Source organism: Pseudophryne corroboree, chromosome 4 (assembly GCF_028390025.1).
Source record: "Pseudophryne corroboree isolate aPseCor3 chromosome 4, aPseCor3.hap2, whole genome shotgun sequence".
NCBI lineage: Eukaryota > Metazoa > Chordata > Amphibia > Anura > Myobatrachidae > Pseudophryne > Pseudophryne corroboree.
Genome location: NC_086447.1, coordinates 446282247 through 446426425, shown reverse-complemented (window position 1 = coordinate 446426425; position 144179 = coordinate 446282247). Strand labels below are relative to the sequence as shown.

At 46.8% G+C, this 144179-nt stretch overlaps 1 protein-coding gene and 1 long non-coding RNA gene across 4 annotated transcripts; one reads left to right on the top strand and one right to left on the bottom strand.

The window, feature by feature from the left end:
* Positions 1 to 55009: 55009 nt before the first annotated feature.
* Positions 55010 to 96363, bottom strand: LOC134909735 (uncharacterized). The gene is made up of 3 exons (XR_010176014.1): positions 96234 to 96363; positions 94485 to 94597; positions 55010 to 55058 (listed from the first exon to the last, which is right to left on the bottom strand). It is a non-coding gene; the product is annotated as an uncharacterized LOC134909735 (long non-coding RNA).
* LOC134909734 (uncharacterized) lies at positions 55042 to 134692 on the top strand. 3 transcript variants are annotated; one of them, XM_063916939.1, is made up of 7 exons: positions 55042 to 55150; positions 78316 to 78415; positions 108363 to 108463; positions 110699 to 111385; positions 112163 to 112244; positions 126289 to 126405; positions 129313 to 134692. In XM_063916939.1, exons 4-7 carry the CDS (start codon positions 110769 to 110771, stop codon positions 129853 to 129855), a joined length of 1359 nt encoding a protein of 452 aa, XP_063773009.1. In that variant the 5' UTR covers positions 55042 to 55150; positions 78316 to 78415; positions 108363 to 108463; positions 110699 to 110768; the 3' UTR covers positions 129856 to 134692. The 3 variants fall into 3 exon arrangements, with proteins under 3 accessions (XP_063773009.1, XP_063773011.1, XP_063773012.1); XM_063916941.1 differs by lacking the exon at positions 108363 to 108463; XM_063916942.1 differs by lacking the exons at positions 78316 to 78415; positions 108363 to 108463.
* Positions 134693 to 144179: the final 9487 nt, after the last annotated feature.

Here is a 144179-nt window from a genome sequence, read left to right as displayed (position 1 = left end):
TCTCCTGAGCTTGCTATAAAAGAAAGTATTTTGTTAGGTTTTTTTATTTTAAGAGAGATCTGCTGGCAATAGACTCTCTGCTACGTGGGACTGAGGGGAGAGAAGCAGCCATACTCACTGAAGATAGGTCCTGCTTCTTAGGCTACTGGACACCATTAGCTCCAGAGGGATCGTACACAGGATCTCACCCTTTGTCGTCCGATCCCGGAGCCGCACCGCCGTCCCCCTCGCAAAGCCGGAAGACAGAAGCCGGTGACAGAAGCAAGAAGACTTCGAAATCGGCGGCAGAAGACTCCAGTCTTCATACTGAGGTAGCGGACAGCACTGCAGCTGTGCGCCATTGCTCCCACACTACACCCACATACTCCGGTCACTGTAGGGTGCAGGGCGCAGCGGGGGGCGCCCTGGGCAGCAATTAGAGACCTCTTGGCAAAAGTGGGCATATATACAGTTGGGCACTGTATATATGCATGGGCCCCCGCCATATTTTTACACAGAAACGCGGGACAGAAGCCCGCCGCTGAGGGGGCGGGGCTTCTTCCTCAGCACTCACCAGCGCCATTTTCTCTGCACAGCTCCGCTGAGAGGAAGCTCCCCAGGCTCTCCCCTGCAGAAACACAGTAGAAGAGGGTAAAAAGGGAGGGGGGGCACATAAATTAATCGCAAAAACAGTATATACAGCAGCTACTGGGTTAACACTAAGTTACTGTGTGATTCCTTGGACATATAGCGCTGGGGTGTGTGCTGGCATACTCTCTCTCTGTCTCTAAAAAAAGGCCTTGTGGGGGAACTGTCTTCGAAAAGAGCATCCCCTGTGTGTGTGGTGTGTCGGTACGCTTGTGTCGGCATGTTTGACGAGGAAGACTTTGTGGAAGCAGAGCGGGAACAAATGAATGTGGGGTCGCCGACACCCGATTGGACCGGGGTCTCAGCCCATGCCTGATCCTATGTCGCAGAGGCCGTCAGGGTCTCAGAAGCGCCCACTATCCCAAATTGTTGACACGGATTCTGACTCCAGTGTCGATTGCGATGATGCAAAGTTACAGCCTAAATTGGCTAAAGCCATCCGTTATATGATTATAGCAATGAAGGATGTGTTGCACATCACAGAGGAAACCCCAGTCCCTGACAAGAGGGTTTATATGTATGGGGAAAAAAGGCAAGAAGTGACATTTCCCCCTTCACATGAGCTAAATGAGTTATGTGAAAAGGCTTGGGAATCTCCAGATAAAAAACTGCACATTTCCAAACGAATGCTTATGGCGTACCCTTTCCCGCCAACGGACAGGTTACGCTGGGAATCCTCCCCTAGGGTGGACAAAGCTTTAACACGCTTATCCAAGAGGGTAGCCCTGCCGTCACAGGATACGGCCACCCTAAAAGATGCTGCAGATAGAAAGCAGGAGGGTACCCTGAAGGCCATTTATACACATTCAGGTACCTTACTAAGGCCGGCGATTGCGTCGGCCTGGATGTGTAGTGTTGTAGCAGCATGGACAGATACCTTATCTGAGGAACTTGATACCTTGGACAAGGATACTATATTGCTGACCCTGGGGCATATAAAAGACGCTGTCCTGTATATGAGAGATGCTCAAAGAGACATTAGCCTAGTAGGCTCTAGAATAAATGCAATGTCGATTTCTCTATCGTCCTAGTGGATGCTGGGGTTCCTGAAAGGACCATGGGGAATAGCGGCTCCGCAGGAGACAGGGCACAAAAAGTAAAGCTTTAGGATCAGGTGGTGTGCACTGGCTCCTCCCCCTATGACCCTCCTCCAAGCCTCAGTTAGATTTTTGTGCCCGGCCGAGAAGGGTGCAATCTAGGTGGCTCTCCTAAAGAGCTGCTTAGAAAAGTTTAGCTTAGGTTTTTTATTTTACAGTGAGTCCTGCTGGCAACAGGATCACTGCAACGAGGGACTTAGGGGAGAGGAAGTGAACTCACCTGCGTGCAGGATGGATTGGCTTCTTTGGCTACTGGACATTAGCTCCAGAGGGACGATCACAGGTACAGCCTGGATGGTCACCGGAGCCTCGCCGCCGGCCCCCTTGCAGATGCTGAAACGAGAAGAGGTCCAGAATCGGCGGCAGAAGACTCCTCAGTCTTCTTAAGGTAGCGCACAGCACTGCAGCTGTGCGCCATTTCCTCTCAGCACACTTCACACGGCAGTCACTGAGGGTGCAGGGCGCTGGGAGGGGGGCGCCCTGGGAGGCAAATGAAAACCTTTTTTGGCTAAAAATACCTCACATATAGCCTCCGGGGGCTATATGGAGATATTTAACCCCTGCCAGAATCCATTAAAGAGCGGGAGACGAGCCCGCCGAAAAAGGGGCGGGGCCTATCTCCTCAGCACACAGCGCCATTTTCCCTCACAGAAAGACTGGAGGGAAGGCTCCCAGGCTCTCCCCTGCACTGCACTACAGAAACAGGGTTAAAACAGAGAGGGGGGGCACTAATTTGGCGTTAGAAATATATAAAAGATGCTATAAGGGAAAACACTTATATAAGGTTGTCCCTATATAATTATAGCGTTTTTGGTGTGTGCTGGCAAACTCTCCCTCTGTCTCTCCAAAGGGCTAGTGGGTCCTGTCCTCTATCAGAGCATTCCCTGTGTGTGTGCTGTGTGTCGGTACGTGTGTGTCGACATGTATGAGGACGATGTTGGTGAGGAGGCGGAGCAATTGCCTGTAATGGTGATGTCACTCTCTAGGGAGTCGACACCGGAATGGATGGCTTATTTAGGGAATTACGTGATAATGTCAACACGCTGCAAGGTCGGTTGACGACATGAGACGGCCGACAAACAATTAGTACCGGTCCAGACGTCTCAGAAACACCGTCAGGGGTTTTAAAACGCCCGTTTACTTTAGTCGGTCGACACAGACACAGACACGGACACTGAATCCAGTGTCGACGGTGAATAAACAAACGTATTCCTTATTAGGGCCACACGTTAAGGGCAATGAAGGAGGTGTTACATATTTCTGATACTACAAGTACCACAAAAGAGGGTATTATGTGGGATGTGAAAAAACTACCGTAGTTTTTCCTGAATCAGATAAATTAAATGAAGTGTGTGATGATGCGTGGGTTCCCCCCGATAGAAAATTATGGGCGGTATACCCTTTCCCGCCAGAAGTTAGGGCGCGTTGGGAAACACCCCTTAGGGTGGATAAGGCGCTCACACGCTTATCAAAACAAGTGGCGGTACCGTCTATAGATAGGGCCGTCCTCAAGGAGCCAGCTGACAGGAGGCTGGAAAATATCATAAAAAGTATATACACACATACTGGTGTTATACTGCGACCAGCGATCGCCTCAGCCTGGATGTGCAGAGCTGGGGTGGCTTGGTCGGATTCCCTGACTAAAAATATTGATACCCTTGACAGGGACAGTATTTTATTGACTATAGAGCATTTAAAGGATGCATTTTCTATATATGCGAGATGCACAGAGGGATATTTGCACTCTGGCATCAAGAGTAAGTGCGATGTCCATATCTGCCAGAAGATGTTTATGGACACGACAGTGGTCAGGTGATGCAGATTCCAAACGGCACAAAGGTGTATTGCCGTATAAAGGAAGAGGAGTTATTTGGGGTCGGTCCATCGGACCTGGTGGCCACGGCAACTGCTGGAAAATCCACCGTTTTTACCCTAAGTCACATCTCTGCAGAAAAAGACACCGTCTTTTCAGCCTCAGTCCTTTCGTCCCTATAAGAGTCATATCTGCCCAGGGATAGAGGAAAGGGAAGAAGACTGCAGCAGGCAGCCCATTCCCAGGAACAGAAGCGTTCCACCGCTTCTGCCAAGCTCTCAGCATGACGCTGGGACCGTACAGGACCCCTGGATCCTACATGTAGTATCCCAGGGGTACAGATTGGAATGTCGAGACGTTTCCCCTTCGCAGGCTCCTGAAGTCTGGTTTACCAAGGTCTCCCTCCGACAAGGAGGCAGTATGGGAAACAATTCACAAGCTGTATTCCCAGCAGGTGATAATCAAATTACCCCTCCTACAACAAGAAAAGGGGTATTATTCCACATTATATTGTGGTACTGAAGCCAGAAGGCTAGGTGAGACCTATTCTAAATCTAAAAAAATTTGAACACTTACAAAGGTTCAAATCAAGATGGAGTCACTCAGAGCAGTGATAACGAACCAGGAAGAAGGGGACTATATAGTGTCCCGAGACATCAGGGATGCTTACCTCCATGTCCAAAATTTGCCCTTCTCACTAAGGGTACCTCAGGTTCGTGGTACAGAACTGTCACTATCAGTTTCAGACGCTGCCGTTTGGATTGTCCACGGCACCCCGGGTCTTTTCCAAGGTAATGGCCGAAATGATGATTCTTCTTCGAAGAAAAGGCGTCTTAATTATCCCTTACTTGGACGATCTCCTGATAAGGGCAAAGTCCAGGGAACAGTTGGAGGTCGGAGTAGCACTATCTCGGATACTGCTACAACAGCACGGGTGGATTCTAAATATTCCAAAATCGCAGCTGATCCCGACGACAAGTCTGCTGTGCCTAGGGATGATTCTGGACACAGTCCAGAAAAAGGTGTTTCTCCCGGAAGAGAAAGCCAGGGAGTTATCCGAGCTAGTCAGGAGCCTCCTAAAATCAGTGCATCATTGCACAAGGGTCCTGGTAAAGATGGTGACTTCCTACGAAGCAATTCCATTCGGCAGATTTCACGCAAGAATTTTTCAGTGGGATCTGCTGGACAAATGGTCCGGATCGCATCTTCAGATGCATCAGCGGATAACCCTATATCCAAGGACTAGGGTGTCTCTCCTGTGGTGGTTACAGAGTGCTCATCTTCTAGAGGGCCGCAGATTCGGCATTCAGGATTGGATGCTGGTGACCACGGAGGCCAGCCCGAGAGGCTGGGGAGCAGTCACACAGGGAAAAAATTTCCAGGGAGTGTGATCAAGTCTGGAGACTTTTCTCCACATAAATATACTGGAGCTAAGGGTAAATTTATAATACTCTAAGCTTAGCAAGACCTCTGCTTCAAGGTCAGCCGGTATTGATCCAGTGGGAAAAACATCACGGCAGTCGCCCACGTAAATAGACAGGGCGGCACAAGAAGCAGGAGGGCAATGGCAAAAACTGCAAGGACTTTTCGCTGGGCGGAAAATCATGTGATAGCACTGTCAGCAGTGTTTCATTCCGGGAATGGAAACTGGGAAGCAGACTTCCTCAGCAGGCACGACCTCCACCCGGCAGAATGGAAACTTCATCGGGAAGTTTTCCACATGATTGTAAACCGTTGGAAAATACCAAAGGTGGACATGATGGCGTCCCGTCTGAACAAAAAACGGGACAGGTATTGCGCCAGGTTAAGAGACCCTCAGGCAATAGCTGTGGACGTTCTGGTAACACCATGGATGTACCAGTCGGTGTATGTGTTCCATCCTCTGCTTCTCATACCTAAGGTACTGAGACTTATAAGACGTAGAGGAGTAAGAACTATACTCATGGCTCCGGATTGGCCAAGAAGGACTTGGTACCCGGAACTTCAAGAGATGCTCACAGAGGACTTATGGCCTCTGCCGCTAAGAAGGGACTTGTTTCAGCAAGTACCATGTCTGTTCCAAGACTTACCGCAGCTGCGTTTGACGGCATGGCGGTGGAACGCCGGATCCTAAGGGAAAAAGGCATTCCGGAAGAGGTCATTCCTACCCTGGTCAAAGCCAGAAAGGAGGTGACCGCACAACATTATCACCACATGTGGCGAAAATATGTTGCGTGGTGTGAGGCCAGAAAGGCCCCACGAAGAAATTTCAACTTGGTCGATTCCTGCATTTCCTGCAAACAGGAGTGCCTATGGGCCTCAAATTGGGGTCCATTAAGGTTCAAATTTCGGCCCTGTCGATTTTCTTCCAGAAAGAAGTGGCTTCAGTTCCTGAAGTCCAGAAGTTTGTCAAGGGAGTATTGCATATACAACCCCCTTTTTGTGCCTCCAGTGGCACTGTGGGATCTCAACGTAGTTCTGGGATTCCTCAAATCACATTGGTTTAAAACCAGTCAAATCTGTGGATTTGAAGCATCTCACATGAAAAGTGACCATGCTCTTGGCCCTGGCCTGGACCAGGCGAGTGTCAAATTGGTGTTTTTTTTCTCAAAAAAGCCCATATCTGGTTGTCCATTTGGACAGGGCAGAGCTGCGGACTCGTCCGCAGTTCTCTCCCTAAGGTGGTGTCAGTGTTTCACCTGAACCAGCTTATTTTGGTGCCTTGCGCCTACTAGGGACTTGGAGGACTCCAGGTTGCTAGATGTTGTCAGGGCCCTGTAAATATAGGTTCCAGGACGGCTGGAGTCAGGAAAACTGACTTGCTGTTATCCTGTATGCACCCAACAAACTGGGTGCTCTTGCTTCTAAAGCAGACTATTGCTAGTTGGATGTGTAATACAATTCAGCTTGCACATTCTGTGGCAGGCCTGCCACAGCCAAAATATGTAAATGCCCATTCCACAAGGAAGGTGGGCTTATCTTGGGCGGCTGCCCGAGGGGTCTCGGCTTTACAACTTTGCCGAGCGGCTATTTAGTCAGGGGCAAACACGTTGGTAAAATCCTACAAATTTGATACCCTGGCTAAGGAGGACCTGGAGTTCTCTCATTCGGTGCTGCAGAGTCATCCGCACTCTCCCGCCCGTTTGGGAGCTTTGGTATTATCCCCATGGTCCTTTCAGGAACCCCAGCATCCACTAGGACGATAGAGAAAATAAGAATTTACTTACCGATAATTCTATTTCTCGGAGTCCGTAGTGGATGCTGGGAGCCCATCCCTAGTGCGGATTATCTGCAATACTTGTACATAGTTACAAAAATCGGGTTATTATTGTTGTGAGCCATCCTTTCAGAGGCTCCGCTGTTATCATACTGTTAACTGGGTTCAGATCACAGGTTGTACAGTGTGATTGGTGTGGCTGGTATGAGTCTTACCCGGGATTCAAAATCCTTCCTTATTGTGTACGCTCGTCCGGGCACAGTATCCTAACTGAGGCTTGGAGGAGGGTCATAGGGGGAGGAGCCAGTGCACACCACCTGATCCTAAAGCTTTACTTTTTGTGCCCTGTCTCCTGCGGAGCCGCTATTCCCCATGGTCCTTTCAGGAACCCCAGCATCCACTACGGACTCCGAGAAATAGAATTATCGGTAAGTAAATTCTTATTTTCTGCCAGAAGGGTCCTGTGGACTCGGCAATGGACAGGCGATGCCGACTCAAAAAGGCACATGGAGGTTTTACCTTACAAGGGTGAGGAGTTGTTTGGGGAGGGTCTCTCGGACCTGGTCTCCATAGCTACGGCTGGAAAGTCAAATTTTTTGCCATATGTTCCCTCACAACCTAAGAAAGCACCGTATTACCAGATGCAGTCCTTTCGATCACAAAAAGGCAAGAAAGTCCGAGGTGCGTCCTTTCTTGCCAGAGGCAGGGGTAGAGGAAAGAAGCTGCACAATACAGCTAGTTCCCAGGAACAGAAGTCCTCCCCGACTTCCACTAAATCCACCGCATGACGCTGGGGCTCCACAGGCAGAGCTAGGCCCGGTGGGGGCGCGTCTCCGAAATTTCAGCCACAAGTGGGTTCACTCCCAGGTGGATCCCTGGGCTATAGAGATTGTGTCTCAGGGATACAAGCTGGAATTCGAAGAGATGCCCCCTCACCGTTACCTCAAATCGTCCCTGCCAGCTTCCCCCTTAGAGAGGGAAATAGTGTTAGCTGCAATTCACAAATTGTATCTTCAGCAGGTGGTGGTCAAGGTTCCCCTCCTTCAACAAGGAAGGGGTTACTATTCGACCATGTTTGTGGTACCGAAACCGGACGGTTCGGTCAGACCCATATTGAATTTAAAATCCCTGAACATATACCTGAAAAGGTTCAAGTTCAAGATGGAATCGCTCAGAGCGGTCATCGCAAGCCTGGAAGGGGGGGATTTTATGGTGTCTCTGGACATAAAGGATGCTTACCTTCATGTCCCTATTTATACACCTCATCAGGAGTACCTCAGATTTGTGGTACAGGATTGTCATTACCAATTCCAGACGTTGCCGTTTGGTCTCTCCACGGCATGAGAATATTTACCAAGGTAATGGCGGAAAAGATGGTGCTCCTGCGACGGCAGGGAGTCACAATTATCCCATACTTGGACGATCTCCTCATAAAGGCGAGGTCCAGAGAGCAGTTGCTGATCAGCGTAGCACGCTCTCGGGAAGTGTTACAACAGCACGGCTGGATTCTAAATATTCCAAAGTCGCAGTTGATTCCTACGACTCGTCTGCCCTTCCTGGGCATGATTCTGGACACAGGCCAGAAGAGGGTTTATCTCCCGATGGAGAAGGCTCAGGAGCTCATGACACTGGTCAGAGACCTATTAAAACCAAAACAGGTGTCGGTGCATCACTGCACGCGAGTCCTGGGAAAGATGGTGGCATCATACGAGGCCATTCCCTTCGGCAGGTTCCATGCGAGGACCTTTCAATGGGATCTGTTGGACAAGTGGTCCGGATCACATCTACAAATGCATCGGCTGATCACCCTATCCCCCAGGGCCAGGATGTCTCTCCTGTGGTGGCTGCAGAGTGCTCACCTTTTCGAGGGCCGCAGATTCGGCATTCAGGACTGGGTCCTGGTGACCACGGACGCAAGCCTCCGAGGGTGGGGAGCAGTCACACAGGGAAGAAATTTCCAAGGTCTGTGATCAAGTCAGGAGACTTGCCTTCACATCAATATCCTGGAACTAAGGGCCATATACAACGCCCTACATCAAGCGGAGACCCTGCTTCGCGATCGATCGGTGCTGATTCAGTCAGACAACATCACCGCAGTGGCTCATGTAAACCGCCAAAGCGGCACAAGGAGCAGGGTGGCGATGGCGAAAGCCACCAGAATTCTTCGCTGGGCGGAGAATCACGTCAGAGCACTGTCAGCAGTGTTCATTCCGGGAGTGGACAACTGGGAAGCAGACTTCCTCAGCAGGCACGACCTCCACCCGGGAGAGTGGGGACTTCATCAAGAAGTCTTCACGCAGATTGCAAATCGGTGGGAACTGCCACAAGTAGACATGATGGCATCCCGCCTCAACAAAAAGCTAAAGAGGTATTGCGCTAGGTCAAGAGACCCTCAGGCGATAGCTGTAGACACACTAGTGACACCGTGGGTGTTTCAGTCGGTCTATGTATTTCCTCCTCTTCCTCTCATACCCAAGGTGCTGAGAATCATAAGAAGAAGAGGAGTGAGAACAATACTCATTGTTCCGGATTGGCCAAGAAGGACTTGGTATCCAGAGCTTCAAGAAATGCTCACAGAGGACCCTTGGCCTCTGCCTCTAAGACAGGACTTGTTGCAACAGGGGCCCTGTCTGTTCCAAGACTTACCGCGGCTGCGTTTGACGGCATGGCGGTTGAACGCCGGATCCTAGCAGAAAAAGGCATTCCGGATGATGTTATTCCTACGCTGATAAAGGCTAGGAAGGACGTGACGGCTAAACATTATCACCGTATATGGCGAAAATATGTTGCTTGGTGTGAGGCCAGGAATGCCCCTACGGAGGAATTCCAGCTGGGCCGTTTCCTTCACTTCCTACAGTCGGGAGTGACTTTGGGCTTAAAATTGGGTTCGATTAAGGTCCAGATTTTGGCCCTATCCATTTTCTTTCAAAAAGAACTGGCTTCTCTACCTGAAGTTCAGACGTTTGTATAGGGAGTGCTGCATATTCAGCCCCCTTTTGTGCCTCCAGTGGCACCTTGGGATCTTAACGTGGTGTTGAGTTTTCTGAAGTCACACTGGTTTGAGCCACTTAAAACCGTGGAACTAAAATTTCTCACGTGGAAGGTGGTCATGCTATTAGCCTTGGCTTCAGCTAGGCGTGTGTCAGAATTAGCGGCTTTGTCACATAAAAGCCCCTATCTGGTTTTCCATATGGACAGGGCAAAATTGCGGACCCGTCCGCAATTTCTGCCAAAAGTGGTGTCATCTTTTCATATGAACCAACCTATTGTGGTGCCTGTAGCTACTCGTGACTTGGAGGATTCCGAGTTACTAGATGTGGTCAGGGCTTTGAAGGTTTATGTAACCAGAACGGCTAGAGTCAGGAAAACTGAGTCGCTGTTTATCCTGTATGCACCCAACAAGCTGGGTGCTCCTGCTTCAAAGCAAACTATTGCTCGCTGGATCTGTAACATGATTCAGCAGGCTCATTCTTCGGCTGGATTGCCGCTGCCAACATCAGTAAAAGCCCATTCCACAAGGAAGGTGGGCTCTTCTTGGGCGGCTGCCCGAGGGGTCTCGGCATTACAGCTTTGCCGAGCAGCTACTTGGTCGGGTTCAAACACTTTTGCAAAGTTCTACAAGTTTGATACCCTGGCTGAGGAGGACCTTGTGTTTGCTCATTCGGTGCTGCAGAGTCATCCGCACTCTCCCGCCCGTTTGGTAGCTTTGGTATAATCCCCATGGTCCTTACGGAGTACCCAGCATCCACTAGGACGTTAGAGAAAATAAGATTTTACTTACCGGTAAATCTATTTCTCGTAGTCCGTAGTGGATGCTGGGCGCCCGTCCCAAGTGCGGACTTCTTCTGCAATACTTGTATATAGTTATTGCTTAAATAAGGGTTATGTTATGGTTGCATCAGGGTTGATCTGATGCTCCGTTGTTGTTCATACTGTTAACTGGGTAAGTTTATCACGAGTTATACGGTGTGATTGGTGTGACTGGTATGAGTCTTGCCCTGGATTCCAAAATCCTTTCCTTGTACTGTCAGCTCTTCCGGGCACAGTTTCTCTAACTGAGGTCTGGAGGAGGGACATAGAGGGAGGAACCAGAACACACCAGAATCCAAATTCTTTCTTAAAGTGCCCTGTCTCCTGTGATAAAGCTAAATATTTATCTTATTTAAAACCCTTTAAGAGGCCTAAGAACACTGTACGCTATTGACGTATGGAGTACCGTAAGGGTACGCACGTTGCGTAGCAATCGCTTAGCCGAGGTCGAGACGCTCAAGCGTCACGTTCGCTCACGGCCAAGAGATCACAGGCAGGCACGCTATTGGCTGCTGACTAACGTAATGGTTCGCTATAGCGTAGCGGACGCTCGGGACCACGAGGAGGTCACCAGCGGCGCAGACGCTCACAATGTTAAACCTTTATATCTAAACCATAAACAATGTAATATGCAGTAAAACCTTAGTGTAGAGATAGGGTGTAGATGCAACACAGTGTAACCTTATTAACTTAAAAGCTGTTTGAGCGTCACCGACGCTCTGTGAATACTTAACACTATAATAAATACACAACTACCGGGCTTAGGGTCTAACGCCTTATGTGAATGTTATACTTGCAAAAAGAATAATACAGTACAAGTCATACACTACAATATAACATAGACTAACTAACCAGGTAACTACACAGGAAATACAATACAATACTATTACGTTTAAGAGAATACGAGAGAAAGAGGAGAAGAGAGAGAGAGAGAGATATGAGAGAGAGAGAGAGAGAGATAGATATGGCTCAGAACAACAAGAAAGACAATATGATTGCGGAGAAAACTTACGCACAAAGGGGAACGATCGCATGCGCCTCTGGACATCCAGCTCCCGATTATCAGCAATGAGAACCGTTGAAGAGTGAGAGCTGGATGTGATCGGCTTGTCTATTTATGCCCCACACACAATACAATTCAATGGTCCCTACAATCTCATTGTTCATTGGACACAGGAATTCCTCCTCGCATTATAACAAAAGGTCATAGGTTGATTCATACAGGTGGGCTGTGACAATTTCCAACTGCTCAGGTGGGTGGGAAACTGGGTTTCCCGCCGCATGGATAAGTGAGTGCAAATAATAGTAAATGGACATAAACTTCTTATGTCCATAACTATTCGCACGAGCGATTAATCCGCTTCAAACCAACACCGGAATATTGCTAATTAAATATTCTTCCGATGGATACTAAACACCACTGTATTACTCCTGTCTGACCCTTCGTATCAAACAAAGAGGGATTTCTCTGTCCATGAACATGCTATATTAACTAAACTTTCAGAATCTATCAAAGGGACCATAATCTACAAAATACATTATATGGTGAAAATATGTAACGATTGAGTCGCACGCTACGAACACATAAACTCTACTGTAAATGCACATACCGTGCGCCTGCGGGTGCCCGCAACAGCGAGTATGCGCACGCACGGGAGAGCGCACGCATGCGCAGCGCGGACCTGTATGAGGTGGAAATATGGCAGTGTGCATCGTGATATTTTTCTGACTTTGACAGTCCACCCTTTGGCAGTCAACAATAACTGCCACTTCCTAAAACATTTCAAAACGAGAAAAATATATGTCAGGGGTTAATACATTTACATGGTTGGGTAGGGGAGGAGAGGAGAAGGTAGGAAAAGGGTATGACCTAGTGAGATAGCAGAAGCATGTGTGTATGAATCCGTGTTTGGGGGTCATGTATCATCGTGCCGTACGTGTTTTAAATCAAGCTTCGAGGTATTGCGAAGTATACATTTGAATTCTTTCTTATCCCGTGGTACGGGTCTGTGGATGGGCTGTCAAACTTTACCGAGTGTTAGGCACCGGGGGCCGCTCGGCCGTGCGGCCCGGCGCCTAACAACCAGGGACGCCGTGCGCGTTCAGCCGCCGGCTCCCTGGCAACGCTAAGACGCCGGGCGCACGGAGCCGCTCTGACCTTAGCAACGGGGACGCCACGTTCAGCCGCGTTCCCCGTTGCTGGGTCTATTCTCATTACCCTGATTATGTGCTGGCCGTGCAGCATGCAAGCTGCACGGCATTTCTATTTGATTGTCCTGTCTGGATCCTGATTGGAGGGTGCCTGAATAAAGGCACCCTCAGGACTTCTTACAGACGCCGGTGATAGCTTCCTGTTTGCCTGTGTCTGCTGCAGAGAGTTCCCAGTCCCGGTCTTTTCGGTTGTTCCTGTCCTCAGAGATCCTGTACTCGGAAGTTACCATCTGTTCCTGGAGTCTGACCGAGCACCTTTAACATCTGGTGGTGTTCGTGAGTCGCGGCGCAGCCGTGTGTTGCGGCTTGTCCGCTTCTGTTTATTATTTTGTTTAATTGTGTTCTGGAGCTTTGCGGAGGATTCCGCTTCCACAGATCCACTCTGGTGTCCGGCGGTGCCGGATAGGAGTGTCGGATCAGTGGATCCTTGGTTGTCCTTTTTCCTGGCGGCTAGTCCGCACATACCTTTTGATTTAGTTAGTTAGCTTGTAACCCCTGGCCTGGTTGCTTAGTCAGAGGGCCCCTTGTTATCACCCTGTCTCGGACTTCCCCTTGTCTCCCATTAAGACCTGCGGGGGCATCGGGGTTGGGCAGACATAATCCGCCCTTCGAACGCGGCTGCCATGGGCTCAAGCAACCATAGTCTCGCAGGGGATTTCTGATAACACGGGCGAGACAACGGAGTTAGGGCGCCAGGGGTTACTAGGCTATCCAGCTCCCACAACCAGCTTATTTTCCTGTACTCAGATCCCTGCCATAAGATCTCCTCCGGTCTGGAGTACAGGAATCATAACATTATCACCGGCCTACAAAAGAAAAGATTTAACTTACAGTAAATTTTTTCACTTTTTAGTTGGGAGATTTTTGTCGGGCTTATGAATCCCACCGGTGTTGGGCCAAACCCTGGCCAGCTTCTTGTTAGTCAGATTCAGGAACTTACTCAGATGGTTCAGTATCTGTCCCTCCGGGTGAGGTCACAGGAAGATCTGTTACGGACTTCCCCGAGGGTCATCCCTGAACCAAAAAATGCATCTGCCTGACCGTTTTTCTGGGGATAGAAAACAGTTTTTTTATTTTAAAGAATCTTGCAAACTGTATTTTCGTTTAAGACCAGTTACCTCAGGTACAGAGGCTCAGCGGGTTGGGATTATTATTTCTCTACTTCAGGGGGATCCTCAGACCTGGGCTTTTGGTTTAAAGACAGACGATCCGGTCTTATCGTCTGTAGACGCCTTTTTAAAATCTTTAGGGCTATTGTATGACGACCCTGATAGAGAGGCGTCCGCAGAAAGTCAGTTGCGTGCTCTTAGACAGGGTAGGAATCCCGCAGAGAATTATTGTACGGAGTTTCGCCGTTGGTCGAACGACTGTGGCTGGAATGACCCAGCCCTGCGCAGTCAGTTTCGCCTCGGCTTATCGGAATCTATAAAAGACAGTCTCCTCCAGTATCCCGCTCCTGAGACCCTCGATAACCTCATGGAGCTATCTATTAAAATAGATCGTCGGCTCAGAGAGCGGAGGGCTGAAAAAGGGGCATCTGTCGGGTCCTCTCCCTGGGTTCCTTCCATTCCTGTAGACATAGAGGAGCCCATGCAGATTGGTCTCTCCAAATTGTCTCCGGAAGAAAGAACCAGGAGGCAAAATTATGGTCTGTGTTTATACTGCGGAGGTAAGGGACATTTTGCCCGTAGTTGTCCAAACAAGTTGGGAAACTTCCTGACCAAGTGAATTGTGAGGGGGTTCACTTTGGTCTGCAGCTCATCTCCTCAAATAATTCACTGTTGGTTCCTGCTAAAGTTTCCTATGGCAGCCTCTGTTCCTCGGTCTCTGCTTTTGTGGACAGTGGAGCTGCAGGAAACTTTATGGATTTAACATGGGCCAAGGCCTTAGGTATTCCTCAGCTAACCTTAGGTAGGTGTATCACCATGCATGGTTTAGATGGGAGTCCTTTATCCAATGGGGTTATTTCTCTATGTACACCTCCTGTTTTGCTCTCGGTGGGAGCTCTGCATTCTGAAAAAATTGAGTTTTTCCTTACCCATTGTCCAGCAGTTCCTGTGGTTCTGGGTCATCCTTGGCTGGCCTTTCATAATCCCGTCATTGATTGGCAGTCTGGGGAGATCCTACAATGGGGTACCATCTGTGATAAAGAATGTATTACGCTTCCTATCCGAGTAGCTGCCGCCAGTTCCGCACATATTCCTGGGGAATACCAGGATTTTGTTGATGTGTTTTCCAAGGGCAATGCGGATATTTTGCCTCCCCATAGGCCTTATGATTGTGCCATTGAGTTAATTCCTGGTGCCACGTTGCCTAAAGGAAGGTTATATGCATTGTCTGGTCCTGAAACTGTGGCCATGAATGAGTATGTGAAAGAAAGCCTTGGGAAAGGGTTTATCAGGCCATCTAAATCCCCTTTAAGTGCAGGTTTCTTCTTCGTAGAGAAGAAGGATGGTTCACTCAGACCCTGCATTGACTTTAGAGCTTTGAATAAAATCTCAGTAAAGAATACTTACTGTCACAACTGAGGGCCTGAGTTGACGGGAGGCAACCTCAGTTGTAGGGGCTGAGATGTAACGGAACCTGGGAGGTTGTATCAGACCCCTAGACATGTAAGTAACATGTAGAATAACTGCCCGAAGGCGTGACCACGACAACCAGGATAAAAGTCAATGATGTTTATTATGACAAACTCCGTAACACAGCAGAAAATAAGAAAACATAAAAGTCAGCAGGGCAATAATACAGTTCCTGGGTACTACAGGGTGGCAAGGGCCACAGGCACTGGTAGTGTGAGACAGTTCTAATAATCTTCTAGTTGGAAAGTCCTTACCAGGCCTGACTGTAGCAATGGAGAGAACCCAGGATCGTACCAGCTGGTGTTCCAGGAAAGGCTGGGCTGCTGAAGGTAAAACGGCTGCTGTGGATACTGGCTGGAACCAGACTGTTGTTGGTACGGAGTGGATACTGGCTGGAACCAGTTAAATAATAAACGAACTTGAGAGCGATGAAATAATAATACCGGTGGAGAGTGGTAAACTGCAGAAAGGACACCGGCCCTTTAAGGGAAGCTGTACACTGCTGGAAGCTGGGCTGGAAGCAGGTGATTGACTTGAGAGCGATGAAATAATAATACCGGTGGAGAGTGGTAAACTGCAGAAAGGACACCGGCCCTTTAAGAGAAGTTGTACACTGCTGGAAGCTCGGCTGGAAGCAGGTGATTGCTGTAGCTGGAAACAGGTGAGTCCAGAATGGATCGGAGAGTCAGGCTACACCGCAGATGGAATGCTGGTGCGGGTCTCTATAGCAGAAGTCTGGAGACAGGAGCTGGAACCTGGAAGACAACCACAGGAGAGAGACAAACTGGAACTAGGTTAGACAACCAAAGCACTGACGCCTTCCTTGTTCAGGCACAGCTTACTTATACCTGCAGCAAGGAAGGGGTTGGCTAGGCAATTATGCAAATCAACAATACAGACAGCAGATTGGTGGAAATGATCAGATGACAAAAACCAAGATGGCTGCGCCCATGCAGACACTTGGAGGGAAGTTTGGTTTGTAATCCATGTGAGAATTGAAACAGTAATGGCGACGCCGGCCACAGGAGACAGGAGACACCAGACTGACAAGCGCACATTTAACCACGCGGGCACAGCGGAGGCCGCGGCTGATGAAATCACCACTCTGACATTCTGCATGTGGAAACTCAGAAACAGCGGGATCCGGTCCTGGAATGCTGAGCCAGCCTTAGGAGGCACCTGAAGGGTAAGTAATGGCGTCCAGATACCCGGATCGTGACACTTACCCTCTGCCGCTGATCTCTGTCCTCTTTGATCAGCTACGTTCGGCTGTTATTTTTTCTAAGATTGATCTTAGAGGAGCATATAACCTCATCAGAATCAGGTCAGGGGATGAGTGGAAAACGGCATTTAGTACTCAGTCGGGCCACTATGAGTATCTGGTCATGCCATTCGGCCTATCTAACGCTCCGGCAGTTTTCCAGGATCTCATTAATGATGTGCTCCGTGAGTTTCTGGGAAGATTCGTCGTGGTCTATTTAGACGATATTTTGATATATTCTGACTCCGTGGAACAACATGTTACCCAGGTGCGTCAGGTGCTAAAGAGATTACGTGAAAATCACTTATATGCCAAGCTGGAGAAGTGTGAATTTCATGTCACGGAAGTATCCTTTTTAGGGTACATTATTTCCCCTCGGGGATTCCGAATGGAACCAAAAAAGCTCCAAGCCATCCTTAGTTGGGCGCAACCCACCAATTTAAAAGCAATTCAGCGCTTTTTAGGGTTTGCAAACTACTATAGAAGATTTATTCACTCTTTCTCTGACCTAGTTGCTCCCATTGTGGCACTTACTAAGAAGGGAGCAGATCCTACCAATTGGTCATGTGAAGCGGAGTTATCTTTTCAGGCCTTAAAACAAGCCTTTGTCTCAGCCCCTGTCCTTAGACATCCCAACCCAGAATTACCTTTCATTATTGAGGTGGATGCCTCGGAGGTTGGAGTAGGGGCTATCCTTTCTCAGAAGGATCCAGATTCCCTTGAGTTACATCCTTGTGCCTTTATGTCCAGGAAATTCTCATCTGCAGAATCCAACTACGATGTTGGTAACCGGGAATTGCTGGCTATTAAATGGGCTTTCGAGGAGTGGAGACATTGGCTTGAAGGAGCTACCCACACCATTTCAGTTTTGACTGATCACAAAAATCTTCAATACATTGAATCGGCTAAACGACTGAATGCCCGACAGGCTCGTTGGGCTTTATTTTTTACTCGTTTCAAATTCATTATCACCTTCAGACCAGGTTCCAAGAATACCAAGGCAGATGCCCTGTCACGCAGTTTCCTTCCGGTTCAAGACAACAGTCCTGTTACTCCCATACTTCCGCCTTCAGTCATTCAGGCAGGTCTCACACAGGATGTATTTTCCCAATTAAAGCTGCTTCAACATCAAGCTCCGGGAAATACTCCTGCTAGTCGTCTTTTTGTTCCTGAGTTTTTGAGAGCAACTGTTTTGGCGGAATTTCATGATAGCAAAGTTGCAGGGCATCCGGGAATCGCTAAGACTTTGGAATTAGTATCCCGCTCAGTATGGTGGCCTGGTCTTTCCAAAGACATTAAAGAGTTTGTTTTTTCGTGTCAGGTCTGTGCACAGCATAAAGTTCCCCGTTCCTTGCCTATTGGTCAACTTATGCCCTTGAAAGTTCCTCTTAGGCCATGGTCGCATATCTCCATGGATTTTGTGGTGGATCTCCCTCTGTCAGCCGGATGCCGAGTCATATGGGTGGTAGTGGACCGTTTTAGCAAGATGGCCCATTTTATTGCTCTTCCCCGATTGCCATCTGCCCAGGGATTGGCAGTCTTGTTCCTCCGTCATGTTTTCAGACTCCATGGGTTACCCACTGATATTGTTTCTGACAGGGGTCCACAATTCATTGCGCAATTTTGGAAGTCTTTTTGTGCTTCATTAAAGATGAAATTATCATTAACCTCCGGCTATCATCCACAATCCAATGGACAGACTGAGCGAGTTAACCAATCTCTAAAACAATATTTGCGTTTGTACTCGGCCAAACTCCAAAATGACTGGTCTGAGTTTCTTCCATTGGCGGAGTTTGCTTATAATAATGCCTGTCATTCCTCCACCAATGTGTCTCCATTTTTTGCAGTTTTTGGTTTCCACCCCAGAGCTAATTCATTTTTTCAACATTCCTCTGTCTCCTCTCTGGCCCTGACCTCTCATCTTAAACTTATTTGGAAAAAAGTGCACCTGGCTCTCAGAAAAGCAGCTTTCCGGGAAAAAAAATTTTCTGACAGGCTCCGGCGGCCGTGCACTTTTAAAGTAGGAGACAGGGTGTGGTTGTCGACTCGCAACATCAAACTTCGACAAACCTCAGCCAGATTGGGTCCTAGATATATTGGACCATTTCTCATTATCAAAAAAGTCAATCCAGTTGCTTTCCGGTTACGTTTACCAAAAACTTTACGGATCGGAAATACCTTCCATTGCTCATTGCTTAAACCATATGTTTCGTCCAGCAGATTTCCTCGTAAAAAATCTCAGGGGAGATCACCAGTTAATGTACAGGGTCAGCAAGAGTTCTTGGTTGAGAAGGTTCTCGATTCCAAGTTGTCCCGGGGTCGGCTTTATTTTTTGGTGCATTGGAGAGGTTATGGGCCAGAGGAAAGGTCGTGGGTCCTGGATGAAGACCTTCATGCCCCAAAGCTCAAAAAAGCATTTTTTCGTGAATTTCCTCGGAAACCTGGCTTTAGGGGTTCCTTGACCCCTCCTCAAGGGGGGGGTACTGTTAGGCGCCGGGGTCCGCTCGGCCGTGCGGCCCGGCGCCTAGCAACCAGGGACGCCGTGCGCATTCAGCCGCCGGCTCCCTGGCAACGCTAAGACGCCGGGCGCACGGAGCCGCTCTGACCTTAGCAACGGGGACGCCACGTTCAGCCGCGTTCCCCGTTGCTGGGTCTATTCTCATTACCCTGATTATGTGCTGGCCGTGCAGCATGCAAGCTGCACGGCATTTCTATTTGATTGTCCTGTCTGGATCCTGATTGGAGGGTGCCTGAATAAAGGCACCCTCAGGACTTCTTACAGACGCCGGTGATAGCTTCCTGTTTGCCTGTGTCTGCTGCAGAGAGTTCCCAGTCCCGGTCTTTTCGGTTGTTCCTGTCCTCAGAGATCCTGTACTCGGAAGTTACCATCTGTTCCTGGAGTCTGACCGAGCACCTTTAACATCTGGTGGTGTTCGTGAGTCGCGGCGCAGCCGTGTGTTGCGGCTTGTCCGCTTCTGTTTATTATTTTGTTTAATTGTGTTCTGGAGCTTTGCGGAGGATTCCGCTTCCACAGATCCACTCTGGTGTCCGGCGGTGCCGGATAGGAGTGTCGGATCAGTGGATCCTTGGTTGTCCTTTTTCCTGGCGGCTAGTCCGCACATACCTTTTGATTTAGTTAGTTAGCTTGTAACCCCTGGCCTGGTTGCTTAGTCAGAGGGCCCCTTGTTATCACCCTGTCTCGGACTTCCCCTTGTCTCCCATTAAGACCTGCGGGGGCATCGGGGTTGGGCAGACATAATCCGCCCTTCGAACGCGGCTGCCATGGGCTCAAGCAACCATAGTCTCGCAGGGGATTTCTGATAACACGGGCGAGACAACGGAGTTAGGGCGCCAGGGGTTACTAGGCTATCCAGCTCCCACAACCAGCTTATTTTCCTGTACTCAGATCCCTGCCATAAGATCTCCTCCGGTCTGGAGTACAGGAATCATAACACCGAGCTCTTTTCGGCTGTGGTTGTAACAAAATGGGGAGCACATTTTAGTTGATGATACATGAATGGGGGAATATGTGATTGCTGATATCTGTGCCTGTATTCCCTATCGACTATGTGTGTAATTACCTGGAGGTTGTAGAGATGAAGAAAAGACATAATTACGGTAAATGCAGTGGTATTCTATGTCAGGTTAATGAACATTTGTCGGTTGAAGTCTTGTTCGGTGTCTGTTGAATGCAGTCTTCTTTGTGCTTTTGCCAAAAGGCGTGTGGGCAAAAAGCTTTGTCAATGTCCATAGACTTACAAAAGTGTTGGGCTAGCGTAATTTTAAAATTTCTAGGGAAACTGGGGGTCTATGGCATAGTTCATCAAATATCTGTGTATAAGGTTGTCAAAACTTCTTCTTTAATCCATCAGTTGTCTGTATACAGGCTCGTCAGATTCCTCGTCCAGGTGGGTCTTTTTACCTTGGAGAAAACGGAAAAACAGGTGAAAGAAACGGACCGTAGAAATCGCTTTTTTCATCACATCATTGTTTCTACAGTTGGGTCATAAATCAAATCCATTGGAATTACAATTTCCTCACTCCTTAAACTCATTACCCTTGTACTACGTTTGCACTTCATTAAAGCCTGACCGCATCTAAATATCAAGCCAATCGTTATGACAACACCTAAGATACATAGAAGAAACTTCCCAACATCCATTATGACTCCTTGAGCCCATTCTCCTAAACCAGAGAACCAATTTTGCGGGTTCAACCATGACACCCAACTAGTCAGCTCATTACCTACAGCAGCAAGAGTGAGATTGTGTCTCCTGCGAAATTCCCATTTCAGTTGGAGAATATCGTCCATCTTTTGGTCTATGACCTCGACCGGGTCCTCGGTACTATTTGTTATATATGTGCAGCATTTCACGCCGTACTGCGTTGCCAGTGTGACACAATATCCACCTGTCACTGCCGTGAGATAATTGAGAACCATTCTATGCTGAACCAGTTCTGTTTTATAAGCTTGAAGTTCTCTTCCAGTATACCTAAACGTGTCATCATACATTTCTGTGATATTATCTAACAAATTTGCGAGCGCAGATATGTATTTATAATTCAACACTCCTCTGGCGGTGCGAGTGATGTCTAACGCGATTAGAAACTGAATCCCGGTGGATTCAAGGATCATGTCAGAGGCCGGATGCTCTGTTCTTTCTATCAGGTGCCGTTTAACTACGTGCTCGTAGTGGGTGTGAGTATAAGGAGCTTGGGCAACACGGTGTATATCTTTCATTTTGGCATGTGATACAGTCATTACTTCAGGCAGTACTTTTCCAATATAACACAATCCTTCAGAGTTTGGGGCAAGCCACTTATACGCCTTCCTCCCGCATATGAAATATGCATCATCGGGGAGAACATATGGGACGGAGTAGGACATAACCATATTACACATCTTCCATGTGAAATTTCCTAACCCTAATTCTCCCATCTGTCTAGTACACGTATCAGCTTGTACGATATGTGCACAGTATCCTGGTGATACCTCTCCAACTCTCGTAATCCTACTTCCTAGGGTATACCTATATCGGAAAGATTTTCCTCTACTGGCTATGTGGCGTATAAGCTCTGTATCTGTCGGCATTCTATCTGCTCTATATGAAAAGGTCATGGTTTGGTTACTCCATGACACTTCCCAATTTCCCGGCTTTCGGGGATTGGAAATGTTAAAACATATTAGGGATCTATCCACATGATATTGGTGGAGCTTCAAACTAGGAGGACTGGAGATATTAAACCTCCTGTCCACCGGCCTCCCACCACTTAGCTCAAGTACCTCACCTATCGTTAAAGGAAATGGTACTAGTCCTGATTTGCTATGACCTTGAGGTACTTGAGAGCATACCCAACAATCTGTTTGATTTAACACACTACCCACTAAGGAGTGATAGTCACTCAAGGGATGCCGGTCCATGTGGATATTAAAACTGGATTGGCATTTCTTGATGCACCCATCCTCAACCACATTGTCACAGAGCCTACAGATACAGTTTTCTTCAGCTAACAATCCTTCACAATTCCTTCTATGGTCTATGTTATCGGATCGTTTTCTGATACTCGCCTTTGCTTGTTGATTATGTTGTTCTCGGAAAACTACGCCTCCATCTCTGTCATCAGAACCCATTCCAGAACCTCTCTCGACCTCCATGGTACTCTCGCCGGAACAGACTGCTCTGGTCAACATCATGGTCAACAGGAAAATCCGGATCACAGTCTCTTGAGGCAAGTCCATCTTAGGAGGAAACGAAAAAGAATGAGAAGGGGGAAAAAAATAATTTGAGGGAGAGGGGATGGGAAGTGGAGAAAAACAATAAAAGGGATCAGGGAATCGACAACTGCTTTTGATCTTGTGATTCTCAATGCTCAGGTGCCGCCTCAGTCCTCCTGGAACAGACACTCCAGTGATACAACTTCCTCTACCGTCTGTTCCTTATCACGGGACCTCTCTGGATCAGCAACCTTCTTACAATGGGACGAATGAACCCAAGTCTCTCTCTCGGCAACTTTCAATGCTGTAGTGCTAGTCAATAAGACTTGGTATGGTCCTTCCCATCTGTCAATAAGGCAACCTGAGCGTAGAAAATTCCGTATCATTACATAATCCCCAGGTTCAATGTCATGACAATTACTATCTGGTAAATCAGGAATCACCAACTTCAAATTATCATTTTGATTCCTTAGCTGTTTACTCATGTTAATCAAGTACTTTACAGTCACTTCATTGTTACACTTCAAATCATCCTGAGGGTTAATCATAACATGCGGTTGTCGACCAAACAAGATTTCAAAGGGAGACAGATTAAGAGGGGACCTGGGAGTGGTTCTGATGCTGTACAGTACAATGGGTAAAGCTTCTGGCCATGTCAATCCTGTCTCTGCCATAACTTTGCTCAGTTTATTTTTAATAGTGCTGTTCACTCTTTCCACCTTCGCACTCGCCTGTGGACGGTATGGAGTGTGCAGCTTGCTATCAATTCCCATCAACTTACACATTCCTTGAAAGACATCACCTGTAAAATGGGTACCCCTATCACTTTCAATTATTCTAGGGATACCATATCTACATACAAATTCTTGCACAATTTTCTTAGCAGTAAACATAGCGGTATTTGTGGCCGCAGGAAATGCTTCGACCCAATTTGAGAACACATCTATACAAACAAGTACATATTTCAAATTTCGACAAGGGGGTAATTGAATAAAGTCAATCTGTATTACCTGAAAAGGACCGCCTGTAGGTGGGATATGAGATGGTTCTGTTGGTATTGCCTTTCCGATATTCTTTCTCAAGCATGTAAGGCATGACATTGCTCTCTTACTTGCATGAGATGAAAATCCTGGGGCGCACCAATATGCTCTTACCAACTTGCACATTCCTTCCTTGCCCAGATGAGTCAGCCCGTGAGCTGCCTCAGCTAAACATGGAAGATATGCTCTGGGGGCCACCGGTTTACCTTGTCCATCCGTCCAGAGTCCTGAGGACTCCTGGCCATATCCCTTCGCCTTCCAGACTGCCTTTTCCTGTGTGGAACACAAATTTTGCATTTCACACAACTTCTGTGTGTTGATGGTATTAAATACCATCAGTTGTGTGGTGTCTGTCTGTCTGGGGGTACCAGCTGCTAACTTAGCTGCTTCGTCTGCTCGGCTGTTACCAAGTGATACTGGGTCTTGGCTATATGTGTGTGCTTTACACTTGATAACAGCCACTCTGTCGGGTTCCTGTATCGCTGTTAGAAGCCTTTTGATGTGAGCTGCATGCGCTACCGGTGTACCAGCTGCCGTCATGAAATTTCTGAGGCGCCATAGGGCTCCGAAATCATGGACTACCCCGAATGCGTATCTAGAGTCGGTGTAGATATTGGCTGATTTGCCCTTAGCCAATTCACATGCTCTGGTTAGGGCGACCAGTTCAGCAACCTGGGCTGAGTGAGGTGGGCCTAGCGGTTCCGCTTCTATGGTGCCTTGGTCATCTACGACTGCGTATCCAGTACACAAGTCTCCCGAGTCTGACTGTCTGTGACAACTACCGTCCGTGTAGAAAGTTAGATCTACATCTTCCAGTGGGTTGTCACTGATGTCAGGCCTTGCGGTAAAATTTTGGGTCAAATATTCCATACAATCATGTGTGTCCTCCTTTGTATTAAATTCTCCTTCCCCACCACTCTCATCCTCCACCCTTTGTGCCTGTCCAGGCACACCTGGGAGATATGTTGCAGGATTTAATGCACTGCATCTCCTTATGGTGATGTTTACGGGGGCCATTAGTGCCAATTCCCATCTTGTAAACCGCGCTGATGAGACGTGCCTGGTTTGGGCAGAATTTAGCAAGGCTGACACTGCATGAGGTGTATGAATTGTGAGGTTGTGACCTAGCACTACATCTTCGCTTTTCGTTACTAGCAATGCTATCGCAGCAACGCTTCGCAAGCATGTGGGGAGGGATCGCGCTACCGTATCTAGCTGAGCGATGTAGTATGCTACTGGCCTGCTGGCATCACCGTGCTTTTGGGTTAAGACGCCTGCCGCGCAACCAGCACTTTCTGTTCCGTACAGCTCAAAGGGTTTCCCATAGTCTGGCATACCTAATGCTGGTGCCTGCGTTAGGCACTGTTTAAGTCTCTCAAATGCCATCTCGGACTCGTCTGTATGCGAAATCCGATCAGGTTTGTTTGAGGAGACCATCTCCTGCAAAGGTAACGCTAGAATGGAAAACCCTGGGATCCAGTTACGGCAATACCCACACATTCCTAAAAATGTTCTGATCTGTTGCTGGGTTTGTGGCAGAGTCATGTCTCTAATTGCTTGAATTCTATCAGCGGTCAGGTGTCTCAGTCCTTGTGTTAGACAGTGTCCCAAATATTTTACCTTAGTTTGGCATAATTGTAACTTGTCTTTGGAAACCTTGTGTCCTGTGTCTGAAAGATGAAACAGGAGCTGTTTCGTATCCTTCAGGGATGCTTCCAATGAATCAGAACACAGTAGTAGATCATCCACGTACTGTATTAATACTGATCCACTCTCTGGTTGGAAAGACTGTAAACAATCATGCAAAGCCTGGGAAAATATACTTGGACTGTCTATGAAACCTTGTGGTAATCGAGTCCATGTGTATTGGACTCCTCTGTATGTAAATGCAAACAAATATTGGCTGTCAGGGTGCAGAGGTACCGAAAAGAAAGCGGAGCAGAGGTCAATAACAGTGAAAAATTTTGCAGTGGGAGGGATTTGCATAAGGATGACAGCTGGATTTGGCACTACGGGGAACTGACTCTCAACTATTTTGTTAATCCCCCTTAGATCCTGCACTAGCCGGTAACCCCTCCCCCCACTCTTTTTCACAGGGAAGATGGGACTATTGGCAATGCTGGACGTTCTTACCAGAATGCCCTGTTGTAGCAAGCGCTCTATTACGGGATAAACTCCTAACTCCACCTCTGGCTTCAGAGGGTACTGTGGGATTTTTGGAGCTATCCTACCATCTTTTACTTGCACAACTACTGGAGCTACGTTTGCCATCAATCCAGTGTCTTGTCCGTCTTTAGTCCATAGTGACTCTGGTATCTGGGATGTCATTTCTTCTACTTGGGATGGAGTCCTATTTGTCATAATGGTATGTGACATTAATTTTGATGGGGAGTCTAGCATGTCTCGCACTTCCTGTGCGTGATTCTCAGGTATGTCCAAGAATACACCTTCAGGAGTACAATAAATGACGCACCCCATTTTACACAATAAGTCTCTTCCCAGGAGATTAGTCGGTGCCGATGCAGCCAGCAAAAAGGAATGCTTGGTATGTAAAGGCCCTATTGTAATCTCGGCTGGTTTGCTAACAGGGTAATGCTGGACTACTCCCGTTACCCCTATGGCTGGAATTGTCTTACCAGTGGTTCTCATGCCCACTGTCGAATTTATCACTGATTTGGCCGCCCCCGTATCTACAAGAAAGTTTAATGATTTACCAGCTACATTTATTGCAATCTCGGGTTCACTTCCAAGATTTGCAATCAATTTTACTGGCTGCAGATTACAGGTATGGCCACACCCCTATTGGGTATAGTGACCTCCCTGAATCCCGCTGGCAGCAACTACTTGTGAAGGGGTTAAATGGGAACTGCCAGGAGTTTGCCAGTCTCCTTTTGGGGGATATCTTTTTGTTTCCCCTGTATGTGGCTCATAACTCCGTCTCTGTGGACCCTGATCCCAATTTCGTGTGTCATGTCGTTGTCTAGGGGGTTGGTATGATCTTTGTGAATTTTTCGCTCTACAGTCTCGTGCTATGTGTCCCTGTTTATGACAAAAATAACATGTTACCACATTTGACTTACCCACAGGGTTTGGTGATCTATACAAAGGCTGCGTTGTGGTCAGGGCCTGTATACTTACGGCCATTAACTTATCACCTTGTGACTCCCTGTGTCTGGTGATATTCCGGTCGTGATCAATAGCAGCCTCTCTCAAAGTAGCCACCGACAGACCTCGCCAACATGGTTGCGTAGTCTGTACCCTTGTCTTTAATGCTTCTTTTAAACCATCCATTAGCACAGATACTGCTACTTCTTGATGATTTGCATTGGTCCTAATGTCCTCTATGCCAGTGTATTTTGCCATTTCTAATAATGCCCGGTGAAAATAATCAGCAGCTGTTTCTGACTCTTTTTGTTTAATGGAAAAAATTCTATTCCATTTGGCTACCGCTGGGAAATACTCCTTTAACTGTAAATTTATCCTTTTTACATTATCTTTGTTGTACACATCTGTAAGAGGTACATCCTGATCCAGTCCACAGTCAGCTAAAAATTGAGCTGCGTCGACATTGGAGGGTAAACATGCCCTCAGCAATATCTGCCAGTCTTTGTTATTGGGCTCTAAAGTGTTCCCTAGGTCTCTGATGTATTTCTGGCTAGCAACTAAGTCTTTTCTAGGATCAGGGAATTCAGACACTATGGTTCTTAATTCCATTCGGGAAAACGGGCTGTACATGGCAATGTTCGTGATAGGAGTGACTCCTGTAGTGTCCGTTTTCCCATTTGGAACAGCTATTACCCTCACGGGAGCAAGTTTAACAACATCATTCTGTGTAGATTCTACAGTCTGTGGTGAAATGGTTTCAGCATAGTGTATGGTGCCGTACTTACCCGTTGATACGACCTCACCTGTCCCTCCGCTAGGGGGCTTTGTTACTAATCTTATGGGTTGGGCCGTGCCTACTGTTGTTTCTGATATGGTGGCTGCTAGAGAGAGAGACGATATTGTTGCCGATTCGTCCTCTTGATCACACTCCTGGGGAAAGTTCAAAACAGGGTACAACTTGCACGGGTTAATACTTGCATTGGTTAACTTATTAACATTATCCTTAACATTTATACAGTTGCTAAGTGCCTGTTTGTTACCCCCTGATGCGTCATTCTCCGCAACCAATTTCTCTCCTGATATGTATGGTGGCGGCGGGGCCGTGGCTACCAGTTTCCTGATAGGATTAGATCCCGCCGCCTGAGCCAATCCTCTCTGTATTTCATCCTCCTGTTGCCATAACTGCAAATAATCATAATGTTGGATTCGTCTCTTTGTTGATTTAATGAGACATATCCTCCTCCTTAAATTCATTAACACTTCTGGGCTGAAGCTACCTACTCTTGGGAATTTCTCCCCGTCATGCATTGTCATTCTCTCCCATTCATCACATAAAACTTCTGTGTGTGAGCCGTATTTTTCACACATTACGTACCTTGCCGACCCGATTGGTCGGTTCACTAAATCAACCCGAACCGAGGTTGATCGCCCCCTTCCTGAACAACTGGCCCCCATAATTTGCAGGTGTTGCTTGCTCTACCTCTGACCTTTATATCAGGGTCTTCAGCGAACCCTTACAAAAAACCAAAATGTTCACGATAGGCTGACGGTGGTGGTTTACCGAGTACCCCACTTACTCGCCCACGCCGACCAATACGCCCACACACTGATATAGTGCTGGCGTACTCGACCCAGGGCCCCTATGAACCTTTGTTTACTGGAACATGTGGGTGTGATCCGCAGAGCATTAACCCTTTCCAGTAACTGTGGGGTTGTTGGATAATTCCTGAGTGACCAGCGAACTTCCCTTTTAAAAAAATAAAAAATTACACAAATCACGTCAGAATGTACAAATAGTGTTTATGACCGGGTTCGTACACAAATGGTACTGGTCAGACTAACTAATGCACACAATTACGTGCGGTACAATCGTTCAGTACATAAGTAACTAATCTTATGTACGGAGCGACCAGTGGAATCGACATTCAGCAGCTGCGAATTCCTTCAGCCTGAGCTTTATGGCCTATATGGGTTCTGCTCCAACCCTTCTTGGTGTTGGGCTACTTGACTCTATAGCGGACTTCCTTGTCTGCTGTACCTGGACCTCCTGGTCTGTTATGCGACCTCCTGGTCTGACACAATATGACCTCCTGGTCTGCTACACTCTAATGCTCTTTATATGTTTAACAAGGGATGCCTCCCTAGCCACCATGTATGTCACTTACACGTATGTACTTCACGAGAACTCGATGATTTCTGTGGTTCAATCCCCAAAATTGTAAAACTTATATAATTGCAAACACTCACTCACCACATGTACACTTTTGTTTCTATTTCTATTTCTGCGCAGAAATTTTTTTTTTCTTTAGACCAGATGTGTTGTAAATTTGGAGAAGGATCTGTTAATTAAAATTTCGGATATTAAAATAGATTTGCGCTATTTATCGCGTTTTGCGCTATTTATCGCCTGTTGCGCTATTTATCGCCTGTTGCGCTATTTATCGCCTGTTGAAAATCAACACTATCGTGTGACTTGAGTTACGTGGGCGTACCCAGACGCTCCGTTGCGTAATTTACGCTGCGTGCGTCGGCCTTTGCGTACGCGAGTCTCAGCCCTTTGTTAGAGACACGTGTACACAAAACAAATATCCACCGCAACACAACTAACACGTTTATCAATGTAGATGATCCTCGATCGTCTACCGCGCACCACACCAATCTCTCCTTGTACCTTTAGGTAGAGTTGCGTGTGTGCTTTTACACTTTATCCCTTAATATATTACTTTTACACTTTAACTATAAAATAGCGACAAATCTCTCTTAGCACGTTTTATCAATTATAAAATGGCAAACAGGAGAGTGATATGAAAATACACGAATGAAAAAGAAATGCAGATATGTGCGTGTGCGTACGCAAGATAGAAATAAACAGTTTTAAAAGACACTAGCGTGTTGTTCTTACCTCCGGTTCCGGATTCCTTCAGCACCCTTTACTAAGCGAAGCAGACGCTTATCCCGTCAGCACTGCGAAGAATATGATCTCCCGCCCTTTGCTGATGGATAATGTCTGCTGAAATTACCTAGCAGAGATATGTGAAGGACAGGACGAGCCGCCAATTGATAAAGCTAAATATTTATCTTATTTAAAACCCTTTAAGAGGCCTAAGAACACTGTACGCTATTGACGTATGGAGTACCGTAAGGGTACGCACGTTGCGTAGCAATCGCTTAGCCGAGGTCGAGACGCTCAAGCGTCACGTTCGCTCACGGCCAAGAGATCACAGGCAGGCACGCTATTGGCTGCTGACTAACGTAATGGTTCGCTATAGCGTAGCGGACGCTCGGGACCACGAGGAGGTCACCAGCGGCGCAGACGCTCACAATGTTAAACCTTTATATCTAAACCATAAACAATGTAATATGCAGTAAAACCTTAGTGTAGAGATAGGGTGTAGATGCAACACAGTGTAACCTTATTAACTTAAAAGCTGTTTGAGCGTCACCGACGCTCTGTGAATACTTAACACTATAATAAATACACAACTACCGGGCTTAGGGTCTAACGCCTTATGTGAATGTTATACTTGCAAAAAGAATAATACAGTACAAGTCATACACTACAATATAACATAGACTAACTAACCAGGTAACTACACAGGAAATACAATACAATACTATTACGTTTAAGAGAATACGAGAGAAAGAGGAGAAGAGAGAGAGAGAGAGATATGAGAGAGAGAGAGAGAGAGAGAGATAGATATGGCTCAGAACAACAAGAAAGACAATATGATTGCGGAGAAAACTTACGCACAAAGGGGAACGATCGCATGCGCCTCTGGACATCCAGCTCCCGATTATCAGCAATGAGAACCGTTGAAGAGTGAGAGCTGGATGTGATCGGCTTGTCTATTTATGCCCCACACACAATACAATTCAATGGTCCCTACAATCTCATTGTTCATTGGACACAGGAATTCCTCCTCGCATTATAACAAAAGGTCATAGGTTGATTCATACAGGTGGGCTGTGACAATTTCCAACTGCTCAGGTGGGTGGGAAACTGGGTTTCCCGCCGCATGGATAAGTGAGTGCAAATAATAGTAAATGGACATAAACTTCTTATGTCCATAACTATTCGCACGAGCGATTAATCCGCTTCAAACCAACACCGGAATATTGCTAATTAAATATTCTTCCGATGGATACTAAACACCACTGTATTACTCCTGTCTGACCCTTCGTATCAAACAAAGAGGGATTTCTCTGTCCATGAACATGCTATATTAACTAAACTTTCAGAATCTATCAAAGGGACCATAATCTACAAAATACATTATATGGTGAAAATATGTAACGATTGAGTCGCACGCTACGAACACATAAACTCTACCGTAAATGCACATACCGTGCACCTGCGGGTGCCCGCAACAGCGAGTATGCGCACGCACGGGAGAGCGCACGCATGCGCAGCGCGGACCTGTATGAGGTGCAAATATGGCAGTGTGCATCGTGATATTTTTCTGACTTTGACACCTGCGGAGCCCGTCTATTCCCCATGGTCCTTACGGAGTCCCCAGTATCCACTACGGACTACGAGGCAGAGCCGGCCCTAACCAATATGATGCCCTAGGCAAGATTTTGGCTGGTGCCCCCTAGTACCACCGCTGGTTCTGCCTCTGACCTTGCACCTCTTTCCCAGCACCATCACCCCTCACCCATAGCAGTCCTTGTACCCCCTATATTTTAAATAGGAACAGTTCGCACATTTGACGCACAGCCCAAAAAGGGGCATCTTCTTGCTGGGAAGGGGCATGGCCACACAATAGTAACCCCAATTCCAATTACGCCACACAGTGCTGCAACTTTATTCACATTTTATCTTGCGATAGTGTCCATAATTCATATTACATCCCACAGTAGTATCACTTTACCTTATAAACGTTACTCCTCACAGTAGAGCCCCTTATTCACATTACATCACACTGAATTGCTCCTTATTCACATTACACCACACCTTATTGCTCCTTATTCACATTACACCACACCTTATTGCTCTTTATTCACATTAGACGACACAGTAGTGCCCTTTCTATATGCAACGCCACATAGTAGAGAACCTTATACACATAATGCCACACATTAGTAATGCATTTATACACAATTCCACACAGTAATGCCTCTTACACATATGAGACACATTAATGTCCTTATAAACATAATGCACCTTACACAGTATGACAACCTTTATTAATGCCCTTTTACACATAATGTCCCTTACACATATGCCGCACATTATTAATGCCCTTATACACATAATGACACACATAGTGCCCCCTACACATTTGCTGCACATTATTAGTGCCCCTATACACATATGACACACATACAGTAGTACCCTGTTACACATATGCCGCACATTATTAATGCCCTTATACACATAATGACACACATAGTGGCCCTTTACACATATGTTGCACATTATTAAAGCATTTTTACATGACACACATAATGCTCCTTACACATTTTTCGAACACTACTGCACAACCAACCCACTCACATGCACACAGCACTCACACTTCCACTAACACTGTGATCTCTGCCTCTGCTTGGATACAGATGTCCTCATAAATCTTGCATCAATGCTAACGTCTGGCACCTTTTTTTTAATGAAAATGCATCTTATTTGCATTGCTATGTGGCTAGGATGCACAAGCAGCTTCTGCTGATTAAACTGATATGCAGCATGCCAATATACTGTGTGAGACTGTGGCTGTATCTGCATATGAAATGCTACATACAGAATATAGGCATGCCGCATATCATTTTAATCAGCAGATGCTGATGATGCCCCTAGGCATATCAAATGCCCTAGGCAATTGCCTAGTTTGCCTATGCTTATGGCCGGCTCTGCTACGAGAAATAGATTTACCGGTAAGTAAAATCTAATTTTTGTGCAAAACAAGACCAGCCCTGTAGTTACTTATCCTGTGCGATGATTGCTGCGGCGAGTGACACGGTAATGACGTCAGATACCCGCCCGGCCACGCCTGCATTTTTCCAGCCACTCCCGAAAAACGGTCAGTTGACAACCATAAACGCCCTCTTCCTGTCAATCTCCTTGCGTTCGTCTGTGCGATTGGAATTGTCGCTAGAACCAGTGCAAAACCACAAAGGACTTTGTACCCCTACGACGCGCGTGCGAATTGCGGTGCATGCGCAGATTAGCCGCTTTTTTCAATGATCGCTACGCAGCAAACAACGGCAGCTAGCGCTCAACTCGGAATGACCCCCATTGTTGTCTCCACACCATTACTTTACTGAACTTACATGTAAATGCCCCAATCTGCCTCTTCATATGCAGGGGCTGCACGTTTAACATAAGGTGGTATAAAGGAAAGGCACAGTATAATGCATTCCCACTATAGAATGAATGATAATAAACAAATTGTTCTAGAAATAACTTTGCAGCAATCAAATTCTCATCTTTTATGTAACAACATTTTACATACTGTGAATATTATCTATTATTTATAAGGCAACACAAATTTCAACAGTGTACAGAATAAAAATACAAAACCTTGTAAACTGAGTAACATGATAACAAATATGTATAGTGACAAATGTGAACATAATACAACCAAATAGTTAACAAATGTGGGAATAATGGCCCTCATTCCGAGTTGATCGGTCGCAAGGCGAATTTAGCAGAGTTACACACGCTAAGCCGCCGCCTACTGGGAGTGAAACTTAGCTTCTTAAAATTGCGACCGATGTATTCGCAATAATGCGATTACTAACTACTTAGCAGTTTCAGAGTAGCTCCAGACTTACTCTGCCTGTGCGATCATTTCAGTGCTTGTCGTTCCTGGTTGACGTCACAAACACACCCAGCGTTCGCCCAGGCACTCCCACCGTTTCTCCGGCCACTCCTGCGTTTTTTCCGGAAACGGTAGCGTTTTCAGCCACACGCCCCTGAAACGCCGTGTTTCCGCCCAGTAACACCCATTTCCTGTCAATCACATTACGATCGCCGGAGCGAAGAAAAAGCCGTGAGTAAAAATACTTTCTTCATAGTAAAGTTACTTGGCGCAGTCGCAGTGCGAACATTGCGCATGCGTACTAAGCGGATTTTCACTGCGATGCGATGAAAAATACCGAGCGAACAACTCGGAATGAGGGCCAATACACATACAAATGTGACACATACTAATTGGCTGATATAGTGGACCTAGGAGAACGGAGGAAACATTAGTACAGAGGGCTATTCTCATGAGAGCTTACATTCTAAAGGATTATGCAATCACAGGAAGGTATTTATTCATTCAGTCCATTAAGCGCATGAAACAACCTGTCTTTGTAGTGTAGGAGGAAACCCTAACAAGGAAATTCCAGCTCCAAAGAGGTAGCTCTCTGGTTGGAACTGAATCTAGTGAGGTACTGTAGGGCAGCTATCCTGCGCCACCATATCACAATGTATATATCATTTGTGATACCTGGTTGTTTAATTTCCTTAATTTGATAGAATATTTTGTATCACTCGCCGCATCCCTTATATACAGGTTGAGTAACCCATATCCAAATATTCCGAAATACAGATTTTTTTTGAGTGAGTGTGAGACAGTGAAACCTTTGTTTTCTGTGGCTCAATGTACACAAACTTTAATACACAAAGTTATTAAATATATTGTATTAAATGACCTTCAGGCTGTGTGCATAAGGTGCATATGAAACATACATGAATTATGTGAATGTACACACACTTTGTTTCATGCACAAAGTTATTAAAAATATTGGCTAAAATGACCTTCAGGCTGTGTATATAAGGTGTATATGAGGCATAAATGTATTCTGTGCTTAGACTTAGGTCCCATCGCCATGATATCTCATTGTGGTATGCAATTATTCCAAAATACGGAAAAATCCGATATCCAAAATACTTCTGGTCCCAAGCATTTTGGATAAGGGATACTCAACCCGTATTTAGTTGTAAAGCAGATAATAGATTTTAGTTATAAGCACTTCATCTATATTTACTTTTATTATGAATGCAGAGAGAAAACTAGACATAGATATTTTAGAAAATAATAAGCTAGTACTTATTTTTAGATATTGGACACACCCTGATATTCAGGTACTGTAGGAGAACATTGTAGGGCAGATTTGAAAATATAGGGTGGTTTAGCATCATTGTAACAATTGATTTTATGGTTAAAGCAAAATCAATACAGGCGCTAAGGTAAGTTAAAACCAGTGTATATTGGGGGTAATTCCAAGTTGATCGCAAAAGGCCATTTTTTAGCAGTTGGGCAAAACCATGTGCACTGCAGGGGGGGCAGATATAACATGTGCAGAGAGAGTTAGATTTGGGTGGGTTATTTTATTTCTGTGCAGGGTAAATACTGGCTGCTTTATTTTTACACTGCAATTTAGATTTCAGATTGAACTCACCACACCCAAATCTATCTCTCTCTGCAAATTTTATGTCAGCCCCCCCTGTGGTGCACATGGTTTGCCCAACTGCTAAAAAAATTTCCTGCTGCGATCATCTTGGAATCACCCCCATAATTCACTCTAATATGGTTACATATAAACTGCAGCTCCCATGTAGGGTATCTGTGTTTACCCAAATAAACAGTATATTTTATAGATATAATTATACTAGTATAACCATATAAGAGAGCGTAAGATACTGAATAAGTAGATACAATTTATTAAAAACCTTAAAAAGTATATAATGTATATATTCAAATGAGCAACATGAATGCTAAAAAAGGATGGTCAGCTGATTATTTGCTCCTTTTTTAGCATTCATGTTGCTCATTTGAATATATACATTATATACTTTTTAAGGTTTTTAATAAATTGTATCTACTTATTCAGTATCTTGCGCTCTCTTATATGGTTATACTGGTTTAGCATCATGTTATATAACGCCTGTATAAGGTTGTGCTATTGGCATCACTTTATTGTTTGTCTTAATTCCTTAACAAACACGCTGGTTCCTTAACCATGGACTGTGCAGACTGAATACTTCAGAAACCAGTTCTGTTTACAAGTCTATAGTCTGGATCTATTTCAGAAATATAACCTACAGCTCATATGCTCTTTGCACCCCCTGGTGGCGTTCTCATTTATACTGTACATCCATAGCTTTTAGACCTTAAAAGATAATTGCAATAGTTATATGAGCATTTTGTTGTTCTTTGCTGTCTTGGAGACAGATGTGCTTCTACACTCTTAGATGTGTTATTGAATATGAGTTAGATACTCTGGTTGTTGGTTTCTCTGCAGATGACCTAGGGCTCCATTTAACCAAGATCCTATTTGCCGGCTGCAGATTTAGTTTAGTATCATTGTACTACCCTACGAATATGCTGCCAGTATTTAACATCACTTACCTGTCTGGTAATGTGCCAAAAATGTCTTGATTGCGATTTTCAGTACATTGCGTACCGAGTTAAATAACCCCCAAAGACTTCCTCCTTCTGCTGCAGTAGAGGGAGAGCCAATAATGTCACTGCTCCAGCCGGGGGGGCCTGGGATACAGTGTCCTCTGCACCTCCCTTAATCTGGCTATGGCCCTCTCTCAGCCTCCGCTACCTGTCCACCCCCATGTCTCTGTGTCGGACTGTCCCCTGGGGCTGCTGGAGGAGAGAGGTGTGTGCTTCTGTTAAGGTAGGATGGAGTAGGAGCCTGAGAAGTGGGGCACAGACTTTCTCCTCCCACAGTGCGGCTGCCCATCTTGCGTGATTATGCTGTCAGATGAGTTAGCACTGTCCACTGAGAGATGGATGGCAACTGGGACCTGTGGAGAGGAGGTAAACCCTGGAGATTCTTCACCTTACTCTGACATGCCCCCTGCTGTGCACTATTACTCCCATCCTGCCCCCTGCTTTCACTACTATTATTCTGTCCTCTCTGCCACACTACTCCTCCCATCCTGCCCCAGCATCCACACTTCTACTCCCATCCTGCCCTCTGCTTCCCACTACTACTCATATCCTGCCCCCTACTTCCCACTACTGCTCCCATGCTGCCCCCTGCTTTGCACTACTACTACTTCTATCCTGTACCTGCATTCCACTACTACTCCTATAATGCCCACTGCTTTTCACTACTACTACTCCCACCCTGTCCCCATTTGTAGTGGAATACCCCCTAACCTACTAGACAGTACCCCAAACCCAGGGACATGCACTATATTTTTTTCTTGTGGCGGTCTCATGTCTTTTTATGTTCTTTCCTGTGGGGGCCAATGTGTTTGTTTTTTTATGTGAAGTACAATGGACTCTATTCAGCATCAGTTGCAGCTTTGCTAATTTACCTATCACTCGCTTGCTGAGGGCTGCTCAGCACAGGGCAAGGCTGCTCAGCATTCTAATGGCGGGCAGCGATACAATCACAATACATTTCTGATGCCATGTCACAACAACACCGTGTTGCTACCCCTGACCGCCCTGCGAATGCCTCTGCCTTTCAGTCAAGCAGAGGTGTTTGCATTACTGAGATGCGATCGCATCTCCCTGACCGTGCACGCACAGTGCGGGACCTGCACTTGTGCACTGGGCCAAACTCAGGGAGAATGCGATCGCATCACAGCTGTGATTGCAGCTGAATAAGGTCCAATGTGTGTGTGTTTTCCTGTGGGGGACAATGTTTTTTTATTTCTCTTACGTCCTAGAGGATACTGGGGTCCACAATAGTACCATGGGGTATAGACGGGTCCACTAGGTGCCATGGGCACTTTAAGAGTTTAATAGTGTGGGCTGGCTCCTCCCTCTATGCCCCTCCTACCAGACTCAGTCTAGAAACTGTGCCCGAGGAGACGGACAAACTTCGAGAGAATGATATACACACACAACAAAAGAAAAGCCATGCTAACCAAACTAGAACAGCAACAGCTGAATCAAATACTTAACCAAGTAACGAAGCAGGAAACACAAAGCACTGGGCGGGCGCCCAGTATCCTGTACGGACTGCGAGAAAAGGATTTACCGGTAGGTATTTAAAATCCTATTTTCTATTTTTCCTATTTAAAGGGAGGCTGGCTCCTCCCTTTATGCCCCTCCTACCAGACTCAGTTTAGAAAATGTGCCCGAAAGAGCCGGTCACAGCTAGGGGAGCTCCTGATTAGTTTTTCTAGTTTTATTATTTTGAGTTTGTTATTTTTCACTAGTCTGCCTGCTTCATGGGACTTAGGGGGGAGAACGGCCCAACTTCCTAAAGAGTTAATGGTCACGTTACTCTGCTGACAGGACACTGAGCTCCTGAGGGAGTCATTCGCAAGCCCCACCATGGCGAGCATACCCTCCCGCAGCACGCCGCCACCCTTAACAGAGCCAGAAGAAATTAAGAGTGGTAAGTACAATGGCGGCATCCCAGTTAGCCGATCGCCAGCGGGTATGGTGGCACAAGGGTAGGAGCACAGCACAGGGTGCAGGCTGCGCTCCAGAAGGCTCAGAAATCACGTGTGTGTGTGTTAGACGCTGCTCAGGGGCGCGCTGAGCCACCGCTGACACCCTACACTGGCTAAGCGTCTGACAGGGGTTCTAACCCGCTGCCACACACTAAAATACCTCAGGTCAGTATAAAGAAAATGCGTGAAGCCGAGCGCCATTATGGGGGACAGGGCTTCACTATGAGCAGATCCATCAGCTCACCAGCGCCATTTTCTCCCTGCAGATCTATACAGGGGATGCTGACAAGGAAGCGCTGCCCCTCCACATCAACTCCAGACTACCTCGGTGGTACCAGGAGGTTATGGGGGGGGGGGGGGGAGCAAGTTTGTTACTACTAAATACCCTATTAAGGGTAGTTAGTCTGTGCCTGGCTAGTTTTATTATCAGCTAAGAAGGGGCGCCGTGTGACTGGTTTCCTCATACTCTGTGGCTCTCTGAAGGACTCTGTGGGAAATTGTGTCTGACATTTCGTGTGTGTGTGTGTGTGTGTGTGTGTGTGTGTGTGTGTGTGTGTGTGTGTGTGTGTGTGTGTGTGGTGCATATAACTCACATTACCATGTCAAAAGACTGTGTGTCTTGTACAGCAGTGTTTCTCTTCTCCTGGAGAGTCTATACAATGTATTCAAAACAGTACACATTCTCAGGCTTCTGGGTCTGAGCCCCCGTGGGTGTACTCCATAAGGGGGATGATTTCCAATATTTCTACAAAGTTATCCCATACTGAAGAGATGCAGTTTTTGAGAAAATCTTTGGAGGATCTGATGAATAAAGGCTCAGCCCTCACAACTGCGCCTCTCACCCCACCCACGTATCCACAAAAGCGTACACTGGAACAGATATTGCAGGCTGACACTGATGACGATGCCTCATATACAGGAGATGGTGAGGTGGATCGAGGGGGTGTTGCAGCTCTCACCCAAGGGGTGCAACCTATGATTGAGGCTATTAGGGATGTGTTGCAGATTTCAGAGAAGGTACCTGTTGAAGATAAGGAGTCTTATTTTAATGTAAAAAATAAATCCTGTTACTTTCCCTGCATCAAAGGAGTTAAACTCCCTCTTTGAAGGAACTTGGGTAAACCCAGAGAAAAAGTTTCAGATCCCTAAAAGGTTACTCATCTCCTCTCCTTTCCCTCAGGAGGATAGGAAAAAGTGGGAAAACCCACCTATTGTAGATGCCTCTGTGTCTAGATTATCACGAAAGGTTGTTTTACCTATCCCTGGCTGACCGCAAGATTGAGACTACGCTCAAATCACTGTATACAGCTGCAGGCGTGGCCCAGAGACTCACTATTGCTTGTGCGTGGATCTCTAGGGCCATTGTAAAATGGTCAGGTAACCTAATTGATTATTTAGATTCAATGAATAGGAGTGAAATTGACTTACTATTACGTCACATTCAGGATTCAGCAAGCTTCATGGTGGAAGCCATGAAGGAAATTGGCCTGCCTGCTTAACGCACGGGTTACAGCTATGGCAGTTTTGGCACACAGAGGACTGTGGCTACGCCAATGGGCTGTGGATGCAGACTCCAGGAGAAGCGTGGAGAGCCTGCCCTTCACAGGTGAGGTCCTGTTCGTCGACGAACTGGATACGTGGATATCCAAGGCAACTGCGGGTAAGTCGACATATATTCCTTCCGCAGCTGCATCGGCTAGGAAATCATGTCCTGCACCTACACTGCAGTCCTTTCGGACAGCAAAATTTAAAAACAAATACGGGGGTTCCTCCTCTGCCTTCAAAGGGGGTCGAGGTAAACCCAGAAAATCTGCAGCGACAGGTTCTCAGGAACAGACCTCAGGTTCTGCTTCCTCAAAGTCTTCGGCATGACGGTGGACCATACTGCCTGAAGAACACGCAGGTAGGAACACAATTAAAAGATTTCAGTCACATCTGGGCGACATCATGCCTAGATCCCTGGGTCAAAGATATTGTTGCCCAGGGGTACAGACTGGAGTTTTAAGATGTTCCAGTTCCACCTCACCTACAGAACAAAGGTTATTATTCCAACCTGTTTGTGGTACCGAAACCGGACGGTTCGGTAAGGCCGATCTTAAACTTAAAATCCCTGAACCCCAATTTGCGGGTATTCAAATTCAAGATGAAGTCTCGGAGAGCGGTAATCTCAGGTCTGGAGGAAGGGGAATTCTTGGTATCCCTGGATATCAAGGATGCGTACCTTCATATTCTGATCTGGCCGCCTCACCAGGCCTATCTCAGGTTTGCACTACAGGACTGTCACTACCAGTTCCAGGCCCTGCCAATTGGCCTCTCCACAGCACCGAGGGTGTTCACCAAGGTCATGGCAGATGCTTCTCCACAAGCAGGGAGTGAACATTATTACATACTTGGACGATCTTCTGATAAAGGCATCTTCCAGGGAGAGGTTGTTGCAGAGTATTGCTCTCTCAACTCAACTACTCCAGGATCAAGGATGGATTCTGAACCGTCCAAAATTACATTTGGAACCAACAGGGAGACGTCCCTTCTTGGGGATGATACTCGCCACGGAAGTACAGAGGGTATTTCTTCCATTGGAAAAACTTTAGTGATCCAGTCAATGGTCCAGGATGTCCAGAAGCCAGCCCGGGTATCAGTTCATCAGTGCATTCGCCTACTGGGGAAGATGGTAGCCGCCTATGAGGCACTGTAGTACGGAAGATTCCATGCAGGATTCTTCCAGCTGGATCTCCTGGACAAGAGGTCTGGATCACATCTTCACATACACCAGTGGGTACGCCTGTCGCCGAAAGCCAGAATTTTGCTCCTCTGGTGGCTGCAGACTTCTCACCGGATCGAAGGCCGCAGGTTTGGGATTCAAAATTGGATTCTTCTAACCACAGATGCAAGCCTCAGAGGTTGGGGAGCAGTCACCCGAGGGGGAAAACTTTCAGGGAAAATGGTCAAGTCAGGAAGCCATCCTTCCAATAAACATTCTGGAACTAAGGGCCATATACAATGCCGTTCTACAAGCGGCACATCTTCAAGATCAAGCTATGCAGGTTCAGTCGGACAATGTAACGGCGGTGTCCTACATAAACTGACAGGGAGAACGAAGAGCAGAGCTGCAATGTCAGAGGTAACAAGAATTCTTCTCTGGGCAGAGAAACACGCAGTGGCACTGTGTGCAATCTTCATTCCGGGAGTAGACAAATGGGAAGCAGACTTCCTCAGTAGAAACGATCTCCATCCAGGAGAGTGTTTGCAGAGGTGACAAGCAGGTGGGGAATACCTCAGATAGTCATGATGGCCTCTCGTCTCAACAAGAAGCTCCTGCTGTACTGTTCCAGGTCGAGAGACCCACAAGCAGTGGCTTTGGGCGCGCTGGTAACTCCGTGGGTGTTCCAGACGGTGTACGCGTGTCCTCCACTTCCGCTCATCCCAAGAGTTCTCAAAAGAACAAGGGTTCAGGTGATCCTCATTGCTCCGGACTGGCCAAGAAGGGCTTGGTACGCAGATCTTCTGGAATTACTAATACAGGATCTGAGGCCTCTTCCTCTTCGCGAGGACCTTCTACAGCAGGGGCCATTCGTCTATCAAGACTTACCACGGCTACGTTTGACGGCATGGAAGTTGAGCGCCAGATTTTAGCCCAGAAGGGGATTCCAAAAGGGGTGATTCCTACTCTGATCAAAGCTAGGAAGGGAGTGACGTCTAAGCATTACCATCGTATTTGGAAAAAAATGTGTCTTGGTGTGAATCCAAGAAGTTTCAACTAGGGCATTGCCTCCTTTTTCTGCAAGCAGGTGTGGATGTGGGCCTATGCCTGGGCTCCATAAAGGTCCAGATTTCGGCCTTGTCCATTTTCTTTCCAGAAACAATTGGCTGCCCTGCCTGAGGTTCAGACATTCTTGAAAGGGGTTCTGCACATCTAACCGCCCTTTGTGCCTCCTACGGCTCCTTGGGATCTTAACGTGGTGTTGCGGTTCCTGCAATCAGATTGGTTTGAGCCTTTACAGGAGGTAGATGTAAAGTTTCTTACATGGAAGGCTGTCACACTGTTGGCCTTGGCATCAGCAAAACGTGTGTCAGAGTTGGGGGCATTGTCTCACAAGAGCCTCTACTTAATTTTCCATGAAGATAGAGCTGAACTCAGAACGCATCAGCAGTTTCTTCCTAAGGTTGTATCAGCATTTTATATCAACCAACCTATTGTGGTGCCAGTGGCTACTGACTCCTCAACTACTTCAAAGTTCTTGGATGTTGTGAGGGCTTTGAAGGTATATGTGAAGCGGACAGCTCGTCATAGGAAATCGGACGCGCTGTTTGTGCTTTATGGTCCCAACAAGATTGGATGTCCTGCTTCTAAGCAGACAATTGCTCGCTGGATCTGGCTAACTATCCAGCATGCTTATTCCACGGCAGGATTGCCGATTCCAAGATCTGTACAAACCCACTCTACTCGTTCAGTAGGTTCTTCCTGGGTGGCTGCCCAGGATGTCTCGACTCTACAGCTTTGCCGAGCGGCTTCTTGGTCTGGTTTGAACACATTTGCTAAGTTCTACAAGTTTGATACTTTGGCCTCTGAGTACCTTCAGTTTGGTCAATCAGTTCTACAAGAACCTCAGAGCACTCTCCCTCCCGTTCTGGGAGCTCTGGTACATCCCCATGGTACTTTTGTGGACCCCAGTATCCTCTAGAACGTAAGAGAAAATAGGATTTTAAATACCTACCGGTAAATCCTTTTCTCGCAGTCCGTAGAGGATACTGGGCGCCCGCCCAGTGCTTCGTGTTTCCTGCTTCATTACTTGGTTAAGTATTTGATTCAGCTGTTGCTGTTGCTGTTCATGTTCAAGTTTTGTTAGCATGGCTTTTCTTTTGTTGTGTGTGCTGGTTCAAATCTCACCACTGTCTGTGTATATCATTCTCTCGAAGTTTGTCCGTCTCCTCGGGCACAGTTTCTAGATTGAGTCTGGTAGGAGGGGCATTGAGGGAGGAACCAGCCCACACTATTAAACTCTTAAAGTGCCCATGGCTCCTAGTGGACCGGTCTATACCCCATGGTACTATTGTGGACCCCAGTATCCTCTACGGACTAAGAGAAAAGGATTTACCAGTAGGTATTTAAAATCCTATTTTTTTCTTGAGAATTTTTTTTTCCTTCTACGCATGCATGAGAGTTGCATAGCGCATGTGTCGCAATGGTGTTCATACAGAGTTGCAATAAAGATTTAGACGTATGTACCAAGAAGTGTATTAGAAATGTGTTGGGTATTCCCAGGTGTTTACTGGGAGTTGGCTGTAGAGATGCTGAATTGCTCACATTGGAGGTCAAATTCAGGCCCGGCGCTACCCGCTCAGCAAAGGGATGCAGAGCAGGTAGGCACCAGGCCAGGAGAGGCGCTGTCTCTGCTCTGCATCCCTGCTGCTGCGCCGGCCTGTCCCCCCTGCTCCTGCTGCCGGCTGCTTTGCCTGTCACACTATATGACAGGCAGCAGCAACGGCAGCTTGGAGCCTCCTCTCCCCCTCACCTGTGACAGTGGGGTTGGTCCGGGCCAAAAAGGGGGCATGGCTACACGGGAATGGGGACGGAGCCACACGGGACCAGGCTGCTGCTGCCGCTATGGCCAGCCAGACTGTTAGGTAAGTGAAGGGAAAGAGAGAGAGAGAGAGAGAGAATATGTGTGTGTGTGTGTGTGTGTGTGTGTGTGTGTGTGTGAGGTGTTTGTATAAGTGCCATTTCTGTGGGCATTACATATAAGCGGCACTACTACTATGCACATTACATAAAAGTGCCACTGCTACTATGCGCATTACGTATAAGCGGCACAACTGCTATGGGCATTACGTATAAGCAGCACTACTACTATGGGCATTACGTAAAAGTGTCACTGCTACTATGCGCATTACGTATAAGCGGCGCTACTGCTATGGGCATTACATATAAGCGGCACTACTACTATGGACATTACGTAAAAGAGGCGCTGCTACTATGTGCATTACGTATAAGCGGTGCTACTACTGTGGGCATTATGTTTAAACGGCGCTACTACTATGGACATTACGCATAAGAGGCACTACTACAATGGGCATTACAGATAAGGGGCGCTAATACTATCGGTGTTACGTATAAGTGGCGCTACTACTATGGGCATTATGTATAAGGGGCGCTGCTACTATGGCCATTATGTATACAGGGCGCTACTACTATCTATGGGAATTATGTGTATAAGCGACACTACTACTTGCTGTGTAATGTGAATACGATTGTGCTACTGTGTGGCATTAATTGAAATGGGGGTACTTTGTGTGGCCACGCCCATTCCTTGTGAGACCACACCCCTTTTTCCAGCGCACGCTGTCCCTTTATAAAGTGTGGGAGGGCGCAAATTTATAGTTTGCAGGAGGGCGCTGAACACCCTAGCACCGGCCCTGGTCAAATTAGATGATCTGCATGCACTATCCACTTTTTTTTCTTGTGGAGGCCAATGTGATTTTATTTTTCTTCCTGTTGGGACCAATGTGGTTTTCTTTTTTTCCTGAGTATGTCAGATGTTTTAGATTTTTTTCCCCTATTGCAGCTATGGTGATTTTTATTCTGTAGGGGCCAATGTTTGTTTTTCCCTGGGGGCCCACTGTGTTTTATCTTTTTCTTGTGCAACATTTTTCAACTGTGTTCCACTGTGCATGCATACCGATGGGGTTTGTACAGATTGCTGTATGGATTCAGATGCATGCACCAAGAAGTGTATTAGAAATCTTTTGGGTGTTCCTAGGTGGTTACAGAGGGTTGCATATAGGGATGGTGACTTGCTCACATTGGAGGCCATACTGAGACAGATGATCTGCATATACCATGCGAATGATGGTGGCATCTAAAGATGCACAAAGTATGATTACAAGCGTCTGCAGATACTGAAAGTATACCAGGGGAGTGCATTATCGTTTCATTAGCCTAAGGTTGCAGACACAACTGCAGCAAAAGACAGAAAGAGGGCCGTAAATGCATCCAACTTATGCTGGGTTCACACCTAAAGATATATCTGGAGATCAATTGATCTGCAGATATAGCTAAAGCCGGATCGGGCAGTGTGCTGTGCATACACACTGCCTGATCCGTTGGGGAACTGACGTCATAAATTGGGCGGGCATTTACACACGCCCGCCCAGTTCAGCTGTCAGTCACCACCGGCTCCTGTAGCTCGTGTACGGGGGGTCGGCTGACCGTCCGCACACACACACACCGACATGCCAGTATATCTAACAATATATTGGCCGTCTGCTATGCAGCAGGTCCGACGCGATAGGTCTGTGAACGACGGAGTTCACAGACCTACTGCTCATACACACTTGATATATCGGCCGTTTAATAGAATGGCCAATATATTGGCCAGTGTGTACTCAGCTTTAGGATCAGGCCCTAATAGAAGGGACAGAATATATAGCACAATACCTTGACAGCGTGAAGGGCTATTGATGTATATATATCCTCAGTATCAAATATTCTATTTACAAATCAGTTCATGTGTCGCAAACCCTACGAAACCAGCAAGGACGCTCAGTTAGGACGCCATCTCCCTCTCATCCTGTAACGGGTCCCGAATCGCAGGGATAGAGAGAACAGCGGTGCCAATAACAACAAGCGGCTTAGAAACGTCTCACAGCGGTATCTAATACATGTGACTCACCACAGAAATCTGGTGCTTGGATCAGCTGCGATGGGTAACGTTTATATTCCACTCTACATTACTTCATTTTTGGAGACTATTCCTCAGCTTGATAATAACATTTGTTTAACTGAGACTGTTACAAAAGAATATATCAGCCCTCTACTGAGGAGTATCAATATATGTAACAATTACAGTTTCATCTAAAGAGCACACTCAATACTGCTACATACGGATACTCTTACTATTACGATCTTTGAGCTCCTTACATACTAATCTTAGGATTTTTTTTTAAATGTTGTGTTTAATGTGATTTTTAATAAATGTGATGTTATTTTTATCAAACCACCAGTGCATATTGTGACTATCAATTAATTGATTCATGAGCGCAAACCCATGTTTTCCTTTTTTGGTTTATTTCCTAATAGAAGGGAACCCATCCCCTCAACAGAACCTACTTCCTCAACAGACCCCTCCCCCATTATGACTGATTCTGTAAATTTCCTGGGCTGGTTTTCCATCTCAATCCGCACCTGACACATTCTTATAAATACTGTTAGGTGTTAAAGCACTGCATATTGGAAAAAATAGGACCTTCCCACCCTTACATCCATTGTAGAGAGGGTCTGATTTGTATGTCCATAAATCATGTTTCCTGCATCATTTCTAACACACCACATCTTTGCACAGGGTTCATATATTATGAAGATCCTCCCCTTTCTCCTACATGGGTATATCTATCAAAGCTTTGAGAGAGATAACGGGGGCCATTCCGAGTTGTTCGCTCGCTAGTTGCTTTTAGCAGCATTGCACACGCTAGGCCGCCGCCCTCTGTGAGTGTATCTTAGCTTAGCAGAATTGCGAACGAAAGATTAGCAGAAGTGCTACTAAATAATTCCCTGCAGTTTCCAGACCTACTCACAGATTGCGATCAGCTCAGTCCGTTTAGTTCCTGGTTTGACGTCACAAACACGCCCTGCGTTCGGCCAGCCACTCCCCCGTTTCTCCAGACACTCCCGCGTTTTTCCCTGACACGCCTGCGTTTTTTAGCACACTCCCGGAAAACGCTCAGTTACCACCCAGAAACGCCCCTTTCCTGTCAATCATTCACCGATCAGCAGTGCGACTGAAAATCGTCGCTTGAACACCAGCAAATCTAGCGCATGCATTTTGCGTACCATGCGCATGCGCAGTTAGCAACAAATCGCAGCATAGCGAAAATCGGCAACGAGCGAACAACTCGGAATGACCCCCAACATGTAGAGATATAAAGTACCAGCCATTCAGCTCCTAACTGCCATGTTACAGGCTGTGTTTGAAAAATGACAGGAGCTAATTGGTACTTTATCTCCAACCACTTTATCTCTCTGAAAGCTTTGATAAATAGCCCATTCAGGGGTTTATTATCAAGCAGTGAAAAGAGTGGAGAAGTGGACCAGTGGAGAACTTAGCAACCAATCAGCATCTACCTATCATTTTACAGAATATACTTGATAAATTGTACCTTAAAGCTGGTTGGTATTTATGGGCATTTTCTGTACCAGCTCACTTCTGTACTCTTAACACTGCCTAATGCATCAACCAGAGTATCATTTAAATGAGCGCCAGTGCTCTGAGCGGGTTGCACTCGATAAACCGGCTGTCAGGATCCCGACCGCCGGGATACCGACAACTATTCTCCCTCTTGGGGTGTCCAAGAGTGCAAGGGGTTCTTTTGCGCACATATACACACTGCTTTATGTGCTAACTTTTCTTACGATTTTGACTATCAGTCAATATCGTAAGCACACATCGCACCGTGTGTATGCACCTTAAGAACTATCCTGAAGTGTAAATGAAATTGTGCCCCTAATTATCAATGATAGAAACTTGACTGTTTATTACAGACCTGGGCAAAGTACGGCCCGCAGGCCACATACGGCCCTTTGTCAATGCCTGTCCGGCCCACGTAGGCTCCCTGCACCATGGAACCACTCCTCCCTGCTGCACTGTCACTCCTCCCCCCCGCGCTGTCACTCCTCCCTGCCGCTGCCTTAAGCTTGTCGCGCTGACAGCTCTCAGCTGAAGGCAATACTGTAGCGGCGGAAACAGGGGCAGCGGGGAAGATCAGCCAATCAGATCCTACGGTGTCTCCCGCCAGTACAGTTTGAATCCCCCCTCATCGCGGCGCTGCGCGCTGATCTAAGCTCCGCTGCCACCACCAATGAACTGGCCTCGCTCATCCGGCACAGCGTCGTCCTCCGCAACAGTGAGTGCAGCTCCGCATCTGTATGTGTGCCCGTGCTGCAGCAGGCTGTGTGTCTCCATGCTCTCTACCTGGTGCAATGTGTCTCCACGCTCTCTACCTGGTGCAATGTGTCTCAGTGCTCTCTACCTGGTGCAATGTGTCTCCACGCTCTCTACCTGGTGCAATGTGTCTCAGTGCTCTCTACCTGGTGCAATGTGTCTCCATGCTCTCTACCTGGTGCAGTGTGTCTACATGCTCTCTACCTGGTGCAATGTGTCTCCACGTTCTCTACCTGGTGCAATGTGTCTACATGCTCTCTACCTGGTGCAATGTGTCTCAGTGCTCTCTACCTGGTGCAATGTGTCTCAGTGCTCTCTACCTGGTGCAATATGTCTACATGCTCTCTACCTGGTGCAATGTGTCTCCACGTTCTCTACCTGGTGCAATGTGTCTACATGCTCTCTACCTGGTGCAATGTGTCTCAGTGCTCTCTACCTGGTGCAATGTGTCTCAGTGCTCTCTACCTGGTGCAATATGTCTCAGTGCTCTCTACCTGGTGCAATGTGTCTACATGCTCTCTACCTGGTGCAATGTGTCTCCACGTTCTCTACCTGGTGCAATGTGTCTACATGCTCTCTACCTGGTGCAATGTGTCTCAGTGCTCTCTACCTGGTGCAATGTGTCTCAGTGCTCTCTACCTGGTGCATTGTGTCTCAGTGCTCTCTACCTGGTGCAATGTGTGTCAGTGCTTTCTACCTGGTGCAATGTGTCTCAGTGCTCTCTACCTGGTGCAGTGTGTCTCAGTGCTCTCTACCTGGTGCAATGTGTCTCCATGCTCTCTACCTGGTGCAATGTGTCTCCATGCTCTCTACCTGGTGCAATGTGTCTACATGCTCTCTGCCTGGTGCAATGTGTCTCAGTGCTCTCTACCTGGTGCAATGTGTCTCAGTGCTCTCTACCTGGTGCAGTGTGTCTCAGTGCTCTCTACCTGGTGCAGTATGTCTCAGTGCTCTCTACCTGGTGCAATGTGTCTCCATGCTCTCTACCTGGTGCAATGTGTCTACATGCTCTCTACCTGGTGCAATGTGTCTCAGTGCTCTCTACCTGGTACAATGTGTCTCAGTGCTCTCTACCTGGTGCAATGTGTCTCCACGTTCTCTACCTGGTGCAGTGTGTCTCAGTGCTCTCTACCTGGTGCAATGTGTCTCAGTGCTCTCTACCTGGTGCAATGTGTCTACATGCTCTCTACCTGGTGCAATGTGTCTCAGTGCTCTCTACCTGGTGCAATGTGTCTACATGCTCTCTACCTGGTGCAATGTGTCTCAGTGCTCTCTTCCTGGTGCAATGTGTCTCAGTGCTCTCTACCTGGTGCATTGTGTCTCAGTGCTCTCTACCTGGTGCAATGTGTGTCAGTGCTCTCTACCTGGTGCAATGTGTCTCAGTGCTCTCTACCTGGTGCAGTGTGTCTCAGTGCTCTCTACCTGGTGCAATGTGTCTCAGTGCTCTCTACCTGGTGCAATGTGTCTCAGTGCTCTCTACCTGGTGCAGTGTGTCTCAGTGCTCTCTACCTGGTGCAGTGTGTCTCAGTGCTCTCTACCTGGTGCAATGTGTCTCAGTGCTCTCCACCTGGTGCATTGTGTCTCAGTGCTCTCTACCTGGTGCAATGTTTATCAGTGCTCTCTACCTGGTGCAATGTGTTTCAGTGCTCTCCACCTGGTGCATTGTGTCTCAGTGCTCTCTACCTGGTGCAGTGTGTCTCAGTGCTCTCTACCTGGCGATTACTCTAAACTTCTGATTACCAGTAGCATCTTATCAAAATATAGAATTTGCTGCTTTTTATAATGGGAGAAAATTAACATTGAGCAAAGTTCAGGTTATCATTGGTTCGGCCCTCCAACACAGTTCAGATTTTTCATGTGGCCCCCTATAGAAATTAATTGCCCACCCCTGGTTTATTAGGACACACTGTATTGGAGCATAAGGTGTTTTTTTCACTTTGTATAGGTTAGATACATTGATATTTTTTTTTCTCTCTCTATACTGTATTATCTTTGCATTGTTGAACATTATTTAAACATGCAATATGCTTTTCTGTCTTTAACTTACAATCAAAATATTGAAATACTACATGCAATAAGATGATAAATGTACTTTCTGTTTGACAAGTTGCAGAAATAAGTGAAATTGTACGCTGTTTGTACTATGGGCCTAATTCAGACCTGATCGCTAGGCTGCGTTTTTGTACAGCCAGAGATCAGGTCTGAACTGCGTATGCACCGCAATGCACAGGCGCGTCGGTCCGCAGCGACGGGGATCGGAGGGCAGCAACGGGATGGTGCGAGAAAAGCGAACACTCAGGCGATAAGCAGGGTGACTGACAGGAAGCGGCCATTTGTTGGTGGCAACTGACCGTTTTTAAGGATTGTCCAGAGAAACGCAGGAGGGACCAGGCGTTTGGAGGGAGGGTTTCTGACGTCGGCTCCAGCCCCGATCATCGCACTGGAAGAGTAAGTCCTGGGCTGTGCAGAGACTGCACAAACTTCTGTTTGTGCAGCTCTCCTGCACATGCAATCGCACCCCTGCACAGCGATATCCCCCTGTAGGCGGCGACTACCTGATCGCAGAGATGCAAAAAATGCACCCTAGTGATCAGGGGGTATATTTACAAAGATTTGTGTTTTTGCCGTTTTGAAGGGTGTTTGATCTCGAATGGTATTGGGTGCATTTTACTGCAACTTTTTAAATCCTGATACGGTCAGTCACTAAGCTGCCGACTTTTCACAATTCGTATTTTCCGATGTCGATGTGATTCTTAATGTCAGGCAGTGTTTTACGGGAGTGATGAGTAAAACACTGCCTGACAAAACACAAGGAATCCCGGCCGAATCTGTGAGATCCGTGCAGGGCTTCATTGTGTACCTTAAAAAGGTGTTTAAAGTCTTTAAAATTCTGAAAAAAATTGCGTGGGGTCCCCCCTCCTAAGCATAACCAGCCTCGGGCTCTTTGAGCCGGTCCTGGTTGACAAAATATGGGGGGAAAAATGACAGGGGTTCCCACATATTTCATCAACCAGCACTGGGCTCTGCGCCTGGTCCTGGTTCCAAAAATACGGGGGACAAAAAGCGTAGGGGTCCCCCGTATTTTTAAAACCAGCATCGGGCTCCACTAGCCAGGTACATAATGCCACAGCCGAGGGACACTTTTATAGTGGTCCCTGCGGCCCTGGCATTACATACCCAACTAGTCACCCCTGGCCGGGGTACCCTGGAGTGGGAACCCCTTAAATCAAGGGGTCCCCCCACTCCAGCCACCCAAGGGCCAGGGGTGAAGCCCGAGGCTGTCCCCCCCATCCAAGGGCGGCGGATGGGCGGCTGATAGCCAAGTGTAAAAAATGTGAATATTGTTTTTAGTAGCAGTACTACAAGTCCCAGCAAGCCTCCCCAGCAAGCTGGTACTTGGAGAACCACAAGTGCCAGCATGCGGTGGAAAACCTGGGCCGCTGGTACCTGTAGTACTACTATTAAAAAAATACCCCCAAAAAAACAGGACACACACACCGTGAAAGTATAAGTTTATTACATACATGCACACCTCCATACATACATACATACTTACCTATGTTCCCACGAGGCTCAGTCCTCTTCTCCATGTAGAATCCTTGGGGGACCTGTGAAAAAAATTATACTCACATAATCCAGTGTAGATTCTGTCCTTTGTATAATCCAAGTACTTGGCAAAAAAAAAAAAAAAAAAACGGAAGCCCGACCACGCACTGAAAGGGGTCCCATGTTTACACATGGGACCCCTTTCCCCGACTGCCAGGACCCCCCCTGACTCCTGTCAGAGTGTCCCTTCAGCCAATCAGGGAGCGCCACGTCGTGGCACTCTCCTGATTGGCTGTGTGCTCCTGTAGTGTCTGTGAGGCAGCACACGGCAGAGATACAATGTAGCACCTATGCGCTCCATTGTATCCAATGGTGGGAACTTTACGGTCAGCGGTGAGGTTACTTTTGGTCAACCGCTGACCGCAAAGTTCCCACCATTGGATACAATGGAGCGCATAGGCGCTACATTGTATCTCTGCCGTGTGCTGCCTCACAGACACTACAGGAGCACACAGCCAATCAGGAGAGTGCCACGACGTAGTCAGTCAGGAGTCAGTGTGTGGTCGGGTTTCCGTTTTTTTTTTTTGCCAAGTACGTGGATTATACAAAGGACAGAATCTACACTGGATTATGTGAGTATAATTTTTTTTACAGGTCCCCCAAGGATTCTACATGGAGAAGAGGACTGAGCCTCGTGGGAACATAGGTAAGTATGTATGTATGTATGGAGGTGTGCATGTATGTAATAAACTTATACTTTCACGGTGTGTGTGTGTCCTGTTTTTTGGGGGTATTTTTTTAGTAGTAGTACTACAGGTACCAGTGGCCCAGGTTTTCCACCGCATGCTGGTACTTGTGGATCTCCAAGTACCAGCTTGCAGGGGAGGCTTGCTGGGACTTGTAGTACTGCTACTAAAAACAATATTCAAATTTTTTACACTTGGCTATCAGCCCACCATCCGCCGCCCTTGGATGGGGGGGACAGCCTCGGGCTTCACCCCTGGCCCTTGGGTGGCTGGAGGGGAAGACCCCTTGATTTAAGGGGTTCCCACTCCTCCAGGGTACCCCGGCCAGGGGTGACTAGTTGGGTATGTAATGCCAGGGCCGCAGGGACCACTATAAAAGTGTCCCCCGGCTGTGGCATTATGTACCTGGCTAGTGGAGCCCGGTGCTGGTTTTAAAAATACGGGGGACCCCTACGCTTTTTGTCCCCCGTATTTTTGGAACCAGGACCAGGCGCAGAGCCCAGTACTGGTTGATGAAATATGGGGGAACCCCTGTCATTTTTTCCCCATATTTTGTCAACCAGGACCGGCTCAAAGAGCCCGAGGCTGGTTGTGCTTAGGAGGGGGGACCCCACGCAATTTTTTTTTCACTTTTGACACTAAACACACCCTTTCCCATAGATAACCATGCACAGATCTCACTGATCCGTGCATGGTTATCCAAACTCGACTGGAAAAAGCAGGTCTATTTTTTTCCTGCTTTTTTTAACGAATCGAAAAAAAATAGACCCGCACTTGAGCACTCAGAGACTAACACCCAAATACGAATGAATAGTGAATACCCGTATTGTATGAAATAACAGCCGCGTTTGACCGATGGTCTATTCATTTGTATTTCAGAACTTTGCCAATCAAACCATTACAAAAAGACCAGACACTGCCGAGTTTTCTGCTTAGTGAATTCCCGGATTGGGATTTAGAAAAAAAAACACAAATCGGCAAAACTCGGATTTTTAGTAAATACTGGCCCAGGTCTGAATTAGGCCCTATGTTTTTAGTTTTTCACCATATAATTTGTGGGAAGTAAGTGGCTCTATACAAAGGGATTACAATATAAAATGAGGCCATGCTAACATATATACGTTTTAATTAATATGTATTGTCTTATGAGAATATATGTTGCCTTATGTGATTTGATAATATATTTTATCTTTATGCATTTACATTGTTATTTTAAATATTTTGCTATCCCTTATGAGGTTGGTTTTAAACCTATACTTTAATAAAAGTTAAGTATTAATACATCATTTTGGGACTTTCTGAAAGTGTCTTCAAAACTGGTTCCCCTTTTCCTTCATTTTTTTCCCCTGCAACTTCATTAAATTGGTCTAAGAGGACTGCATCACATACCCATAATTATGTAAAGGCACTATAATTTATTAATAGTATACGTGACTATGATACATGATTGAGATGATGTGCTCTACCACATCTTTTGTTCTTTCCTCTTGGGGCACCTGGGGGCTGATTTCCGTGTGTCTTGGATGCCAGTAGGGATGGATGGATTGCCCCGAGAAAAGAATATTGTTGATGTCTCTTGTTTTGTGCATTTGCTCTTTTGTAGGAGTTACAGTATGTCATCACTAGCACATTGCACACCACAGTCTCTATATCAGCTTAATAAACTGACTGTAGAATTGTCAGATTATTGTACCAATGTACCAGTGGTAGCATTACATAGTATGCTCAGGACTGATCACAAGTGTCCCAAATTTATGGCATTATCTATATCCAACTTGGTTGCTTTCTCTCTGGCTTCTCAGTGTGCCAAATTCCTGGTATTAATCCTGACTCGTGTGTGTACTAAACCCTGGGCAATTACTTTGATCACAGTCACTGCTGCTTGTGTGGCCTCCAGCTTTTGGAATTAATTATTGAAAAATAATACTGAAAATATGCTGCCAATACCATTATGATGTACTATAAAATAATTACCTATATATTTGGAGAGTACTGAGGTCATCAGTGTTGTTTTCTTTCAAATTGACACTTGCATGTTATAAAATAGGAATGACATTAGTAATCACCTTGGAGTGTGGTAACCATGCAAGACTATGAGCAGTCTCCTTGTTAATTTCTATCTGCCTTCTAATTGAATATGAGAGTATATTTCAGGGATGGGTTTGGAACAGGGCTGGTTCTAGACCTTGTGGCGCCCAGGGCGAAAGTTTCCTGTGCCCCCCCCCCCCCTGTGCTCCTTGTAGCTGTGCCCCCAGTAGCAGTGCCCCCTATAGTAGTGCCCCCAGTAGCTGTGCCTCTTGTAACTGTGACCCCAGTTGATTTGCACGCTGTAGTTGTGCCCCCAGTAGCTGTGCCCCCCTGTAGATTTGCCCCCAGTAGCTGTGCCCCCAGTAGATTTGCCCCCAGTAGCTGTGCCCCCAGTAGTTGTGCCCCCAGCGTGCCCCCCAGGTAAAATACCGTTGGTGCACGCCGATGGTGCGCGGCCGAAAACAGAGTGTCGGGATCCGTTGGGATTCTGACTGTCGGGTTGCCACTGACAGTGTTCTGATTGCGAGGATCCTGACCGTATCCCTTAGGAATATAAAATTATACATATTAAAGAGATACTATAGAAAGATAGATGGTACTTTTTTATTTAGTTTGCTTTATTATAACACTTATAATACAATGTTCATGAAAGCAAATCAATATTAGGCAGTGCTTAATATTGTCACAATCTTTTCTGTTCCCAGAGCTCTGTAATGAATCTCAGATGTGATGTATAAAGAATGAAAGCTGTTCCTTCCAGCAAAATCATGTTTCTCATTTCCCAATTAATATGCTTTTTTCTTTGTCTTTAATATAATGGCTGCATCCATGCACACATCGTTACTGTGGAAACAGGGTTGTCGTTGATAAGTACTTTGTTATTGAAGGATTATGGTTCATAAGAGGTGTAATGCCCAAATAAAGACTGAGAGACAAGAGGATTTTGATGTATTTCTGTGGACCTCCTCCTCTTGGATTCTCCCGGAACTGTACTATATCGTATGTAAAAGCAGTGAGTGGAACAATGGAAAGAAACGTTATTAATACGTTATTAACAGAACAAGCACCTGAAAGAGCATGACTGGTAAGGCATATCTGTGGTGCTATTATGTGTATTATACGTCTAGCAGTAACAGCTACTGTTCTGACCCAATACTGAAGAATAGGCACATAAAGATATTGCACACATATAATAAAACATTGGTGCATTAGATAGACAGGTATTGGGGGTAGAATAACTTATAAGTAATACAATAATATTGGGTTAGAAAGATAAAAAGTCTGGATTAGATCTACAGGCATACAGTAGGTCCGATTATAGCTTCAGTCAATAAGGTCTACAAACCCACTGAATGAAAGGCAGACAAGAGCTGTTATTAACCTACATTTTAATGAGAAGTTTTTCATACTGTAAAATATGATGATACTAGCTGTTCTACCTACAGTATTCTTTGCACGGGAGTTTCTGATTTTCACGGTTGTAAAAATAAACAAGTGTTAAAAATTTGGTACATTTATTGAGATGTAAATTTGAGATGTCTTAACGTAAGTAAATATTAATCCATGATTCTTGGCGTTACCCGAGGAGCACCCGTAGCAGATACGGTAAAAAGTGACAAGACCAATTTTGTAGTTTATTAAATTCTACACAATCCAAATTTTGATTCAATTGTCAGTTTGGGCGTTATCGTTCACGCAATGCAAGCCATGCATCTGTAATGATGTCATTATGTCATCCCACTTTTCATCCCCTTGGGGAAGGTTTTTTAAAATTCTAATTACGTAGTTTTCCTATTTCCCATCTGAACAATACCTATGTTAAATTAAAGCTTCCTAATATATCGGGAAGTAAGAGAATTAGTGATGAATCAGTCAGTGAGCGAGTGAGTGAGTGAGTGAGTGAGTGAGTGAGTGAGTAAGTGAGTGAGTAAGTAAGGGCTTTCACGTATGTATATATATATATATATATATTAGACCAAGGCGCTCAGCTACCATATAAGTGCATGAGACTGCTGGTCAAAGTGACTTGAAATATTGTTTTTTGTGCTTGTATGACGTGCTCTTCATGGACTTGATTCAGATGGGATCGCAACTTTGATGGTGTCGCAACTGAGCCAATAGACTGCACATGTATCATGGAAACGTGCCAAGGTACCTTTGCAATGCTGCTCGCAATGAGGAATCAGTCGCAGAGTGAGTGACAGGAAAATACTGTTTGGGGGAGTTAATGGGTTGTGTCTGCAAAAATGCAGGCATGCTGTGACCGCTTCTTGGCATGTGACTGAAAGCTCAAATGCATAAAAATGGCGCCAGCTCCCTCAGCCATTCTACTTCGCCACGGAGGCAATCAGAGAGTCGATGTTCCTCACATTTGTGGCTGCGATAGATTATGCACTTGCTGAGGATATTGCAATGGCTTCAGTGGGTATCTCTGTTCACTCGTGGATGGCTGCACATGCGATGCCTCGCAGTTCCATCACTGAAAGCATTACTGCTGCGTTGGCATTGCAACCACATCTGTGCATGTGTGCTATGCCTTCACTGAAAGTTACACATTCCATTGCAAGACATAATTACCAAGGTAATAGGCCTGGCCCTGACAATGAGAGAGTTTTACAGAGAGCAGCTGAATAAAAGGGGTAGTTAGTCCCAATGAGACTACACCTTTTCTATATTCTATTGCAGGACACATAAGTCATGTAAACACAAGTTGCATAACTGCACACTATATAACGGGTGTGCAATAAGTTTCTGGATGCACAAAGAGTAGTATATTTACAAAGTGAACATTACATATTTTCAAAGTATTTGTCAGAGGCAGGGGCGGAACTCCCGGAGGCAGCGGAGTCTGCTGCCGCCGGGCTCCAGTGCTGTAGGGGGCACCTAGATCCAGCCTCCTCCATTGCACTCTGACCGCAGGGCCTTAACTAGGGTAGTGCGGATGGTGTTCAGACCACATTTGCCCTGTGGGCACACCATCCGCAGGCACCCGCCGATGCGTGCGGTACCACGGTTACGCCACTCTACTGTCCTCCCTCCCACCTCCTCCCCCCAGCCAGTCATCTCAATCTGCAATCTTCCACCAAACCACGCCCCCTTGTGACAATCGTGGAAGTTCTTCCCCGCCACACAGAAACAGGACACCGTGACAGGCAGCTGATCATCCTGGTGTCCACACCGCACAGGTCAGCGAATAGCTCCAGGAGTCTGTCCCATTACCTCCCGTCCTTCCCCCTACCCTCACCCACTCTCTCCCATAGCCGTCTCTACAGAGCTGTGCTGGCTGCACTGTTTATAGGGAGTGTGCTGCCGGAGAGCATCAGCCGCAGTCTGCCTGTGCAGGGGAGGAATAGTGGCTGATCACACTGATCGTGCTTCTCCCACTCTCCCTGGATTTGATCCTTTCTTACTGGTTTTCATAGCGGCACCCCATTCATCAATATATTTTTATATTACATAAGGGGGCGTGGCCTCACGGGCCGTGATTAGGCCACGCCCCCAAAAGTGCCCTGCACACTCTGACAAGTCTTCTCTTGGACCTCTTCTCCCATCCCCCTCCCACTATTCCCATGCTGTCAGCAGCAATACTGACGCTGGCATCATAATGGTGATGATCCCAACAGAGGTGAGGTAAGTATTATACCTTGCCCCCCTACCCCTTGCCCTCTGGTACTGCAACCTAACCCTATCCGTCCCCCCTTAGTGCTTAAACCTACGCCCCCCCCCAGTAGTGCCTAACACCCCCTCCATGCAGCCTAACCTGGCATATTGTGCAGTGTAAAGGGTTAGGCAGCTCATTTTAGAATAAAAGCAGTGTTAGTTAAACTGATTATTCTATATTACTGTCTTGTAAAAAAAAATCTGTACAAATCAAAGGTTACTCTTATCTGCTGTCTTTAATTCCTCAACTAAATGTAAGACTGTTGCCTAATAAGCGGCTCTACTGTGGTGCAACATGTATAAGGGACTAACGGACAATACTGTGTGGTACAATGTGAGTAACGGAGACACTACTGTGAGGTGTAATGTGACTAACAGACACTACTGTGTGGTGCAATGTGAGTAACGGATGCTACTGTGTGGTGCAGTGTGAGTAACGGACACTACTGTGAGGTGTAATGTGAGTAACGGACACTACTGTGCGGTGTAATGCGAAAAGTGGACGCTACTGTACAGCGTAATGCGAATAATGGCTGCTACTGTGCGGTGTAATGTGAGTAACGGATGCTACCGTGCTGTGTAATTAAAATAATGGACACTGATTTAGTCAGTGATTTAGTGTAGGGTATAGAGGTGTCAGTGATTTAGTGTAGGGTATAGAGAGACGGGGTCAGTGATGTAGTGGTAGGTATAGAAGGGTAAGTTAAAATACTAATCATTTTTTGTGGGGAGGGGGGCACTCAACATTTATCTTGCCTCCGGGCAACTGAGATGAAGTTACGCCACTGGTCAGAGGAGTCTATGCAAAGTTTCATGCGCTCAAACCACTTGGTGAAGCAGCTGGACCAGTCTAAAGCAGGTATGTCTTCTACACAGGAGCGGTTCTTGGTGCAAGCAAGCAGTACCTGCGCTTGGGGCACTGTGGCCTGGGGGCGCGGCCACAGTCACCCCACAGGCGCCCGCCACCTACCCGTACCCCGCTGCAGCAGACGCCGTGGGCTGTGTGGGCGTCCGCTTCAGCCGGCACACCTGTCAGACGCTAGAGGTCATTATTGACCTCTAGTGTCTGTGCGGCGCTGCTATGGGAGAGACGTCACAACATCTCTCCCATAGAGAGGAGCCGCAGGCGGCCAGATGGAGCAGCAGCAGTGGTCAGGAAGCAGGAGCGGGGCAGTGATAAATATTGTTTGGGGTTTTTTTTATGTGTGTTTGTAAGCGGCTACTAAGGGGCACAGCAACAGGGGGCACAGCAACAGGGGGCAAAACTACTGGGAGCACAGCAACAGGGGGCACAATTACTGGGGCAAATCTACTGGGGGCATACCTACAGGGGGCAAAGCTACTGGGGGCATAGCTACAGGGGGCAAATCAACTGGGGGGCACAACTACTTGGGGCAAATCTACTGGGGGCAAAGCTACTGGGGGCATAACTGTGGCCATGCCCCTCCCCTATGAAGCCACACCCCTATTTTTACCACGCGCCATCAGCACGCACTAACTGTTTTACCACGGGGGGGGGGCACTGGGCGCCACAAGGTGTAGATCCGGCCCTGCTTCTACATGCTGAATGAAAGTCTTCACTGCAGTTTCCAGTGACTCAAAACAAATCCCACACATCTTGTGCTTGATTTGTGGGCACATGGAGGCCAGGTGTGGATTGTACCACGTTCCTGAATGCACTCATGGGCCTGAAAATCCTCCATTTTCCTGGATTTGTGGGCAGGTGCGTTTTGGTGATGGTGAAGGGCACCATGAGTGCAAGTTCTTGAGTGGCATCTGGAAATGGCTTTCTGCATTTGCAGCAATCATTGGTTGATGTACCATTCCTCAGTGATGGTGCGCTGCTGCATGAGTGGTGTGGTAGCTACATCATCAGTCTTGGCCACAAAAACATTCACCATCTGCTTGGCCACACTGCACTCAAATCAGAACATCTGTGGCGGCGCACCTCCAACTGGGGTTTACTGAACTGACTGTTGTTTGGTGTCATGTTCGATTCTGTAGATCCAGGATTCATTGCCACTGATGATCTCCCAGACAAAATTTGAGCGACCACCATCAAACCTGGTCAGCATGTTGTGGCACCAAGTCATCCGAGCCTCCTCCTGCTTTCGAATCAGCTGATGGAGCACCCAGCATGCAGAAACCTTGCTCAGGCCAAGCTTTTCTTGGAGCATCAAGTGGATGTATCCCAATGAGAAGCCTAGCTCCTCTAACTGGGCCATGGTCACCCTGGTGTCCATTTCAACTATGGCTTGCATGGCAACAATGTTGTCCTCTGTGATGGCGGATACAGGTAGGCCGCAGCATTCCTCATCTTCCAGGGACAGTCTCCTGCACCTACATTCTGCAAACACAGTGGTTTTGGATGGTACTTCCTCCACAAAAGTGGCTCGCAGGCAGTCAGAACACTCCTGCTTTCACAGACCACTCTTGTAGTCTTAGAAGTCCATGGCTCTCCAGTGGCATCTTTTGAGCTCCATAGTGAGTTTGTGAAGGAAGTGAACATGCTGACTTCTTCGGTGTACGGTGCTGCTTAAATACGGTTAAATACGGTTCTGCGCTTTGGCATTTCAAAAGAACTTTAGTCAGAGATTACAGTTCACAACCAGACAGTCAGATTATGTCTACTCTACTTATACTCTGTATATCCAGAAACTTATTGCACACCCCTCGTATATGGCTATATTTTACACAAGTGCCATCACTATTCTCCAAATATATTTGAAGTCACTGCTCACACAATACAGGAATACATTTTACATGAGTTTTTTCATATATTCGTATCACTTCCCATGTATCTTTATTCATTACTTGACCATGGGTTGTCCATCATCTGCAGCAATGCTAAGGCAGGTAGTGCCAGTGGTATGCATTTCAGCTGTACAGTAAAGCTGTACTGCACATTGGTGTTATGAATGTTATCTGTACTGTAGGCTGGGGTAAGTGTGGGAACTGTACTGTATACAGCAGATAAAAGGGTGTTGTGCTGTAGCGATCCAGTCTGAATTAGGCCCTTGGTCTGTCTTTTTGCGTTAGAATGGGCCCAATGCTGAGTTTGATGGGATTAAGGTGTATGTCTTGCCTTATTACGTGCACAGAAACAAATGTGTATATTCACCATTGTGCAACAGAGTTGTATACATCTTGTGGAAAAGGCCGCCCCTTATACATATACTTGGATTGCTACTTGTCATCATCATCATCAGTTCTCACTTGCTATAAACAAAGTGCCTGGACACAGGCGTAATGGCTATGGGGCAATTCAGAGTTGCTCGCAGCAGCAAATTTGTTAGTAGTTGGGCAAAACCATGGCCCTCATTCCGAGTTGTTCGCTCGGTAAAAATCTTCGCATCGCAGCGATTTTCCGCTTAATGCGCATGCGCAATGTCCGCACTGCGACTGCGCCAAGTAAATTTGCTATGTAGTTAGGATTTTTACTCACGGCTTTTTCATCGTTCTGGCGATCGTAATGTGATTGACAGGAAATGGGTGTTACTGGGCGGAAACAGGCCGTTTTATGAGCGTGTGGGAAAAAACGCTACCGTTTCCGGAAAAAACGCAGGAGTGGCCGGAGAAACGGGGGAGTGTCTGGGCGAACGCTGGGTGTGTTTGTGACGTCAAACCAGGAACGACAAGCACTGAACTGATCGCAGATGCCGAGTAAGTCTGAAGCTACTCAGAAACTGCTACGAGGTGTGTAATCGCAATATTGCGAATACATCGTTCGCAATTTTAAGATGCTAAGATTCACTCCCAGTAGGCGGCAGCTTAGCATGAGCAAATCTGCTAAAATTCACTTGCGAGCGAACAACTCGGAATGAGGGCCCATGTGCACTGCAGGTGGGGCAGATATAACAGAGAGAGTTAGATTTGTGTGGGTTATATTGTTTCTGTGCAGGGTAAATACTGGCTGCTTTATTTTTACACTACAATTTAGATTTCACTTTGAATACACCCCACCCAAATCTAACTCTCTGCACATGTTACATCTGCCCCCCTGCAGTGCACATGGTTTTGCCCAACTGCTAACAAATTTGCTGCTCTGAATTAGGCCCTATGTCCAGCTCTGAATGGTCCACATTTTGTATCAGAATGCAATCACTGAATTTTGCCTAGGTGATGACTTTCCATAATAGCCCAGTTACGCCTTTTAACCACTTGCCTGGCATGGTCGCATCAGATGCGACCATGCCTGCAAGTGCTCTATCTGACCTGGTTGCACAGGATGCGACCAGTCAGATAGAGAGTGTTAGCAGTGGCAGGGAAGAGAAACTTTACTCCGCTGCTGCTGTCCCTCTGCCTCCCTGCACTCTACCCCCACTGATTGCCGTGCTGCCAATCATTGCTGATCAGTCAGCACGGCAGGACCCCCCCTCCAGTGGCTGCAGACAATGGCAGCCGCTGGGGAGTGTAAATTAACTCTCCCAAGCCACCCCCAGACCCCTCTTGTATACCTGGAGGCTGTCCCGGCTTTCAAAAAGAAAGACGCGATGTTCCTGATGTTCCGATGGTCGCGATGATCCTGATCGATGTTTCGATGTATGGAAAAAATAATTTATATATATATAAAATATACTTTTTTTTTTTTTAACTAACATCATTCGGGATAGGGTTAAATTCATGTTCTTCACCTAATTAACTCATACAAAACTAGTGATGAGCGGGTTCGGTTCCTCGGAAACCGAACCCCCCCGAACTTCACCCATTTTACACGGGTCCGAGGCATACTCGGATTCTCCCGTATGGCTCGGGTAACCCGAGCGCGCCCGAACGTCATCATCCCGCTGTCGGATTCTCGCGAGATTCGGATTCTATATAAGCAGCCGCGCGTCGCCGCCATTTTCACTCGTGCATTGGAAATGTTAGGGAGAGGACGTGGCTGGCGTCCTCCCCGTTATTGTTGAACTTGATTGTGCACTATTGCTTAATTGTGGGGAGGGCTGGGGAGCAGCTGTATACTATAGGAGGAGTACAGTGCAGACTTTTGCTGATCAGTGACCACCAGTTATCCGTTCTCTGCCTGAAAAAAATGCTCCATATCTGTGCTCAGTGTGCTGCATATATCTGTGCACACACTGCTTAATTGTGGGACTGGGGAGCAGCTGTATTATATAGCAGGAGTACAGTGCAGAGTTTTGCTGACAGTGACCACCAGCAGGGCCGGCTCCAGGCATGTTCGACTGGAGCGGCCGCGCGGGGCGCCACTCTTTTAGGGCGCCGCACGCTGCGGCCGCCATATTCCTGCCTGGAGCCAGCCTTCAAACTGTGTGTGTGTGCGCGCAGCGCGCTGTGCGGCGCCGGCGTCTGACGTTAGACGCCGGCGCCGCGCAGCGCAGACGGAATCGTTCATCCGTCCAGCCGCCCGCCCGCCTGCCTGCCTGCCTGGGCCCACAGCAGTACTCCCCCTCCCGGCTCCCAGCACCGCAGTCCGCAGTGACAATGCCATGCAAGTTAAAATCTGCACTGTGGGGGCATTATATATCTGGCACTGTGGGGGCATTATGTTTATTCATGTGGGGGCATATCTGCACTGTGGGGGCATTATATATCTGGCACTGTGGGGGCATTATATATCTGGCACTGTGGGGGCATATCTGCACTGTGGGGGCATTATATATCTGGCACTGTGGGGGCATAGCTGCACTGTGGGGGCATTGATTCTTGCACTGTGGGGGCATATCTGCACTGTGGAAGCATTATATATCTGGCACTGTGGGGGCATATCTGCACTGTGGGGGCATTATATATCTGGCACTGTGGGGGCATAGCTGCACTGTGGGGGCATTGTTTCTTGCACTGTGGGGGCATATCTGCACTGTGGGGGCATTATATATCTGGCACTGTGGGGGCATATCTGCACTGTGGGGGCATTATATATCTGGCACTGTGGGGGCATATCTGCACTGTGGGGGCATTATATATCTGGCACTGTGGGGGCATAGCTGCACTGTGGGGGCATTATGTTTCTTGCACTGTGGGGGCATATCTGCACTGTGGGGGCATTATGTATCTGGCACTGTGGGGGCATATCTGCACTGTGGGGGCATTATATATCTGGCACTGTGGGGGCATAGCTGCACTGTGGGGGCATTATGTTTCTGGCACTGTGGGGGCATATCTGCACTGTGGGGGCATTATGTATCTGGCACTGTGGGGGCATATCTGCACTGTGGGGGCATTATATATCTGGCACTGTGGGGGCATATCTGCACTGTGGGGGCATTATATATCTGGCACTGTGGGGGCATAGCTGCACTGTGGGGGCATTATGTTTCTGGCACTGTGGGGGCATATCTGCACTGTGGGGGCATTATGTATATGGCACTGTGGGGGCATATCTGGCACTGGGGGCATTAATGTATCTGACACTGTGGGGGGCAATAATGCATCTGGCACTGTGTGGGCACTTATGCATCTGGCAATATGTGGGCATTTATGTATCTGGCACTGGGGGGATTTATGTATCTGGCCCTGTGGTGGCATATCTGGCACTGTGCGGGCATTTTTATATATGGCACAGTGGGGACATATCTGGCACTGTGTGGGCATTTTTATATCTGGCACTGTGTGGGCACTTATGTATCTGGCACTGCGGGGGCATCATGTATCTGGCACTGTGGGGGGCATATCTGCACTGTGGAGGCACTTATGTATCTGGCACTTTGGGGGCATTTATGTATCTGAACTGTGGGTGCATATCTGGCACTGTGTGGCCATTTATGTAGCTGGCACTGCTGGGGGGCATGTCACGTGTAGCTGGCACTGCTGGGGGGCATGTCATGTAGTGTTCCCGCTAGGCGTCTGTGGCTAGGCAATGTGTCTCAGTGCTGTGCCTGGCGCAAAGTGTATAGGAGGTTCTACCTGGTGCAGTGTGTATTAGCTGCACTACTGTGTGGTGTAATGCAAATTGCCACTATTATGTGGCCACGTACCTTCCCCACGAAGTAACTCCCATTAATTTTTGCTGCGCGCCTTCGGCGCGCACTGTCCATGCTTTGACATATAGGTGTGGGAACAACAAGCAGTATGTACATCATTTTGCCCTCCTAACTTAAAAATGTGCCCTCCCTGTGATCAGCACCATGCCCTAAAAAGTGAACACTATCCTGTGTAGCTGGCACTACTGGGGGGCATGTCATGTGTAGCTGGCACTGCTGCGGGGCATGTCATGTGTAGCTGGCACTGCTGCGGGGCATGTCATGTGTAGCTGGCACTGCTGGGAGGCATGTCATGTCTATCTGGCACTGCTGGGAGGCATGTCATGTCTATCTGGCACTGCACATTATGTGTATCTGGCACTATACTGGAGACATTGGCCCTCATTCCGAGTTGTTCGCTCGCAAGGCGAATGTAGCAGAGTTACACACGCTAAGCCGCCGCCTACTGGGAGTGAATCTTAGCTTCTTAAAATTGCGACCGACGTACGCGCAATATTGCGATTACAAACGAGTTAGCAGTTTCAGAGTAGCTCCAGACTTACTCTGCCTGTGCGATCATTTCAGTGCTTGTCGTTCCTGGTTGACGTCACAAACACACCCAGCGTTCGCCCAGGCACTCCCACCGTTTCCCCGGCCACTCCTGCGTTTTTTCCGGAAACGGTAGCGTTTTCAGCCACACGCCCCTGAAACGCCGTGTATCCGCCCAGTAACACCCATTTCCTGTCAATCACATTACGATCGCCGGAGCGAAGAAAAAGCCGTGAGTAAAAATACTTTCTTCATAGTAAAGTTACTTGGCGCAGTCGCAGTGCGAACATTGCGCATGCGTACTAAGCGGATTTTCACTGCGATGCGATGAAAAATACCGAGCGAACAACTCGGAATGAGGGCCATTGTGTGTAAGGAACACTACTGTGGCTATGTGTAAGGCTGCTAATTGTGTGAAAATATTTTTACAGTTTGATGATATGAAGTTACGAGTCCACGCCCACTTTTCCAGAGGCCACACCCACTTTTCCGGGAGCGCGCGCGCCTTCGGCGCGCGCATGGGGGGGGGGGGGGCGCTTTTACATTTTCTCGCTCAGGGTGCTAGTAGGCCTGGAGCCGGCCCTGACCACCAGTATACGTTGTCTGCCTGAAAAACACTCCATATCTGTGCTCAGTGTGCTGCTTTATTGTGGGGACTGGGGACCACCAGTATAATATTATATAGGAGGAGTACAGTGCAGAGTTTTGCTGACCAGTGACCACCAGTATATAATAATATATAGCATTACGGTACAGTAGGCCACTGCTGTACCTACCTCTGTGTCGTCATTAAGTATACTATCCATCTAGATTCTATACCTGTGGTGCATTTCCGTTGTGCAGTTTGCTGACACAGTGACCACCAGTATATATAGCAGTACGGTACGGAAGGCCACTGCTGTACCTACCTCTGTGTCGTCATTAAGTATACTATCCATCTACATTCTATACCTGTGGTGCATTTTAGTTTTGCAGTTTGCTGACACAGTGACCACCAGTATACTATATATAGCAGTACGGAAGGCCACTGCTGTACCTACCTCTGTGTCGTCATTAAGTATACTATCCATCTACATTCTATACCTGTGGTGCATTTTAGTTTTGCAGTTTGCTGACACAGTGACCACCAGTATACTATATATAGCAGTACGGTACGGAAGGCCACTGCTGTACCTACCTCTGTGTCGTCATTAAGTATACTATCCATCTACATTCTATACCTGTGGTGCATTTTAGTTTTGCAGATTGCTGACAGTGACCACCAGTATATATAGCAGTACGGTACGGAAGGCCACTGCTCTACCTACCTGTTAGGATCTCCTGCTCTGTGCTGCCACGTCGCCATGGCAACCGGGAGGCAAGTGTTAGCGAAGTAACCTGAGCGCAGCTGATACTCCGGTCTGGGTTTTTACTGTGTAGTGGTTACAGGCTCTGTGCACGGCAGGGAATCCGGCGCTGATTTTGTGCTCACAGTCTGTGAGGTCTGAGTGGGGCGTGGACAGCACCTGCTATATAAACCATCCTCTCAGGCTAGGCAAATGCTGCTGAATCTTTGTTTGTTAGTCAGTTCCAGAGAGTTAGCTAGTACTGTGTGACTTTGTATTTACTTGTTGCTTACTGCGAATAGGCCTTGGGATTCGGTACTTCATTCTGCCAATCCGGACCTAGCAGTAAGACTGGAGTCAGTTGTTTGACCTGCTGGGGTTCTTTTGCTATTCTGTGAACCCAGCAGGTTTGTAGCTGTACTCTCAGACCTGCTTGCTTAATCCTCCCTCACTGTGCAAGGCGTCCAGGTGTCAGTTTAGTGGCAGTAAGCTGAACCTGTGCCCTGCAAGTGGGGGTTAGGATTGTGGATACTCTCCTTGTGTCTATATTTCTATCTCTGACCAAGGAGTTTATTCCCACACCCGTTGGTAACCCTTTGGGGTTTTTTCTGTTGCTCTTAGCAACATCATTTCAGGTGCTCCACATGTTAAATCACTACACATCGCTCTATTCCATCTGAGCATTCCTGACACTAGGGAGACACCCAATTCCTGAGCCTTTGGGCTTCTCCGTTCACTTTGTGTTTATTAGTTATTCCATCACCTCCTGTGTATGTTATGTTATACTGTCTGTGAGTTCGTTTGCTTCGCTTCCCTCTCTGTTCATACACCGGTATACTCCTGTTAGCACTGGTGTGCGTAACATATTCAGCAGCCTTACTCCTGTTGAAATTTTGTGGGAATATGGAGCATACCCCTCAAAATACTTTGCAACAGGTGGTCGATCAGGTGCAGGTCCTGACTCGACAATTTAATGAGATGTCCATTAAAATGAACACCCCGCAGGCCGCTAGTGGAGCTCCCGCAGCAGCAGCGGCAAGTTCAGGGGTTAAGGAGCCGAAAGTAAATCTCCCGGATCGTTTTTCTGGAGATCGCTCGCAGTTCTTTTGTTTTAAGGAGAGCTGTAAGCTATATTTCAGGCTTAGGCCCCAGTCTTCTGGGTCGGAGATTCAGCGGGTGGGCATGGTGATTTCCTTGCTACAAGGAGACCCACAGGTCTGGGCATATGGGTTACAGCCTGACTGTCCGTCGCTTAAAAGTGTTGATGCTTTTTTTACGGCACTGGGCATTTTGTACGATGACCCTGACAAGATGGCTTCAGCCGAGGCTCAGATTACGGTTCTTAAGCAAGGGCGACGGCCAGCTGAGGTTTATAGTACGGAGTTTCGGAGGTTGGCTCATGATACCCAGTGGAATGACCCAGCCCTGAGAACCCAGTACCGAAGGGGCCTTTCTGACCAGATAAAGGACCAACTGGTACAATATCCCTCGCCTGATAGCTTAGATCAGCTCATGCAGTTATCCATCCGGGTGGATAGACGGCTGAGAGAGCGTAGGCTTGAAAGGGAGACCGCAGTTTCCTTTTTTCCCAAGGGAACCTCAGACTCTGAGGAATATTCCGAGGAGCCTATGCAGATTGGGGCTACCCGCCTCTCCTCGCGTGAGAAGACGCGGAGGAGACAGCAGGGTTTGTGTTTGTACTGTGGGAATAAAGGTCATGTTGTAGTATCATGCCCAGAAAAAACGGAAAACTTCAGGGCCTGAGGGTGATGGGAAATATCCTGTCAGGCCAGAAGTCAGAATTTCCCAAAAAGACTTTTATCATTCCGGTGACTTTGGAGATCCTCGGTCAAACTGTCAAGACTGAGGCCTTTGTTGACAGTGGGGCCGATGGGGTTTTCATGGACCTTAAATTCGCCCTGGAACACTCTGTTCCCTCAGTACCTTTGGCATCAGAGATTGAGATCTGTGGGTTAAACGGGGAACCATTGTCCCAGGGTAAAATTACCTCCTGCACCAGCCAAATTCCTTTGTTTATTGGAGCCACACACTCTGAAAAATTGTCTTTTTATGTGACTGTCTGTTCTTTTGCCCCATTGGTTTTGGGGTTACCCTGGTTAAGGGCCCATAACCCTCAATTTGACTGGGTCTCTGGGGAGATTCTTAGTTGGGGTAGTGATTGTTTCAGGAGTTGCTTGAGCCTTCCAGTCAGGCTCTCGCAGCTAAGTTTGCCAGGATTGCCAGGATGTTATGCAGATTTTGCGGATGTGTTCTCCAAAAAAGTTGCGGAGGTACTACCTCCCCATCGCCCCCATGACTGTGCCATTGATTTGTTGCCGGATGCTAAGCTTCCCAAGAGCAGGTTGTACTCCCTGTCACGTCCTGAGACTCAGGCTATGGCAGAGTACATTCAGGAGAACTTGGCTAAGGGATTTATCAGACCCTCACAGTCCCCAGTTGGGTCGGGGTTCTTTTTCGTGGGTAAAAAGGATGGTTCGTTGCGACCCTGCATCGACTTCAGGAATTGAACCGTATCACGATTAAAAACTCGTACCCACTGTCTCTCATTTCGGTTTTGTTTGACCAGCTTCGTACTGCCACCATTTTTTCTAAGATTGACCTACGCGGTGCTTACAATCTAATCTGAATAAGAGAGGGGGATGAATGGAAGACTGCCTTTAATACCCACTCAGGGCATTATGAATATTTGGTGATGCCTTTTGGGCTCTCTAATGCCCCGGCAGTCTTCCAGGAATTCATGAACGATGTGCTCAGGGAATATTTGGATAGATTCTTAGTTGTTTATCTAGATGACATCCTAATCTTCTCTCATTCCCTGGAGGAACATCGGAAGAATGTACGCTTAGTCCTCCAGAAACTCAGAGACCACCAGCTTGGGGCGAAGCTGGAGAAGTGCGAGTTTGAAGTCCAGCAAATCGCATTTCTAGGGTATATTATCTCCTCAGAAGGTTTCCAAATGGAGGGTTCTAAGGTACAGGCAGTCCTGGATTGGGTGCAGCCCACTAGTTTGAAGGCGCTTCAGCGTTTTCTGGGCTTTGCGAATTTTTATAGACGGTTTATCGCTGGATTTTCGTCTATAGTGGCCCCCTTGGTGGCACTCACTAAGAAAGGGGCGGATGTTGCTCACTGGTCTTGTGAGGCCAAAGCGGCCTTTGATCGTCTCAAAAGGGCATTTGTCTCGGCCAAGGTGCTGCGACACCCAGATCCAGAGCGTCCTTTTGTGGTAGAAGTGGATGCCTCTGAGATAGGTATTGGGGCAGTGCTCTCTCAGATGGGGGTGTCTGATAATCGCCTTCATCCCTGTGCTTACTTTTCCCGTAAATTTTCGTCTGCCGAGATGATTTATGATGTGGGTAACCGGGAATTGTTGGCTATAAAGGATGCACTCGGGGAGTGGAGACACTGGCTTGAGGGGGCTAAGTTTGTGGTCTCAATTCTCACCTGTCACGATCCGGGTATCTGGACGCCATTTCTTACCCATCAGATGCCTCCTAAGGCTGGCTCAGCGCTCCAGGACCGGATCCCATCTGTTATCCTGATGTGTACATTCCTGTATCCTCTCCTGTCACTCTGGGACGCTGTCACAGTAAACGCCATATTACACCTGGCATGGCGTCTCCCGCGGCCTCCGCCGCCGTCCCTGAACTTCTGCATGCAGAGTGTCTGAGTGGCGATTACGTCAGCCGCGGCCTCCGCTGTGTCCGCGTGGTTGGATGTGCATCTGTCAGCCTGGCGCCTCCTGTCTCCGGTGGCCGGCGCCGCCATTACTGTTTTCATTACCACATGGATTACAAACCAAACTTCCCTCCAAGTGTCTGCATGGGCGCAGCCATCTTGGATTCTGTCAGCTGATCATTTCCACCAATCTGTTCTCAGTATTGATAATCTGCATAATTGCCTAGCCAATCCCTTCCTTGCTGCAGGTATAAATACACTGTGCCTGAGCAAGGAAGGCGTCAGTGCTTTGGTTGTCAAACCTAGTTCCTGTTTGTCTCTCTCCTGTGATTGTCTTCCAGGTTCCAGCTCCTGTCTCAAGACTTCCACCATAGAGACCCGCACCAGCATTCCACCTGCGGTGTAGCCTGACTCTCCAATCCATTGTGGATTCATCTGTTTCCAGCTACAACATTACCTGCTTCCAGCTCAGCTTCCAGCAGAGTACAGCTTCCCTTAAAGGGCCGGTGTCCTTTCTACACTTTACCACTCTCCACCGGTATTATTATTTCTCCGCTCTCAAGTTCTACATTTCAGTTCATATTTCATCGCTCCCAAGTTCATTTATTATTTAACTGGTTCCAGCCAGTATCCACTCCGTGCTAACAACAGTCTGGTTCCAGCCAGTATCCACAGCAGCTGTTTTATCTTCAGCAACCCAGCTTTTCCTGGAACACCAGCTGGCACAATCCTGGGTTATCTCCATTGCTACAGTCGGGCCTGGTAAGGACTTACCATCTAGAAGATCATAAGAACTATCTCACACTACCAGTGCCCTGTGGCTCCTGCCATCCTGTAGTACCCAGGAACTGTATTTATTCTTTGCTGACTTTTACGTTTTCTTTTACTGCTGCTGTGTTGCGGAGTTGTCATAATAAACATCATTGACTTTTATCCAAGTTGTCGTGGTCACGCCTTCGGGCAGTTATTATTCATGTTACTTACATGTAAAGGGGTCTGATACAACCTCCCAGGTTCCGGTACATCTCAGCCCCTACAACTGAGGCTGCCTCCCGTCAGCTCAGGCCCTCAGTTGTGACATCACCGACCATAAGAATCTGGCATATTTAGAGTCAGCGAAGCGGCTCAATGCCTGGCAGGCACGATGGGCTTTGTTTTTTGCTCGCTTTAATTTTTTGATAACATATCGCCCTGGGTCAAAAAACATCAAGGCTGATGCGCTCTCGCTGAGTTTTGCTCCAGTTCAAGAGACCACCGAGGAGCCATTGCCCATTGTGTCCCCATCATGTATTAAAGTGGGCATTACCCAGGACCTCTTGTCATTAGTCCTTAGAGCACAGGAGCAGGCTCCTCCAGACCTTCCGGTAGGTCTCTTGTTTGTACCTCCTAGGTTAAGACAGCGAGTGTTCCTGGAATTCCATGCCAAGAGGTCTGCAGGGCATCCGGGTATTGCCAGAACTCGGGAGTTGCTGTCTAGGGCGGTGTGGTGGCCCTCGGTGGCTAGGGATGTGGATCATTGGGTTCGGGCATGTGACGTTTGTGCCCGAAATAAAACTCCTAGAGGGGTTCCTGTCGGCCCATTACATCCACTCTCTATTCCGTCTAAGCCATGGACCCACATTTCCATGGATTTTGTGGTGGACTTGCCCAAATCCTCGGGGATGACAGCCATTTGGGTTGTCGTTGACAGGTTTTCGAAGATGGCGCATTTCGTTCCACTGGTTGGGTTGCCATCGGCCAGACGCCTGTCTGAGTTATTTATGCAGCATGTTGTGCGCCTCCATGGGTTGCCACTTGATGTGGTCTCTGACCGTGGATCCCAGTTTGTGGCCAAATTCTGGAGGGCATTTTGTTCCGATCTCCAGATTTCTGTGAGCTTGTCGTCAGGCTACCATCCACAGTCTAATGGGCAGACTGAGAGGGTGAACCAGTCCTTGGAGCAGTTCCTCAGGTGTTATGTCTCCAAGTGTCAGACTGACTGGGTTGCTCATCTGTCCATGGTGGAGTTTGCCTATAACAACGCGGCTCACTCTGCTACAGGGATCTCTCCCTTCCTTTGTGTGTATGGGCATCATCCTAAGGCCAATTCTTTTGACCCCCTGGATTCCACGTCTGGTGGTTCCTCTGCTGTTTCGGTCCTTAGGGGTATTTGGAGGAAAGTGAAGAAAGCCCTTGTGTCTGTGTCATTAGTGACCAAAAGGGTTTTTGATAAGCGGAGAAGACCCTGCAGCTTCAAATTAGGAGACTTCGTCTGGTTGTCCACCAAGAATTTGAAGTTGAGACAGCCATCTCATAAGTTTGGTCCCCGGTTCATCGGCCCTTATAAGATCACCAGGGTTATCAATCCGGTGGCATTTCAGTTAGATCTGCCCCGTTCATTGGGTATCAATAAAACATTTCATTGTTCCCTTTTAAAACTTGCGGTTAGTAATCCTTCTTCCAGTGGAAGACCTTCTCCTCTTCTGATACGGGGTCAGAGGGAGTTTGTGGTTGAAAGGGGCCTTGACTCCAAGATGGTTCGGGGTCGGCTGTCATTTTTGGTGCACTGGAAGGGGTATGGCCCGGAGGAGCGGTCGTGGGTGCGCAGTTGTGATCTTCATGCCCCCAGACTGATACGCTCTTTCTTCTCGCAGTTCCCCGATAAACCCGGTGGTAGAGGTTCTTTGACCCCTCGTCAGAGGGGGGGTACTGTTAGGATCTCCTGCTCTGTGCTGCCACGTCGCCATGGCAACCGGGAGGCAAGTGTTAGCGAAGTAACCTGAGCGCAGCTGATACTCCGGTCCGGGTTTTTACTGTGTAGTGGTTACAGGCTCTGTGCACGGCAGGGAATCCGGCGCTGATTTTGTGCTTACAGTCTGTGAGGTCTGAGTGGGGCGTGGACAGCACCTGCTATATAAACCATCCTCTCAGGCTAGGCAAATGCTGCTGAATCTTTGTTTGTTAGTCAGTTCCAGAGAGTTAGCTAGTACTGTGTGACTTTGTATTTACTTGTTGCTTACTGCGAATAGGCCTTGGGATTCGGTACTTCATTCTGCCAATCCGGACCTAGCAGTAAGACTGGAGTCAGTTGTTTGACCTGCTGGGGTTCTTTTGCTATTCTGTGAACCCAGCAGGTTTGCGGCTGTACTCTCAGACCTGCTTGCTTAATCCTCCCTCACTGTGCAGGGCGTCCAGGTGTCAGTTTAGTGGCAGTAAGCTGAACCTGTGCCCTGCAAGTGGGGGTTAGGATTGTGGATACTCTCCTTGTGTCTATATTTCTATCTCTGACCAAGGAGTTTATTCCCACACCCATTGGTAACCCTTTGGGGTTTTTTCTGTTGCTCTTAGCAACATCATTTCAGGTGCTCCACATGTTAAATCACTACACATCGCTTCATTGTCCGCTCTATTCCATCTGAGCATTCCTGACACTAGGGAGACACCCAATTCCTGAGCCTTTGGGCTTCTCCGTTCACTTTGTGTTTATTAGTTATTCCATCACCTCCTGTGTATGTTATGTTATACTGTCTGTGAGTTCATTTGCTTCGCTTCCCTCTCTGTTCATACACCGGTATACTCCTGTTAGCACTGGTGTGCGTAACACTACCTCTGTGTCGTCAAGTATACTATCCATCCATACCTGTGGTGCATTTCAGTTGTGCGCAGTATATATAGTAGTAGGCCATTGCTATTGATAGTTACTGGCATATAATTCCACACATTAAAAAATGGAGAACAAAAATGTGGAGGTTAAAATAGGGAAAGATCAAGATCCACTTCCACCTCGTGCTGAAGCTGCTGCCACTAGTCATGGCCGAGATTATGAAATGCCATCAACGTCGTCTGCCAAGGCCGATGCCCAATGTCATAGTAGAGAGCATGTAAAATCCAAAAAACCAAAGTTCAGTAAAATGACCCAAAAATCAAAATTAAAAGCGTCTGAGGAGAAGCGTAAACTTGCCAATATGCCATTTACGACACGGAGTGGCAAGGAACGGCTGAGGCCCTGGCCTATGTTCATGGCTAGTGGTTCAGCTTCACATGAGGATGGAAGCACTCATCCTCTCGCTAGAAAAATGAAAAGACTTAAGCTGGCAAAAGCACAGCAAAGAACTGTGCGTTCTTCTAAATCACAAATACCCAAGGAGAGTCCAATTGTGTTGGTTGCGATGCCTGACCTTCCCAACACTGGATGGGAAGAGGTGGCGCCTTCCACCATTTGCACGCCCCCTGCAAGTGCTGGAAGGAGCACCCGCAGTCCAGTTCCTGATAGTCAAATTGAAGATGTCACTGTTGAAGTACACCAGGATGAGGATATGGGTGTTGCTGGCGCTGGGGAGGAAATTGACAAGGAGGATTCTGATGGTGAGGTGGTTTGTTTAAGTCAGGCACCCGGGGAGACACCTGTTGTCCGTGGGACGAATATGGCCATTGACATGCCTGGTCAAAATACAAAAAAAATCAGCTCTTCGGTGTGGAATTATTTCAACACAAATGCGGACAACAGGTGTCAAGCCGTGTGTTGCCTTTGTCAAGCTGTAATAAGTAGGGGTAAGGACGTTAACCACCTCGGAACATCCTCCCTTATACGTCACCTACAGCGCATTCATCATAAGTCAGTGACAAGTTCAAAAACTTTGGGTGACAGCGGAAGCAGTCCACTGACCACTAAATCCCTTCCTCTTGTAACCAAGCTCCTGCAAACCACACCACCAACTCCCTCAGTGTCAATTTCCTCCTTACCCAGGAAAGCCAATAGTCCTGCAGGCCATGTCACTGGCAAGTCTGACGAGTCCTCTCCTGCCTGGGATTCCTCCGATGCATCCTTGAGTGTAACGCCTACTGCTGCTGGCGCTGCTTTTGTAGCTGCTGGGAGTCGATCGTCATCCCAGAGGGGAAGTCGGAAGACCACTTGTACTACTTCCAGTAAGCAATTGACTGTCCAACAGTCCTTTGCGAGGAAGATGAAATATCACAGCAGTCATCCTGCTGCAAAGCAGATAACTCAGGCCTTGGCAGCCTGGGCGGTGAGAAACGTGGTTCCGGTATCCACCGTTAATTCAGAGGCAACTAGAGACTTGATTGAGGTACTGTGTCCCCGGTACCAAATACCATCTAGGTTCCATTTCTCTAGGCAGGCGATACCGAAAATGTACACAGACCTCAGAAAAAGACTCACCAGTGTCCTAAAAAATGCAGTTGTACCCAATGTCCACTTAACCACGGACATGTGGACAAGTGGAGCAGGGCAGACTCAGGACTATATGACTGTGACAGCCCACTGGGTAGATGTATTGCCTCCCGCAGCAAGAACAGCAGCGGCGGCACCAGTAGCAGCATCTCGCAAACGCCAACTCGTTCCTAGGCAGGCTACGCTTTGTATCACCGCTTTCCAGAAGAGGCGCACAGCTGACAACCTCTTACGGAAACTGAGATAGATCATCGCAGAATGGCTTACCCCAATTGGACTCTCCTGGGGATTTGTGACATCGGACAACGCCACCAATATTGTGCGTGCATTACATCTGGGCAAATTCCAGCACGTCCCATGTTTTGCACATACATTGAATTTGGTGGTGCAGAATTATTTATAAAACGACAGGGGCGTGCAAGAGATGCTGTCGGTGGCCCGAAGAATTGCGGGCCACTTTCGGCATTCAGCCACCGCGTACAGAAGACTGGAGCACCACCAAACAATCCTGAACCTGCCCTGCCATCATCTGAAGCAAGAGGTGGTAACGAGGTGGAATTCAACCCTCTATATGCTTCAGAGGATGGAGGAGCAGCAAAAGGCCATTCAAGCCTATACATCTGGCCACGATATAGGCAAAGGAGGGGGAATGCACCTGACTCATGCGCAGTGGAGAATGATTTCAACGTTGTGCAAGGTTCTGCAACCCTTTGAACTTGCCACACGTGAAGTCAGTTCAGACACTGCCAGCCTGAGTCAGGTCATTCCCCTCATCAGGCTTTTGCAGAAGAAGCTGGAGACATTGAAGGAGGAGCTAAAACAGAGCGATTCCGCTAGGCATGTGGGACTTGTGGATGGAGCCCTTAATTCGCTTAACCAGGAATCACGGGTGGTCAATCTGTTGAAATCAGAGCACTACATTTTGGCCACCGTGCTCGATCCTAGATTTAAAACCTACGTTGTATCTCTCTTTCCGGCAGACACAAGTCTACAGAGGTTCAAAGACCTGCTGGTGAGAAAATTGTCAAGTCAAGCGGAACGTGACCCGTCAACATCTCCTCCTTCACATTCTCCCGCAACTGGGGGTGCGAGGAAAAGGCTAAGAATTCCGAGCCCACCCGCTGGCGGTGATGCAGGGCAGTCTGGAGCGAGTGCTGACATCTGGTCCAGACTGAAGGACCTGCCAACGATTACTGACATGTCGTCTGCTGTCACTTCATATGATTCTCTCACCATTGAAAGAATGGTGGAGGATTATATGAGTGACCGCATCCAAGTAGGCACGTCAGACAGTCCGTACGTATACTGGCAGGAAAAAGAGGCAATTTGGAGGCCCTTGCACAAACTGGCTTTATTCTACCTAAGTTGCCCTCCCTCCAGTGTGTACTCCGAAAGAGTGTTTAGTGCAGCCGCTCACCTTGTCAGCAATCGGCGTACGAGGTTACTTCCAGAAAATGTGGAGAAGATGATGTTCATCAAAATGAATTATAATCAATTCCTCCGTGGAGACATTCACCAGCAGCAATTGCCTCCACAAAGTACACAGGGACCTGAGATGGTGGATTCCAGTGGGGACGAATTAATAATCTGTGAGGAGGGGGATGTACACAGTGAAAGGGGTGAGGAATCGGAGGATGATGATGAGGTGGACATCTTGCCTCTGTAGAGCCAGTTTGTGCAAGGAGAGATTGATTGCTTCTTTTTTTGGTGGGGGCCCAAACCAACCAGTCATTTCAGTCACAGTCGTGTGGCAGACCCTGTCGCTGAAATGATGGGTTCGTTAAAGTGTGCATGTCCTGTTTATACAACATAAGGGTGGGTGGGAGGGCCCAAGGACAATTCCATCTTGCACCTCTTTTTTCTTTCATTTTTCTTTGCATCATGTGCTGTTTGGGGACAATTTTTTTGAAGTGCCATCCTGCCTGACACTGCAGTGACACTCCTAGATGGGCCAGGTGTTTGTGTCAGCCACTTGTGTCGCTTAGCTTAGTCACACAGCGACCTTGGTGCGCCTCTTTTTTTCTTTGCATCATGTGCTGTTTGGGGACAATTTTTTTTAAGTACCATCCTGCCTGACACTGCGGTGCCACTCCTAGATGGGCCAGGTGTTTGTGTCGGCCACTTGTGTCGCTTAGCTTAGTCACACAGCGACCTTGGTGCGCCTCTTTTTTTCTTTGCATCATGTGCTGTTTGGGGACTATTTTTTTGAAGTGCCATCCTGCCTGACACTGCAGTGCCACTCCTAGATGGGCCAGGTGTTTGTGTCGGCCACTTGTGTCGCTTAGCTTAGCCATCCAGCGACCTCGGTGCAAATTTTAGGACTAAAAATAATATTGTGAGGTGTTCAGAATAGACTGGAAATGAGTGGAAATTATGGTTATTGAGGTTAATAAAACTATGGGATCAAAATGACCCCAAATTCTATGATTTAAGCTGTTTTTTAAGGTTTTTTGTAAAAAACACCCCGAATCCAAAACACACCCGAATCCGACAAAAAAATTTCGGTGAGGTTTTGCCAAAACGCGTCCGAATCCAAAACACGGCCGCGGAACCGAATCCAAAACCAAAACCCGAAAAATGTCCGGTGCACATCACTATACAAAACCCGACAATTTCAGAGCGGTTTTTGGCAAAATTAATTGTCAGTTAAGTGTTTAAGTGTCAAGTGTGTATGAGCTCCAAATGTGTATGACTCTGCTTTGTTCCAGATGTGCTGTGTGCTCAGCTCCGCAGCATGTGCAGTGCAAAAGTCACCATCCAATAACAGGTGTACATGTTACTCAGCATTAGTTACTGTGTGCCCATACACACTCCTAGGACTTTATTACTAAGCATACAGTGATTGTGTCATTTGTATCTGCCAAGAAAGACTTAAAAACTCTTTATATTTTTCTTGCATTACTGGAAAACCACAAAACATGAAATCCAGATCAGAAATTGAATGGCTGCATTTGAACCACAGATAAACAACAAAAATGGCATTTCAGCATCTTCAATCAATCTGTGACTTTTTCTACTTATTGAATAAAGTAAGCTTATTTGTCACACGTGTGCTATAATGTTACAAGTGATAATTGCTATATCTATGTTTTGTTCTACCTGTCCATTTTTTCTACTATTAAGACTGATCTTCTCACTTTTCACTCAGCAGGTGTAACTGTAAGTATGTAAATAATTACAACACGAGAATGTTGGTTGAATGATGCCCACCACTCTAGATGTTACTGACTGTAATGAACCAGTGTCAATCTCCTATGGGAGAAATTGCAGCCGATGCCCCTTGAGTTTCCCAGGCGGCAGGATCGCATGCGGTTCTTTTGCATGTGACATATCGCATGCAATCCCGTTCACCACTGCCGGAGTCATGGTCGGATGTGCAGCACATCCAATCTCTGACTCCGCATGGGACCACGCATTGGATCGGATGTCAAACACATCCGATTTGACTACTTTTCATTCGATTTCTCAGCCCAATCCGTCGGAATCTGGTGAAAAGAAGCCATATCGGACAAGTGTATGTCCAGCTTTACAGTGATCTAGATCTTACATAGAAACAAAGAATTTGACGGCAGATAAGAACCTCTTTGCCCATCTAGTCTGCCCTTTTTCTGATATACTTTTAGTAACTTCAACCCTATTTGTTCTTTAGGTCTTTGTAAGGATAATCTTATGCCTATGCCAAGTGTGTTTAAATTGCTGTACTGTCTTAGCCTCTACCACCACGATGGGAGGCTATTTCACTTATCCACTACCCTTTGTGTGAGGTCATTTTTCCTCAAATTTCCTCTGAACCTACCTCCCACCAGTCTAAGTGCATGTCCTCATGTTCTAATACTTCTCTTCCTTCGAAGAATGTTTCCCTTCTGTACCTTTCCTGGTAAGTTTTGTGTTGTAGGTCATGCACCATTTTGGTTGCCCTTCTTTTTACAGTCACTAAAGTATTTATATTCTTCTGTAGATATGGCCTCCAGAACTGGACATCATATTCTAGATGAGGCTGTACCAATGACCTATACATTGGCCTTATTACTTATTATTTCCTGCTACTGATTCCTCTACCTATGCAACCAAGTATCTGACTTGCCTGTCTCATTGCTTTGTTACAATGCTTACCTGTCTTCAAGTCATCTGAAATGGTGACTCCTAAATTCCTTTCCTACTCTGTAATTTCCATTATAGTACCCATGATATTATATTTAGCCAGAGTCGGCGCTACCCACTCAGCGAAGTCTGCAAAGCAGGGAGGCGCTGGACACAAGAGGCTCTCTCCCCGCTCTGCTACTACAGCTTAGTGATGTGCACTTTCAAGTGTTGGTGCCTGCTGCCGCAGCCTATGCCTGTCACTCTGTATGACAGCCAGCAGCGGCACCGGCAGCATAAGAAGCTCTTCAGTTTAGTCTGACTCGTTTCAGCCCAGGGTCCTCCACTGTTCCCTTTCCTCCTGGCTCCTCCCAGCTCCAGCCCGCAGGATGACAGATGGACTGCAGCGTTGCCTGGCCCCGCCCCCTTTCCTTATCACTAAAGACACAGCAGTCTTCATCACCCGCCAGATGCCCCATCCCCATACCATCAGGGGCGCATTTAGATAGGGGCTCTCTGCCATTTTCGGAGTCCATTTTTATCTGCAGCCATGTGATGCACTGCGCTCATTGCAGATGTCGGGCAGCCAGTCCCGATGCTCTGAGACTGCTGAGCCTACAGTACTTCCTGATTAGAAGCAAGAACAGGAAGTCACATGATTGTGCACATGTGACTGCACAGTGCACTGGACTGGAGGAGCCTCAGACAAGAATATGAGCAGCCCAGCAGGTACAGCAGCCGGTTGTACCATTACAATACAGAAGAGCAGACACTCATGTACAGTGATGTGCTGATACACTAGGGAAAGTAGCATATAAATGTGTGCTTGGGGGGAGGCGGTATATTGCTGGGGGTAGTATAAATGTGTGCTGGGGGGTATATTAATGTATGCTGGGGGTAGTATAAATGTGTGCTGGGGGGTATAATAATGTATGCTGGGGTAGTATAAATGTGTGCTGCTAGTATATTAATGTATGCTGGGGGTAGTATAAATGTGTGCTGGGGGTATATTAATGTATGCTGTGGGTAGTATAAATGTGTGCTGGGAGTATATTAATGTATGCTGGGGGTAGTATAAATGTGTGCTGGGGGTATATTAATGTATGCTGGGGGTAGTAAAAATGTGTGCTGGGGAGGGGGTATATTAATGTGCGCTGGGAAGGGGGTGGTATATTAAGGTGCGCTGGGAAGAGAGTGGTATATTAATGTGCGCTGGGAAGGGGGTAGTATAAATGTGTGCTGGCAAGGGGGTGGTATATTAATGTGTGTGTGTGGGAGGGAGTAGCATAATTATGTGTGTGTTTGTTTTTTTTTGCTTTTTTAATTGATGCAGTTTCCCACTACCTGTCAGCCACTGCCTGTCCCTGGCCGTCACCTTTTTCCTATCACCCACTAACTTTTACTGTCTCCCCGTCATCTCTCCCTGTCACTGACACTCACCCTTCTCCTCATAACCTATTTCTCCTTACACCATCTCCCTGTCACCAACTAACTCTCGCCATCTCCCTGTCACTCACCTTCTCCCCATAACCTCTTTCTCCTGTCATCCACTAACTCTCACCCTCTTCCTGTCACCCTCTCCCTGTCACCCACTGGCTCTCATCCTCTCCCCATCACCTCTCTCTCCTGTTACACTCTCCCTGTCCCCAACTGATTCTCACCCTTTCCCTGTCACCTCTCTCTCCTGTCACCCAGTGACTCACCCTCTCTGCATCACCCTCTGTATTCACCCTCTACCTCTCATTATCACGCACTGGCCACTGCCTCTAATTGCGGCAAATGCAACTAGTTTTCCACAATAAGTGTGCCCGTGGGTGTGCATGCACCCACGATCCATAGGATCGCCTGGTGTGTGCGCTACCGTGAGCGAGACACAGCTTGCCATGGCTAGTCACAAGCGTGATGTTGCTGCTTGTGAGCAGGATGAGAGTGGCCACATCTGTATTTGTAGGAGGGCGGAAAATGTATAGTTTGCAGGAGGGCGCCAAACACCCTAGCACCGGCCCTGTATTTAGCCTTTGGGTTTTTGAGACCCAAGTGCATGATTTAGCATTTTTTACATTAAATTGTAGTTGCCCATTCCTATAGTCTACCTGGATCCTAAATCATATGTTTTACTCCTCTTGATGTGTCTACCCTGTTGCATACCTTTGTGTTATCTGCAAAAAATAGGATTTGAATTACCTACCGGTAAATCCTTTTCTCATAGTCCATAAGGGATATTGGGGAGACTTAGTACGATGGGGTCCAAAGGAGCCGGTGCACTTTAAATTTCTCCACTGGGTGTGCTGGCTCTTCACCTCTATGCCCCCTCCCACAGGCAGTTATAGGTAAAACAGTGCCCAAAGGAGAAATTACATACATGAGAGAAGGAACATAACAACAATGAGTGGTGAGTTTTATACACCAGCACACCACGAACATAAAACAACCAGCAATGGCTGGTAACCAAACAGCAACAGCTGAACAGGTAACTATAGAAAAGACAACCTGCAGAAAAGTTAACGCACTGAGGCGGGCGCCCAATATACCTTATGGACTAGAAGAAAAGGATTTACCATTAGGTAATTAAAATCCTATTTTCTCTAGCATCCATAAAAGATATTGGGGAGACTTACTACAATGGGGACGTCCCAAAGCTTCCAGAACATGCTGGAACGTGCGGAGACTGCTGCAGCACCACCTACCCAAACTGGGTATCCTCTTTGGCCAGGGTAACAAACTTGTAGAACTTAACAAAAGTGTTCTTCCCCAACCAGCTAGCAGCTCGGCATAATTGCAAGGCCGATACTCCACGGGCAGCCACCCAGGAAGAGCCCACGATCTTGTAGAGTGGGCCTCTTTTAGAGACTTAGGAACAGGCAAGGCTGCCGACACATAGGCCTGTTGGATAGTCAGTCTAAGCCAACGAACAATGGACTGCTTTGAATCAGGGCAACCCTTTTACTGTGCATCCTAGAGCATGAACAAGGAATCCGTCTTTCTGATGTGGGCTGTTCTCTTGACATAGATTATTCAAGGCTCGCACAGCATCCAATGCCTCTGGAGGAGCAGAAATGCCAGAACTTGACAGAACCACAATAGGTTGATTCAGGTGGAACGCAGAGACAACCTTCAGCAGGAACTGCTGCCTAGTCCTGAGCTCCGCTCTGTCCTCATAGAAGACCAAGTAAGGGCTTCTACACTATAAAGCCCCCAATTCTGAGACACGCCTAGCAGAAGCCAGGGCCAGTAACATCACCGTCTTCCACGTGAGGTACTTATCTTCTACCATCATCAGAGGTTCATACCAGGAGAACTGTAGAAATTCCAACACTACATTCAAATCCCTGGGTACCGTGGGCAGCACAAAAGGAGGTTGAATATGAAGTACTCGTTGCAAGGGGGTCTGAACTTCTGGAAATACTGCCAATTTCTTCTGGAAGAAAATTGAGAGGGATGAAAACTAGACCTTAATGGAACCCAGACGTAAGCCCTTATCCACACCAGCCTGCAGGAAATGGAGGAAACGTCCCAAGTGGGACTCCGCAGGCAGATACGAGCGCTCCTCGCACCAAGAGACATATTGGCCAAGATTTACTAAAAAATCGAGTTTGTCCGATTTGTGTTTTTTTTTCAAAGTCCCAATCCGGGAATTCACTAAGCACAAATCTCGGCAGTGCCTGGTCTATTCGTAATGGATTTAACGGCAAAGTTCTGAAATACGAATGAATAGACCATCGGTCAAACGCAGCTGTTATTTCATACAATACAGGTATTCACAATTCATTCGTATTTGGGTGTTAGTCTCTGAGTGCTCAAGTGCGGGTCTATTTTTTTGTGAATCGTTAAAAAAAGCAGCAAAAAAATAGACCTGCTTTTTCCAGTCGAGTTTGGATAACCATGCACGGATCAGTGAGATCTGTGCATGGGCCCTCATTCCGAGTTGTTCGCTCGGTATTTTTCATCGCATCGCAATGAAAATCCGCTTAGTACGCATGCGCAATGTTCGCACTGCGACTGCGCCAAGTAACTTTGCTATGTAGAAAGTAATTTTACTCACGGCTTTTTCATCGCTCCGGCGATCGTAATGTGATTGACAGGAAATGGGTGTTACTGGGCGGAAACACGGCGTTTCAGGGGCGTGTGGCTGAAAACGCTACCGTTTCCGGAAAAAACGCAGGAGTGGCCGGAGAAACGGTGGGAGTGCCTGGGCGAACGCTGGGTGTGTTTGTGACGTCAACCAGGAACGACAAGCACTGAACTGATCGCACAGGCAGAGTAAGTCTGAAGCTACTCTGAAACTGCTAAGTAATAATAATAATAATAATAATAATTTTATTTATATAGCGCTCTTTCTCCAATAGGACTCAAGGCGCTTAACAGATACACAGCATAATATAGTACAGAAAAATAATGAAGTACATTTTTCATAAAATACAGAAACATGAAGATACTAAAAGAGATACTATGGAAATGCTTGAGTAAACAGGAAAGTCTTGAGTCTACTTTTGAAGGATTCTATAGTTGGGGCCTCTCGCACTGTGCTGGGAAGTGAGTTCCATAGAGTCGGAGCCGCATGACTAAAAGCTCGACCCCCAGATGAATTACGGTAGATTCTAGGTACTGCTAAAAGTCCTTCATCTACAGATCGCAGTAATCGAGTGGGGCAGTATGGGATCAGAAGCTGTTTCAGGTACCTTGGGCCTTGGTCATGTAATGCTTTGAAACTCAGTAAGCCAATCTTGAAGAGGATTCGCCATCTTACAGGCAGCCAGTGAAGGGAGTAGAGGATGGGTGTTATGTGGCTGGAACGGGGCTGGTTGGTTAACAGCCTGGCAGCTGTGTTTTGCACCAGCTGTAAGCGTTGCAATTCTTTTGCTGGTAGACCAAGGTAGAGGGCATTACAGTAGTCTAATCGAGATGATACAAATGCATGTATGACTTTTGGCATATCATCTGAGGGAATTAAGTGCTTGATTCTGGCTATGTTCCTCAGGTGAAAGAATGAGGATTTGATTGTGGCTGATATCTGATGTTTAAGTGTCAAGCCATCATCCAGGACAACGCCAAGATTCCGCACATGATCACTGGTCTGTAATTCTGAATCCCCGAGTGTAAGTCCAGTTGGTTGGCTATGCTGCAGTCTTGTCCTTTGATGTTGCGGTCGTATTATAAGGACCTCTGTTTTATCCGGGTTCAGTCGCAGCCAACTGGCGCTCATCCACTCCTGTAGTTCAGCTAGACAGCCATTCAGGGTTGCTACTGGGTTATCAGTGCCCGGAGCAAAGGACAAGTACAGTTGTGTATCATCTGCATAGCAATGGTAGACCAGGCCATGGCGCCTGATTATTTCGCCCAATGGGAGCATGTATACTGCAAAAAGCATGGGGGATAGTATAGAACCTTGTGGGACACCACATGGCAATGGCACTGGTGGTGATGAGTATAATCCAGATGATACTCTCTGTGACCTGCCTGTGAGAAATGATTTGAACCAGTTTAGGACTGTGCCATCCAGACCACAGAAGTGTATCAGTCGCTCAATCAGAAGCCCGTGGTCCACGGTATCAAATGCTGCCGAGAGATCCAGAAGGATTAATATTGAACAGTCACCTCTGTCTTTTGCCATCAGAAGATCATTTAACACACACACCAGGGCTGTTTCAGTGCTATGTCTTCTCCTGAATCCTGATTGAAATGGATCATAAATATCATGGGTTGTCAGGCGAGTTTCCAGTTGATTTGCAACCACTTTCTCAATAACCTTTCCTAGGAAAGGAAGGTTTGATACCGGTCTGTAGTTGGACATGCAGTCGGGATCTAAATTAGGTTTTTTAAGAAGTGGTCTAACAATTGCTTCCTTTAGGGGTCCAGGAAAAATGCCTGTCTGCAAAGAGCATTGAACAATTTTTGCAAAGACAGGACCGATTATATCCGTACAACCTATTAGAAGCTTGGTTGAGGCTGGGTCCAGACCACAGGTGGTGGGACGCAAAATCCGAGCAATTTCAGCAGTGTCCTTTACATCCACTGGGTCAAAGCTGGTCCATGAAGGCAGGTAGCTTATATTGGCAGGCTTTGTAGTTTGGCTCTCCTTTGATGGCACTGTGGATATTCCAGCCCGGATGGTGGATATTTTATCTGCAAAGAAGTTTGCAAACTCGTTGCATCTTGCTTGGGAAAGGGTCTCATCAGTCTGCAGGCATGCTGGCTTGCACAGCATCTCCACTGTGCGGAAAAGTTGAGCTGGCCTATTGTTTGCTGCTGTGATCTCATTTGACAGGAACTGTGATTTCTTGCGAGTGATTGTCGATTGATATTCTTCGTTATGCTTTATTAGTTTTATTTTGTCATCCACTAGGTTAGTCTTCCTCCATCGTCTTTCCAGTCTACGCCCCCTTTTCTTGAGCTCACTAACACTGTTGTCGTACCATGGAGCTTGACGATGTGGTTTACGAGGTCTTATACGCACAGGGGCGATAATATCAATTGCAGCCTTAACATCCCTATTATAATAACGGACTAGGGAACAGGGATCTTCACAGGCACCCAGTATAGCAGAGAGATCCATATTTGCTGCAAGAGCCTGGGGAGTCATACCCCTCCTTGGACGGTATCTGGTCAACTCCACGGGCAGAGATCTTATTTGAGGGGTTGCAACTGAGAACCAGAGGGAGTAGTGGTCTGACCAGATGACTGGGTTTATTTTTAGGTCAGTGACTTCTAATCCAATCTGAAAGACAAGATCAAGAGTGTGACCACTTTTATGTGTGGCAGAGGGAATTATCTGTGTGAAGCCCAGACCATTCATTGTGCACAGGAGGTCTTGGCCAAGGCGTGAGAGCTCATCATCCACCCATGCATTGAAATCCCCGAGGATGAGCCATCTTTGATGTTCCAGAACCAGGCCAGCAACAGTGTCTGCAATTTCTTGTAGAAATATCTTTCCATCTCCAGGTGGCCGGTAGATGAGAAGTACTCTGAAACCTAATCCTGTCGAACTCTGGGCAGCAATGCACTCAAATGAGCGAGTAGTTAGTAATCGCAATATTGCGAATACATCGGTCGCAATTTTAAGAAGCTAAGATTCACTCCCAGTAGGCGGCGGCTTAGCGTGTGTAACTCTGCTAAATTCGCCTTGCGACCGATCAACTCGGAATGAGGGCCATGGTTATCTTTGGGAAAGGGTGTGTTTAGTGTAAAAACAGAAAAAAAAATTGCGTGGGGTCCCCCCTCCTAAGCACAACCAGCCTCGGGCTCTTTGAGCCGGTCCTGGTTGCAAAAATATGGGGATAAAATTGACAGGGGTTCCCCCATATTTTAACAACCAGCACCGGGCTATGCGCATGGTCCTGGTGCCAAAAATACGGGGGACAAAAAGCGTAGGGCACCCCCGTATTTTTGGAACCAGCACCGGGCTCCACTAGTCAGAGAGATAATGCCACAGCCGGGGCACACTTTAATATATAGGTCCCTGCGGCCCTGGCATTAAATCACTAACTAGTCACCCCTGGCCGGGGTACCCTGGAGGAGTGGGAACCCCTTAAATCAAGGGGTCCCACCCCTCCAGCCACCCAAGGGCCAGGGGTGAAGCCTGAGGCTGTCCCCCCCATCCAAGGGCGGCGGATGGGGGGCTGATAGCCTTGTGTAAAAAATTAGAATATTGTTTTTAGTAGCAGTACTACAAGTCCCAGCAAGCCTCCCCCGCAAGCTGGTACTTGGAGAACCACAAGTACCAGCATGCGGTGGAAAACCGGGCCCGCTGGCACCTGTAGTACTACTACTAAAAAAATACCCAACAAAAAACAGGACACACACACCGTGACAGTATAAGTTTATTACATACATGCACACCTCCAAACATACATACTTACCTATGTTCACACGAGGCTCGGTCCTCTTCTCCATGTAGAATCCTTGGGGTACCTGTGAAAAAAATTATACTCACATAATCCAGTGTTGCTTGTCTTCTTTGTATAATCCACGTACTTGGCAAAACAAAAAAACGGAAACCCGACCACGCACTGAAAGGGGCCCCATGTTTACACATGGGACCCCTTTCCCCGACTACCAGGACCCGCCCTGACTCCTGTCAAAGAGGGTCCCTTCAGCCAATCAGGGAGCGCCACGACGTGGCACTCTCCTGATTGGCTGTGTTCTCCTGTAGTGTCTGTGAGGCTGCACACGGCAGAGATACAATGTAGCGCCTATGCGCTCCATTGTATCCACTGGTGGGAACTTTGCAGTCAGCGGTTGACCGAAAGTAACCTCACCGCTGACCGCAAAGTTCCCACCATTGGATGGGTCGGGCTTCACCCCTGGCCCTTGGGTGGCTGGAGGGGTGGGACCCCTTGATTTAAGGGGTTCCCACTCCTCCAGGGTACCCTGGCCAGGGGTGACTAGTTAGTGATTTAATGCCAGGGCCGCAGGGACCTATATAAAAGTGTCCCCCGGCTGTGGCATTATCTCTCTGACTAGTGGAGCCCGGTGCTGGTATTAAAAATACGGGGGACCCCTACGCTTTTTGTCCCCCGTATTTTTGGCACCAGGACCATGCGCAGAGCCCGGTGCTGGTTGTTAAAATATGAGGGAACCCCTGACCATTTTTCCCCCATATTTTTGCAACCAGGACCGGCTCAAAGAGCCCGAGGCTGGTTGTGCTTAGGAGGGGGGACCCCACGCAATTTTTTTCTTGATTTTTAACATTTTAATTTTTTTTTTAAAAAGGTGCACAATGAAGCCCTGCACGGATCTCACAGATCCGGCCGGGATTCCTTGTGTTTTGTCAGGCAGTGTTTTACTCATCACTCCCGTAAAACACTGCCTGACATTACGAATCACATCGACATCGGAAAAAACGCATGTGCAAAACTCGGCAGCTTAGTAACTGACCGTATCAGGATTCAAAAAGTTGCAGTAAAATGCACCCGATACCATTCGAGTTCAAACACCCTTAAAAACGGCTAAAACACGAATATTAGTAAATATACCCCATTGTCTCCAGATATGATGATAGTGTTTTTACGTCACAGGTTCCCTTGCCTGAACCATGGTAGCAATGACTCTTTTGGAAAGGCCCTTGTGAGCTAGCATGTTCCGCTCAACCTCAATGCCATCAAACAAAGTCGCTGTAAGTCCTGGGGGTATATTTACTAAGGTCCCGATTTTGTCCGAGTTTGTTTTTGTTTTTTCTAAATGTCATCTCGGGAATTTACTAAACACAAATCTCGGCAGTGTTGGAGCTATTCGTATTTTTTGCCCCGGCTGAGTTCACAAATACGACTGAATAGACCATCGGTCAAACACGCCTGTTATTTGATACAACTCGGTAATTTACTAAGAATTCGTATACACAATCACTGCTGACAATAGCCAAACACTGCCGGGAAAGCATGGAATTCGTTAAAAAAAAAAAAGCAGTTTTAAAATAGACCTGCTTTTTGGTGGTGTGTTCAGATAGTCATGCACGGATCAATGCTTATCTGTGGCAAGGGGTCTAAAAGAGTTAAAATAAAAAAATAAAAAATTGCCTGGTGTCCTCCCTCCTAAGCATAACCAGATGACCCTGGTTGTTTAAATACCGGGGGAAATGACTAGGGTCCCCCCGTATTTAGACAACCAGCACCGGGCTCTTGGGCTGGCCCTGGTTCCAAAAATTTTGGGGACAAAAGACGTAGAGGTCCCCCATATTTTTAAAACCAGCACCAGGCTCCACTAGCCGAGAAGATAATGCCACAGCCGGGGGACACTTTTATATAAGTCCCTGCGGCCATAGCATTACCCTGGAGGAGTGGGGTCCCCTTAAATCAAGGGGTCCCCCCCTCCAGGCACCCAAGGACCAGGAGTGAAGCCCGAGGCTGTCCCCCCACCCTGGGTGGTGGATGGGAGGCTGATAGCCTTTGTGTAAAAAAAGAATATTGTCTTTTTGTTGTAGAACTACAAGTCCCAGCAAGCCTCCTCCGCTTACTGGTACTTGGAGAACCACAAGTACTAGCATGCGGGGACATAACGGGCCCGCTGGTACTTGTAGTTCTACAACAAAAGAAATACCCAAATAAAAACAATACACACACACCGTGACAGTATAACTTTAATTAACATACATTCACACTTACACACTCACACATACTTACCTAGTGTCCCACGGAGCCCCTCGGTCCCTTTGTCAAGTAGAATCCAATTGGAAACCTGGAGAGAAAAAAATACTCACCTATTTTCCAGTGATGATCAGTCCTCTTCGTTCCATGTAGAGTCCACAGGGTTAAAAAAAACAGACCGAAAAAAACCCGGTAAAAAAAAAGCCCTGCTTTTTGTCCCTCCTTGCCGATTGATGTACGCCACTGCTGTGCAATTGTCCGACTGTACTTGGATTGCGTGATCCTTGAGTAGAGGAGAGGCCTGAAGCAGAGCATTGTAGATCGCCCGAAGTTCCAGAATGTTGATCGGAAGGAGGGCTTCATGAGCTGACCACTTGCCCTGGAACTGAGCCTCTTGGGTGACAGCTCCCCATCCTCTCAGACTCGCATCTGTCATGAGGAGGATCCAATCCTGAATCCCGAAACTCTGGCCTTCCAGGAGATTGGAAGACTGCAGCCACCACAGGAGGGAAATCCTGGCCTGAGGTTACAGTCGTATCATCCGGTGCATCTGTAGATGTGATCCGGACCACTTGCTCAGGAGATCCAGTTGAAATGTCCTGGCATGGAAACTCCCATATTGGATCGCCTCGTATGAGGCAACCATCTTTCCCAACAATCTTACAGTATCCAGTAACATCCCCAGGAACAGGAGCCTCTGAGTTGGCTCCAGGTGGGACTTCTGTGAATTGAGAATCCACCCATTGTTTGACAGAAGTTGGATAGTGTGGTCGATTTGGAGCAATAAAAGCTCCCTGGATCTTGCTTTTATCAGGAAATCATCCAGGTAAGGGACAACATTGACCCCCTGGACCCGGAGCTGGAACATCATCTCTGCCATTACCTTTGTGGACACCCTCGGAACTGTGGACAGGCCAAAGGGTAGTGCCTGGAACTGGTAGTGATCGTCAGTAGGGCAAACCTCAGATAAGCCTGATGAGGTGGCCAAATCGGAATATGAAGGTAGGCGTCCTTGATATCCAGGGAAACCATGAATTCCTGTTCTTCCAGGCCCGCAATCACTGCTCTTAAGGATTCCATCTTGAACTTGAAAACCTTTAGCTAAGGGTTCAAGGACTTTAGATTCAAAATGGGCCTTACCGAACCGTCCAGCTTCGGTACAACAAATAGGTTGGAGTAATAACCTTTTCCACATTGTTGTATTGGTATTGGAACAATGACGTGGGACTGGACCAACTTTTGGATGGCCTGTTGCAACGTAACTTGCGTATCCTCCAAAGCTGGTAAGCTTGATTTGAAAAATCGTTGGGGAGGAGCACCGTCGAACTCCAGCTTGTAGCCCTGAGAAATGAGGTCCTTGACCCAGGTATCTCGGCAGGAACCCTCCCAGACACGGCTGAAATGGCGCAGTTGAGCTCCCACCTCGAAAACCCCTCAGGGTGGGTGGGCACCGTCATGCTGAGGACTTAGTGAAAGCAGAACTGGTGTTCTGTTCTTGAGAACCGATGTTCACAGGTCTTCTTGTCTTACCTCTGGTGCCTCTAGCCGCATTGAAGACACCTCTGGCACTATATCGAAATCTGTTAGACCGAAAGGATTGAACAGACGGCCACGGGTAGGAATGCCTAGCCGGCGAGGCCCTAGAGGGGGAGAAACGTGGATTTCCCCTCAGTAACCTTAGAAATCCACATATCCAACCCAACCCCGAAGAGCCATTCCCCAGAAAAGGGGAGAGATTTCACACTGCGCTTGGACTCTGTGTCCGCTACACATTGACACAACCACAAGGCCCTGCGCACCGACACTGCCATAGCAGAGGTCCTAGCATTAGTATTGCCCATCTCCTTGAGCGGGTCATACAGGAGGCGTGCAATGTCCTGAATGTGCTTCAGGAGAGTCACCGCAGTGACAAGAGGCATATCGCCGGAGAGGCCCTCCTGAATTTGAGAAGCCCACATGTGAATGGCATGGGTCATCCAGCAACCCGCTATGACCGGCCTTTACGATACACCTGCTGCTGTGTAGATATACTTAAGTGTAGTCATAAAGGTTGTAAAGGAGCCCGGGGCAGGCAGCACCGCCTTCTTAGACAGTCAAGAGACTTATATGTCAACCCCCGGGGGTTCTTCACAGAATTTCCTACCTTCAGGAGCAAATGGAAAAGGGTGCAAAAATCTTTTTGACACTTGGTATTTTTTGTCTGGATTTTCCAGGCTAACTTAAACAGGTCATCTAACTCTGCAGAATCAGGGAAAGTGACATTAGGCTTGTTCTGTGTAAAGAAAAATGACTGCTGTGATGCAGTATCCTCTAGAGGGAGTTTTAACACGTCCCGTATAGCCAGAATGAGGGGTTCAATACCCTGAGCAGAAGTGGAATCCCCACTAATGGGATCCAAGTCCTCCCCATCCTCCTGTACATCTTCATCTGAATCAGAGAGTAGAGCAGGTAAACCACGCTTTTGTGGTCCTGAGTTAGAGTGGGGGGGGGCTCTGTAATATCTGCCCTGGCAGCTAAGTCTGCAACAGCCTGTTGTAGTAGCTGAGTTTTTTAAGTATTAGCAGTGAGTTGTGATGACATATCAGACATCATATTTTTAAGGGCACCTAGCCAGGAAGGCTTTTGACCCTCTCCCCCAGCGCCCTCACTGAGTTGTGAAGATTGGCTTCATTGTTCACATGATACAGAATCAGATGATAAGGGAGAGAATCTGGTGTGGCATACACTGCATAGTTGTGTTTACCCATGTTCACAGTAAAGCACAATCACATACACAGATAAGTAATAACTAGCAAGCCTGCCCCTTACTGTATGTGAGAGGGAGAAAGAGAGAGGGGACTAGCACACCCCAGCTACACAGCCCCAGTGAGACTGTAAGCTGTTATATCACAGTGAAACACCTATGATTACTGTCCTTTATAGAACACAGATTGTGTACAATAGCGGCTCTCCCCCTTTGCTACACCCTGTACCAGTTTTCCACCGTTTTCTGAGTGTCAGGAGGAGCTGTGTGTGCCTGCTGTTGTAAGTAGAGGAAGGCGCCAAAATACTGCTGGTTCCGTTCTGAGGTAGCTCCGCCCCCCCAATGGTGCCAGAGCTACAGTGTTTTTTATACTGGTAATGACTCCCAATTAGCTTAAAAACATCACACAAGTGCTAGTTTAAGCCACCGCTAGCCAGTGTACACAGGGGGCTATAGCGGGTCCCCCCCAGGAGGGCCCCGCATGCCTCCCCTGCATGTCAGCTGCACTTTGAACTGGGGGACCCCCCTAGCGGGGCCCCCCAGTTTGTACTCACCACTGTCGTCACCTTCAGGCTATTGTTAGAGGTGTGTGGCGTGCTGCGAGTGCGACAGCTAAGGCGCAGTGCCCCGCTGTACAAACAACCTCTCGGGACGTTAGTCCTGCAGCGGGGAAGCAGCTCTGACACCTCGCAAGGCCAATGACCGTTCCCCCCAACTCCCACGGTGCAGGTATGCTGTTGCCCAAACAGCATACCGAAAATAATAAAAGTTTAAAAGAAACTGAAGAAAACTCTCTGGAGCTGCAGAGATGTGCATCCTCTCCCGAGGGCAATTTTTTCTAAACTGCCTGTGGGAGGGGGCATAGTGGGGAGGAGCCAGCATACCCAGTGAAGACATTTAAAGTGCACCAGCTCCTTTGGACCCCGTCTATACCCCATCATACTAAGGGGGTCATTCAGACCTGATCGCACGCTAGGTTTTTTTCGCTGTCCTGCGCTGATCAGAACTGTGCATGCATATGCACCGAAATGCGCAGGCGCGTCGTACAAGTACAAAGCGGATCATTGCACAGCGATGGATTGTACAAAGAATCCGTTCGCACAGCCGATCGCAAGGAGATTGACAGGAAGAAGGCGTTTGTTGGTGTCAACTGACCATTTTCTGGGAGTGTTTGAAAAAACGCAGACGTATCCAACTGTTTGTAGGGCGGGTGTCTGACGTCAGTTCTGGCCCCAGACAGGCTAAAGTGATCGCATCGGCTGAGTAAGTTCTGAGCTACTCAGAAACTGCACAAAACTTTTTTGTACCGCGCGGCTGCACATGCGATCGCACACTTGCAAAGCGAAAATACACTCCCCTATGGGTGGCGACTATCTGCTCGCAGCAGTGCAAAAAAACCCTAGCGAGCGATCAGGTCTGACCCCCTAAGTCTCCCCAATATCTCTTATGGATGCTAGAGAAAGGCATACTTTCCCTTCAATAAAATTTGCAATGTCACCAACAAAGATATTAAAAAGCACTGGCCCAAATACAGATCCCTGCAGTACTCCTTTCCCTCCTGTTAATGCACTCCATTTATTACAACCCTCTGTTTCTTATCCTGCAACCAAGATCTTATCCATTCAACAGTCTGTGGGGTCCATTTGCCAATGATCACGTATGCAATGCAATCCTGGGCACTAATATCATGCCCAGATCACATTGCATAATGCAATCATATTGGATGGATGTATCACCCAGCACAGACAGAGACAGAGGTTTGGAATGGAGCCCTACCCTATGATGCACCGAGTAAGGTTTGTTTTTAGCGTCCAAGGACTTCCAGGATATTCATATCTTCAAAGTCCTCATGAAGTCACTTAATCTTTTGTGTCACTCAAACACACGTGCTCATGAGATACATCTGCCCTGTAAGCCTCGGTTAGCATACGGAAAGATTCAGAGGGTGTTTTCTTAAATTTAACTTAAAAATTTACATAAACACATATCTATACTATTAAACTAAACATTTTTATACCGACCAGTAAAAACACAACTTCGTCAGACGCTGTGTGACAGCAAACTATCTGCACAAGAGGGGTGAAACTGGGAAAACTATTTTGGGACAGTCCAAGGTCAATGTTCCCCTAGTCCCTTTTAACTCACACAGTATGGCTTATTTTTTACAAGAACAGTATCATTATTCAATAGCCACACCTTGTATAATGGTAAATACACTGATGGTCACTCAATATTATAATTTGTTCAAAATGTCACTTTGTGGCGGGATTGCAGCAGTTTTGCCTGTAGTAAATCTGTTGGATGCAATGCTGTAAAGAAAAACTGTCAGAAATGAAAAACAGCCCTTTAATACAAGAGATTGTACTAAAAGACCCAATACAGTGATATAGAAAATGAAAAAACCTAGTAACATAAATAAATAAACCACACATAGTTATCTGCTAAGCGAAAAGGGTATGCAAAAGGAAAACAGGCACATATGTCTAGTGTTACGGTCCGCCATGCGGTCCGTTTCAGACACAAGTCCCGGTTGTTGCAAGGTGACTGGGATGCAGTGTCTCTTACGGCCGCAAGAGCTGTTGGTCCCCTCTCGGCACCTAACAACCCCAATGTGGTGGTCGCACTGCCCCAAGGAAACCGCCGGGTGCTTGGCAACCGGGATACCGGACACAGATGGGGTTCCCGAATGCTAGACAAACAGGAAGCAGGGCGGTTACACTCTGCTGGAACGTGCAGCAGTGCAGCTGCACATCTTTAAGTAATTACTGCTCTCTCTCTCTCTGTCAGGTAGCTGATTGGTGTGCGACCCTTTATTTCCCTTCTCTGCCACTCCCTCAGTGCTGGGTACAGTTTATGTCTGCAGTATAAACCACTGTCCCCTGACTCTTGTCCTGATCATTTCTGTGGATACTCTGCTTGACTTCCTGCTCATTTGATTCCTTCCCTACTTGTTCCTACTCTGCGGGGATTGTGTTCTTGGGGTGATGGGATGCAGTGGTGTAAGTTCGTCACAGTCGCCCGGAGGCAAGATAAGTATTGGTGCCCCCCTATTTCCCTATTTCCTATATTAAGATAAATATATGTATGTATGTGTGCGTGTATATGTGTGTGTGTGTGTGTGTGTGTGTGTGTGTGTGTGTAGTGTCCTGAAAAAAATGTATATACTGTATTTATACATTTAATTGTCTTTTATTTTAAATCACACATTTCTTAGCAGTCATACCCAGGATTAGAACCCATGACCTGTTACACTAACAGCAGACACTTTGCTGATGGTGTTATTTGCTCCTGTAGAGGAAGCATGAGAATTCTAACTATATGAAGTTACGTGTAATTGTCAGAGAAGTAGCTTCATATAGTTAGAATTCTCATATTTCCTATACAGGAACAAACAGCTTCATCAGTAAGGTGCCGCATCCAGTGTAATAGGTATTGGTTTCTAATCCTGGGTATGACACTTGTAAAATGTGTATATTCAGTATAATAAAGTGGGTGTGATTTGTAAGGTGCAGGGACCAGTGAAGAAGTCGGCCACTGAAAAGACAGCGGCAGCTATCATTTAACTTAATTCAATGGTGTCACAGAATGGGAGGAGAGGTGCCCCCCTTCAGAGCAGGAGTCCGGCGGCAGATGACTCTGTTGCCTCCCAGAGTTCTGCCTCTGATGGGATGTGTTGGGTTTGTACCAGACATAGCATTTTCCTTGGTGGCCGAAAAGTTAAATTTTAGTCTCATCTGAATAGAGCACCTTCCTCCATACATTAGGGGAGCCGTCCACATGCCTTTTGGCAAACTCAAAACGTGCCTTCTTATTAACACTAAGTAAAGGCTTTTTTCTGGCCACTCTTCCATAAAGCCCAGCTTTATGGAGTGTACGGCTTATTGTGGTCACATGCGCAGATACACCAGTCTCTGCTGTGGAACTCTGCAGCTCCTTCAAGGTTACCTTTTGTCTCTGTGCTGCCTCTCTGATTAATGCCCTCCTTGCCCAGTCTGTGAGTTTTGGTGGCCGGCCCTCTCTTGGCAGGTTTGTTGTGGTACCATGTTCTTTCCATTTGAAGATGATGGATTTGATGGTGCTCTGAGGGATAAAAAGATTTGGATATTTTTTTATAACCCAACCCTGACTTGTACTTCTCAACAACTTTGTCTCTGACTTGTTTGGAGAGCTCCTTGGTCTTCATGGTGTGATGTCTCTTGCTTAGTGGTGTTGCAGCCTCTGGGGCCTTTCAGAAAAGGTGCGTTTATACTGACAGATCATGTGACACTTAGATTGCACACATGTGGACTTCATTTCACTAATTATGTGACTTCTGAAGGTAATTTGTTGCACCAGAACTTTTGAGGGGCATCATAGCAAAGGGGGTGAACACATATGCACATGCCAATTTCAGATTTTTATTTATAAAAATAATTTCTTATATAAATTTTTCTCATTTCACTTCACCAACTTAGACTATTTTGTACAGACCCATCGCATAAAATTCATATAAAAAACAAAAACTACAGGTTGTAATGTAACAAAATAGGTAAAAAGCCAAGGGGAGTGAATACTTTAGCCAGGCACTGCAAGTCTAAGAATCACAATATTAAGCAAGTCCAAGAATCCTAACATCTAGTTTATTAAATGAAAGGGACTAAGACAAAAGTTATCTCTTTAATGAAGAAATTTAAATTACCATAAAAATTCTGCTGTTGAATAATATGCAAAAATTAAATAGAAGTAAACCTAAATACAAACAGTCTTATGAGGCAAACTGAAAAAATGAAACTCTTGGAATTTTTGTATTTATTTTTTTAAATTGGCTGCAAAATTCTAAATTAGTGGTTTTAATTAGGTTAGTAGATTTAATAATGGGCCTAATTCAGACCTGATTGCAGCAGCAAAATCTTTCCATAATGGGCAAAACCATGTGCACTGCAGGGGAGGCAGATATAACATGTGCAGAGAGAGTTAGATTTGGGTGGGTTATTTTGTTTCTGTGCAGGGTAAATACTGTCTGCTTTATTTTTACACTGCAATTTAGATTTCAGTTTGAACACACCCCACCCAAATCTAACTCTGTCTGCACATGTTATATATGCCCCCCTGCACTGCACATGGTTTTGCCCATTAGAGAAAAAGTTTGCTGCTGCAATCAGGTCTGAATTAGCCCCAATGACAGAAGTGATTATTTTGTCTGCTATAATTTATATCACAGTAACAGAAATGTTTCTTTTATTTTGTGCATAAGTTGAGTAGGGCACCACGTGTGACCTGTCCCTTGCAAAGACTAAGGAATATATGATGGAAAAGAAACAGGGTTTTAGTAGGATCATCCTAAACACAGAAGGTCTTTCCATTGTACAATTTCCTGAATCTATCACAATTTAGCAAGTTGGGGCCATTTATTTGTCATTTATAAACTTCTGTCAAAAAGCTGTCTTTCTGGAGTGCTGTAACCACTGGAATTCAGTCTTTCTGACAAATGCGTATAATTCAAATGGTAGATTCAAACTGAAATCTTCCCTTATGTTGGTAGCTATAGCAATATGTGCATACATTTCCCTTCAGCACTTGTTTCCCTGCCGTCTGTTTCTATACGTTTCATTTCACTGATCTTGATTGGAAGCTTTACGGGTACTTTGTTTATTTGCACATATAGTTTTGCTTTCCCATATAAAATACTCCGTTATTGCACAAATGGTATACTGGTCTGATTGCATTAGTTTGTTTGAAGTTCTGTGGCTACCTGCTTAAATGGAACTGTCTACTTAATTTGACAGCTTTCAGTTGTTGCCATTTTACCACACTAACTCATGTATATGGGCTCAGCTATTCCATAATAAGCTCAAGTTGTCAAAAAAAGGAGAAACAGTTACAGTACGTCTCTGCATTTTCCACATTATGAGCTGACTGGAAAGTAGGTGCCTTAACAAATGTTTTGGTTTAAAAATGTACCTACAGTAAATCATGTTGTGATGTAATTCTAATTTTCTCTGACGTCCTAGTGGATGCTGGGACTCCGTCAGGACCATGGGGAATAGCGGCTCCGCAGGAGACAGGGCACAAAATTTAAAAGTTTGACCACTAGGTGGTGTGTACTGGCTCCTCCCCCTATGACCCTCCTCCAAGCCTCAGTTAGGTTTTTGTGCCCGTCCGAGCAGGGTGCAATCTAGGTGGCTCTCCTAAAGAGCTGCTTAGAAAAAGTTTGTTAGGTTTTTTATTTTCAGTGAGTCCTGCTGGCAACAGGCTCACTGCAACGAGGGACTTAGGGGAGAAGAAGTGAACTCACCTGCGTGCAGGATGGATTTGCTTCTTAGGCTACTGGACACTAGCTCCAGAGGGACGATCACAGGTACAGCCTGGATGGGTCACCGGAGCCGCGCCGCCGACCCCCTTGCAGATGCCGAATAGAGAAGAGGTCCAGAAACCGGCGGCAGAAGACGTCTCAGTCTTCATGAGGTAGCGCACAGCACTGCAGCTGTGCGCCATTGCTCTCCGCACACTTCACACCAGCGGTCACTGAGGGTGCAGGGCGCTGGGGGGGGCGCCCTGGGCAGCAATGTAATATACCTATTCTGGCTAAAATATATCACATATAGCCCCTGGGGCTATATGGATGTATTTAACCCCTGCCAGGTTCCAAAAAAAACGGGAGAAGAAGCCCGCCGAAAAGGGGGCGGGGCCTATTCTCCTCAGCACACAGCGCCATTTTCCTGCCCAGCTCCGCTGCGAGGAAGGCTCCCAGGACTCTCCCCTGCACTGCACTACAGAAACAGGGTAAAAACAGAGAGGGGGGGCACTTATTGGCGATATTTATAATATTTGAGCTGCTATAAAGGGAACACACTTATTAAGGTTGTCCCTATATATATTTATAGCGCTTGGGTGTGTGCTGGCAAACTCTCCCTCTGTCTCCCCAAAGGGCTAGTGGGGTCCTGTCTTCTATCAGAGCATTCCCTGTGTGTCTGCTGTGTGTCGGTACGTGTGTGTCGACATGTATGAGGACGATGTTGGCGTGGAGGTGGAGCAATTGCCTGTAATGGTGATGTCACCCCCTAGGGAGTCGACACCAGAATGGATGGCTTTGTTTATGGAATTACGGGATAGTGTCAGCACGCTACAAAAGTCGGTTGACGACATGAGACAGCCGGCAAACCAGTTAGTACCTGTCCAGGCGTCTCAGACACCGTCAGGGGCTGTAAAACGCCCTTTACCTCAGTCGGTCGACACAGACCCAGACACTGACACTGAATCCAGTGTCGACGGTTAAGAAACAAACGTATTTTCCAGTAGGGCCACACGTTATATGATCACGGCAATGAAGGAGGCTTTGCATATCTCTGATACTGCAAGTACCACAAAAAGGGGTATTATGTGGGGTGTGAAAAAACTACCGATAGTTTTTCCTGAATCAGAGGAACTGAATGAAGTGTGTGATGAAGCGTGGGTTACCCCAGATAGAAAACTGCTAATTTCAAAGAAGTTATTGGCATTATACCCTTTCCCGCCAGAGGTTAGGGCGCGCTGGGAAACACCTCCTAGGGTGGATAAGGCGCTCACACGCTTATCAAAGCAAGTGGCGTTACCGTCTCCTGATACGGCCGCCCTCAAGGATCCAGCTGATAGGAGGCTGGAGAATACATTAAAAAGTATATACACACATACGGGTGTTATACTGAGACCAGCAATCGCCTCAGCCTGGATGTGCAGTGCTGGCGTGGCTTGGTCGGAGTCACTGTCTGAAAATATTGATACCCTGGATAGGGACAGTATTTTACTGACCATAGAGCAGTTAAAGGATGCATTTCTTTATATGCGAGATGCACAGAGAGATATTTGCACTCTGGCATCAAGAGTAAGTGCGATGTCCATATCTGCCAGAAGAAGTTTATGGACGCGCCAGTGGTCAGGTGATGCGGATTCCAAACGACATATGGAAGTATTGCCGTATAAGGGGGAGGAATTATTTGGGGTCGGTCTATCGGATCTGGTGGCCACGGCAACGGCCGGAAAATCCACCTTTTTACCCCAGGTCACCTCCCAGCAGAAAAAGCCGCAGGCTTTTCAGCCGCAGTCCTTTCGTTCCTATAAGAACAAACGAGCAAAAGGACATTCCTATTTGCCCCGAGGCAAAGGAAAGGGTAAGAGACTGCAACAAGCAGCTCCTTCCCAGGAGCAGAAGCCCTCCCCGGCTTCTACAAAGGCGTCAGCATGACGCTGGGACCTTACAAGCAGACTCAGGGGCGGTGGGGGGTCGCCTCAAACATTTCAGCGCACAGTGGGCTCACTCGCAGGTGGACCCCTGGATCCTGCAGGTAGTATCTCAGGGTTACAGGTTGGAATTCGAGAAGTCCCCTCCTCGCCGTTTCCTAAAATCTGCTTTGCCAACGTCTCCCTCCGACAGGGCGACGGTATTGGAGGCCATTCACAAGCTGTATTCTCAGCAGGTGATAGTCAAGGTACCCCTCCTACAACAGGAAAAGGGGTATTACTCCACGCTATTTGTGGTACCGAAGCCGGACGGCTCGGTAAGACCGATTCTAAATCTAAAATCTCTGAACCTGTACATACAAAAATTCAAGTTCAAGATGGAGTCACTCAGAGCAGTGATAGCGAATCTGGAAGAAGGGGATTTTATGGTGTCCTTGGACATCAAGAATGCTTACCTTCATGTTCCAATTTGTCCTTCACACCAAGGGTACCTCAGGTTCGTGGTCCAAAACTGTCATTATCAGTTTCAGACGCTGCCGTTTGGATTGTCCACGGCACCCCGGGTCTTTACCAAGGTAATGGCCGAAATGATGATCCTTCTTCGAAGAGAAGGCGTCTTAATTATCCCTTACTTGGACGATCTCCTGATAAGGGCAAGATCCAGAGAACAGCTGGAGGTCGGAGTAGCACTAACCCAAGTAGTGCTCCAACAACACGGGTGGATTCTGAATTTTCCAAAATCCCAACTGATCCCGACGACACGTCTGTTGTTCCTAGGGATGATTCTGGACACTGTTCAGAAAAAGGTATTTCTTCCGGAGGAGAAAGCCAGGGAGTTATCCGATCTAGTCAGGAACCTCCTAAAACCAGGAAAAGTATCTGTGCATCAATGCACAAGAGTCCTGGGAAAAATGGTAGCTTCTTACGAAGCGATTCCATTCGGCAGATTCCATGCACGAACTTTTCAGTGGGATCTGCTGGACAAATGGTCCGGATCGCATCTGCAGATGCATCAGCGGATAAAATTGTCCACAAGGACAAGAGTGTCTCTGCTATGGTGGTTGCAGAGTGCTCATCTGTTAGAGGGCCGCAGATTCGGCATACAGAACTAGGTCCTAGTGACCACGGATGCCAGCCTGAGAGGCTGGGGAACGGTCACACAGGGAAGAAACTTCCAGGGCGTGTGGTCAAGCCTGGAGACGTCTCTTCACATAAATATACTGGAGCTAAGAGCAATCTACAATGCTCTAAGCCTGGCAAAACCTCTGCTTCAGGGTCAGCCGGTGTTGATTCAGTCGGACAACATCACGGCAGTCGCCCACGTAAACAGACAGGGCGGCACAAGAAGCAGGAGGGCAATGGCAGAAGCTGCAAGGATTCTCCGCTGGGCAGAAAATCATGTGTTAGCACTGTCAGCTGTGTTCATCCCGGGAGTGGACAACTGGGAAGCAGACTTCCTCAGCAGACACGATCTGCACCCGGGAGAGTGGGGACTTCATCCAGAAGTCTTCCACATGATTGTGGTCCATTGGGAAAGACCAATGGTGGACATGATGGCGTCCCGCCTCAACAAAAAACTGGACAGGTATTGCGCCAGGTCAAGAGACCCTCAGGCAATAGCTGTAGACGCTCTGGTAACACCATGGGTGTACCAGTCAGTGTATGTGTTTCCTCCTCTGCCTCTCATACCAAAAGTACTGAGAATTATACGGCAAAGGGGAGTAAGAACGATACTCGTGGCTCCGGATTGGCCAAGAAGAACTTGGTACCCGGAACTTCAGGAGATGCTCACGGAAGATCCGTGGCCTCTACCTCTAAGACGGGACCTGCTTCAGCAGGGACCGTGTCTATTCCAAGACTTACCGCGGCTGCGTTTGACGGCATGGCGGTTGAACGCCGAATCCTAAGGGAAAAAGGCATTCCGGAAGAGGTCATCCCTACCCTGGTAAAAGCCAGGAAGGAGGTGACTGCACAACATTATCAGCGCATTTGGAGAAAATATGTTGCGTGGTGTGAGGCCAGGAAGGCCCCGACGGAGGAATTTCAACTGGGTCGATTCCTACATTTCCTGCAAACAGGATTGTCTATGGGCCTCAAATTAGGGTCCATTAAGGTTCAAATTTCGGCCCTGTCGATTTTCTTCCAGAAAGAATTGGCTTCAGTTCCTGAAGTCCAGACTTTTGTAAAAGGAGTACTACATATACAGCCCCCGGTTGTGCCCCCAGTGGCACCGTGGGATCTTAATGTAGTTTTGGATTTTCTCAAATCCCATTGGTTTGAGCCACTCAAATCGGTGGATTTGAAATATCTTACATGGAAAGTAACCATGCTACTGGCCCTGGCTTCAGCCAGGAGAGTGTCAGAATTGGCGGCTTTATCGTATAAAAGCCCATATCTGATTTTCCATTCGGACAGGGCAGAACTGCGGACGCGTCCTCACTTTCTGCCTAAGGTGGTTTCAGCGTTTCACCTGAACCAGCCTATTGTGGTGCCTGCGGCTCCTAGCGATTTGGAGGATTCCAAGTTGCTGGACGTTGTCAGAGCATTGAAAATATATATTTCAAGGACGGCTGGAGTCAGAAAATCTGACTCGCTGTTTATACTGTATGCACCCAACAAGCTGGGTGCTCCTGCTTCGAAGCAGACGATTGCTCGTTGGATTTGTAGCACAATTCAACTTGCACATTCTGTGGCAGGCCTGCCACAGCCTAAATCTGTCAAGGCCCATTCCACAAGGAAGGTGGGCTCATCTTGGGCGGCTGCCCGAGGGGTCTCGGCATTACAACTCTGCCAAGCAGCTACGTGGTCAGGGGAGAACACGTTTGTAAAATTCTACAAATTTGATACCCTGGCTAAGGAGGACCTGGAGTTCTCTCATTCGGTGCTGCAGAGTCATCCGCACTCTCCCGCCCGTTTGGGAGCTTTGGTATAATCCCCATGGTCCTGACGGAGTCCCAGCATCCACTAGGACGTCAGAGAAAATAAGATTTTACTTACCGATAAATCTATTTCTCGTAGTCCGTAGTGGATGCTGGGCGCCCATCCCAAGTGCGGATTGTCTGCAATACTTGTACATAGTTATTGTTACAAAAAAATCGGGTTGTTATTGTTGTGAGCCGTCTGTTCAGAGGCTCCTACGTTTGTCATACTGTTAACTGGGTTCAGATCACAAGTTGTACAGTGTGATTGGTGTGGCTGGTATGAGTCTTACCCGGGATTCAAAATCCTTCCTTATTGTGTACGCTCGTCCGGGCACAGTATCCTAACTGAGGCTTGGAGGAGGGTCATAGGGGGAGGAGCCAGTACACACCACCTAGTGGTCAAACTTTTAAATTTTGTGCCCTGTCTCCTGCGGAGCCGCTATTCCCCATGGTCCTGACGGAGTCCCAGCATCCACTACGGACTACGAGAAATAGATTTATCGGTAAGTAAAATCTTATTATTTGCCATTCCAGGCTTCTCATTGGCACAATGAGGTTCTGGGTCGGCTTTCATTTAAAGATGCAATGTGGGATCAACTGCCTTTAAGGGAGAATGACAAATGCAGTATGGTGTACTTTAGCCTTATATGGAGAAGACAGTGTTGTGTCCTGTTATCACAGATGCCACCACAAAATCCTGAAGAGTGGATGGAGCTTGCTCGACTCTCCAGTCTTTTTACAGATAATCTATAGAATAAAGGTGTCCATTTATCATCTAGGTATGTTTCTGGTAGTTTTACACTATTTACAAATGATGCTTTATTTTATTTAATTCACACAAAATGTCCTACTGTTGAGTTCTTATCTGTCACTATGTTTCTACATATTCTCTTGGTTGGGTTTGGTGCATACTTGCTGACATGCCGAAAACCACATCTGATAGACAAGGTTGTAGCTGGAATTCTCATCAGTTTGGCCCCCCTGCTGTTCAAAGCCGTGATTTGTATCAAATTAACAGTGGGGGCAGGACTAGGATGAAGTGATTCAATCCCCCCGCCCCCCAAGTTTGGGTCCCTCCCAGGAAGTTGACAAGTGTGGTCAGGAGTCTTTTAGTGCCATATCATTTGCTGCCTGACTCCTGACGCCAACCTCCACTCCTCCTCCTTCAGGAGTTTGTACTGAACACAGTTATTATGTCTGCCTTTGTCATTCTATCCTCTTCCTCTATCCTCTGTTTGTGCCAACCTCTCTGTCCTTTCACTGTCTGTGCCAGCCTCTCTGCCCATCTCTGGTCTGTGTAAGAGGTTCACGCGGGAACCCTGAGCAGGGTGGCAGGCCTGAATTGGGAACAATTTGGGCCCTGTTGAATGGTGCAGTGGGAGGACCCAGGCATGGAGGCAGCCAGGTATCCAGAGCGATCCCGGTCCCATCCAAGGATGTGGTTGGGCCCTTCATGGGCCTCGGGCATCCTGGAGGGTCCCTGCCGCTCGCCCACATTGAGTAGGCAGCAGGACTGAATCTGCAAGAATTAATGCACAGCCAGTCATGGCACAGCTGTTTGAAAAAGGCACCATCAATGAGCAAATCAGGGCTCACTACTGCGCAAACTCAAGATAGCCACAGCCGGTCCTTATTGCCTCGCCCCCTAGAGCTGGCTTTTATTAGCCAGCGCGAGGCAGTGTCAGGAAGTTCAGTGGTGGAAAGGCATCAGGAAGAGACAAGTGAAGAAGTCAGAAGCATAGAAGACTCTGGAAGTCCTGGGCAAACAATGGCCATTAATATCTATAAAGCTGATACTCACGTGAAGATCAAAGAGCTGATGGAGGCGAAGATACTGGAAGTCTGAAGGCAGCAGTGTCCATTAATAAAGTTTCATTGCTTCCTGGGTGAATACAGCTGTAAGCCCAGAGGTGGTCAAAGTTGGCCCATCTCTTGTGAAGACTCCAGGAATCCTCAGGTGAAGAACCTGTGGAGATCATATGTACCAGGTAGGACCCCAGTGGAGACCCTGTGTAATTGCATTTTATTTTTATTGTCAGGCACTAGGCCTGCAGCCATTGTGGGTAATAAAACTAAACCAACGGGGCTAGTACTCTTATTGTTACTGGCCAAGGTCAGGTGGACATCAAGCCTGAGTCATACAGGGCACCCGGTCCTGCACAGCCCTGTTGTCAACCCCTGCTTAGTGTGTATGCCCCATTAATAAGGAATGCCCCGTGCTAGGTAATCTGGTGTTTATTGCCTTGTTGTGAAACTGTATTGTGGATTGTCTGTTTGTTTATGTAAATACACTGTGGGGAGTTAGGAGTAACGTGGAGAGCAGTGCACAAAACCTAGCCTGTGTTTGTTACTGTTCACCAAGTCAGCTAGAGTTAGATTCTTGTTGTACGGATGAGTAGCCAGGTCCATGACCGTCCATCTACCAAGGCCACCAGGGAATTTCCAGTGCTTGGCACTTGTCACTGAGGCATAAAACTCTTTGCCTATCCCCGTCTGCTCTAACCTCGTTAGTCTGCCCCTTCTGTGTCAGCCTTTCTACCTCTTTCCTAGTATGTCTGTCTGTCTGTCTGTCTGTCTTTCTATCTTTATTTAATACTAACACTAATGTATGAATGCATGTATTATAGGATATTTATATTGAATTTATAAATTGTTAGCAGTTGCCTGCAGCACCACAGTACTGTGTTTGTCACTCACAGTCACAGTTCTCAACTCACAGTGTCGAGGCCTAACAGGCTAGCTCCCGATGAGGTGACCTGCCCTGCTGCTGATTCTTACAACCAAGCTGAGCTGCGTCACTTCTTAAACCTATGGACCACGCTCAGCCAGCTGCATGCCTGCCCCTCCCAGTCCCTGCTCGCCGCCTGGAGCCTGCTGATTCGGAAGAGGCTGTCTAGAGCTAACTGCAGAGATTGACTCGCGAGATGATGATGTCATCATCTCACGGGATCTTAGCAGCGATGCAGCGGCTGGAAGTGGCTGTGAGGAACATCCACAACAAGGGACAAACAGCCAGGTGAAGCACACATACATCCCTCCTCCCGGCAGCCTGACCCGCCACTTGCCCAGCCACTGATTTATAATACAGAAAATAAATTACCCCTCCCAAAAAATACCTACTGGTGTGCTCTGGCTTGGGTCCCCTGGCATTCCCAGGCTGGGTAATCTGTACACACACACCCCCCCCCCTCTCTCAGCACCACTGCCTGTATGCGCCAAACTGTCTGACCTTTTTCTGTTGGTTCAAGCCTTTATGCCCTTGCCTTGTCTAAAATAGCTTCAATGCACTTCTCCATCTGGTGCTAGCTTTTCCCTGCCTTTCTGTTGTTAGTGCAAGCCTTTCTGCTCTTGCCTTGTCTACACAAGCCTCTCTGCCCATCTTCTGTGTGCACCAGCCTCTCTGTCTATCTTCTGTGTGCACCAGCCTCTCTGCCCATCTTCTGTGTGCACCAGCCTCTCTGTCTGTCTTCTGTGTGCACCAGCCTCTCTGTCTGTCTTCTGTGTGCACCAGCCTCTCTGTCTGTCTTCTGTGTGCACCAGCCTCTCTGCCCATCTTCTGTGTGCACCAGCCTCTCTGCCCGTCTTCTGTGTGCACCAGCCTCTCTGTCTGTCTTCTGTGTGCACCAGCCTCTCTGCCCATCTTCTGTGTGCACCAGCCTCTCTGTCTGTCTTCTGTGTGCACCAGCCTCTCTGCCCATCTTCTGTGTGCACCAGCCTCTCTGTCTGTCTTCTGTGTGCACTAGCCTCTCTGCCCATCTTCTGTGTGCACCAGCCTCTCTGCCCATCTTCTGTGTGCACCAGCCTCTCTGCCCATCTTCTGTGTGCACCAGCCTCTCTGCCCATCTTCTGTGTGCACCAGCCTCTCTGTCTGTCTTCTGTGTGCACCAGCCTCTCTGCCCATCTTCTGTGTGCACCAGCCTCTCTGTCTGTCTTCTGTGTGCACCAGCCTCTCTGCCCATCTTCTGTGTGCACCAGCCTCTCTGCCCATCTTCTGTGTGCACCAGCCTCTCTGTCTGTCTTCTGGGTGCACCAGCCTCTCTGCCCATCTTCTGTGTGCACCAGCCTCTCTGCTCATCCTTATCTATGCCACTTATCTCAGCGTTTTTGGTGAGAACCAATGGATTGTAACAAAAAAAAAATGTTTTCTACTATTACAGGTTATCAGTTATTTAGAAAACTGAAAGGTTTGACAGACATTTTTAAATAGTAATAAATATAATTATATATTTGGGATATATTACCTAATAGGTTACCTACAACTAGCAACATGCTTCTCCTAATGTTCTTGAAACTGCAAATCAACCATGGCATATGGTATTATGGTGACAAAAACATTTAAGCTACCTGTAAATATAACTAAGCCAATTTTGAAGTTCAAATATAGGCAAAAAATGTAATATTAATTAGGTGGTCTTCTAATTGTGATACAAGATGTGAAGATTTCAGGGGCTGATTGGGCCACCAGGAGCTCAGGTCAGTTCCCACTGGGCCAGCCCCCCTCGGTGGCTTACACTTCACTTTCAATACATTTTACAGGTTATTTCTTGCAGAAACTTTATTATGAAATAATGGTTAATATTTATAAATGTACATGATGCACAACCAGCTTCAGCGCCTTGCCTGCTACAGTTACAGGTAGCATTTATTGCAAAGAGTTTGCTTCACTGATGCACCCTACATGGGGGAACCCATATGTATACCTTCATATCAGGGACGTGCAGGGAGATAAATGGCTCAGGAGGCACTGGCTAGTACCAGAGCCAGATATGCACACAATATATGAGCCTCATGTGGGCATTATGCAAAAGTTCAGCAGTATAAACTCCTGAACATTTGGTGAGTTTTGATCAGAGATGTGCCAAAAAAGATACTCCAGAGTTTTGACTAAAAATGATTAGAATAATACAAAAAAGATATTTTTAATATATTCTTTGTGTTTTTCATATACTTTATACAGTCAGAACTCTGGTGCAAACGTTAGTATGACAGGAAACGCTCTGCCTCACCTGCCTCACCCCACCGCACGTCATGGCTTCGTATTCCGAGAAAACAGAAACTGTAAGTTTCAATGTTGCAAAATACTCTTGCTTCTGAAGAAGGAGTATCCTGCCTCCCTTCACAGATCTCACCCCTCAACAGGGTGTCCCCATTAGGGCTGCTTCCAGATGGTTTACAAACAAATCCGCCCCTGAGTTTATTTAATATCTTGTAATGTGGTTTCTAGCATGTGGGCCAAGTTATTAGACTAACCAAATAATATATAGAGACCATATTTTGAATCAGTGAACTAGGAATGAGAAATGACAGAATTTCACGGGAGGCAATCACGAGACCGCCTGTCGGGATCCCGGCGGTCACAATGCCGACGCAGAAATCCCGACAGGTGGTCAAATGCCGCCGCCGGAATACCAGCACGACAGGCTTTACTCCCTCTCTGGGTGTCAACATCACTGATAGAAGGAGAATATAACCTGTAGCGAGCGCAGCGAGACACTGTGCCCGCAAGGGTCTTTCTAGCGTTTGCCCCGCTGCCATAATACTGGTGGCTAGGATACCGCTGTCGGTATCTTGACAGCCAGCATCCACTCCGCCGGTAAATAGTATGTATTCCTATTTCACCATGCTACTCTGAAACACAAGGGACAGGTGAATTGTCTACATTTACAGGAAACTATCTTGACTTGGTAATTGTGCTTAAAGAGCAGAGCACAGTTACGATTGAATTAAGGCCCTCATTCCGAGTTGTTCGCTCGCTAGCTGCTTTTAGCAGCATTGCAAACGCTAGGCCGCCACCCTCTGGGAGTGTATCTTAACTTAGCAGAATAGCGAACGAAAGATTAGCAGAACTGCTACTAAAAAAAATCATGCAGTTTCTGAGTAGCTCCAGACCTACTCCTAGACTGCGATCACCTCAGTCCGTTCAGTTCCTGGTTTGACGTCACAAACACGCCCTGCGTTCGGCCAGCCACTCCCCCGTTTCTCCAGCCACTCCTGCGTTTTTACCTGGCACGCCTGCGTTTTTTAGCACACTCCCTGAAAACATCCAGTTTCCGCCCAGAAACATCCACTTCCTGTCAATCACACTACGATCACTCGAGCGATGAAAAAACGTTGCTCGACCTTGTGTAAATCTACTAAGTTTTGTGTTAAATTACTGAACGCATGCATGCGCACTGCATACCATGCGCATGCGCTTTTTCCACCTAATCGCTCCGTTGCGAAAAATGGCAACGAGTGAACAACTCGGAATGACCACCTAATTTTGGTAGAAACTTCTGATCTGATATGTTTTTTCATTTATTTTGTTATTTAATTTATTTACTGTACTACAACATACAGTATAATACTGTTGAATAGTCTATTTATATTATGTATTGCATCCACATTGATTGTTTGTTTTTTTATGTAGTTTTTTCTTTGTTGTTGTTTTTTTGTGAAGAATTATAGATTTCATGTAATGTTGGTGCCTATATTATTACATCTTGTTTTAGTGGAGTTTATCTGTCATGTCACAGAGGGATGGGTAATCTCTGACAAAATAGATTTAAAAAATACTGATGCTTTCATCTCTTAATAATATTTTACTTTATAGTTGTTGCCTATCAGACATGCCACTATTTTCATAATTTGGACACTTACTGTGGGTGGTAAGAGCAAATTGCGAAGGCATTGGAACATCAACAGCGGCACCCAATATCACCACAATTTTTCCCTTAATTCACCCCTAAATCACAGATTTTACTTTGTAGCCCCCATAGATACATTAAAATATGTAATTTACTGTAGGGGCTACAATATCTACAGCAAAGTAATCCTCATCAGCACTGGTTCTCAAACTTGGTCCTCAGGACCCCACACAGTTCACATTTTCCAGATCACGTAGCAGGGGCACAGGTGTATTTATTACTCACTGATACATTTTAAAAGATCCACAGGTGGAGCTGATTATTTAATGTCCAATTTTGTGAGGCGACCTGGAAAACGTGAACTATTTGGGGTCCTGAGGACTGAGTTTGAGAACATGTGCTCTACAGAAAACAGAATTATATGATGTAAAGTATTTTACCTTGCACTCATATGCTCAGTACAAATACGGATGTATGCACAGAACATACTAATTGAAATTTGCAATAATTTAAACTACTTGACTACTGAAGAAAATGAACAATTTTACCAGATTTGAAATGATCATAATTGAATGAAGCCTTATTTACACTCTTGTTTAATTGTATTTATAATGTCTCTAAGATTTAGTGTTTCTATAACAATAAATGCCCTATTAACTCTTTACAGATGTCTTCTGCTGTGGAAAATTCTGACAAGCCATTCTGGGCAAGTTAAGCAAAGTGACTTACAGCAAGTTATGGCTTGGAAACAAAATATTACTTCCGCTTCTCCATTTCCTGTGTTAAATTTGTCCACTAAAATAGAGAATTCATTGCCAGGACCGCCAGATAAATCAGAATCTTCCCTAGAGGCATCTTTAGGTGTGAAAGTAGGCCACTTCTTGATGAGTAAAACTAAAGCTGTATGTGAAGAGGAACAAACGCAAGATGCAAAGCAACAGCTAGAGGAGCTGCTACCCGTCACAGCGGATGGTATCAATGGCGATACAATTAGTCATTCTGTATATGAATCTCTGAATCCATGGTTGAGCTTGCCCCTGACTGAATTTTCTATTGGACATCAATGGCAACCAGGTCATAAACTATATTTACATGCTAATGGAGAGCTCAATACTAGATACAAATGTGACAAAGTCCCAGGTGGTGAGGCTATAGGAACACATAATAAATATGGAGTTCATACTGATGACCATGGATTTTTCAACATATTCCAATCGAAGAGAACATATAATTTAGACAGAGATGTCACTGATTCCACTGTATGCAACAATGAACGTGAGATGAACCCCAGCATGAGTACACTTTTGAATAGTGGTAACGTTGAGTTCTTCAGAAGTCTAAAGGATTATAATAGGTGAGTAGCTCCTAAACGTGGGAACATTTTAATAGAAAGGAAGAAAATGATTTCATTATACAAGGAAATAAATGTAACTCCGGCAAATGAATGTTTTAGCGATGGTTTACATATAAATCTGATGGTGGGTGCACTGTGCATGTACAGAATATGTCCTGTGTGATCACTTGTAGTCCCTTCTTAAATGCAGCATGATCCACATGACAAAATGGGGACATGCCAACTGAGGACACACCATCTTTTTTCTGATCATAAGGGGATCTACCTGTAATGTTGGAAGACATTCCATCTTCCTCACCTAATCCCAAAGGGGTCCCATCTGTTCCCATTTTCCACATCATGCCTGAGGAAGTTTATCTTCCTCACAAGATAATCATCTGTCAACTACCGTTGCTCTGGCTTCCAAGCCTAAAGAAAACACTGCCATGGTCTCTGGGCCTTAAGGAAATTCTGATCCCCTAAATATGAAGTGAGTAAGAAATACAGACATCTGTGTAATTCAGTGACTGAATTAGCATGTGATATGTAGACTGTAACTGTGATAAAAGGGCTGACCATGTGGTTTCAAAGTTTTATACACATCACCTACCTTCACTTCTGTATCTGTCTCTGTATGTCTCTAATTCTGACACTCTGTAATAGATCCAGGTCAAGATGACCTCTAATCTCCACAGTGCCCCCACCATGTGCGCACACAGGAGGGGTTTCCGAGTACCTGTATAAGAAAGTTTTAAAGCAGAGAAATGTCTTTCTAAACTATTACTTATATTACAATAGGAAGACTGACTGGGACTTGAATGAACAAGAAATACTCTGCACTATTGAAGACCAGCTGTTAAGAACAGAAGCCATACTAAAGGTTTGGCATCCTCAAGCCCTGCTGTATGTGTTAGATTATTCCATACAATTGTCTGTGCTCACTACTGGTAATTTACAAACATGTAATTGGAGGAATACAGCTTATATAGTTTTCCTTTTAAAGAAGTTGTGAAGCTATTTTTGAGTGCGTGTCAGAATGTATTGGCAGAGCATGGGTTTGCAAAAACATTGGGGCAGATGTATTAACCTGGAGACGGCATAAGGAAGTGATAAACCAGTGATATGTGCAAGGTGATAAAGGCACCAGCCAATCAGCTCCAATATGTAAATTAACAGTTAGGGGCTGATTGGCTGGTGCCTTTATCACCTTGCACATATCACTGGTTTATCACTTACTTATGTCGTCTCCAGTTTAATTCATCTGCCCCATTATTACTTAAGATGGACAAAGAAGGAATTACAGTGTAGATTAAGGGCATTCAACGGTAAGTGGAAAGCTAACCACAGTAGTGATCTTGGTTCTGCATGATTTTATTATTTGGGACAAGATATTGGGGGTAATTCTGAGTTGATCGCAGCAGGAACTTTGTTAGCAGTTGGGCAAAACCATGTGCACTGCAGGGGAGGCAGATATAACATGTGCAGAGAGAGATAGATTTGGGTGTGGTGAGTTCAATATGCAGTCTAAATTGCAGTGTAAAAATAAAGCAGCCACTATTTACCCTGCACAGAAACAAAATAACCCACCCAAATCTAAGTCTCACTGCAAATGTTATATCTGCCCCCCCCCCCCCCCCACCCTGCAGTGCACATGGTCTTGCCCAACTGCTAAAAAATTTCCTGTTGCGATCAACTTGGAATTACCAGGATTGTAATTAACTTTATGGTATAGATACTGCACAGTTAATGTTAATCTATGGTTAAAATATCCCTTTTGTGTAATTCAAATTAAAATATAAACAGAAAATAGCAATCGCATAGCTATCATATAACAAAACAAACTTGTAATGACTTCTTAAGAGTGGAGAAGTGGAGACGTTGCCTATAGCAACACATCAACTTCTACACAGCATTTATCAAATACATTCTATAAAATGATAGACTTCTCCATTTGTCATCTTTCCCACTCTTTAGAAGGTTTGAAACATCTCTATATTTGAAGCTTTGTCCAAGAAGAATTAAGCACATCAGAATGTCAAACAGTGTGCCAAACTACATCTTATATATGGGGAGTTGTATCAAACCTTGGAGAGAGATAAGTACCAACCAATCAGCTCCTGTCATTTTTCAAACATAGGTGCAGAAGTATTAACCTGGAGAAGGCATAAGGAAGTGATAAACCAGTGATAAATGCAAGGTGATACACGCACCAGCCAATCAGCTCCAATATGTAAATTAACAGTTAGGAGGTGATTGGCTGGTGCGTGTATCACCTTGTATTTATCACTGGTTTATCACTTCCCTATGCCATCTCCAGGGTAATATATCTGCCCCATAGACCAGTGGTTTCCAAACTTTTTTGAATCACGGCGCCCTAGAATATCAGAATTTTTTTCACGGCACCCCTAGGCCAAAGATTTCTTATTGAGAAATTTAGAAAGAAATATTACATTAAGTAGATCGCTTTCATATGTAATCCTTAGGGTCAGTTGTGTGGTGAGGGACAAGATTTGCTTCTGTTTGGCCACATATGTTATGACTGGCAGCCACCAGCACTGGTTTTGCCTATTATATTGACCATGAATAATTTGAATTGGTCCTGGACCACCAACCCAGGGCACCCCTGCAAGTGTCCCGAGGCACCCCTGGGAGCCACGGCACACAGTTTGGGAACCTCTGCCATAGACTGTAACGTGGCAGTTAGGAGCTGATTGGCTGTCTGTTTATCTCTCTCTCCACTTTATCTCTTTCCAAGGTGTGATACAGATAATGAGTACCAGACAAATGTACTTTGTAGTTGATTGGGATTGAATTATATTTTCAGAGTTGCATTGTGGATTATTCAAAATCTAAAATGAATAAACACTTACAGATGAATGATCTAATATGATTTACAGAAAAAAACGTATCCTAGGATCTATTAATAAATAAGAATTTGAAATCAACAAATGAGAAACTATAATATGCACACAGGTGGACTAATAAAGCACTTATTGGGTGACTCATATACTAAATATATAGCTCATGCTCAGTATATACAGAATTTCAAACAGCATGCACAATATTATTGATAGAAGATTATGGCCCAGATTTATCAAGCCTTGGAGAGTGATAAATAGCACAGTGATAAAGTACCAGCCAATCAGCTCCCAACTGTCATGTTACAGGCTGTGTTTGAAAAAATGACAGGAGCTGATTGGTTGGAACTTTATCACCATGCAATTTATCACTCTCCAAGGCTTGATAAATCTGGGACATATATTAGTAGTAGTAATATGCAGTGGCGGATATAAACTTTTATAGGGGGGTTAATATAGCTGACCCTCTCCTGCTCTTTGATTGGTGCATTGTTCCTGGGACTCTAGTTAGAGTGTGACGATCGCTCACTGCTGTCACTGGTGAATTGCCATCCCCAATCTTTCATACACTGTATGCCTGCGTCCAGCATCTGAGAAGCAGGCAAAGGATGCTGCCTCATTGCTCTGATTATATATAAAACACAATCAGAACAGACAGACCGGATCTCTGTCTGCCTCTGTCCCATCAGACACATTTATTTAGTGTGTGTGGATAAAGGCAACCCGCCCTCTGAGGAGTATTAGCAGATGTTAAAATCTACATGTGGAGAAACAAATTAAGAACAAGTGTCCCATTCGAGAAGATAAAGTTCCTGCAGCTAAACTTAGAATGAATCACACATAGGAATACTTTGGGATACAAGAATATGGCCTACTCCAGGCTAGCCCAGGAGAACTCTCCAAAATGTAAGAGTCCACTTTCCAAATTTGGTAGTCCCCTTTACATTCCTGGAGAGTATATAACTAGAACTGTAACCCTTATTATTTATGTCATAATAATAATAATAATAATACCTTCTGGGTGCTCTATGATGAAGAACTGCCCCTGGATGTGTTAATGCATTCCAGCAGTACATGATATCTTATTGTTGCGATAAGAAATTATAATTATCAGGCCTAAAACCCAATAATTAATAAATAGACCTCTTAGTGACAGCAGTACACAACTGTGCCAATAAATTTCCTGTCCTGTAACTGATGACGATTACTTACTACATTATGCTAATGTGGGAATCCGTAAATCTAATGCAGAGATTTGTGAATCTGCAAGTGGAAACCTATGCTGCCCATTTGCTTTTACACTACCTGTCGCACCTGTCATTATTAGTATTACTGATTGTACCACCCAGGAACGTGCGGTGAGCTAAATAGCTCAGGAGGCACTGGCTAACACCAGAGCCAGATTTATATGCAATATATTAGCCAAAGCGTAAATCTGGGCATTATACACAGGTGCAGCAGTAGAAACTCCTAGAAATTTGGTGAGTTTAGATCAGAGATGTGCGGAAAAGGTAGACAGGTGAGGCACTGCCTCACCTGCCATAGACTTTTTACTCCAGAGTTTTAGCTATAACGATTATTAGAATAATGCAGAGAAGATATTTCAAACATATTCTTTGTATTTTTCATATACTTTATACAGTCAAACCTCTGGCACAAACTTTAGTATGACAGGAAAGGCTCTGCCTCACCAGCCTCACCTCACCGCACGTCACTGGACTACCACCCCATGCTAAGTGCAGAGAAGCAGGCTTCCCTTTCCTGCACATATTGCTTAGAATCGCTCACAGCTTCATGACACTCCCATAGCTCTCCCAAAAGTCAGTGTGGTTCCCTGCGCTCGCATTGTTACTACCCTGCTGCTGTCCTGCTCCGTACATCTCAGAATAGGATGGACGTAAGTAAATATATGTAAACCTGCATCTGTGCATGTGTTGTATGCACGTCTGTGCACAGGGATCCACCCAGCTCAGAATCAGCCCCAACAGTAGATTTCTGCTTCACTTATGTTTGAGTATTGAAGCAACAGTTAGAGTATCCTACATATTGTACAATATTGCTGACTAAACTAAAAATTGTAACACGTAATAAAAAAATCTATGAATATGATCTAGTAAAAAAGCACTATATGTTCTTCCTGGCACCCGCCAGCAAGATACACCCAGCTGGGTCCAGGCCGCCAGTAATATTATACAATCTCAGCAAGATGAACCTAGGTCCACATGCTGCAACAGGATATCTGTCCCTTTAAACAACACAATGGGACATTTAAAATGTTGGTTAAAAGCTTTATTAGCATGAGTAATAATATATTATATATATATATATATATATATATTAATCATTATAATATATCATGGGTTTGAAACGTCAACAATAATGGCATCTAAAGGACTATGTGAATAAAAGGAACTGATTTTTTTTCCTAAATATTGGTGAAGTGTGTTAGTGAGTGCCCCTTCCACTTTTGTGGAAACATTTTTTGCATGAATATATATATATATATATATATACACACAGAAAACCCAGCACTCAACAAAGTAAGCTCACTTATCCTCAACAATTCAATAAATAAATGATGGGGGTTTAGTTAGTGGATTGGCCAATGCACGGAAGCCTGCAAACCGATTGCCAAGGTACCCCACCTTCAAGAAGGTCCTACAATATCACAGAGACTTAAAACCTGACTACTTCACTGCTGTTACACACATCATCTGCCTGCTAGATTTAATGTGCACCTGCCACACACTTTATGGCTTTTAAAGGTACACTAGTCACCTTACATTGGCTTAGATAGATTGCTAAGGAACAGCTGCAGGGAATGGGTTTGAATCTCGGGTATCTCATAGAGATGAGCGGGTTCGGTTTCTCTGAATCCGAACCCGCACGAACTTCATGTTTTTTTCACGGGTCCGAGCAGACTCGGATCCTCCCGCCTTGCTCGGTTAACCCGAGCGCGCCCGAACGTCATCATGACGCTGTCGGATTCTCGCGAGACTCGGATTCTATATAAGGAGCCGCGCGTCGCCGCCATTTTCACACGTGCATTGAGATTGATAGGGAGAGGACGTGGCTGGCGTCCTCTCCATTTAGATTAGGGTTGAGAGAGAGAGAGAGAGATTGACCTGAGGCTGTGATACTGTAGAAGAGAGTGCAGAGTTTAGTGACTGACGACCACAGTGACCACCAGACAGTGCAGTTGTTTGTTTTATTTAATATATCCGTTCTCTGCCTGAAAAAAACGATACACACAGTGACTCAGTCACATACCATATCTGTGTGCACTGCTCAGCCCAGTGTGCTGCATCAATGTATATATATATCTGACTGTGCTCAGCTCACACAGCTTATAATTGTGGGGGAGACTGGGGAGCACTGCAGTGCCAGTTATAGGTTATAGCAGGAGCCAGGAGTACATAATATTATATTAAAATTAAACAGTGCACACTTTTGCTGCAGGAGTGCCACTGCCAGTGTGACTAGTGACCAGTGACCTGACCACCAGTATATATAATATTAGTAGTATACTATCTCTTTATCAACCAGTCTATATTAGCAGCAGACACAGTACAGTGCGGTAGTTTACGGCTGTGGCTACCTCTGTGTCGGCACTCGGCAGCCCGTCCATAATTGTATATACCACCTAACCGTGGTTTTTTTTTCTTTCTTTATAGTCATACTAGTTACGAGTATACTATCTCTTTATCAACCAGTCTATATTAGCAGCAGACACAGTACAGTGCGGTAGTTCACGGCTGTGGCTACCTCTGTGTCGGCACTCGGCAGCCCGTCCATAATTGTATATACCACCTAACCGTGGTTTTTTTTTCTTTCTTTATACATACATACTAGTTACGAGTATACTATCTCTTTATCAACCAGTCTATATTAGCAGCAGACACAGTACAGTGCGGTAGTTCACGGCTGTGGCTACCTCTGTGTCGGCACTCGGCAGCCCGTCCATAATTGTATATACCACCTAACCGTGGTTTTTTTTTCTTTCTTTATACATACATACTAGTTACGAGTATACTATCTCTTTATCAACCAGTCTATATTAGCAGCAGACACAGTACAGTGCGGTAGTTCACGGCTGTGGCTACCTCTGTGTCGGCACTCGGCAGCCCGTCCATAATTGTATATACCACCTAACCGTGGTTTTTCTTTCTTTCTTTATACATACATACTAGTTACGAGTATACTATCTCTTTATCAACCAGTCTATATATTAGCAGCAGACACAGTACAGTGCGGTAGTTCACGGCTGTGGCTACCTCTGTGTCGGCACTCGGCAGCCCGTCCATAATTGTATATACCACCTAACCGTGGTTTTTTTTTCTTTCTTTATACATACATACTAGTTACGAGTATACTATCTCTTTATCAACCAGTCTTTATATTAGCAGCAGACACAGTACAGTGCGGTAGTTCACGGCTGTGGCTACCTCTGTGTCGGCACTCGGCAGCCCGTCCATAATTGTATATACCACCTAACCGTGGTTTTTTTTTCTTTCTTTATACATACATACTAGTTACGAGTATACTATCTCTTTATCAACCAGTCTATATTAGCAGCAGACACAGTACAGTGCGGTAGTTCACGGCTGTGGCTACCTCTGTATCGGCACTCGGCAGCCCGTCCATAATTGTATATACCACCTAACCGTGGTTTTTTTTTCTTTCTTTATACATACATACTAGTTACGAGTATACTATCTCTTTATCAACCAGTCTATATATTAGCAGCAGACACAGTACAGTGCGGTAGTTCACGGCTGTGGCTACCTCTGTGTCGGCACTCGGCAGCCCGTCCATAATTGTATATACCACCTAACCGTGGTTTTTTTTTCTTTCTTTATAGTCATACTAGTTACGAGTATACTATCTCTTTATCAACCAGTCTATATTAGCAGCAGACACAGTACAGTGCGGTAGTTCACGGCTGTGGCTACCTCTGTGTCGGCACTCGGCAGCCCGTCCATAATTGTATATACCACCTAACCGTGGTTTTTTTTTCTTTCTTTATACATACATACTAGTTACGAGTATACTATCTCTTTATCAACCAGTCTATATTAGCAGCAGACACAGTACAGTGCGGTAGTTCACGGCTGTGGCTACCTCTGTGTCGGCACTCGGCAGCCCGTCCATAATTGTATATACCACCTAACCGTGGTTTTTTTTTCTTTCTTTATACATACATACTAGTTACGAGTATACTATCTCTTTATCAACCAGTCTATATATTAGCAGCAGACACAGTACAGTGCGGTAGTTCACGGCTGTGGCTACCTCTGTGTCGGCACTCGGCAGCCCGTCCATAATTGTATATACCACCTAACCGTGGTTTTTTTTTTCTTTCTTTATACATACATACTAGTTACGAGTATACTATCTCTTTATCAACCAGTCTATATTAGCAGCAGACACAGTACAGTGCGGTAGTTCACGGCTGTGGCTACCTCTGTGTCGGCACTCGGCAGCCCGTCCATAATTGTATATACCACCTAACCGTGGTTTTTTTTTCTTTCTTTATACATACATACTAGTTACGAGTATACTATCTCTTTATCAACCAGTCTATATATTAGCAGCAGACACAGTACAGTGCGGTAGTTCACGGCTGTGGCTACCTCTGTGTCGGCACTCGGCAGCCCGTCCATAATTGTATATACCACCTAACCGTGGTTTTTTTTTCTTTCTTTATACATACATACTAGTTACGAGTATACTATCTCTTTATCAACCAGTCTATATTAGCAGCAGACACAGTACAGTGCGGTAGTTCACGGCTGTGGCTACCTCTGTGTCGGCACTCGGCAGCCCGTCCATAATTGTATATACCACCTAACCGTGGGTTTTTTTTCTTTCTTTATACATACATACTAGTTACGAGTATACTATCTCTTTATCAACCAGTCTATATTAGCAGCAGACACAGTACAGTACGGTAGTTCACGGCTGTGGCTACCTCTGTGTCTGCACTCGGCAGGCAGTCCATAATTGTATACTAGTATCCATCTCCATTGTTTACCTGAGGTGCCTTTTAGTTGTGCCTATTAAAATATGGAGAACAAAAATGTTGAGGTTCCAAAATTAGGGAAAGATCAAGATCCACTTCCACCTCGTGCTGAAGCTGCTGCCACTAGTCATGGCCGAGACGATGAAATGCCAGCAACGTCGTCTGCCAAGGCCGATGCCCAATGTCATAGTACAGAGCATGTCAAATCCAAAACACCAAATATCAGAAAAAAAAGGACTCCAAAACCTAAAATAAAATTGTCGGAGGAGAAGCGTAAACTTGCCAATATGCCATTTACGACACGGAGTGGCAAGGAACGGCTGAGGCCCTGGCCTATGTTCATGGCTAGTGGTTCAGCTTCACATGAGGATGGAAGCACTCAGCCTCTCGCTAGAAAAATGAAAAGACTCAAGCTGGCAAAAGCAGCACAGCAAAGAACTGTGCATTCTTCGAAATCCCAAATCCACAAGGAGAGTCCAATTGTGTCGGTTGCGATGCCTGACCTTCCCAACACTGGACGTGAAGAGCATGCGCCTTCCACCATTTGCACGCCCCCTGCAAGTGCTGGAAGGAGCACCCGCAGTCCAGTTCCTGATAGTCAGATTGAAGATGTCAGTGTTGAAGTACACCAGGATGAGGAGGATATGGGTGTTGCTGGCGCTGGGGAGGAAATTGACAAGGAGGATTCTGATGGTGAGGTGGTTTGTTTAAGTCAGGCACCCGGGGAGACACCTGTTGTCCGTGGGAGGAATATGGCCGTTGACATGCCAGGTGAAAATACCAAAAAAATCAGCTCTTCGGTGTGGAGGTATTTCACCAGAAATGCGGACAACAGGTGTCAAGCCGTGTGTTCCCTTTGTCAAGCTGTAATAAGTAGGGGTAAGGACGTTAACCACCTCGGAACATCCTCCCTTATACGTCACCTGCAGCGCATTCATAATAAGTCAGTGACAAGTTCAAAAACTTTGGGTGACAGCGGAAGCAGTCCACTGACCAGTAAATCCCTTCCTCTTGTAACCAAGCTCACGCAAACCACCCCACCAACTCCCTCAGTGTCAATTTCCTCCTTCCCCAGGAATGCCAATAGTCCGGCAGGCCATGTCACTGGCAATTCTGACGAGTCCTCTCCTGCCTGGGATTCCTCCGATGCATCCTTGCGTGTAACGCCTACTGCTGCTGGCGCTGCTGTTGTTGCCGCTGGGAGTCGATGGTCATCCCAGAGGGGAAGTCGTAAGCCCACTTGTACTACTTCCAGTAAGCAATTGACTGTTCAACAGTCCTTTGCGAGGAAGATGAAATATCACAGCAGTCATCCTACTGCAAAGCGGATAACTGAGGCCTTGACAACTATGTTGGTGTTAGACGTGCGTCCGGTATCCGCCGTTAGTTCACAGGGAACTAGACAATTTATTGAGGCAGTGTGCCCCCGTTACCAAATACCATCTAGGTTCCACTTCTCTAGGCAGGCGATACCGAGAATGTACACGGACGTCAGAAAAAGACTCACCAGTGTCCTAAAAAATGCAGTTGTACCCAATGTCCACTTAACCACGGACATGTGGACAAGTGGAGCAGGGCAGGGTCAGGACTATATGACTGTGACAGCCCACTGGGTAGATGTATGGACTCCCGCCGCAAGAACAGCAGCGGCGGCACCAGTAGCAGCATCTCGCAAACGCCAACTCTTTCCTAGGCAGGCTACGCTTTGTATCACCGCTTTCCAGAATACGCACACAGCTGAAAACCTCTTACGGCAACTGAGGAAGATCATCGCGGAATGGCTTACCCCAATTGGACTCTCCTGTGGATTTGTGGCATCGGACAACGCCAGCAATATTGTGTGTGCATTAAATATGGGCACGTCCCATGTTTTGCACATACCTTGAATTTGGTGGTGCAGAATTTTTTAAAAAACGACAGGGGCGTGCAAGAGATGCTGACGTTGGCCAGAAGAATTGCGGGACACTTTCGGCGTACAGGCACCACGTACAGAAGACTGGAGCACCACCAAAAACTACTGAACCTGCCCTGCCATCATCTGAAGCAAGAAGTGGTAACGAGGTGGAATTCAACCCTCTATATGCTTCAGAGGTTGGAGGAGCAGCAAAAGGCCATTCAAGCCTATACAATTGAGCACGATATAGTAGGTGGAATGCACCTGTCTCAAGCGCAGTGGAGAATGATTTCAACGTTGTGCAAGGTTCTGATGCCCTTTGAACTTGCCACACGTGAAGTCAGTTCAGACACTGCCAGCCTGAGTCAGGTCATTCCCCTCATCAGGCTTTTGCAGAAGAAGCTGGAGACATTGAAGGAGGAGCTAACACGGAGCGATTCCGCTAGGCATGTGGGACTTGTGGATGGAGCCCTTAATTCGCTTAACAAGGATTCACGGGTGGTCAATCTGTTGAAATCAGAGCACTACATTTTGGCCACCGTGCTCGATCCTAGATTTAAAGCCTACCTTGGATCTCTCTTTCCGGCAGACACAAGTCTGCTGGGGTTGAAAGACCTGCTGGTGACAAAATTGTCAAGTCAAGCGGAACGCGACCTGTCAACATCTCCTCCTTCACATTCTCCCGCAACTGGGGGTGCGAGGAAAAGGCTCAGAATTCCGAGCCCACCCGCTGGCGGTGATGCAGGGCAGTCTGGAGCGACTGCTGATGCTGACATCTGGTCCGGACTGAAGGACCTGACAACGATTACGGACATGTCGTCTACTGTCACTGCATATGATTCTCTCAACATTGATAGAATGGTGGAGGATTATATGAGTGACCGCATCCAAGTAGGCACGTCACACAGTCCGTACTTATACTGGCAGGAAAAAGAGGCAATTTGGAGGCCCTTGCACAAACTGGCTTTATTCTACCTAAGTTGCCCTCCCACAAGTGTGTACTCCGAAAGAGTGTTTAGTGCCGCCGCTCACCTTGTCAGCAATCGGCGTACGAGGTTACATCCAGAAAATGTGGAGAAGATGATGTTCATTAAAATGAATTATAATCAATTCCTCCGCGGAGACATTGACCAGCAGCAATTGCCTCCACAAAGTACACAGGGAGCTGAGATGGTGGATTCCAGTGGGGACGAATTGATAATCTGTGAGGAGGGGGATGTACACGGTGATATATCGGAGGGTGATGATGAGGTGGACATCTTGCCTCTGTAGAGCCAGTTTGTGCAAGGAGAGATTAATTGCTTCTTTTTTGGGGGGGTCCAAACCAACCCGTCATATCAGTCATAGTCGTGTGGCAGACCCTGTCACTGAAATGATGGGTTGGTTAAAGTGTGCATGTCCTGTTTTGTATATACAACATAAGGGTGGGTGGGAGGGCCCAAGGACAATTCCATCTTGCACCTCTTTTTTCTTTTCTTTTTCTTTGCATCATGTGCTGATTGGGGAGGGTTTTTTGGAAGGGACATCCTGCGTGACACTGCAGTGCCACTCCTAAATGGGCCCGGTGTTTGTGTCGGCCACTAGGGTCGCTAATCTTACTCACACAGTCAGCTACCTCATTGCGCCTCTTTTTTTCTTTGCGTCATGTGCTGTTTGGGGAGGGTTTTTTGGAAGGGACATCCTGCGTGACACTGCAGTGCCACTCCTAGATGGGCCCGGTGTTTGTGTCGGCCACTAGGGTCGCTAATCTTACTCACACAGCTACCTCATTGCGCCTCTTTTTTTCTTTGCATCATGTGCTGTTTGGGGAGGGTTTTTTGGAAGGGACATCCTGCGTGACACTGCAGTGCCACTCCTAGATGGGCCCGGTGTTTGTGTCGGCCACTAGGGTCGCTAATCTTACTCACACAGCTACCTCATTGCGCCTCTTTTTTTCTTTGCGTCATGTGCTGTTTGGGGAGGGTTTTTTGGAAGGGCCATCCTGCGTGACACTGCAGTGCCACTCCTAGATGGGCCCGGTGTTTGTGTCGGCCACTAGGGTCGCTAATCTTACTCACACAGCTACCTCATTGCGCCTCTTTTTTTCTTTGCGTCATGTGCTGTTTGGGGAGGGTTTTTTGGAAGGGACATCCTGCGTGACACTGCAGTGCCACTTCTAGATGGGCCCGGTGTTTGTGTCGGCCACTAGGGTCGCTTATCTTACTCACACAGCGACCTCGGTGCAAATTTTAGGACTAAAAATAATATTGTGAGGTGTGAGGTATTCAGAATAGACTGAAAATGAGTGTAAATTATGGTTTTTGAGGTTAATAATACTTTGGGATCAAAATGACCCCCAAATTCTATGATTTAAGCTGTTTTTTAGTGTTTTTTTAAAAAAACACCCGAATCCAAAACACACCCGAATCCGACAAAAAAAATTCGGTGAGGTTTTGCCAAAACGCGTTCGAACCCAAAACACGGCCGCGGAACCGAACCCAAAACCAAAACACAAAACCCGAAAAATTTCAGGCGCTCATCTCTAGTATCTCAGCTTCTTGAAATGTAATAAAGGACAGTGTACAAGGGCATAGCTACCATAGGTGTAGGGAGTGCAGCTGCTATGGGGCCCAGAGCTGAGGGGGTTCCACAATCCCTGTCCAAGCTACATGTGTTATATACATTTTACACCGTACAAACTTTTGGCTTGCGTCCTACAACATACTGTATCTAGGAACGGTATAAAATTAACTGGAGGGCATTATAATGTTACATAATATGAACTGAGGCACTGTAATGTGGCACAATATGAAGTGTTGGTACTATAGTGTGGCATAATATGCACTGGTTGCACAGTAATGTGACATAATATTTACTAGGGACACTGTATGTCATAATGTGAATTGGGGATACTGTGTTGCATAATGTGTACTGGTAGCCCCACAGCGTGACATAATGTGAACTAGGGCACTACTATGGGGCATAACATCAACTAAGGCACTAATATGAGGGCACTACTATCGGTTATAAAATGAACAACTGGTGCAGGGAGGTGTCTCTCTAGAAGCATTGGGACAGGGGCCCAATCAAAATGTTGCTATGGGGCCTACAAAGTTCTGGCTACACCCTGACAGTGTGACTGAATAACAAAGCAATCTCAAGTTGAGTTCATGAATGTTGTAAAGCTATTAGCGACAGAAGGGGTCAGGGTAAGAGACAGGGGCGGTCAGGAGATGCTGGGCTTCAAAATGGGGGAAGCTGCAAGTGAAAGTGCCCCCTCCGCACATACCTACGGCCCTGCTTATATGGTATATAAAATCATATAAAATAATTTGATATACAGTATAGAATTGTGTTATTTACTGTATATATTTAGGTACCAGTCCTGTTACCACTGTTTATCATGCTTTTTCCTTAGTTCTTATATAGGAATAGCACAGTCTCTTTTTATAGCTGCTGAGTTACTGTTTTTATTATGAGCTCCTTATCCTTTTTTTTTTGTTTTGCTTTGGTGTTTGCCTTGTGGGTAATCTGGCCCTAATAATCACTCAAGTGTATATTTTAACTATCACAGCTAGAGACTGGGAATGATTGACAGCTACGTACAGCAAATGCATCTCCTATACTTGACTGTCCTCCTTGAGTGAAGAGCACTGCAGACTGGCACTCTGATTTGTCTTAAGCCGGGTACACACATGACGATTTCAGCCTAAAAAATAAAGGATAATGGCATTGTTTATTTTCTAGGCTTATATTGTCCAGTATGTATGGGGTAAAATTGGTAAACGATGAACGATGTGTGCTCCCGCACGTCATTCAGCGATCACCAATATTGAGCTGACATGCAGCTCAGCTTGTCAATGTCGGGCTGAGCTGCATGTCCGGGAATGCCGGCTGTGACATTTATTTATTTATTTACAGTTTCCTATATAGCGCAGCATATTCCGTTGCACTTTACAATTAGAACAACAGTAATAGAACAAAACTGGGTAAAAATAGACAGACATAGAGGTAGGAAGACATCACTGATCGTTATCGTTGAACGATAACGTTCAGTGTGTATGCGCTATATTGTGGAACACTATATCACTGAACGCCGGCATTTCATTATCGCTGAGTGTGTACCCAGCTTTAGTTTGCAATATAATCAAATGAATCTTATATTATAAAGGAGGAGGAAAATGCACAAAGAGAAGAGCAGGCCTTTGTGAAGTTGCTGCAGGATGGCCAGAAGCTGTCTGATGACCACAGTGACAATATGGGAAAAGAATATTCTCCTATCAGGCTGGTTGTAAATGTTCTTATTTATACCAACAGATTGTTCTATATACAGTAGTTGTAATCTCAGTTTTATCTACAGACGTCATAGTTTTAAAATGTGAACTAGAGCCTGTATTACTGCCATATACCTAATCATGCTGCATTACTTTTGTAACCTTACCATGCAACAGATATCAGACATACTCATTACTATGCCATGTTACTTACATATGCCCAGCTCAGTACTTTGTGGGGAATTCGTAAAGGCAGTGGTGGCGTACTAGAAACTCTTCTCCCCCAAGCCAAAACATTCTCTGGCGCCCCCCATAATTGCCACTAGTAAAGTGATGAATCAGCGCACGCCGCTAAAAAGGGGGCATGGCCTTGATGAAATGGGCGTGGCTTTGCGTAAAGGGGCGTGGTATTGCAGGAAAAGATTACCTTATATACCCCAGTTATGTCACATACTGCAATGGCCCTTAGACATTATGCCACACACAATAATGCCCATGACACAATATGCCACACACCATAATGCCCCCGACACATTATGCCACACACCGTAATGCCTGTGACACATTATGCCATGCATCGCAATGCCTGTTATACATTATGCTACACACTGCAATGCCCCTGATACATTATAGCACATACAATGCCTGTGACACATTATGACACATACAATGCCTGTGACACATTATGACACACACCGCAATGTCCTTGATACATTATGCCACACACTGCAATGACCCCGAGACATTATACCACATACCACAATGACCATGATATAGTATACCACACACCGTAATGCCTGTGACACATTATGACACATACCACAATACCCGTTATACCCTATGCCACACACCGCAATGCTCGTTATACATTATGCCACACACTGCAATGCCCCAGAGACATTATACCACATACCACAATGCCCGTGATATAGTATGCCACACACCGTAATGCCTGTGACACATTATGACACACACCGCAATGTCCGTGATACATTATGCCACACACCGCAATGCCCATTACACATTAAGCCCTACAGTAAGGCTTCTAATTACTTTTAAATTACCTGCTCATTGCCAAGGATTTCATGCTCTTGGTTCCATGCACGGTGCCAGTGGTTTTCATGCTCAGGGTGTCATGCTCGTTGCCAGGGGTTTCATGCGCTAGGTGTTATGCTTGTTGCCAGAGGGATCAGGTACACATATACCCCCAGTGCCAGGTACACATATACCCCCAGTGCCAAATATGCCCCCCCAGTGCTAGGTACACATATACCTCCAGTGCCAAGTACACATATACCCCCAGTGCCAAATATGCTCCCCAGTGCCAGCTACACACATATCCCCAGTGCCAAATATGCCCCCCCCCCAGTGCCAGGTACACATATACCCCAGTGCCAAATATGCCCCCCAGTGCCAGGTACACATATACCCCCAGTGTCAAATATGCCCCCCCAGTGCCAGGTACACATATCCCCCCAGTGCAGTGCCAAATATGCCCCCCCCCCCAGTGCCAGGTACACATATACCCCCAGTGTCAAATATACCCCCACCCCAGTGCCAGGTACACAACCTCCCCGGGTTCCCTGGGCTGCCGCTGCTGTGAGTTTTGGGAAGGAGCTGGAGGGGCGGGAGGGCACAGCGCGCGCCTCTCCTGTGTATCCCTCCTGTGTCTCCAGCGGCGTGTCTGTCAAATGAACTGTCGGTTCGTGAGCCAATCAGAGCTCATGAACCGGCACTTCATTTAACAGACACGCCACTGCCGCCGGAGACCCAGGAGGGACACACAGGAGAGGCGCGCGCTGTGCCCTCCCGCCCCTCCGGCTCCTTCCCAAAACAGCAGCAATCAGTGGTGGTGGCAGGTTCCCCGCAGCCCTGCGCCTCCAAGCCACCGCAGTGGCTGCGGGGGCAGTAGTTACGCCAGTGCTTAAAGGACATCTATAAATGTAAAATATAAGTTCAGTTGCAGTCTGTAAAAAATCTATTAATGCCATTCACAATTGTATCTGCACTGCTGTAATTACATTTACTATACAGCAAAATTAAAATTATGGTTACGGTTACCAGACACCAGGGGTATTCAACATGCTGCCCTCCAGCTGCTGTGAAACTACTCATCCCAGCATGCCCTGCCACAGTTTTGCTATTAGGGTATGTTAAAACTGTGGCAGGGCATGCTGCGTTCTACAGCAGTTGGAGGGTTATCTGTAGAATATGGGTGTAATAGGTAATCCTGGTGTTTGGGATGCCGTCGGTCACATGACTGACCGCAGCATACCGATTTTTCGAATGCCGACAGGGTACGGGGTAATTCATTTACCCCTCCCCTGCCACCTACCCTTACCCATCTGGGGTGATGGCTAGGGCTAAGATAGTGGAGCATGGCGGCTAGGGCTTAGAATCTGGGGTGGCGGCAACGGCTAACCCCCTTGTAGTGCCTAACTGTAACAACAGACAGTTTTGGGATAAACAACCAGGTGGAACCACCCTTCAACTGGTGGGAGTTAGCCCCAGGGGTGGGATGCAGTTAATTTAGGAGATGGATGCCGGAGTCCCGACAGCTGGCAAAATGCCATCAGTCGGAATCCCGTCTAAAGCCCATAGTTCTAACTCTGGTGGCGGTCCATGCCACCACCGAAGGGAAATATAATAGTATCCAAGCCCGAAGTGCGGCGAGCACAGCGATCCCGCGTGGGGACTCACTGCGCTGGCTGCCAGGATTCCAGCAGTCGGGATTCCACCATCGCTGTCCCGACCGCTGGTATTACATACCGGACCCCCTAGGGTACATATACTGCATGTTGAGAAACTGACTATGTATGCAAACAGAACTTATTGCACTCATGCCTATTGTAGGATTCCTATACTGTATACAAGAGCATTTACACATCTATTTATTTTTGCCCTTTTTTTATCTTGTATAGGACACGTCTGTGAAACACAAGAATAAAGATATTAGAGAGGAAAAGAGATACAAGAACTTGGATTCACCTGCATCAGATTATTGTAGAAAAAATGATATTACAAATATGCGAATGAGAAAACAAATGTTCTCAATTAATTTATTTCGAGAATTAGAAGAAATGTATGCTATTGAAGAGTGTATTTTGGAAGAAAATAAGAAAATTAAGGAATTCCGTGAACTGGTACAGGCTGCAGCCATTGAAGAACAGGAGTCTCTTTTTACCCAATGCAAAGAGAAACTTTTGTTTTTGACTTTACTGGAGAGAGAAAGAATCCATGTAGACAACTTGGAGAAAAGCTTAGCCAGAGAACAAGCACAAAAGCAGCAACATTTAAGAAAAAAGATAGACAGGATTAGGATTAAAAACTACTGCCAAGATGTGGTGAAAGAAAATATAAAGTTGCTCGCAGGGGACCAGTGTCGCCATTCTAGAGAGGCAAAATGTAAATCCACAAAAACTACACATACAGAGGAAGCTGCAAATTTGCCACTTACTAATTAGTCATACACATCTTTCCCAGCTCTAAACAATGTTTAGTAAGGGGGTTAGGCCCAGTTCTTATGACCCTTGGATGAACACATAATGGGGGTAATTCCAAGTTGATCGCAGCAGGAATTCTGTTAGCAGTTGGGCAAAACCATGTGCACTGCAGGGGAGGCAGATTTAACATGTGCAGAGAGAGTTAGATTTGGGTGTGCTGTGTTCAATCTGCAATCTAAATTGCAGTGTAAAAATAAAGCAGCCAGTATTTACCCTGCACAGAAACAAAATAACCCACCCAAATCTAACTCTCTCTGCAAATGTTATATCTGCCCCCCCCCCACCCTGCAGTGCACATGGTTTTGCCCAACTGCTAAAAAATTTCCTGCTGCGATCAACTTGGTATTACCCCCATTGTTCAAGAAGCTGGACAGCCCAAGCGACAGCTCCCAATAAACTATAGAAAGAAATAGAAATTAGATGAATGTAGATGGGAAATGATGAGTATAGTGACACATATCTAGTAACACATATAATTTGCATAGCATTGAGGACCAGTGATAACAGGGGATACAGCCAGTGATGCAGTCATGTTTAATTGGAAGGTCTATAGTGGTATAATAAACTCACAACAGTAGCATAACAACAACATTTTAATTACGCAGTCTCAGGCGTGTGCAAATAAACCAAACATTGCCAAATCTGTCCCTTCTTTTGTTGTTACGGGATACCCAAATTCAAGCAAAGAGTTTCAAATGCAAACCAATAAGCAATATCCTTCAATTGGCACTATCCTTGCCGGATGTCGGAAATCCGGTGGTCAGAATACCAACGCCGGAAACCCAACAGCTGACAATGCCACAAGCTGAAATCCCGGCAAAACAGGACTATTCCCACTTGTGGGTGTCCACGACATCCATAGAGTGGGAATAGATCCTGTGGCGAGCGCAGCAATCCACCAAGCCCGCGAGGGTACTCTTTTGTGCTCGACTTGCTGCTGGCATTTTGGCAGGTGGGATGCCACTGTCGGCATATGGACATCTGGCACTAAATCATGTGTATTTCTCTAAAGCAATGTGTATGTACTCTAACATGATATACACTATACATATTCAGTGGCCACTTTGTTAGGAACACCTTTCTAGTACTGGCAGGACCTCCTCTTTTGCCCCATAACACTCTGAACTCTTTGTGGCACGGCTTCAACAAGGTGCTGAGAAAACATTCCTAGGAGTTTCTATTCCGTGTAGACTTTTTAGCATTACACAGTTGTGCAGATTTTTTCAGCAGCACATACATGCAGCAAAACTCCTGTATCACCACATCCCAAGGGTCAGAGGTGAAACAAGACTTCATACCGTTTTGGGTGAGAGGGAACACCTATACCCCTCCCACCACCACCACCACACACACACACACACACACACACACACACACACACACACACACACACACACATACACATCCTGAAAATATTTATTCAGAGCCATCTTCTCTCCTCCACCACGCTATTGTGTGTGTGTGTGTGTGTGTGTGTGTGTGTGTGTGTGTGTGTGTGTGTATACACATATATATATATACACAGGCAGATGGATCCGGCACTCAATCAGACCCTTGGCTGTGGCTGTACCTGCTCATGGTGCCCTCCTCAGATGTACCGAGCGAAAGGAGGCAGCACTCAGAGTCTTTCAAACAGTGTAACGGCAGAAGTTTATTGCATATGAATCCCGTCAGTTGGCATGCCGACTAGCAGGGACTATTCCACTGGTGTTTATAAATCGTAAATACTACTATATAAAGTACATCTAAAAATGATCTGGTTGCCAAAGAATAAACAGGAAAAGAACTGGCCTTTTTTTTGTACAAATGTGGGTGCTGGGGAGTTTTGGCAATGGTGGGTGCATGCGGTTACTATATTAGTCCAGGTATGCCTGTAATATAAAGTTTAATCAGGTCGATGAGGCAGTTGTGAAATCGGTTTAGTTGCTCCCAGCCAGTGCCATCACTTGTGTAATGATTGAACAGCAACAAGCAGCAGAGTGGAGAACAGTGCTGGCAGTGGTCTCACAAAATGAGAATATCCTCAGTGTAGTCTCTCAGTGTCCCGGTGTCCCCGGCTCCCGGCACTGTCTGACGCACTGGCGTTTCTATAATGGGTGCAGTGTGTGCGGTGCACACGGGCCCCTGAGTCCAGAGGGGGCCCCCACTGCACACGCTGCACCCATTTTGTGAATAGTCACCCCTCCGTAGTCCTGTGGCGACATCCACGGCGATGTTAAAACTCCGTGAAAATGGCCCAGCGTCCATTTTCATGGAGTTCTGTGCATGCGCAGTAGAGAAATCTCAGGGAAAATGGCCACCATGCCATTTTCCTGGGGATCTGCGCATGCGCAGTAGAGTCTGAGCGCTCTAGTGCTCAGACTCTCCCTGCTACCGGCAGAGAGTAGGGGGCCCAAATGGAGGAGGCTGCACCCAAGCCTCCTCCTCTCTTACAAAGCTGCTGGCCTGACACACATACAGGTCTCCCCCATACTAGTAGCATGGTACTTCAGTACCCTGGACAGCTCTCCGTCCTCCTGGTTCTCAGTGGCAGATGTCACACAGGACAAGGGGATCCTCGGTGTAGTCTCTTAGGGTAATCTTCAGTATGCCGACTGACGGGATCCCGGCGCACAGTATACTGGCGCCGGCATACCGACACTTATTGGAGGGAGAATAAAATAGTGTGGCGCGCGTAGCGCGCCACCATGCCCAAAGCGTGGTGAGCGCAGCGAGCCCGCAAGGGGCTCATTTGCGCTCGCCACACTGTCGGTAAGCCGGCGGTCGGGCTCCCGGCGCCGGTATGCTGGTCGCCGGGAGCCCAACCGCCGGCATATCGTAGTGAACCCGTCTCTTAAGTGTCCCAGGGGTGGGCACAGTGGTGGTGGGGGGTGCTCCGTACTATGGGGTCTATTGAAGCTGTGAAAAGAATTGTTTCACAAAGTACTTTAGCAAACAGGGCTTTTCCCTGCTTTAATGTATTCAAGGGGTATACTGTACCTTGGAGAAGTTTATGATTTCTCCAGTGGTGTCCCAGCTCCGTGTCCGGATCGCATCCCCTACAGTAATATGGGTAGTGTGCAGTGGTGCTGAGAGGCGGGGGGCGGGTACTCTTTACCATGTCCTGGGCCTGTTAGAGGGGCCTGGGTCCCGCTATCCCCCCCCCCTTTCCCTGATGTAGACAGCGCCAACATGGTGGTGGGAGAGAGAGGACACTGCTGCAGCCTCTCTCCCCAGCACAGCACACACTTCTGTTTACCCAGCGCCCCCTACCCCACACCATCCCCCTCCCATCCAGCATGTGTGCCCACTTTGCGGTCGCAGATAAACTCTATTTTTAAACATTTTTAAAGAAGGGGGGCTGGACCCACCTCCCTGCATTAGCCATGCCCCCTCAGAATACCTGGGCCTAGCACAGCTGTCGCCACCCCTGGTAGTGTGAGAAGAACAGAAACCTCATCTAAATAATTAGACTGACTGTAATTAGATGACACGATCAAGTTACAGGCAACAGGTTTACCGCCCATTAATGTTAACAGCAACCTCACAGGCCTTATAAAGGGGAGGTCGACAAGGGCAGCTGTCCTGGGGGCCCCTACAGATTAGGGTCCCCCACACACTACATTGCTACTTCAAGGCAGGGCAAGACGGACAATTACACAAGGTAAGCAGGCGGGTGGAAGGGCACAATCTGCCACCATTGCGCTGAGCCTGACAACAGCTGCCAGAGTTGTGACCTTATTAGGGCTATAACACACGCGCCGGTTTCTCCCGGATGGCAAAAAGCCGGAAAAACTTGTCCGGATTTTTGCCATCCGGGAAAAACCGGTAGAGTCTCTCACACACCACGGCTTTGAGCCGTGTGTGATGCTGTGCTCATGCGCAGCATTAGACACGGCTTGGAAAAAAAAACGTTGTGTGCGAAAGCTCCCCTTCACACACACGGTTCACTGACTGCAAAGAAGGCATGGCCCCGGCCCGGCAGCCAGACCTTCCAGTGGATAGTTCCGGCTGCAACCCGGCAGCCGGGCCGGGGCCGTGCAGTGTGTAAGGACACTACTCCTCACACTGTTCATTACAATGCCGGCACGGGAAAAAGCCATCCGGCTTTTTCCCAGCCGTCAAAAGCCGGCTCGTGTGTTTTAGCCCTTAGACTTGTGGCTGCATGTCACCGTCTCCCATCTCACATTGATTAGCAGCCCCCAGAGGATGCTCCTGTATGAGGAACTGTATGCGCAGGCATCGGCTTGGACAGGGACACCCGCGGCACAGAGGCAGGGGGGAGACTTTTACAAGGGTCCCCACACCTTCGTTTCCCTGGGCCCCCACCAGCCTTAGGGCTGTGCATTTTTCCAGCAGTCTGCGATCATATAGCTATGTGCAGTGCATAGCCCAGGACTTACTCCTACAGTGCAATACAAACAGGCTGATTGGGGCCGGAGCTGATGTCACACACACGCCCTGAGAACGCTTGGGAATGCCTGCGTTTTTCCTGACACTCCCTGAAAATGGCCAGTTACCACCCCCAAACGTCTGCTTCCTGTCAATCACCTTACAATCTAAATTTTTGCACCATGCTGTCACTGTTTGGCATCGCGCCTGTGCATTGCGGGTGCACACGCATGCGCAGTCATTCGATATTCGCTCGCTGTGCGAATTCGCACAACAGCGATCAGGTCTGAATTGGCCCTTAATCCGGCCCTGCCTTAGTGGCTTTGCTTGTGATATGCCTGACTGCACTGGTGAGAGCCAGGACAAGTGGTCTAGTATTTTAAACAGCAACCTCGCCAGCCTTAGCAGCTTTGCTTATACGTTTGACCTGGGATCCAGTCTGAAGATTGACACTGTCTAGGTCGACAATGTTTAGGTCGACCACTATAGGTCGACAGTCACTAGGTCGACAGGGTTGGAAGGTCGACAGGGTTTCTAGGTCGACATGTGCTAGGTCGACAGGTCAAATGGTCGACATGAGTTTTTCACATTTGCTTTCTTTTTTTTGAACTTTTTCATACTTAACGATCCACGTGGACTACGAATAGAATGGTAATCTGTGCCGAGCGAAGTGGTAGCGGAGCGAGGCACCTTGCCCGACGCATGGTGAGCGAAGCGAGCCATGCGAGGGGACACGGTGCACCAAAAAAAAAAACAACCTCATGTCGACATTTTGACCTGTCGACCTAGCACATGTCGACCTAGAAACCCTGTCGCCCTTCCAACCCTGTTGACCTATAGTGGTCAACCTAAACATTGTCGACCTAGACAGTGTCGATCTAATGATTCACACCCGTTTGACCTCACTTCTTAATAATTTTCAGTGTCATGTGTGCCTATGGCCCTCATTCCGAGTTGTTCGCTCGCTAGCTGCTTTTAGCAGCATTGCAAACGCTAGGCCGCCGCCCTCTGGGAGTGTATCTTAGCTTAGCAGAATAGTGAACGAAAGGTTAGCAGAACTGCTACTAAATAATTCCTTGCAGTTTCTGTGTAGCTCCAGACCTACTCCTGTCAATCACACTACGATCACTCGAGCGTTGAAAAAACGTTGCTCGAGCTTGTGTAAATCTCTAAATTGTGTTAAATAACTAAGCGCATGCGCGCTGCGTACCATGCGCATGCGCATTTTCTACCTAATCGCTCCGTTGCGAAAAACGGCAACGAGCGAACAACTCGGAATGACCACCTATGTCCTAAACATACATCATTTTTGTTGATATCTGTATACAAATTTTAGTTAATGAGATGTTTTGCATCAGCAATTTGTACCAAACTATGAATTATACACAGTGACTCCTATTCTATTATAATTATCACTAAATTATTCCGGAAAGTCAACAATTATTTGTTTTGAATAATTGATGGGTATACAGTGCATTAATACCGGAATTACATAAAACATAAATAATATAAAATCAAATCCCCATAGAGAGGGGAAAGGAGAGAGAAACCAGGTACAATCTGAGGTGCACTCAACCCAACTCACAAATTTTCATTATTGTGTATCATAATTGTTATTGTCTAAGTGTATATCCCCAGCAGTAATGTCAAATGAAGGCTCAAATGCCCAATAACCTGAATCAATGTTTAAAATTATTGTTATTATGGTACTCAATTGTCCTTTATTAATAATAGAGCGAAATATTAAAATCTCAAAGAAAAAGAAAATTAAATGTGACAAGAAATAAATGAAATGTGAATAAAGATTAAAAAACACAAAGCTAATGTGTTGTTCCCTTTATATGTTTACTTGTATTTGTTTTAAATGTGCATACACATATATATATTGCAGCAGCACTGTGCCAGTGCTAAATTAGTATGAGACCTATAATTTTCGTGTTAACTGGAACTTATACAATGTAATAGAGGGAGATGCTACCTTGCTTTAGAATCACAGACTGATGCATCAAATTGTAACCATGCTGTTCAAATATTGCAACAATGAATCAATATTCCTGCCCCTCAGGCTATGAGTGCAATGAGATATTACTGGTATTGTAAGTTAAGGAATAAATGAAACAGTGTTGCTAAGTATGTGATTCAAGCCTTAAATCCTAGAACACCACACAGTGCAGATAGACTTGCATAATACTGTGTGAGTTATCTAGGCATAGAGAGAACTGATGGGGGGAGGTGTCTTAAAGATGGCAGCACATGTAGAATCATGTACAGACAAATTGTATATCATATATATCGTCAGTTCACGATGATAAACTATATCTCTGCCATATAATAAATTGTGTCTACTTGGTAAATTACAGCAGCATTGATTATCCGCTGCTAATCTTTATAATGCATTGCAGAGAAATATTCAAAAGGTGTACAGGGAAAATAAGTTGGTGTCTCCCCTATGATATAAATCCACAGTGATTAATTATCTTGCTCCACTATTTAATTGTGTCCATCCGATATTTCACAACAATACTCAATGTCCACTAGTAAATCGTGCACCCCTTATTCCTGCACTGCATACATACATACATACATACATACATACATAGGTATTTCTTATAATGTAAATTAGCAGCAATGAGCTTTGATATTGAGCAGTGTTAAATTGTATTCATGCAAGACATATTAATAATTTTTGAGTATCACTGATCATATTCAAATATATGTGCATGCAATGATGTTACACTTCATATATGAATACCAGGAGGTCATGCCCCTGTATGCAGGTAAACAGCAGTGTGTATATGATTTATAAATACACTGAATATCCGCTGTGTAATACGTTGGTACTTCATATAATATAATAAGGATTAGCAGCAGTAAGCTCTAACGCAACAGTATTAAACTGTGCCCATACAAGACATATTACTGACTCTTAAATATCGCTGACCATATTCAAATATACATTTGTGCAGATATATTGTACTTCATATGGATGCCAGGAGATAAATAACATTACTGTGTATATGATTAACAATTACACTTAGGGGTCTATTCATGTAGAAAACGAAAACATAATTGCTACTTATCACTATACATCGCATCTCTTCGATGCGATGTATAGCTGTGATAAGTAGCAATTCATGTATACTCACACTTCCGACGATGCGCTGCGGTGTCTGGGGCTCCTGCGGTGAGGTCTTCTCCAGCGGTCCCTCCCTGCGATGCGCGGAGTCCAGCGGCGGGTCCCTTTGCGCATGCGCAGCTTGATGACCTCCCGGCAGGCCGCAGTGGTTGCTGGGAGGTCGGGGGCGGAGCCAGCACGAGGTGCCGAGCAGCGATCAGGGAAGCATTGAGCTTCCCTGACGTCTCCGCACCACAGTTCAGGTTACGCTGTCCTGAGATGGCGAACCTGAACTCCATGGAGAAGCGGAAAGCAGAGCTTTCCGCACCTTCATGAATTGCACTCAACATACAAAGGTATGGTGATGCGATTCAGGCACAGAGCGGGGGTACCGCTGGAGAAGTCAGAGACTTCTCCACGGTAACCGGCTCTGTGAATTGCGGTAAGCAGAGAAAAGCCCTGTTTACCGCAAAACAGGGCTTTTCACTGCTGCATGAATAGACCCCTAAGTGTAATTGTTAATCATATACACAGTGTTATTTATCCACATAAGGGGGTATTATCTCCTGGCATCCATATGAAGTACAATATATCTGCACAAATGTATATTTGAATATGGTCAGCGATATTTAAGAGTCAGTAATATGTCTTGTATGGGCACAGTTTAATACTGTTGCGTTAGAGCTTACTGCTGCTAATCCTTATTATATTATATGAAGTACCAACGTATTACACAGCGGATATTCAGTGTATTTATAAATCATATACACACTGCTGTTTACCTGCATACAGGGGCATGACCTCCTGGTATTCATATATGAAGTGTAACATCATTGCATGCACATATATTTGAATATGATCAGTGATACTCAAAAATTATTAATATGTCTTGCATGAATACAATTTAACACTGCTCAATATCAAAGCTCATTGCTGCTAATTTACATTATAAGAAATACCTATGTATGTATGTATGTATGCAGTGCAGGAATAAGGGGTGCACGATTTACTAGTGGACATTGAGTATTGTTGTGAAATATCGGATGGACACAATTAAATACAGTGGAGCAAGATAATTAATCACTGTGGATTTATATCATAGGGGAGACACCAACTTATTTTCCCTGTACACCTTTTGAATATTTCTCTGCAATGCATTATAAAGATTAGCAGCGGATAATCAATGCTGCTGTAATTTACCAAGTAGACACAATTTATTATATGGCAGAGATATAGTTTATCATCGTGAACTGACGATATATATGATATACAATTTGTCTGTACATGATTCTACATGTGCTGCCATCTTTAAGACACCTCCCCCCATCAGTTCTCTCTATGCCTAGATAACTCACACAGTATTATGCAAGTCTATCTGCACTGTGTGGTGTTCTAGGATTTAAGGCTTGAATCACATACTTAGCAACACTGTTTCATTTATTCCTTAACTTACAATACCAGTAATATCTCATTGCACTCATAGCCTGAGGGGCAGGAATATTGATTCATTGTTGCAATATTTGAACAGCATGGTTACAATTTGATGCATCAGTCTGTGATTCTAAAGCAAGGTAGCATCTCCCTCTATTACATTGTATAAGTTCCAGTTAACACGAAAATTATAGGTCTCATACTAATTTAGCACTGGCACAGTGCTGCAGCAATATATATATATACTAGGCGATTCATCGCGCCCTACGGGCGCTCTTCACACCGTCGTTAGGGGCTTCGCCCCGTTAACCTCTGCACGGCTTTGCCGCGGGTGGGGGAGGGGGCAGTTAGCCGGGGTGGTGCGGTTGGGGGTGGGTGGGTGTGAGGGTGCTATGGTTGCAGGGGCGGGTGGGGGAGGGAGTGGAGTGCCACGGGTGGTGGGTGGATGCGGTGGGTGCCGCTGGTGTTGGTGCTGCGGGTGGGGGAGAGGGTGGGAGTGCCGCGGGTGGGGTGCGAATGCGGTTGGTTGCCACGGGTGTTGGTTCTACGGGTTGGGGGAGGGGGCGGGAGATCTGCGGGTGGGTGGCGCGGGTGTTTGTGCTCTGGGTGGGGGAGGGGACGGGAGTGCCGCAGGTGGTGGGTGGATGCGGTGGGTGCCGCGGGTGTTGGTGCTGCGGGTGGGGGAGGGGGTGGAGTGCCACGGGTGGTGGGTGGATGCGGTGGGTGCTGCGGGTAGGTGGCGCGGGTGTTGGTGCTGCGGGTGGGGGAGAGGGTGGGAGTGCAGCGGGTGGGGGGCGAATGCGGTTGGTTACCGCGGGTGTTGGTGCTACGGGTTGGGGGCGGGAGTTCCGCGGGTGGGTGGCGCGGGTGTTTGTGCTCTGGGTGGGGGAGGGGACGGGAGTGCCGCGGTGTTGGTGCAGCAGGTGGGGGAGGGGGGGGGGTGCCACGGGTGGTGGGTGGATGCGGTGGGTGCCGCGGGTGTTGGTGCTGCGGGTGGGGGAGGGGGGGAGTGCCACGGGTGGTGGGTGGATGCGGTGGGTGCCGTGGGTGTTGGTGCTGCGGGTGGGGGAGAGGGTGGGAGTGCCGGGGTGGGGTGCGAATGCGGTTGGTTGCCGCGGGTGTTGGTGCTACGGGTTGGGGGAGGGGGCGGGAGTTCCGCGGGTGGGTGGCGCGGGTGTTTGTGCTCTGGGTGGGGGAGGGGACGGGAGTGCCGCAAGTGGTGCGCGTGTTGGTGCAGCGGGTGGGGGAGGGGGGGGAGTGCCACGGGTGGTGGGTGGATGCGGTGGGTGCCGCGGGTGTTGGTGCTGCGGGTGGGGGAGGGGGTGGAGTGCCACGGGTGGTGGGTGGATGCGGTGGGTGCTGCGGGTAGGTGGCGCGGGTGTTGGTGCTGCGGGTGGGGGAGAGGGTGGGAGTGCAGCGGGTGGGGGGCGAATGCGGTTGGTTACCGCGAGTGTTGGTGCTGCGGGTGGGGGAGGAGTGCCACGGGTGGTGGGTGGATGCGGTGGGTGCTGCGGGTAGGTGGCGCGGGTGTTGGTTCTGCGGGTGGGGGAGAGGGTGGGAGTGCAGCGGGTGGGGGGCGAATGCGGTTGGTTACCGCGGGTGTTGGTGCTACGGGTGGGGGCGGGAGTTCCGCGGGTGGGTGGCGCGGGTGTTTGTGCTCTGGGTGGAGGAGGGGACGGGAGTGCCGCGGGTGGTGGGTGGAGACGGTGGGTGTTTGTGCTACGGGTGGGGGAGGGGGCAGGAGCAGTGGCGCCACAACGTGGGTGCGGGGAGTGCGGCCCGCACCCGGGTGTTACCCTCTGAGGGGTGACACCAAAGTGCCGGCTCCTGTCACAGCGCAGAAGCCAGCACTGCAGATTCAGCAGTGTCCCCCGAACCACAACGTGCCGAAAACGGGGGTCGGGACGCGAAGCCACGCCCCCTTCCGCGAAGCCACGCCCATTTTCGCCCGCGACCGCAGCGGGTGTTAGAAAAGTGAAGACTCTGGGCGGGAGTGCTGCGGATGTTGGTGCTGCGGGAGGGGGAGGGGACGGGAGTGCCGCGGGAGGGGGGCAGATGCGGGTGGTTGCCGCGTGTGGTTGCCGCGGGCGGGCGGGGGGTGGGAGGGAGGGTGGGGGGGCGAGTCACTGTTCAGCATGTCTCCCTGACTCAGTGGCAGCCGCAAGACTGTGAGGCGGGTAATGTGAGTTCCGCTCACAGTCAGCGGCTGCGGTGTCACCACTTACCAGGGGCAGTACGGGGAGAAGGGAGACAGGGAACTGGGCGGAGATAGGGAGGGGACTGGGCGGAGAGAGGGAGGGGACTGTTCCTGTCCAGATCTGTGCCTGTGACTCCGCCCAGCGTTACGGCCAGCACAGAGTCACAGAGTTGGGCAAATATATAGGAGATGTGTATGCACATTTAAAACAAATACATGTAAACATATAAAGGGAACAACACATTAGCTTTGTGTTTTTTAATCTTTATTCACATTTCATTTATTTCTTGTCACATTTAATTTTCTTTTTCTTTGAGATTTTAATATTTCGCTCTATTATTAATAAAGGACAATTGAGTCCCATAATAACAATAATTTTAAACATTGATTCAGGTTATTGGGCATTTGAGCCTTTATTTGACATTACTGCTGGGGATATACACTTAGACAATAACAATTATGATACACAATAATGAAAATTTGTGAGTTGGGTTGAGTGCACCTCAGATTGTACCTGGTTTCTCTCTCCTTTCCCCTCTCTATGGGGATTTGATCTCAAATATCCCGATTCAAACCAGTTGGTAGCACCTTTAGGAGCCTTCACACCTGTTGCATGTACATATGTTAATCCCAGAAACAGGGGCTTAATTGGATATCATGAAAGGCACCCCAATTTTGTAATACACATTAGAATATATTTATCTTGGTGCGGGTTACTCTCCAGACCTGGTAGGAGCTTTTTTTGCTTGACCAGCATTGGGACTTCTAGATAAATAATATAAAACATAAAAAAATGCAGGGACTGTTTGTGATCAATTTTACTGGGGACATTAATTCTATATTTGTGTGTGCAAAGAAGCATGATGGAACCACACAATTGTTACATTATTTGGAAACAATTTATTATGTCTATTTGTATGTAACCAACTGGCAACAAGTGTAACTAATATAATAGAATGAAAGAAAAGCTCAGTGAAATAACTGTGATACCGTCACACATAAATATGACAGCTCTTTTTCTAATGGGACTATTACAATTAGTAGCTAAATCAAAATGAATGCCTTGAACACGCCTTTTCCTAATAATCCCCAATATATCCTACACAATGGGCGTCATTCCGAGTTGATCGTAGCTGTGCTAAATTTAGCACAGCTACGATCATAAACTTCGACATGCGGGGGGACACCCAGCACAGGGCTAGTCCGCCCCGCATGTCAGTGCCGCCCACCCCCCCCCCCCCCCCCCACAAATACAAAAGCATCGCACAGAGGCGATGCCTTTGTATCTGTGGAGTAACTCCCGGCCAGCGCAGCTCCTGCGGCTGGCCGGGAGTTGTGTGTCGCTGCCGCTGGCCGCAGCGGCTGCGTGAAATGCCACGCAGCCGCCGCACCACGCCCCCCCAGCGGTCCGGCCACGCCTGCGTTGGCCGAACCGCGCCTACTAAACGGCGGCTTAACGCTGCCATTCAGCCCCCTCCTGCCCAGCGACCGCCTCTGTCTCAGAGGTGATCGCTGGGCACCGACGACTGCCATGCGCCGGCGCACTGTGCTGTTGGCACATGCGCAGTTCTGACCCGAACTGCAGCGAGCGATCGGGTCGGAATGACCCCCAATATAGGGAGAGTAATACATTGGACTTCCTTGTTTGGATCGAGGACAGGATCAATTCCCTACTACTTTTGATTTGCAGATATACATACATAATGACACACAGTGAGGGGCATAACTAGGGGTGTTATCGGTGTGGCAAGGGCTGTGTGTGCAGCACCATCGCTAATCCAGGGTGTATTACTTCTGGCTAGCAGGGTGCCCAGAACGATACTTACAGCCAGTGCAGCTGCTGCAGTACAGCTGGAGTGTCCTGTGGAAGCTCCAGACAGATGACCTGCTGTCTGTGCAGCCGATTGGAGCGTCCCCACCCAGTCACCCAGTTCAATGCTCCCCTTACCATTGCTGCCTCTGTACAACGTAGTGATGGTCATGTCCACTCTTTAAACCCCATTATATTTTCTAGATTGTAAGCTTGAGAGCAGGGCCCTCATACCTTTGTCTGTTATTATCCAGTTTTATTTTATTACTGTTTGTAATTTTAAATATAAGCATATAGTAGTGGGTTCAAGGTTAGGGTACAGTACAGAGTGCAGAGTTTGGGTTAATGACACAGTAGTGTGATTAGTGGGTGCAGGTTTAGAAGGGTAAGGATACAGTATTGAAATATAACGCTGCATAGTGAGGGTCAGAGTAGCATAGTGCTGTGACAGTAGTATGTGGATTCAGGGCCTAATTCAAGGTTGATTGCAAAATAACATTTCCTCTAATGGGCAAAACCATGTGTACTGCGGAGGGGGGGGGGATATGATATGTGCAGAGAGAGTTAGATTTGGGCGGTTTATGTTGTTTCTGTGCAGGGTAAATACTGGCTGCTTTATTTTTACACTGAAATTTAGATTTCAGTTTAGACACACCCCACCCAAATCTAACTCTCTCTGCACATGTTATATCTGCCCCACCTGCAGTGCAACATGGTTTTGCCAATTAGAGGAAAATTTTATTTTGCAATCAACCTTGAATTAGGCCCTCAGTTCTGAGATATTCACAGGACAGGGTAGAATACTGTGGTGCCGGGAGATGGGGTAGCTGTAAGAGCATAAATGGCTGATAGTACAGGACAGTTCACTGGAGTGCAGAATACTGTGCAGGCATAATACAATTCAGAGAGGGTGTGTAAGGAGAGAGAGAGAGAGAGAGAGAGAGAGAGAGAGAGAGAGAGAGAGAGAGAGAGAGAGAGAACAGAGAGAAAGTGACAGACAGCAATCAGAGAACAGGTATAATAGGAGTCAAAAAAAGAGACAGCTGGGAGCAAAAAGCTAACTAGGGAACAAATAGCAGACAGAAGAGGTCACAAAGGGAGAGCAGCAGCAGCAGCAGCAGCGTCTGATGAGCTGCATGGGCAGTTTGACATGGTGTGTTACACTCACCTCCCTAACCCCCTGAGGGGTCCTGGGAATCAGAGCTGTGTGCTGCTTCCGTTCCTCTCTGGGTGTGCTCTTCATACACCCCCAATCTCCTACCCACTCTCCCGATCCCAAGTACCTGGCTGCAGTGAATTGGCTCAGAGCCGCTGACAAGGAGGAAAGTCGCTCTGGGATGCATGAAGCTCCACTGTGCAGC

Bases quoted from the DNA above. Each gene is read 5' to 3' on its own strand.
- LOC134909734 (XM_063916942.1), top strand. From the start codon at position 110,769: ATGGCTTGGAAACAAAATATTACTTCCGCTTCTCCATTTCCTGTGTTA. The intron at 111,386-112,162 runs GTGAGTAGCTCC...ATATTACAATAG, and splicing joins AGTCTAAAGGATTATAATAG to GAAGACTGACTGGGACTTGA. The intron at 126,406-129,312 runs GTTGTAAATGTT...TATCTTGTATAG, and splicing joins AATATTCTCCTATCAGGCTG to GACACGTCTGTGAAACACAA.